Source organism: Periplaneta americana, chromosome 4 (assembly GCF_040183065.1).
Source record: "Periplaneta americana isolate PAMFEO1 chromosome 4, P.americana_PAMFEO1_priV1, whole genome shotgun sequence".
NCBI lineage: Eukaryota > Metazoa > Arthropoda > Insecta > Blattodea > Blattidae > Periplaneta > Periplaneta americana.
The window spans coordinates 143676695-143820873 of NC_091120.1; the positions used below are offsets into that span (position 1 = coordinate 143676695).

The 144179-nt window shown below is 35.0% G+C and overlaps 1 protein-coding gene across 1 annotated transcript; it reads left to right on the plus strand.

Annotated features, from left to right (window-relative positions):
* The first annotated feature begins 17959 nt into the window (after positions 1-17959).
* Positions 17960-96199, plus strand: LOC138698243 (E3 ubiquitin-protein ligase siah-1-like). The gene is made up of 4 exons (XM_069824038.1): positions 17960-18102; positions 28124-28282; positions 84975-85079; positions 93634-96199. The coding sequence occupies exons 3-4, from the start codon at positions 85027-85029 to the stop codon at positions 94472-94474; spliced, it is 894 nt and encodes a 297-aa protein (XP_069680139.1). The 5' UTR covers positions 17960-18102; positions 28124-28282; positions 84975-85026; the 3' UTR covers positions 94475-96199.
* Positions 96200-144179: the final 47980 nt, after the last annotated feature.

A 144179-nucleotide genomic window follows, 5' to 3' on the forward strand; every position in this document is an offset into this window, starting at 1 on the left:
CAATAAATGAATGGTAATCAGTCACTGAACTTATCTTTTATTAATGTGTCACATTGACCATTAATTTCATTGTTATTCAATTACAATCCAACTAACGATTCTGACCACAAGTGGTCATCTTCAGGTTCGAAAATAAATTACACAGTTCGCTCTAGAATATGCTATTAGGAAAGTTCAGGATAACAGAGAGGGTTTGGAATTGAACGGGTTACATCAGCTGCTTGTCTATGGGGATGGCCGGAATATGTTACGATAAAATCCACAAACGATTAGGGAAAACACGGGAATTTTACTGGAAGCAAGTAAAGCGACAGGATTGGAAGGTTAAGGCGCTTGCCTGCCAGTCTGAAGTTGCGCTCGGGCGTGGGTTCGATCCCCGCTTGTGCTGATTACCTGGTTGGGTTTTTTCCGAGATTTTCCCAAACCGTAAGGTGAAAGCTAGGTAATCTATGGCGAATCCTCGGCCTCATCTCGCCAAATATCATCTGGCTATCACCAATCTCATCGACGCTAAATAACTTCGTAGTTGATACAGCGTCGTTAAATAACCAACTTAAAAAACAATAGGTTTGGAAGTAACTCCCGAAAAGACAAAGTATATGATTATGTCTCGTGACCAGAATATTGTACGAAATGGGTTTATAAAAATTGGAAATTTATCCTTCGAAGAGGTGGAAAAAATCAAATATAAATGACACTCTAGAGGAAATTAAATGCAAATAAATATGGGAAATACCTGTTATCAGCCTATTCGGTTGAGAAGCTTTTGTCATCCAGTCTGCTCTAAAAAAAACCTGAAAGTTAGAATTTATAAAACATATATATTACCGGTTGTTCTGTATGGTTGTGAAACTTGGACTCTCACTTTGAGAGAGGAAAAGAGATTAAGTGTGTGTGAGAATAAGGTTCTTTGGGAAATATTTGGGGCTAAAAGGGATGAAGTTACAGGAGAATGGAGAAAGTTACACAACGCAGAACTGCACGCATTGCATTCTTCACCTGACATAATTAGGAACATTAAATCCAGACGTTTGAGATGGGCAAGGCATGTAGCACGTATGGGCGAATCCAGAAATGCATATAGAGTGTTAGCTGGAAGGCCGGAGGGAAAAAGACTTTTGGGAAGGCCGAGACGTAGATGGGAGGATAATATAAAAATGGATTTGAGGGAGGTGGGATATGATGGTAGAGATTGGATTAATCCTGCACAGGATAGGGACCGATGGCGGGCTTATGTGAGGGCGGCACTGAACCTGCACGTTCCTTAAAAGCCACTTGTAAGTAAGTAAGTCATGTGTCACATTGACCATTAATTCCATTGTTATTCAGTTATAATCCAACTAACGATTCTGACCACAGATGGTCATTTTCACGTTCGAAAATAAAGTACATAGTCAGCACATTAGATTTAATATACTATAGTAACATATTGATCTCAGGTTTCATTTAAATTACTCTTTTGTAAACATTTCATATTGTTTCAAATGCGGATAATTAAGATTTGCTTAAACAAGTGAATTGATTATACAACAAATTTGATTTATTCCGCGTTTACTGTTTTCCAAATTGAACAAATATATAAATATACATTATTAAAATATTACCATAAAAATCGTCTAAAATATAAAGAATAAAATATGTTTATCCTACCAAAAGAAATTTGATATTCCTTCGTAAGAACCTAAATGTTACACAACCACTGGAATAAATCATAGCCAGAGTTACGGGCCAAGGTTATAACTCTCTTTTTATAATAAATCCTGACTAGGTTATTTTGAGTTTAATAAATTTAAGAAAAAAATTAAGCAAATTATTTAGTGTTCATGTCCTTTTTTTCCTTTTTCTTAATTCAATTTTAATTTTTTTTATGATACGATATTTATTTGTCAGCCAAGTTTTCATAAAACTTAACATCTACAAAATTTTTAATATTGAGATATTGGTGTATCCTCATGTTTTAGATCACGCTGAATTCATTGGCGTGGCCGAAATTTAGCTGAACTTAATATCTGCCGACATAAAATGTCGGTAAATTGCTAGAGTTTTCACAAAAGTTAACATTTGCTGCCAATGAGTTTTAACAAAACTGAACATCTACGCAGCATTTCATTTGAGCTTAATGTTCTTCAGTTAAATTGACTTGTTTTCTCAGTTAAGAATGGTAAATAAAATTCATAGTTATGGTGGACCTTTCTATTTCTGCCTTTCAATCCACCATCACTTTAATATATTATACCTAATACCTCTCTTTAGCGTTAATAAATTCCTTTGTGCGAGATCGTGCGTATTTGCTTGGTTTCCGCACAAAACCAATCCGCGGAAAGTCTAAAATTCCTCATTCAGTATTCCCAACCTAACACACATAACAATTTCCCTCTTCTTACCTCTTAAGTGACATATTGATTTTACTGCTTTAGGCTTTTAACATATTATTTTTAGAGACGTTCAATATAGTAATAATTATAAATTGGAAACTTACCACTGCAATTTCACCTAAATTGCACTTAATTATTGTTTTTAAATATTTGCAAAAATTAAGTAAACTCTACAACTCCACTAAAGTTACTGCATTCGTGATGCATGTAACATTAAGGAAGCCGTGAAAAAATCAACAAGATTCCAGACTTATCATAGACTGGGAAAAAAAAAGACAGACGTATATCACGGTCTGCTGGAGAATAGTAAACACAGAAAACATTTTAAAGCAACAATGTTGAAGATAGATATTTTTGTTTTGCAAATTTGCCGCCATTGAACAGAAACCAAGATTGAGATTTCATTGCAACTAATTAGAAATTCCTTTTTCAGGTATGTAATAAACGATCTTCGCACAAAATAATATACGATACACGAGCGGTATGTTTTCTTTCAATTCTCGGAAATTAAAAAAGCTCAACTACGTTTCGCTTTTTCAAATTTTTCCTCGAACACGAAAACTTCAACATACCGCTCTTGTAACGCATATTACTATTACCAAATATTTCCTGATTACTTCCTATTCTTCTGTTGTAACTGAATTGCTATCTATTCTCTTCTATTCCCTCTCTTACAAAGCTTACCCTTACATTTCTCTCCTTCCTGTTGAATATTGTATATTCCTTTCATTCATTATATGCATTATTTTATTCATTATTCTCAAATCTGCCTACTCTTATTTATTCTTTTCCAAATATTTTCTCTAAATTATTTGCGTACCTTTCTATTTTCTTTTTTTAACAACACTTCTATCTTATTATTTTCCTACTATCCTCTCCTCAATTTATTTACATATTTATCCCTTTCTCTCCTCTCTCTCCCAAATTCCCTCTTTTGTTGCATTTCCCCTTATACGTATATTTGTAATATACTTATAGTATTTCTGATATTACTCACAACCCACAACAATGGTTCACATTAATTATCTCATTGACTTCATTTCACTACTCATTACTCTCTCTTTCACTTCTCATTATTTCAGTTGTTCGTTCGCTTTAATTCATTGCTTCTATGTCTATCATTACTGGGCTATTACATATTAAATCGATCAGTAAAAAACCTCGCATTTTTAATACTCTAATTTTTTCCCTATTTATACAAGGTGCTGAGGACAGTGCATTTTCAAAAATATACTATCGAAAGTCAAACGGTTTTCGTACTATTAAGCGACAAATTTAGCGTATTTTATAAAAACAAGCCTCTTTCAGCGCTCAGAACTCTGGAACCGTTTACTGCAGAACATTGAACGGGAGCTCATTTTGAAGCTGACATTTGGTATGTTATGTTAAGAAGTAATACTTATTTTTATTGTATATAGAGAGACAGATAATCTGATTTTACTTACTTTTAGGCTTTTTGCCCATTTGTAAAAATGTAAAAAATATTGAGAAAAAACCTTGCATTATTAAGAGGGATTCGGCATTGTTTGCTTAATGGCTCGGCAATAAGTTTCGAGGGTATTAAATCAATTATTTTCACACGCCTGGACTTGAACGGCGCAGTACCGCACACACTGGCCGAGAGCTGAAGATAAGCGAGCGTTGGGCGTCATTTTACTCCTGTGTTTATGAAAACTTGTGATAAAGCTAGCCCAGCTATGCGCTATTAGACGGAACATTACGTGTTTATGTCTCCTGGCCTTGCTTGTCTCGGCTAGCTTCCGCCTCACAGTCAGCTGGTTAGTTCACGCGCATACTATTTATTTTCTTTATTTGATAGTTTCAATACTTTCTTATCAACGGTACACCAGTAAAAAATGTGTGTTTATCTGTACTTTCAATGCGGAATCTAATCATATATTTAAAAAAATTTTCGTGGTCAAAGGCGTCTTAATGAAGAAAAATCTAAATTTCTCCATTTCCATAAAAAGTAAGAAAATTGTTTACATGTCAATATAAACTTTTATTTCTCAACATCAAAATAAACCATGATTTTGATCATTAGGTGAAAGGGTTTCGGAGCCACAACAGTTTAAAGTTGCTAATTTTATGAAAATACGATAAATTTAAATATTTTTAATTTAAACACTATGAAGTCCTGATGCCTCGACAAAAAAAGTTTCATTGTATTTAAAAATTGCAAGGTCAATTTTCTCTATATTTCGATCGATTTGAGCTGCAATAGCCCACTACACTCTTTACACTTTCTACTGACACTTGATACTTTCACCTCTATTCTTATTCTCTCACTTTCGTCACCCCTGGTTTTCTTACACACACTTTTTAGCACTCTTTTTCCTCACTAATTCCACCGCCATTTCTAATCAGTCTTTCAATTTGCCACTTTCTTCTAATATATTCTATCTATTCCGTCCTGACACTCACTAAAGCATCTGGCAGTTCTTCTTTCCTTTGTTTCTTCCTATCATGTCTTCTCTACATTTTAATTAATTTACTAATTAATTTATTACTTACCAACCAAGCAACCAACCAAATTGTATAGTTAGTTATTCACGTATATTTATTTACTATTTATTTATATATTTATTGAATTGAATCGTTCGTTGTTGAAAGGAACTAAGTCCACATTTTTGTCAATTTTACTTTTTTATAGATTTGTAATGTAGAAAGCAAGCTGCTTCCGTTGGTGTTAGAACGAACTTATTACTCATGTTCCTTGCACTTGATTTGAGGTGGCCAATCTTGTCATTCCGTGTTGAAAGGAACTAACTCCTGTAGATAGTGCTTTTCAACACGGAACTACGAAGGTTCCAGGTTGGCGGCCCTGTGCTAACAGTGTATTCTGCCTCCAAAATTTCGCGGGTTTTATGAGTCTACAGAGACTGATTGTTGAATACTAGTTGTTTGTCGCATTAAATGTTCAGATTTGATTATTCTGTACTTGATAACAGTATCAGATAATGGAGGACGGAGTACACGAGGCCGTAAAAAGTAGCGTCAACATCACGATGAAATATACCTTAGGAATATTTGTTGATGTAAAGTATAATTTTTATGTCCAATATTTTAATAAGAATTTTGCATATCGATTTGTTAGGCCACAAATTGACGTTTGTAGTTAAGTATGAAGTACTTGAAACAAAAGAAAAATCTCTACACTTATCACAAAACGTAAAACTAGCAGCACTTAGTGAATTACAAGTTCATAAAAGAAGAAGTAAAAAATTGTATTCCAACTTACACTCAAGCTCTGAATCCTGTAACTCTGATGAAACACTATGTATAGCATTTGATTACATGCAAAATCTTCCCCTTCCTCATATCCCTGTTCACGAGATTTTCTATCTCAGACAGCTCTGGGTTAATGTTTTTAATATTCATAACCTTAATGACAACAGTTGCAAAGTATACATGTGTCATGAGGGAGAGGCCAAAAAGGTGCCAATGAAGTATGTTCTTTCGTTCTGGACAATCTCACTAATAAGTAAAACAAAATGTTACGAAACTCCATCTTTACTCAGATGGGTGCCCAGCTCAGAATAGAAATCATTCATTCATTCGGCTTTGCATGGATTTAGTTGAGGATAAAATGTTTGATGAAATAATTCACCGACTCCCTATCAGAGAGCATTCCCTTTTGCCCTGTGATATGGATTTTGGAGTGTTCAAGAAAACAATTCAGCAATGTGATAGAGTCTGTACATGTAAAGAATACTGTAACATCATTGCTAATGCAAAACGCAATGTTAGTGTGAAAATAGTAACAGGTAATGATATTTATGATGTAAATAAATGATAGCCCACATTTTATAAAAAGACCACGCTCAGTGATGAATTAGCTGGGCGGAATATCCGTCGGAATATGAAGATGACATTTGCTCCTGCATCATTCTCAGAGTTTGTATATTCTACTGATCACCCTGGTATGTACGATTGTAACTCGTCATTTTATTGAGAGTCCAGTCAGTCACTCTTTCCACCTATCAAACCCTCGCACAAGAAATTGTAATCTTATTAGCCAATTACAGAAAGCCTATCCTGAAGGACGAGTTCCAATAAAAACAAGTAAACTAGACGATGTGAGGAAAGTTTATCGTTATGTCACTACATCAGGAGATAGCGAAGATTTCTATGATGAAATATTTCAATAGCCAACGGAATAAAAAGAAAACCTACTTTATTGAAAACAGTAATTATTTATACTGTTGCTCTGTATTTACCCAAGAATAATAATATATTGGTTAATTGAATCAAATAGTATGGATATTTTAAAACCTTTGTTTTATTTTCTGAGTTATTCTCATTAAAAGGTGTATGAGTACTGTAAACATCCTATGTATATTGTGAAAATAATGTATGTTATACTGCACCATGCAAGTAACATGTTTCATAGTTAATTTTTTTCTTAAGACATCCATTACAGGTGATTTACTAAATTCCCAATTTATTTTTATAGGCCAAAATATGTTAACATTCTTATAAATAGAGCATTTCCATGTTGAAAGGAACTAAGTCCAGTTACGTGTTTTGTAGATTAGAAAGATTCTAATGACTGTGCGAATATTTTTATGAGTCTAAACTAATTCTGTGTGCCTATATTTTGTGCACAATATATTTTGGTTCAATCTTAGATAGATTACTCGCAAAACAGTTTTTTTCGATTATCTCAAAACTTTAAAAAGTGGACTTGGTTCCTTTCAACAATAACCGATTCAATTATTTATTTATTCACTGAATTATTTATTTATAAAATATTTTTTTATTTATTGAATTATTTATTTATTATTGTTTGATTGACTGAATTATTCATTCAATATTTATTTATTTATTCTGACGGAGTTAGCCCGCTACGGGATTAGTGTTTCCAGATTTTCAGAAAGCAAAATTTAACACGAAGAATATATACGAGAAAATCCTAAGAGAGAAAGAAATTTATTAGCGCCATCTCTGAGCCTATACTCACACTCACCAAAACAAAAATGAAATTGAAAATGAAACTATACTCACACGTTAAAGCAAGGGTTCCCAACAGCTATGTCGCGACACACCGGAGCATGTCGCGGAATTTTGGAACTGAGAAATAAATTTCATGCCATCCAGAAAGTCTTTTTACAACACATTTTTTATTTACAACGACGTTTTTGATATGGTACATTTTATTTTGAGACAGACATTACCAATTAAACGTGAATACCTGCAACAATGCTCAGTTTAATTTTTCTGCCTGGCGATAATTCGAATGAAAGTGAACACCTGCAATAATGCTTAGTAATTCGTTTATTCTTCCCATTTATAAAAACAGAGTTTAGAATCGTCAGAACATATTGGTCAGTTTCAGTATAATACGTGTGAGCGGGTGATAGTGCAACTATTTTATCAAAAGCGCTTTATTTACATTTTATCATAGACAAATTATTATTTCGAAAAAGACAGTCTGAATCAAGTTCTGGGTTAGATGACAGCAGTGCTAATTCAAATAATGTGAGCGAAAATTCCCTTCATCATTCACAAAAACGTACTGTATTTCGCAAATATAATGATGAATACTTGCGATATGGTTTATGTGACGTGGAGGTGAATATAAACAAAGTCCCGAGTGTCTTATATGCGGAAATGTTTTGTCAAATCAGTCGATGGTGCCGAATAAATTAAGAATTTTTTTAGAACTGCCGTTTTCGAAATCATACTTGTGTGAATCAACATTTTTCTACCATGAAAATAGTGAAATCCAGCTGCATCTTGAAGATCATTTACGTATTGGCCTGTATAAGGCCTCGTGTAGAGAAAGTCTGCGCAAGCCACCAAGCGCAGACTTCAAATTAATTTAAATAGGTGAGTTTTCAAAAACGATAATAAAAACCTTTTATCGGACATCCAGTATAGTTAAGTTGGGATTTTTGACACACAGGTATTGTACTTTTGTTTTTTCTAATGCCATCAAGTTGCTGCTTGTTTCGTGTTGTTTTTTTTTCGGTTGCGTGTTAAAATCGACCTATCTATAACACTGGATGTCCGACACTACATAGAAGTTGTTACCAGTGCTTTTTCTTTCTGGCGGAACGCGCTAGAACGGCTTAGATCTTGAAAATCTTAGTTGGACCAAAAAGGAGGTTAAAAACGACAAAATTCCCTTGCAACGAACAGTAATCATCTCCCCGTTCGTTATAAAATATTCTACACAGAGTTCCACCACATTTTTCTCTAGAAGAAAGCACTGGTTGTTATATTATTATTACTTACTGGCTTTTAAGGAACCCGGAGGTTCATTGCCGCCCTCACATAAGCCCGCCATTGGTCCATATCCTGAGCAAAATTAATCAATTCTCTATCATCATATCCCACCTCCCTCAAATCCATTTTAATATTTTCTTCCCATCTACGTCTCGGCCTCCCTAAAGGTCTTTTTCCCTCCAGCCTCCCAACTAAAACTGTATATGCATTTCTGGATTCGCCCATACGTGCTACATGTCCTGCCCATCTCAAACGTCTGGATTTAATGTTCCTAATTATGTCAGGTGAAGAATACATTAATAATAATAATAATAATAATAATAATAATAATAATAATAATAATAATAAATGTGTCGCGATATCGTGGGCGTTCAGTAAAGTGTGCCATCAGTCAAAAAAGTTTGGGAACCACTGTGTTAAAGCACAGTATAAGAAAAAAAATCCTTACTCTTACATCATTGAAGCTTTTATGTTACTAACCATTAGACTAGTTTATTTGCATTAACAAAATATAGAAGGAAGATTAATGATCCAGTTGAGAAAAGGTAATTGCAAAGATTTTGTTCATACAAAGTTGTAAAAAATTATGTTCTTTTTTTTTTTAGTCCAACACGTCTCCTTTGTTTCATGCGGAGAAAAATCACTGATTTTGATTTGAAACACTTCTCGTCTTTACACAATCCAACAATTTCTGTACTATTATACATGCACAGCTATTGCTAGCGAATGCGATTGGTTTTAACTGAGACAGAAGACGGTGAATATTTGAATTTATTTGCTTCGTTGTCGGGTTTCTAAAGACACTGGTGTTGCCAAAAAAAAAAAAAACTGTTTCTTATCACAATTTTATTCTACAACCCATATCCGTACAAACTGCAGAGAAAGAATAAAAGACAAATGATAATAAAAGAATTCTTCATCTATGACACAATGTCCGTAAATACGGGATTTTTTATTTCCAGCCTGGAATTCATGCGAGACAAAATTTTCCGGCCCAAATACGGGACATATCGTACAAAACGGGGCACCTGGCAACCCTAATTGTTTGTTAAGTTACTGGATTTACGTATCATTGATACAACAGAATTTTATTAACCTACGATTCTGAAAAATATCCATATATAATATTTTTCTATTTGCCTGTGTAAAATATCAACGTGGGGACAACTGCATAAACACACAAATGAACAGCAAGTATCTGGAATATTGCCAGGCGTTGAAAGTTCATGCAACGTAGATAATAAACAAATGCAGGAAATGAGATTATAATGTGTTCACCACACAAAAATAAAAACTGCAACGTCTGCAGGTCGTGTTGATAATGTTCCTCACTTAAACTGTAGTCCATTTAACAGTGCTATTACGAAGTTATAGGTTATCATGTGTGAATTGACAAATCAAGATTGACATCTTGACAACCTGAAAGAGTTTTGGTTTAGTATGGGAAAAACAAATGACTATACTAAAAGTGCAAAAACACGGAGGTTTATACAGTAATTTATAGAGAGGTAAATCATTTTAAGCAATTTGGATATATTTTTATTTTCTGAAAGTATTGAGGAGAAATAAATGAAGGGTACATGGGAGAAACGATCAATGTCACAATTCTCTAAAGCTGCATCTAAATGGTTCAATTTTCCATGCTCGTACGCATGCAATCTGGGGAGAATATGGAAAGAATCAAATTTAAAACGCGCGTCCAATTATGATGCACGACGATTTTGTATCTACATGGTATGCCGTTTTGAATGCCATCTTCACTACGTATACAAAAGACCTTTTCGGTTTCGAACACGTGTAATTTACGTTCTTTGAAGCTGAGGTGCATGAAAATAGCATAAATGGAAAGAGAAACTCAAATAGTTTAGTTATAGCAACATTGTTTTCCTAGTTGGTAACACTGCCTCATAATATCGCATATAAACAAATTTATTCATTGTTGAGACGAAATGGATGCTATAGAGAACAGAAAAGCTTGATTTTCATGTGAATCAGTCAGTTATTAAAGTGTAGGGTGACCAGACGTCCTCTTTTGTCCGGACATGTCCTTTTTAGGCCTATGTCCGGGGTACGGGCGGATTTTTTAAAAATAAAGAAATGTCCTCCTTGTCGTAACTCTTACGCCTGATATTTTGAAATTATCTGATTTGACGCCTTCTAAAGTAATTTGCCTGTAGGTGGCAGCAGCATCGACGGAATATACTCTTTGCCAACGATCATAACACTCTTTACTCCTACTTGTTATGGTTGTTGCTTTCATTAACTGTAAAATTATTTTATATTATTAAGTTTTATCATAAGTATGATGTAATAAAATAGATATTGACATAATTTTAAGTATAATATAGGCCTAAGCCTATATCTAAATAGATATTTTGTGTCCTCTTTAATAATTATAGTTTCCTTGACTTTCATATGTAGCTAACTGTAAAATCATTATTATTATATCGTTTCATAATTATTTTGTAATAAAATAGGTATTAATATAGCGTATATATGAAAGTATGATATAAGCCTAAATCTGTACTGTAAATATTTTATATTAAAATAGATAATGACATAATTTAAAGTATAATAAGCCTAAATCTACGCAAATCAAGCTTTCAGGTATAAATCCCTGTAAAGTTGATTTGAATAATTTCGAGGGAAAAAATTGTTCCGGGCCAGGTATCGAACCCGGGACGTTCGGTTAAACGTACCAACGCTCTACCAGCTGAGCTACCCGGGAACGCTACCAGACATCGATCCAATTTTTCCCTCTATATCCACAGATCTCAAAGTGGGCTCACAACCGTCAAGCAACAAACACTGAGTGCACACTAACTTTGTGTGACTTAAATTGTGGTTTTTCTGTTAACGAACAGTGACTTGTATTATGCAAATCAAGCTTCCAGGTATAACTCCCTGTAAAGTTGATTTGAATAATTTCGAGGGAAAAATTGTTCCGGGGACAGGTATCGAACCCGGGACCTTTGATTAAACGTACCAACGCTCTACCAGCTGGTAGAGCTGCATAAGTATCTACGCAGACTTCAATTGAAAACGATAATGAATTTATTCGTTCTGTGATGTTTTCTGACGAAGCCAATTTTCATCTTTCTGGTAAGGCGAACAGACATAACCTCAGACTCCGGGGATTGGAAAATCCGCGTACCTACGTGGAACTTAACTATAGGCTTGATGTGTGCCATGTTACCAAGTGGGGACACATTGAACATCTTTAAGATAAGGAACTAAACTTTTTTAATTTCTCTTTCCATTGGTACTACTCGTATTTTCATGCACCTCAGATTCATAGAATGTAAATTACATGTATTAGAAACCGGAAAGATTGTAGGGGCCCTGTACATGAATTAATATTAAATAACAATCTTGCATGTATTGCTTGAATGCATGAAGTTGAAAGAAAAGTTGAACCGTGCAGATGCACCTTTAAGGATGATATCATCTCATTCAATATATTACTGCAAACTTTAGTGTTTTCCTTACAAAAAGTGGTAAAGGGGACTTGTCACCATGAATATGGCCATGCTTTTCTTCATTTTCAGTAAGAACAGCAATCAATTTTATTTTTATTTGACCCTTAACGGAAATGTGACATTAATCGTTTTCCCGTGTACTCTTCAAATGTAATTCTGAATATATATATATATATATATATATATATATATATATATATATATATATATATATATATATATATATATATATGCCTATATATCGACATTTTCATGGATGTGAACGTTTTCCATATTCCTTAATCTGGGTCTGAACCGGAGAGTAGGCCTAAAATGTCTGACACTTTAATATCAGACGTATAGTTTCCGTGTCAAGACGATCAGTAGAAGCGGTGTCGTTATCAGCAACTTGCTCTACTGGTCGTCATAACACGGAAACTATGTATAGTTAGGGTCACATAAGAACAGTATGTCCCTAATCAGCAAACATTGTTGTCTTGTCATTGTTGCCAACTGTTATCAGATATCACACGATCCTATCTACTGAATGACTTTATTTACTTACCGTACTTTATCTTTATGTTGGAAGGTTATTCTAAATAATACAATAATTTGTAACATATTTTCGTAGGCAAACTATACCAGAAAGGGATCAACATGTTAGGTATTTTGTCTTGTAATATAAAATTCATTGGTTTGACTAAACAATTGATTAACGAGACCTAATCTAAAAATGTACTGTAGTTTGTTTGACCACATGAAATTATTAGTACTAACTCCGAAAACTAACCACAACGCAACACATAAAATATCTAGATATAATTTGAACTGGTAATGGAAATTACGGGAAAACGGCTGAACAGATTTAAAAAAAAATGACCCCTCATTTTGAAGCTTGGAACCCAAAGTTTTTCAGGAAATTAGTAGTTTTCAGTGAAATGTCAATTTTTCTACACCATTTTCCTATTTTCCAAACTCAATGTCGTCAGTTTTGAGAAATAATGGCTTTTCAGAATAAAACATAACACAAACACACTACAATAAACAATATCACACGAAGGCTACGACCTGCAGGATTGCTGACATCATTGGCTGACATATTTAGAGTTCAGATGGCTCAGATTCTCTGACATAATGCCAATATGTTGATCTTCATTTGTGTAACTTTTTCATAACGTTTCTGTAATATTGGTTCTTAAAAACTTGAAGACTTACCGTACTAAAAGTAAGTTACAGGTCAGATTCTCTGGTGTGTAATTTTCTGAGTACCGTACAGCTGCCTGTGTATTGGATATTAAAAACTACAAAACTTTAGAATGTTTGATGACATTATTACTATTAAAAATGAAATGTTATTATAGTGAATTCCATGATGTGAGTATTTGTTACTAATTATAGGAGATTATTGCTTTATTGATGATATAAAAGTGAAAGCTTTTGGGGTTGTATAAGTAGGTGTAAAGAATATCAGAAGTTAGATTCTTTATACTGTGGTTAGATCTTCATTTCTATAATATTTACTGAGTGACGGCTATATAGTAGTCTATACAAAACTTACGTAAGATAACAATATTGTTATTAAAAATGAAATATTTTTATAGTTATTAATCAAGTGGTATGGGTATTTTCCATATATTTAATAGCGGTGTAGTGTAGATATTTAAAGCTGAAAGTTAGAATTTATAAAACAGTTATGCTATCGGTTGTTCTTTATGGTTGTGAAAATTGGATTTTCACTTTGAGAGAGGAACAGAGATTAAGAGTGTTCTAAAATAAGATGCTTAGGAAAATGCTTGGGGCTAAGAGGGATGAAGTCATAGGAGAATGGAGAAAGTTGCATAACGCAGAACTGCACGCACTGTATTCTTCACCTAACATAATTAGGAACATTAAATCCAGACGTTTGAGATGGGCAGAGCATGTAGCACGTATGGGTTAATCTAGAAATGGATATAGAGTGTTAGTTCGAAGACCTGAAGGGGAAGGACCTTGAGGGAGGCAGACGTAGATGAGAGGATAATATTAAAATGGATTTGAGGGAGGTGGGATATGATGGTAGAGACTGGATTAATCTTGCTCAGGATAGGGACCGATAGTGGTCTTATGTGAGGGCGGCAATGAGCCTCCGGGTTCCTTACAAGCCATTTGTATGTAAGTAAAATAGATATTTAGGCTACATGTGTGATTCTCTTCAATATTGTCTGGAGGAAGCGCAAAAATTATAATGCCTAAGGAAAGACCAAAAGGTACGCTTATTACTTACTGATAATATAAGAGGCCTACAAAATGTTGTAGTGTCCCGATTGCTTTAGCAAGATCTCTTAGCAGGATAAAATGATTCTACCTTCTACATTTCAAGGTAGTTCACGAAACATGCAGCAGTTATACAAAGATGCTATGTCTTTTGTTCAAAGCATGACAAATCTGACATTTTCTTAACTTTCACCTACAATCCGCAATGACCTGAAATAGCTACTGCATTACTCCCACATGAAAAACTCACTGATCGTCCTGACATTGTTACTTGCGTTTTCGCATTGCAACTCAAGAAATCAAGATGGATAGGTTCAAGGAAAAGTATCTGGCATAAAAAAAAAACCTTCAGAAGGAATATGTTTCACTATTATGGAAGCAAATAACTTTCAAAATGTCTGGTATTCTTCATTTAAAATAAATCTGAACAATTTTTATTTGAATTTCTTATGACTTAGTTTGCAGCATTTGCTGCACAAGCCACTAGTTGCATATTAATACTGATATTAATTAATTATTAGTATGTTCAAATTTCACTAGCTTTCAGTAACCGGCTCAGAAATCTAGTACAATTTTAATTCCAAGGAACTCCTGTACCGACAAAATTTGTCTCAGCTGCCAACATACAAGTTACAAAATCACTACCATTTGTGGTATTTGTCAGTATCGAAATTCGAAACGAAGTTGGCAAAAAAATTCAACCTGAAAACTAGAAAATCACCACAATCCATAGCATATGTAGTTATGGGGGGAAAATGGTTAGGTTTCACCCTTAGGGTATGAAGTAAGCTGACCCGGACTTCAGGTATCTGAAATCTAGTGTCAGACATTTCACTCTCCACTTGAAACCCAGCTTTACTCCGGAATTATGGTTTTCGACATAGCGTCGGTCTCTCTCTCTCTCTCTCTCTCTCTCTCTCTCTGTATACAGCGATTTTTCGTGAACGAATTTTGTTCATATTCAGTTATCTACGAGTAAATTCAAACAGAAATTATGCACTTGAGTTGTACAACTTTAGTAGGTAACATAAGGCTTTTCTTGAAATGATAACACAATATGGTGATTAACACTAAATTTGTTAGATATTTAATTCACACATAACATAAGTAATAAATATAATGATATAAGACAGACCCGGACATAGAAGACCCAAGGCTACTAGCCAGTTTAGAGTCGGGCCCCTTTTCGGTAATTTAGTAGAAACAAACTTTACTTTTATTTCTTTAACGTAAATAGGCAAGCAGACTTTGAGGTTAAATAGACAAGTTCCAACTATACTTTTTTACATTCAGGCGTTTTCCTTTGTTCTTAACTCCTACAATAAATTATTTAGCCTTTATTAATTAGTAATGTTTTCGTACTTTGATTTTCATTGCAACTGTAATGTAAATTTAATATTAATTCCAATTATAACTGAAATTATATTCTTGATATTATAGTTGTAATCCCCTGGTAGAGGGGAAGAGAAGGCTGATGCCTTATCTCTGTCAAGTTAAATAAATACTACTACTACTACAACAATTACAAGAATACAAGCCAGTTGATATATATATATATATATATATATATATATATATATATATATATATATATATATATATATATATATTGCTTAGTCAACTGTCCGAAGACAAGTATGAACTTCACAAGTGATACTAATAGGGTACCACTTATAAGCAACTACGCCAGGAGATTATGGGTTAGGGTGGCTAGTTCCTTCTCTCTTCCATTGCATACATCGTCGATTAGCTATATATTACACTAATGATTAGAGCCCGGATGTTTGGCAAAATGCCTTTTCTACTGAGTGAAAGTAAATAATTATTTTGGATACAGTAGATATAAATGTGATTTGGAGTAAATCAAAGTGATAGGGCTAATTTTTATTTTGACTATTTTGCTTTCTTTAAGTTGTTTCTTACTAATAAACGTGTTTCATTGTCATTTTAAAGCAATATTCCTTGTTTATTTGTAATTTTCTAATTCATTGTTATGTAATGTGTATGAAATTTAAATAACAATAGTAAATAAAAGTAATTTATTTCGGTGCTTAATCTGCTAATAATCGTGCTTTAATACTATTGGTGTAATTTGAATAATGATCGACAATCCACAGTTACAAATATAATGTTATGTCTTCACAATACCAAGAATCAGCTTTATAATTTTAAATATTAATCTCGTTCTCATAGAAGTTGTCACGCAACATTTTCAATTGTTTGCTTTCATATTTTCAAATCTTACTGTTGCAATAAATTTTGTGCTATACGTGTTTATTATTGTAGGAGAAAGAAATTTGAGTGAGGAACAGTCAGTCATTGTTGGGAAACAGAAGGTAAGATGAGATCGGTTAGCTAGAATGCTTGAATTCAGTAACCATTGAAAACTAAACTTCATGCTTACGTTAGTTAATTTGGTGTCCATGTGTTTTCAAACGATGGAACAGTTTTGTTATGTAAGGTTTGTGAAAAGACAGTTAATCACGAAAAAAGTCTTTTATAAGTCAAAATGTGTCAACTACGGAGTAAATGTGTGAGTTTTGTTGATATAATTTAATTTATTGCTAAAATATATTAAGTATGCCTTTTTAAAATGTATAATGTCTTTTTCAAAGATTATTATGTCTTTTTTTACGTTTTTATTGGCTTTTTCGCTTGCCTATTTTAACTGTTATAAATGTCTAAACATCCGGGCTATACTAATGCGACTTCGGATGCATACAAAGAATTTTATTATTCTTCCTCTGACACATATCAAGTGAGATTTACTGCCTAATAAAACATGTACTATCAGCCAGAACCTCAATCACAGGCTATATATATTAGTGTACCAACAATTGCCATTATTATTATTATTATTATTATTATTATTATTATTATTATTATTATTATTATTATTATTTTCCCTGGCCAGAGTCCCTTCGAGGTTGGGGCCCCTACTGTTCTCCAACCAGGAGATCAACAGTGAAAGGAATGTGCTTACTATTGCGTCATCTATTGGAGCGAAGTAGATAGATGATATTATCGTTATAACGTCAGTTTAAAGATCAAGCGCTCTCCTGCATATGTATGGAGAGATTAAGAGACCAGGAGATTAACAGTGATCTAATTTTGTAACTAGGGTAGTATAAACATGTGTCTGTCAATGTTATTGTTTGTGCTGTGAGAGTTAACCAATAGAGAAACGAGTATCCACGTGTGTGACCTTATGACATCTTATGACATCAACATTCATTCACAGCATCACCTCCCTGCGTTTCATTTCGGAAAGACTTTCTCGTGGTTGGAGCACAGTAGGCAGCTGCCTAGTTTGCCCAGGCAGAAATTCGCCGCTCTGTTAAGGTCAGCATTTCTCAAACTTCTTTCTTCAACTCCTAAAGAAAAGTGTAGATGGTGAGATTTAGCCCGTCATTATATATAGTCCAACAACTCTCTATTTGAAATCAGAAATACTGCTGTTTACATGCATGAAACTTTAACAAAAATGATAAGATGACGGCAATGTTCTCCACATATGTCCTCAAGGTCAGTAGAACAACAACTGCGCAAGTGCGAAACATACAGCACTACTGGCCTTGACTTGATAGTGATTCCCCCTTTTGCTGTTCAAAATGCACGAGTAATCAGCTTATTCATCGTCAGCACTGCGTTGTGCAAAAGTCGAGTGTTCTCAATCCACGTTATCAACAGTCCTTTGCTAACTTTCAGGTTTATATCGCTTGCAAGCTACAGTGCCGTGTCAGCTGTAATCCACGACGCATTACCAATACTTCATCCGACGGAAAGTAAGTTCCTGTCAACTGTAAGTAAGCTTCGCTTTATTTCTTTCTTCCGTTAAGAGTCAGTTAAAACAAGATGGAGACATTATTTCGTAGTCATCGCGCCCATGTAATAGCAGTAGGAGTAATAGCAAGCAGTGACGTATTAGTACTACTACTGCTGCTACTATTAATAATAATAATAATAATAATAATAATAATAATAATAATAATAATGGTAAAGTTTCAAGTGACAAACCATATTTTAGCAGACAACCACGCACTGTGGTGTGAGACTTGAGAACTACGTCGTAATGTTGATTGTAGCTGGTATAATAATAAATTTCGCTTCCCTTATGAAAAGGTTGCCAGATTTGACAAAGCGTATTACATATAATTTGGAAACACACCTAAAAGGTAAAATGATATACATTTGAAACGGATTTTATTTTGGATCAATGGCTTCCGAATAGGCTTGCCAAATCTCCCGGAATGGCCGGGCGTCAAATGCAGTCTCCCGTCTCCCGACAGAAACCTGATACATCCCGGAATTCTGTCAACTCCTTTTTTAATGTTATTTTCGTCTCAGACGAATAGTAAGAATACTTAATTTTCTGTAATTTTGCCAGCCTTCTCTCTTATCATTTGCATGTCGTAATGTTACGTCTGGCAAAATGCCTTTTTTACTGGGTGGAAGTAAATCATTAGTTGCATAGGCTAGATATAAATGTGATTTGGAGTAAATCGAAGTGATAAGGCCAATTTATATTTTCCCTATCTTGCCTTTTTAAGGTGAAATGCCTTTTTGTAATTTCAAAACATTTCTTATTTAAATGTAATGTAATGTGTATGAAATTTAAATATTTGAAACAATGACTAACATTACTAACATTAATAAATAAAAGTAATTTTTTTCGGTGCTTAATCTGCTAATAATCGTGCTTTAATACTATTGGTGTAATATCAATAATGATCGACAATCCACAGTTACAATTAATATAATATTGTCATGTATTCACGATACCAACAATCAGCTTTATAATTTTAAATATTAAGCTCGTTTACATAGAAGTTGTCAAGTAGCTTTCCAATTGTTTGCTTTCATATTTTCAAATCTTACTGTTACAATTTTGTGCTACACGTGTTTATTATTGTAGGAGAAAGGAATTTGAGTGAGGAACAGTCAGTTATTAAGATCGGTTAGGTAGAATGATGAAATTCAGTAAACCATTGAAAAGTAAACTTCATGCTTACGTTAGTGAATTTGGTGCACATGTGTTTTCAACAGATGGAACAGTTTTGTTATATAAGGTTTGTGAAAAGATAGTTAATCACGAAAAAAAAGTATTTTATAAGTCAACATGTCTTACATACGAAGTAAATAACGGGAGGTTGTGAGTTATCCTGATATAATTTAAATTTACTACTAAAATATATCATGCCTTTTAAAAATTTATAATGCCTTTTTCAAAGTTTATTGTGCCTTTTTTACGTTTTTATTGCCTTTTTTGCCTGCCTGTTTTAACTGTTATAAATGACTAAACATCCGGGCTCTAGTTATTATAGTTGATAGTATAGTAGTTATGAATGCTTTAGTCATTTGTTTCTCATATATTGTTACAATTTATTTCCTTTTAGTATTAAGTTTAATTTCCTCTGTTTGAGATAAAGTTAGAAGGACTGGATGTTTACAGTGCATAGTCTACAGTGCTGTCTCACTGTTAAGGTCATTATTACACAACAATAAATCGAGAGAGAAATAAAACTGACGACAGTTTGTTATCTAATGAAACTTCTCTCTACGTCCGGTCTGTGGCGCAAGTCCTAGAGGTCTGTTTTCTATCCAGGCAGCCCGGGTTCGATCAATGACAGGGTCGTCATGGCAGTTGTTTGTGGTGGATAAAGCAGACATTGCAGACGTTGGTGAATGTTACTTATGTCCCGACCACTACAGAAACTTGATAAATGTCTTCAAAATGCTTTGGATTTAAAGTATTGAGTAGTAGATAATTGATGTGATCACTGGGAGAGCTGTAAGCCCACCTAGCCCGCCCTAAATACGTACCTTACATTATACGAAAATCGTGCGTGAATGAAGAATACCGTCATATTTCTTTAATGTAACAGTGGATTTCAGTGTTGCCAACATAGTAATATACACACCTAATCAAACCTAACCTAACCTTTCTCATAAAACTACACACCTAATGAAACCTAACGTAACCTGTCACATAGGCCTAATACACACCTAATCAAACCTAACCAAACCTGTCACATAGGCTAATACTACACACCTGTAGTAACATTCCTCACACTTAGTATCATTTCGTTTTCATGTATTGCCGGTTCTGCCAATCGTGTCGGTTTCCATCTAGTGGAAGTGGATCGTACTAATACTACTAATTTGAAGAAGAAACAATGACGACTTTCATAATAATTACATTTTACATGTTTCGTGATAAACTAAATGTGTTAATGTAGTAATAATTCTCTACATAGATTTTAAATGTGTTGTGGTTGTGATAAAAGTATTGAAAATTGGGTTATAACGCCACATTGGCAGTGACAAAAGTTTGCAATATTCGTTCAGTGGCCGGCGGATGCTCTACATTGACCCAGACTTTTTTTTCGAGATACTCCCATTTACCTCTATCTTTCACCTTTACCTCCTTTCATCTACCATCTGCAATAATTGAGATAATTTTTTAGGTAGTACGGATTTCCGGTGCTGATATAGAAACTGCTTAGGGCTGCGGGCCCCTGAGCCTATCAGGCTATTCGTCTGTGGAGGAACCTAGCTTTATCAGGAGTTGAGGCAGGATGGCCCACCTGTCAGCGTCGGCTTGTTAGGAAGGGCTTGGGGCTCTGCGCCCCGGGGGCTACTCGTCTGCGGACTGGACCTGACTCTATAAGGGCTGAGGCAGACGGTCCACCTGTCAGCGTCGGTTCACGAATGCTACCATGCCACCTGTGGGACTTGTATAATCATCGCACATAGGCTTATAGGGCACACTATGGGCTAAAGCGCGCCTAAGTGTACGGGTCCGGGAGCCAAGTCAAGCAAAATTCTCTACACCCTTGGACACTAGTAATAAATTGGGAAAATAAAAAGTATAAGTTGATTTTAATATACCCAAATTTAATGTAACATACAGTATAATATAATGTAATATATTATGTCAATTCCTAACCTAAGAATATCTTCTAAAAGCGGGTAACAGAAAACAAAGGGAGGAACGCATCTCAGCCTTGGTAGAAGCATGAAAAGAATCTTCCGAAATTGTATGTTGAGAAGTTGGCAAGCCTAGGTTCGATTCCTGATTGGGCGAATATTTAGCTCCATTTTAAGGACTAGATGTTTGTCACTTGTATTGCGAGTTTCCCTTCTCTTTGCTATCTGCAAACGTCACATGTAGCGCTATTATCGACCTCCAATCGAAATTAAATAGGTCTATAATATCGATTTTCCACACGGCCTTCCTAGAATAGTAGGCCTATGTAGGACAGTGCAATTTAATTGTACGAACAGTGCCGGATTTAAGCCTAGGCAACCCAGGCAGTAGCCTAGGGCCGCAATTTCCAGGGGGGCGGCATTTTCTTTCTCTCTTTCTCTTCCTTTTTCCCTTTTTTCAGCGAAATTTGTTTTCAAAGCAGTCTTTTCTGAAATTTATTCTTGAAAACCTTGTGAAAGTCGGATATTGTTTTGTTATCGCATTGCCGCGGTTACGGTGAGAATAAAAGGAAAGTGTGCATAGAGATGAGCTTAAACGATATTTTCAAGTATCTGTGACAACTGTGACTGTGACAATTAAATATCTGTGACTTTTATCGGTGATTTTGTGACACCGGTATTTTATATCGATACATAGCATGAATTACACCGATATTTTGTCACACCGATAAAAGTTAGCAGGAAATATTGAAGAGCAGTGACATATGAATACGATTTCTCTATACACACCACTCATCAGTGATTTATATGGGGAAATTCAACAAAGAATTTATGTACATGTACCATTAACAAATAAATACTTACCTAACTGAACAGTAACATGTCAAAAGTTAACCTCATGTACCAAGAGGTTATATTATAGATATTGAACCAGTTGATCATTTTTGAATGTAGTTGGGTATGGAGAAATTGATGTTATATGATTATCCTAATCGTTTTAAAAATCGATCCTTTTTATTGTATATAATATAATGGATAAATTATTTTAAGTCGTGCATTAACATTATAATATTGAGTCAGAATAAAAATTAATGAAACATAAGTATTCGGAAAAACAATGGAAAATAATTACAAAACAAAACAGTCGTTCAGACAGGATTTTACACGAGATTAAGTACTGATAACCAATGGTGTTATTATTTAAATCGTGTAATAACTACATCATTTATAATAAGATGGAGAAACTACTGTCAGATTGCTGTTATTGTATCATGCGCACGCGCAAACCTACGACTTAGAGGAGAAAATATCAGTCACAGAGTACTGAATACGGAGCAGATTTCGATAGCGATATTTTGTCACAGATATTTCGCGTCATCAGTCACAGGTTTATCTGTGACAAAAAAATACCTGTGACAAAATATCGGTTTGTGAAATATCGGCCATCTCTAAGTGTGCAGCTGCATAGTTGTATTGTAATGCCGGTATCACATTATTATACTATGAAACTTCTTAAATTTAACTGCTTCTATAAACAAGAATGCATTGTTGAAAATCAAATTGGATGTGTGTTATTTATCGCTATGAATAGTAACCACAACTCTCAATTACATTCGCAATATAATGCATCGTCAAAAATACTATTTAATCACGTTGCAGCATGTGCACTATATAATTCGATAATGAAATGTTTATTCCGCAAAGAGTTGCAGTTTATTTTCCAATTTACTTTATACTTCCAATCGAAGTAACAAATACTCTTAATAATTATACCCAACAAAACCAATGCTTAAAAATAAACCACAATCTGCCTTTCACAAATCAATTTTTTTTCAACAGTGAGTAAGTTTGAATTTAAGTTTCTTTGCATCGAGTCTGATGTGCTTCGTCAGATCGACTTTGATAAAACCATCATTGCTTTCTCTGCGAATAAAATCCAGAGGAAATCTTTATAATTCATTACGAAGATAAGGGCAGATACAGTTCTGAAGTTTTACAGAACAGTGGTCATACCAACATTGGTATATGGCTCAGAAATTTGGAACCTAAGTAAACAACAAGAAAGAAGAATGAAGACAGCAGAAATAAAATTGTTGAAACCGTTGGGAGTATATGCACTGTTAGATCTTAAACAAAACAAATACATTAGACAGGAATTAGGCATTTCAAATATATTAGATGTAACACAAATAGATGGCACGAACATGCAGAGAGAATGTAATCAGAGTTCCAAGAAAACTACACAACTACAGGCCCATGGGACGACGGCATGTAGGACGGCCGAGACGACGATGGAGTGACCAGTTTTAGACTTCAATTAACTATTGGGACGGAACAGGCGGGACGGCCTAACCCGTGATGCTGCTGCTGCTGCTGCTGATGATGATGATGATGATGATGATGATGATGACGATGATGATGTGCATCTCTTTTACGCATGAAGAATTCAATGAATTTGTTGATTAAATCTGACTGTTTTGTGTTGAGATGTAAAAAGTTGCGACGGCTTCATAGCTTCATTTCCCAGAACAAATGTCTCATTGAGGTAGTGGAAATTGGTCAGTGTTAAGACATTGTATGAAATCAAATTTTAAGTACTGTCATCCTCTGAGGAATTTAGTGCTGAGAGGAATGCGGTTCCGTCTAGTCTAAGTCTAGCGCGGTACTGGAGTGGGAGGGAACAGTGACAGCGGCAGTGTGGAAGGAAGTACAATCATACTGAAAACATTCGCCCAATTCACGACAGCAGTATGCCTATTAGTTTTCTAATGTATTTTTGGCGAGATAGAGATACAACCATTCGTACTTATGTGTTCAGAGGAAGAAAGTATTGTAGAAAATTTTATTTATTATTTATTTACTTATTCAGGTGAAGTTAAGGCCATCACGCCACCAGAAATACAAATACAATAAAATAAATATAAATAAAAATCATAATAAAACTTCAATAATATAAATGAAAAGAAGAATTATACTATACAATTTAGTGATTAGTAGAATTGAATTAAATTTGTAATCAATTTAAATATCACTTGAGAAGTAAAATTACTTGATTTGCATTTTAAGATATCACCAACAAATAATATTCGCATGACATTACAGGAATCTGTTTTTCACGATACCAATTACACATATTCTAAAATTCCAATAGAATAAAACCAAATACTTTTCCACAGCATGTTTCCTTAAAAATGACTTGTAACAGTGAAATATTTAATATGAGTAATTCATATAATATTAACATAGCTAACATCAGGAAGATGTTTGAGCAAAAAATTGCAACATTATATTTAATATATTAATAACAAAACCATATAGGCCTAGGTAAACAATATGTATATGAAATAGTCACACACTACCACAAACTGAAGACTGCATATTTTTGGACGATTAATACTTCCCACTCCGCTCGGCTCGGCTTAGCTGTAGCGACAAAAGAATCTACCTGCAACCCCCCGCACCGATGGCAAGAGTACATCAGGTCCCAGCGCTAAACTCGTCGGAGGAAGACAGTAGTTGTCCATGCGCTTACAAGTGAAAGCCGACTTTTTCTTCTGTGTGCTGGTAGTTTTCCGCTCCTTTTGGCTATCCTGGCGATCGCTCTGTGGACTTGAGGTGGATGCATCACTAGTTGAAGCGTCACAAACACCTTCGGTACGAAATTTCTTAATACCAAAATTAAGTAAAGTCCCTTGCCTTTTATTCATATTAGACTAATATTTAAATCCGCATGCCTATCACTTTTAAAAAATCACGACACTCGGGTTTTGAAACAAGCACTTACACAGTGCAATGCGAAATTGCAAAGAGACAGTATTCAGTATAACTATTCAGGAATCGAATATCGGATACAGACTGCCTTCCTTAATCTTCAATTTACAGACCGATTATTTAGTTCTGACAGTTCAGCGACGCGAAAGAGGGGAAGTAATAGGAGTAGTGGGGAGAGCTCCAGAGTAGCGATAAGGACGAGCGGTCGGTAAAAGAATGCAGTACAGCTTAACTGTACTATAAACATACTTCTCTACCGCACGCATGACATCCGATCGCCCCGAAGGCAAGCGAGTGACTAACCCAAACACCCCTTGGCGTAACTAAATGGACTCGCCTGACCCAGGCGCACATCTCCGGCGACTGTCAGGACTAAATAATCGTACTGTACTGTCCGCGCAAGTTATCTAAGCAGCTGGGCCCCTAGTGCTCTCTCACTGCCCCGTAGCTATCTGCTAGCTACCTGATAACCATCGCTGCAGCAGTTGTACGTACAGTTACAAAAGCATTATTCGGTATTTATTTTCAGTGCATTCCATTGGATATGGTAGGTGAAAGTGTATGGATTCACAAAATAAAAAATATAAATAAATTACAATTTTCTTCATATATGTAAATACAATATAGTCACAACTCCAATTGAATATTATTAAAGACAAATTATTCAATGATGAAAGAGTAATGGAACGGAGAAAAATTCTCTCCGGCGCCGGAGAGAATTTTTCTCCGTTCCATTACTCTTTCATTGTATGATGACGCAGAATATCTGCATGGAAATATCATATGTACTTCGGTACATTAAATAATATATACAAATTATTCAAGCCTGCCTCTGAAAGCTAGATGTGCACAACTCCAATTATTACAATTCGTATCTGACCGTGAACTACTGAGAGTATGCGATACATAAAGTCTTGCAAGTAGAAGAACTATAGGTATGTTACAGGGGCGTACGCAAATGTGACAAGTAGGCCTACGTGAAAGCTTCAGCGACATCGTATGATATTACGAACTCGGCTTAGCCTCTTGTATAAATAAACATCAATACTCGTTCGCTAAATACAGTATATGTTTCACGTATTAATTACACAAAATATAACTATTTAAGTAGGTACTTCATAATATAACTCCCTTACTAATATCATTGGTCAACAAAATTAAACATATTTTTTGTTAAAAGATAAAGAATGAGTGATTCTTATAGCATTTTTCGTGCTGATTTCATATATTTTTTTCAGAAATTTTCTATCACCCAGGGTTTTTGAGTAATTATATGAAATGTAATTCAAACTTTTGTAGTATGATACCTTGTAACATTTTACCTAAAATCATATTTTCTTACCTAAAATATGTGTGAAATAGATTTTGGGCTATACTTGACTTGAGAAAAATCTCTTGTGAGTCCAGCACAGGTCTCCCAGAATATTTGGACTCCGTTTTTCCTGGTAGCGCCTTTCAATTTCAGAAGAAATTTGGTGAAAACGCTCCTCACGTTTGTCGCTCACTACCCGAACGTTTTGAGGACAGAAAAATAGATGAGAATCCAAGAAGTTATTTTGAGAGGCATATTACATCCCATTCTCTGTGATTTTCTGATCTGTGGTTCTTAGAAAGTATATTGAATGATCCTTAGTTTCCCGGCATATTATTGGAACTGGAAAAGGCATATGACGGGATCCTTTTAGTCAACCAGTTAATAGAATTACATGGAGCACAACAGATTTCATGATCCCATTTCCTGTCCTCATCTATTTTGCAATCAAAATAACGCTCGTAAACTCTTTTTACTAGTGTAGTAAAAATTCGCCTGTGTGCTTTCAAAGGTAACTAACCACAAACGTAACAAAAATAGTTCATGTGATTTACACAGTATTTCGAGATATGTTTCATTTTATAAGATACTTTTACCACACTTAAAATTAGGACAAAGAAAACAGGTTATGAAACTTGTTTCATGAATGGAAGTTCCAACTCAACTGAGAATTAATACTAACTCTCGCAGTCTTATTTGAAATGAATTTTTTTATGAATTCTGACTTCACAGGCAACAATGATGTAAATTTATAGGTCAGTTGAAGGGTTCAGAACCATAGTGAACCAAGCGCCATTTACTAAAACCGTAGAAAATAAGGGTTAAAATGAAGTTATTACCATAATTCAATGGAAACATATAGCAAATAATGTAAATTATACACATTCAAACTAAATGATATGTCAATCTTCATTAAACTACAGCAGCGTTGTCAGAGACTAAACGGAGCGGAGCGCTCCACTATGACTCGTTGCGTGCTCCGGTGTTTCCACAGACATAAGCAAGTTCACGCTCCGACTGCACTCTCTAGCTCCACAACCGGTTTTGGAGCTTACAACTCTGACACTACTGATAGTGATAGATTTATTGATATTAGTTCACAAAAGTACAAAACTTAACAAAAGATCTATATACAAAAGTAGTTATACATAATAAATATACAATTTCCTAAACTACTTAATTTATAGCAAATCTCAATAATTTATTGCTTCAAACTTGCACTTACGTCTGGTTTTAGTGCATGTTTAAACCAATCGTAATAACCATTAAGACTTTAAACCTTATTTATCTGCTCCTTTTCACATAAATATTTTTAATACTTTTTAAATTTTAACTCTACAATAAACAAGTGTAAATCATCTTTCCTGTTGCTCTATTTATCCAGTATTTATGTTTAATTTTTAAGTCTTATTTTACATAATAGACACTACTGAACTATCGTATTCACCTAACTTTAACCCTTGCTTTCTCCGTTTTTAATAAATGGCGCTTGGCCCACTATGACTCTAAACCCTTCAATTGTTAAAACAATAAAATGAAATATTTCAAATATTTTCTTTTGATTAGCATGTTAATAAGGACTGTATATAGCAATAAATATAAATCAGTTTTTCTAAAATTACAACAACAAAAAATAATAGTGGGTGGTAGAAAAATTCTGACTTCACTGTTGGAATCAGCAGGTGAAATTACATAAGAAAGAGCAGAAATTTTTAATTTAACAAAATCACTGTTAACCAGCGTAATCTTACAGCTTATTTCTAACAAATTTATTTTTGTGACTTGTCAAATAGGAGGCGCAGAAGACAAGATGGACAGTTTGAGCAAGGATCTGTTGAAGGAGTTGGAGTGTCCAGTATGCCTGGACCAGATGCTGCCACCAATCACGATGTGCGAAAATGGACATAACATCTGCTCCAGCTGTAAACCACGATTAAATCACTGTCCATCATGTAAGAAACCTTTTCTAAGCATACGAAACATAGCTCTGGAAAATCTTGCTCAAAGACTTGAATACCCATGTTCTAACAGAATGTATGGATGTCATTTGGAATTCCCAAAAAATATCTTAGAAGATCACGAAAAAATATGTGTTCACAGACCATACGATTGCCCTCTAGCGAACGCGGAGACCATTATGTGCGATTGGGTCGGACGTCACAAAGATCTGAGGAAACACATCCAGGTGGCGCATTTGGACAGATTAACAGAGCTTAGGACACCTGTGAAGGAAGTCCATCTCAAAAAATACAAAAAGGATTTCAAATACTCCAGAGTTATTTTCGCTTGCAATGAAATGTTTTATCAGCAGTTTCAAGTTATTGAGGGTGTATTTTATTTTGTTATCCAACACATCGGGCCAGAACATTTTCCAGCTAAATACCAGTATAATTTCACAATTCAAACAGACAGACACATGGAGTTAATTTCAATGTCGTTCATTGCCAGAAGTTCTAGAGTAGATATTGAGAATCTGTATCTATCAGGACAGTGCGTTAAGCTTCACTTTGAAACATTACAAAATTTTATGTTGGCTTCGAATTCACTGAGATTTGAGTTTAGCATTGTTAAAGTTTCATAAGTATTTGAGAACTGCAGAATATCCTTATTCCCATTCTTAGGTCTAAAGGCTCATTCACAATGAATATTAAACATAACGTAAGCGTTAACTTAAGAATATAAACGTTACGGTAAAATCAAGAAGTCATACCATCATTCACGATGGGAACATAAACATAACCGCAAACATACTTGGTAACCATGGAAACATAGCAACGACGCCATTTCCTCATATTCTGTCGTATACTTCAGCGCTCCACGATTGTGTTCTGTTTGCAAATCACGTAAGCATAAGCATGAAAGTTTGGAGTTTGCAAACTTTCATGTTAACGTCTTACGGTAATGTTTATATCAATGCTTATGTGAATCGTGAATGATCCCATTTGGTAGCCTAGGCGCAAACTTCTGTGTTTATGTTACGGTTATGTTTAATTTTCATTGTGAATGGGCCTTAATATATGCTAATATATCAATAAGTGGAAGAATGGGAAGTTATAAAAATAGAATTTGGTCCGAAAGGCAGAATTGTGAGAACTTACTTTACTATAACATTATTAAAACAAAAAGGAAAACACATTTTCCTTACTAATGGTGGGTTGCAAGAACGTATTTATTCCTTCGTTAGCCGCTAACGGACCAATAAGTTTGAAAGACGCGTTGCAAGAAATATCTTTAGTGTTATTGGTCCGTTAAAGGATTCACTAACTTAGAGATCTGATTTCCCTCCTATAATACTATTAAATTCCTCCGTTAGACAGCCATCTTACGTACATTTTGTGTATTGGCAAGTAGGTTATATATTTGATTCACCATAATGTTACCTGTGTAAGATTCAGGCATGCGATATTTTGTATATAGGCCTGTATACACGATATTAAAATCTGTGGCCGGGAGGAAAAAGGTCTTAAGTCAATTTTTTTTATGAAAATGAGATTTTTATATATTCTGAAAGTGGAAACAACTCTCTACAATCTGGTAAACGGCTAAGGTCAAATAAGACTCCTGACTGGATTTATGGAGCGTTACCAAATGTCCTAAGTAATTTTTGAATCGAGCACACACAGAATAAAGGACTTAAGAATATTTAATACTTTATTCCTTACAAACCATCAGATGTTTACTTCCCATGCTTCCCTATTAAAAAGGTCTAAATTGTGTTTTAGCCATTTTATCACATACTGATGCACTTTCCTTTTAAAACTTTAAGCACCAGGGTAAACAGTCCATTTTGCATTCCTAATAATTTACATTTCTCATTTATTTTGATATGAAAAAGGTCTTATGTTTCAATAGTCCCTTCTACTCAGTTTGGATTCTAGTCTTAAAAGGACTTAAGTGCGGCTAATTTTGGAAATAATCAAGTAAGTTGTTAAATGAGCAACATTACCTATTTTAGAAGAAATATACTGTAAACAAATAATATCCAGGAAAAACCTCTTAATTAGAAAAACTCTATAATTGACATCAATTTCAGTCTTTCTACTGCTCCCGGCCACAAATAATATTGCATATCGATAGCTAAAAAAAGATAGCCTACCTCGTATTTGTACATTAGAAATTAGTTTCTCAAAATAGACAAACTTAGTTGTATATATGTTTCTACTTTGCAAGATCTTCTATTCGAAAACAAAACATTAGTGAACTGTCCAGTTTTATGAACATAATAATAATAATAATAATAATAATAATAATAATAATAATAATAGTAATAATGTAGTTAAAGTAAATTACCAATTTTGAGGTATCTCTTCTTACCCATCGATATACGGTAATTTGATTACTGTACTCATTTATTTACTTATATATTCATTAATTCTTCGAATAGCGAAGCTCTTGTTTATTTCTTTATTACAGACTAGTTCATCGTCTGACGACGAGGTTATGTGCTCTGTAATCTGTCTTTTTATTTTCTATAAAAGTAATGCACTCGTGCGCTATTTCTAATAACAAACAGGCATGCTTATGTTCCTCACTGAAACTTCTATTCTGATTTCTTTCTGGTTCGTATGTCTAAATTTATTGACAATTTTGACAACATAAGTAATTTCTCACATGTCAAGCAGTCGATGCTCACTTTTTATTCATTCACGTACTATTGCGTCACTTGTGAAATCAAAGATGCTTGGTTAACAATCCAATAACTAGTGGCCCGTTAAATTCCTCTTCTGCAACCCGACAATCCACTAACTTTAAAGGTCCACTAACTAAAGTATCAAATCACTGATCCAACATCAGTGATTTGACACTTATAGTCAGTGTAACCGCAGGATGCAAATGAAGTGTAATTAATAATTTTGCCTTTCATATCAATAAAATATAAATAATTATATATTATAATATATAACTATTTATATATAATACACATAGGCCTACTATATTTATATTATATATGTAATATTATTTTTTTTTTTGCACGATAGTGTGTTTTCTCGTCGTTACATCAAACGGCTGCCACGATTGAAAGTTGATTTTACTGAATTCAGAGTTGCCAACCTAGATAAGTATGTTGAAATATTACAAATAACTGTTGTAATGAAAACCACTCCCTTCTATGTATGCTACAATCCTAATGCTTCTAAAATTCTTACTCAAAATGCAGTGTTAATTAATGTACATTAGGCCCTATACGAAAGAAATCACTGCATTTTAAATGTACTGAAATTTATTTAAACAATTCAAACTTCACTTAATAAAAATAAATAAAAATTACTCCAATTTAACACGAAATATTGCAAGTACCTGAATCATTTTTACTCCTTCACATTGAAGTTGATGGTGAAGTTTGTACGTTAGCCAGACTGCTAACCTTCAGTCATCTGTTTTTAGTGTACTGTACGTACTGTATATTAAGATTTTAAAAATATTATTTTGAAAATATACTATCTTGCAAAATATTCTGTACACTACACGTTTGTGAGGTGCATTACAAAATTGAGGAAAAGTTTTAAAAACGAGCAGAACACTTTGCAGCCTTGTATCGTAATATACTGTTTCATACAGACTCAAAATATCTTGCAGTTTTTTATATATGTGGGATTTTTTATCGGTTTCCTTATAGGAGAATGTAATCACGAAGCCCCGGATTTTTAGGCTTTAAAAAACCAACATTAAGTTCTTTCAACTGAGGTTTTAGGATTTTTTAAGATTTTAAATCTCCAATTTAGGAATTTTTAGGTTTATTACGAAAAAAGAAAAACATTAAAAAAGCAATATACTATTAATATATTGCAGTAGTATTAGGCTTATATTTAAATGTCTGCTATTATAACATAAGTCTAAAAAGTAGCTTGATGCTTCACGTGGTGATGAAATGTTTTATGAAACTATTTACCAATATTAATACCTATTAGGCCTACTAGTCCATTATGTTCACAACACTGTATCTTTATTAAATTATTTTACCCGCAAACCACTCAATTAAATAATTAGCATGAAACTGAACAATGAAATATTTTCACAGATTTTCAGGAGTAAAATCTCCTCATATAAATCCTCAAGAATGGTCTATGCGAGAGTGGATTGCTATTGATACATTATAATTCAGTTTGCTCAATTAAAAGGATCATATCTAATAAAGAAATGTCTTTAATTGAGAAAACTAAATTTTATTGTATGAATAATACTGAAGTCTCTATCAGTAGTTCACTACTGAACGATAACGCATCAAACCCCTGACGTCTGAGGTGGAGAGAACATTGACTATTCTTTGCCTATGTCATTATCACGTGATTGCGTCATGTCTGACATTGACAGGCATCTTTTCTTCTGAAATTTATTCCATGTTTCTACAGACTATCTTCCTCTGCATGCATTTTCGTCGCATTGTAGAGCTTTCCTTTCAAAGAACGTCGCCTATAATAAGATATTTACGCTGTAATGAACGGCAATACTATTTAAGCGAGGTTCACTGTTACTTAATAGGCCTAAATAAATATGGGTGTATATGTTAAATAGAACGAATTAGTTATTTTTATGTTCTGACAATCAAAATAGGCAATTTTAGGTCCTAACCTTCGAATTAAGTATTTTAGTCATATAAAGTTTGAGTTATGTCATTCGTTTTTACATAAAACTAAAAAAGTGATATTTCAAGAGTAATGATATAGCAACAGAATAGGTTCGAACCTAAGACTCCGGAGCTTAATAATGACATTCCACCACTAATCTTATTTGCGTGGATATGTAGGAAAGAAAATACCGGGGAAACAAAACTTCGCTGTACCACTAAATGACACTTTTCCTATAGGCAAATGTACGCACAACCTCATATATTATTTGGTTGTAACAACACAACTTTGTTTAGTCCGTGTAATGGGAGTTATTGCGATATGTCATAAATAAGCTGAGGCTGTTTTCTAACGATCGCCAGATAGCACAAAGTAAACTCTCGAATGAACGGGTCTCGCCAATTAGGCACCCCAACGTGTTCTGCAACGCTAAAATTCCCTCATATTGATACACGTAAGAATTAAAGGAAATATCTTGTTTACTATCCGTATTTAATAATACTACTTAATCCCTGCTATGTAAATACAATTTGGAATGTATAGACATCATTCGTAACAACTTATTTATTTATACATTTAATAGAGATAAACTATGCAAGATTACATGAAACTTTTCTGTAAAAATTATGTCAATGTGTATATTTCCTTTTCAAAACCAGTAATACAGTTTATTTCTCAACTCATTCTAGGTGATCGTAATTATATCATGAAATTAATTGCAAATATAAAACGTTCCGTGCAAGATTTTTAAAATTCTGGAGAGACAAGTGATTATAAATATTCATATTGTATGTCAGTTATAAAGACTTGGGTAAATTTTCTTATGACTGTCTCTTAGAGTTCAGGAATCTTAAGGCGTTTAAATGTTCTTGAAGATCATTAAAATCGGTGGATACATTATAGGCTATAATTTATTTACGGAAAACCACAGACATACATAGAGACATTCATATTATAAATCTTGCTTCCTTTTTAATGCAACCTGAAAATATTAATAGACAATGCACGAATAACTACTTTAATGTAATTTTTTTCTCTTTCTTTTACTAACCGAATGTATGAGTAATAGCCAGAACTACACTTAGGCTAATGCATAAATATCAGTATAACACTTACAGTTCCTGAACTTCATTTTTCCGAAGAATTCAGCTAGTTGATTCCACAAACTATAGCATATGTGGATTCACTTACCTGAAAAGAAAAAAAAGACACCATATTAATTTCGAGTTTTACTCATATAAAAAAAATCCAACCTCTTATAGACATTTCCATCCATTTATTGTGTGATTACTGGACATCAAATAGAGAAACTTAAAATGGTGTGTAGGCGCCTACAAATGTAAAAAAAGTAGAAAAATCACTTTATATACGACTTCAAAATGTATGTGCAATGACGTAGTGGGCATCTAACCATTGCACAACACAACACACTACTGCGCTGCTCCGAATTAAGCTTAGGCCTAAGTCACGACTGATCTGTCCATAGTTCGATACAGTTCGCAATTACGGCGTAACTTTACGGAGGGGAATGTAGGGGAATGCCGATGAAGTGTTTTGGCGCCGTGAGTTCACGGAAGGAGACGTCAGCAGTTGCGTGAGGGTTGGACCGGTAAGCAGCCGACTTGAGTACCAATAGTTTTAAACGTTTCTCATTGTAGATGTATAATTGAACTTGTTTCAATATAAACGATAATCTCGACGATGTGAACGAAGAGTCAGATACATAAAAGTCAGGTGTTCATGTTAAAGACTGCTTCACTTCAGAGGAATTGTAACAACGGACATAAATCAAACTATTACTGTAATTTGTAGACGTACTACGAATTTCTGGCGAACAAAATATTAAGCCTGTTGCTTATTTTAGGTGTCACCTATTACTCGTTTCCTTTTCTGGGCTTTTATTTACTTATTGAATAGTTTCATTATGACGAAATCTGCATAAACAATATGCTAGTAACACTACTTAACAGAAATCGACGTGGGTGTTCTGCACATGCAATAAATTTATACGAGAACTTCCGAATACATTTTTTACTTTTCGAAAATGAGTGTAGTCTATCAACATTTCATTACATAGGCCTGTTTAGTATAGTCTGCTGTCAAAAGAATGAAGGTACTGTCAGTCTATAGAATGTTTCATAATAACTACTACAGTGAAACTTCCCTTAACGGACACTTCCTAATAGCGGACTCCTCTCAATAGCGGGCATTTTAAAATTCTCCTGCAAAATAACAATGGCCCTTATGATAAAATTCTTCCAAATAGCGGACATTCTCAATGACGGACGCGGACACTGAAATGTATCTCCCAACAACAATTAAAACTTAGTCCGTACTTTCTTAGTTTGTCAAGTTGAGTGTTCGGAAATACAGTCACATTAAAAATGTCACAAAAACGTAAACGTGTGTCACTAAAAGAGAAAGTGGATATTGTAAAGCATAGTGAGAAGGAGAAATTAAGTGTTCGTGAGCTGGCCACAAAGTTTAATGTGGGAAAAACTCAGGTTAGTGAAATTTTGAAAAACAAGGATGCTATTTTAAAATCATACACTGAGAATGCAAATGAGAACACAAAAAAAGTTTTTCCTAAAACTAAGGGGCTTGCCATTGACAATTTAATATATGAATGGTTCTGCCGTGCTAGAGCAAATAAGATGCCTTTATCTGGGATTTCTCTCTGGATGAATACTGTAAACTATCTCACTCTCTACTGTACTGTACTGTAAAATATAGTGTTGAATATGTATGAGAAATTTTAATGTACTGTATACAGTACATACTAACGATTTTCTAAACAGTGGACACTTCTCAATAACGGACATTTAATTTTTCCCCTGCGGTGTCCGTTATTGGGAAGTTCAACTGTATTAACTTTCAGATGTGATATAAATCACATAATTGAACATTTTTTTTCGTAATAGAGTCCGGAAATGCTTCGAGATATAACGATGTGGAAGAAATGAGAATTTCAAAAGGTTTGAACATCAAAAGTAGCTTGTTTATTTCATTTTGATGGCTATATAGTATATTACTGAAATACTGTATTGGTATTGAAAACATTTTTGAAAATTGCGGCCCTAATAGCATTGCAGTAAGCCGCTCCAAATGCTGTAATATGTTTCATTTTAACTGGTAGTGTAAAGTCTATTTGAAGAGCATAGTATCAAAGTTAGACAACTCCATTTTTTGCGATTTCGAGATATTGATTGTTTCTCATAGAATTTTGTGTGCTGAATGCGATTCTGGAACTGTTTATGTTCAAAAATAGACAGAACAGAGCGAAAATAGCACTTAATTGTTCGCTTTAGAATCTAAATGTAGACAACTCCACTGTGGCTTGGTTTCAAATTAGGACAATTCCTTCAGTAGCCAATGAGAAGCCCACATTCGTACCACCTTTTCCCATCACGCACCGCGAATCCAACATGGCTGATTGTTTATATAATCGGTTTGTGGATGAATAAGTACCGTTTTACGTAAATTTGCTTTGAAACCGAGTTAGGAGAGACTTAGATTCAAAAGTAGACAATCTATAATATATTTAATTTGAACTGCGGCGGAAAATTTTATGAAAACTATACATCCTGTGAGGTTGTGTGACGTCTCTATCGAATGCTAATAATATTAATATTGCGGGAAAATCTAAATGGTTTGTAGCGAAGTTCATAAAAAGCTTTCAATTTAAAAAATATGTACGACCGTCGCAGTAAAGCATATACCGTAGGTAGGACATCTTGCAGTTCGTTTCGTAATGTTGTGCAGAGGGCCGTGGTTCACGTAATGTACTTTATCTTCATTTGAGTTATTAATACAGGGTTTTGAGGTTTCTTGAAGGTCATGAATGGCGTCAGTAATGTGGGACTTTGTGTATAGGAAAGGCTACGTTTCAAATAATGAAATTTCAAACATCGTGTTTCCTTAAAACGTTCACAAATGTAGTTATCGAAGCCTTCTGTACATGCGAGATGTTGACGTCACAATATCATGCTTATCGAGATCTCGATACAGTAATAATGGTTTGTTCATCTTTCAACTGTCACGTATTTTTTTCGTGCTTGAATGTAGTACGTGTTTTTTATCTGGTGTTACTAAAAAAAAGTAATAGTGTTACGTTGTGAATTTAGTTCTTCTTTATTAGTTTATTATTATCAGTGTAGCTAGTCGACAAAGAAAATGTGGTAGAACGTTTAGAAATGTAATTGCATTAAGAACTCATAAACGACTATGTAGAAAATAATGTTTGTAACAACGTTTCAACACAGTCTACTATATACAGTCACGAAGCTTGAGTTTTGAGGGTGCTAGAAACACTAGACTGTGACGGTACTATTTTGCATTGCCTGTAATGAGGCGATATTAGCTATCCTAGTGGTGAGCAACTATCTAATGTTTGCATATTTACTACGTATTGAGCTTCGCGACTGTATATACTAGACTGTGGTTTCAAGAAGTGAAATCATCTATGAAGACAGTATTACATATTACGATGTAAAAATTAAAAAAAAAAAAAACGTGCGTCCACGAAGCAAAAACGTATACCGTAGGACATCTTCCATTTTATATCGTAGTGTTGTGCAGAGGGCCATGGTTCACGTACTGTACTTCATCTTCATTTGAGTTATTAATACAGTTGTGTTAGGTTTTTTGAAGGTCATGAATGATATCAGTAATGTGGGACTTTGTGTATAGGAATTTTATTGATTTTCAATATTTATCAAGCAGCAGTTGCTGCTACAAGCCACTAGTTTCACTTCAAATATGGCTTCGTTTGGTTTCAAAAACAGACAACTCCATGACTTAGTTTCAGAGATGGACAACTCCACAACTTAAACTTAAATTTCGACCTGAATATTAATTTTAACCACATTTTGAGACTGAAAAAATATTTCTATGACCCATGAGAATGTTTAAAAAAAATGTACGTGTAACGGTGACATTAGTTTCCAAAGATCTAGTTTTTCGCCTCTCTTGTAAAAAAACACAAAAGTGAAGTTTTTCAACTTTGATACCAAGCTCCTCATTTGGCCTTCTCTTCCACTCAACCAGTATGATATAAAATTAGTACATTGCTATAAATAAAATATAATATAATCGTACAGTACATAGGCCTAATACATAATTAATATAATACAATAAGAACAATTCCTTTTATCTTCCCAAAATACCAATAAAATCATTAAGTAATAACAACAATAATAAGACCTAAAATATAATGGAATTATTAAACTCAATCATGATTATAATTATAACTTAAATTTGATTGCGTCTGTTACAAATCGCTTAGCCAGTTCTTGAAGGTAGCCCTTAATCTTGTGAGGTAGAGAATTCCATTCACGGAGGACTGAGTGAGTAAAAGAGGATGAATAGTGGGATGTTTTATGTGCAAGAATTTCTATAATTGGCTCTGCTGTGACCTGGTGTTTAGATTGTGATTGGAGGATACGTAGTTAAACCGGGAACGTAGATGATTTGGAGTAGAATTGTGGAGAACTCGAAACAGAAAAAACAGCGACTGAAGTGTTCTACGGTTATTGAGTCGCAGCCAGGATAAATATTTGAACGAGGGTGTAATATGGTCGAATCGGGCATTTCTGATTAATAGAGATGGAAGTTCGTACACCGGACCTAAGAAGTTAACTTGCGTTGCGTGTTATACAATTCGTGTTATTTACATTAACTCAGATTAGTACAGAGTCTTGTCGAAGGCACTGCTATTTTGAATGAAAATATTGCTAGGTATAGTCAGGTGACTAAAACAAATAGGGTATAACACACATTTATCTGTCTTCGGAGAATTGATTAAACAGCAACAATAGGAATATGAAATGAAGGGAACCGAAGAAATCCTTTCAGTTACTAGATTTAATTTTATTCGAATGTGGGCGAAAAGGAAATGAAATAAGATTCATTCATGAAGCTAACTGACAATAAGGATCAGTTAGAACCGAAGGAGACTATGATTTAAATTACGGCTAGTCCAAGTGCAGTTTGTGGTTAACGAAGATGGTCTTGGAGACAGTTACTATAGGCCGCGCCATCGTTTTTGGCATGTGAAATAAGTAATGGGAACCTCAAGTGCGAGTGTCTTACCTTTAGCAGTCTATGGGCGATAAAGCTGACAATTGTGATTGGCAGATTGTTGATGTGACGTGTATTAGGAGGAGGTACCGTTCTCAGCTGCAGTGGCAACAGAAACTCACTGACTAGGCACTGTACTCAAGGACACACTGCAGGAACGCTAGCGTAGGGAAAGTTAAGTGCGAGTATCTCACTTTTGCCATAGTCTGAGCAGCAAGACTGGCAACTGTGGTTGGCAGATTATTGACCTGACGTGTATAGGAGGTGGTACCATTCTCAGCTACATTATCAACAGATGATAGCAGACTGTGCATGATACTCAAGGACACGCGCCAGAAACGCTGGCGTCAGCAATACCTCCATAACATGGGGGAGATGGGCAAATTTGTACTGCTACATGTGTCTGATGGTAAAGAGCAGATAAAACAAGTTACTCATCTATGAGAGACTGTCATTTAAAATGGACTCGGGGATAAATGACAAACATACATAATTACTAGAATCCTTCATTTGGTTACCTAAAGCCTCCGATCAACGCACAGCATTGTAGGTATGTATGGAGTGTAGCTTGACACCATCCATTGCTTCTTAGTTCAGATACGTAAACAAAACAGAGCTAGGCGGTTGGAAATGAGTGCTACAATAGAAGGATTTGGTAGCGAGCATGTCATTAGGAAAGAAGAAAATGTATTTTATCAGAAAGAAAGAAAACTTTTTAATTTGAAACACTTAAAATGTTTAGAGTCTCTGATTGTAATTTGTAGAGACTTGTGAAGCACACACTCATAATGTGTTTTATTTTAAGTTTGTGCTGACGTTTATAGAAATGTTTTTTTTTTTTTTATTTATTAATTCCAAACTTTAACTAGATCATATGAAGATGCGTTTTACTTATTGTAAAAATCATGGATAGATCAATTCCATGCGCGAAGTAGCCATGGTGACTAAAAGTATGTTGTATGTGGCACTTAAATTGTTTATTGAATTCAAAATTTGTTATAACTATACATAGGATTAACAAAAGTGGTTGTAGGAAGAAACTCGAATGTACTTTTTAAACTAATATTGTTAAATTTATTGAGCATATCAAGATATTGTCCTATATTGCTTCATAGCGTCTCTGAGATAGAGTTTCCAGATACATTGGAAAAAATACGGGACACATCAGTTGTCACTGAGTAAGTTTTAGTACGCGCATCCATCAAAATGCCAATCTTTCAAAGTGTGTAGTAAATTTTACTACACAAACACTTTACTAACTAAGGGTAAGTAAAAAATAGTAAACAAAATTGTTAGGGAGCATATTTGCATTAAATTTAAGTTCCTTTATGTAAGTTGCCTTCAAATTGCTTTTACTAAGTTATTACAGAAATAGCTACAAAATACTCTACTCACGTGACAATATTCTTATAAATCAATCCGCCTTGGCCTTGCAATATTTCTCTGAGGAATTAATTTCACTCGCCTGATGACTTCGACCACGTCATATTTCTTGAAAATGGAACCAGCTGGTATCAATTCTAATGACATAACAATATGCATTCATCTTTCTGTAATATAATAAAATTAAATAATGAATTTTTCCATTCCAATTAAAAGCCTCTACATGTATCATATGTTGGCTTTTAATACATAATCGTATTAATTGAGATAAATTACATATAAACGTACAAACTAATTACAAAATTGATTATGTATGTATGTGGGTATGTATTTATTAACACTACAATTGGGTAGACACCCGGTGGCAGTGATAGGCCTACATAATATGCAATAATTACAGTAATAAATTTACAATATTTACAACAATAAAAAATAAAATAAACGTCAATTTAATTCTAACTATAAATAAATAAATGCAATAACCCTAGGTCTATAAATAAAAACTATGCTATAGTAAACCTAACTTATAAGTACTTCTATTAAACCTAACTATTATCAACTTAAGTAATTACAAGTCATCTTAATTAATTACATATCAACTTAATTTAGTACATATCAACTTAATTAAACTGCACCTACAATTAAATTTTCAGTCTAATCTTCTTAAACTTTTCTTAAATTGATTATTTAAACAAAATAAAATTAACACAAAACTGAATTATTTAAAGAAAATAAAATTAGCATCCGCCATTTTTATCTAATGAATGAAAAGCATTCTATAAACATTAGGTACTGAATAGGACATAAAGAAAATTCTATAAAAATGCATGAAGTAATATCACTAGAAAGAAAGATGAACAGAATTAATGACGGCTGAAAATAAACTCTTACGCGGCAAGTTTCAGAGGGAATAAAGTAATTGAAGTAGTGGGAGATTACCTCTCATTTGGAGAAAATGTCTTGAGATATCAAGTAAAGGCTGAAGTGAAATATTTTACGATGGAAAAAGTCCGTAAGACTGACAAAGAGAAGTACATAGAAGAAGCTGAAAATGATGTTGTGAACATAAAGAGCTAATTTTTATGTGCTGAAAGTTAAAAATGACACCGAGTATACCTGAGTGGATGTGATTAGGTTAGAGTCCTTCCTAGTTAACACAGATATCCAACAAAAGAGAATTGAAATACAATGACTGGGGATGCATCTAATCTTCATTCTATACAAGACTCCGCATGTCAACAAATGCACGTGTTTGGCTGGAGGACAAAAAAAAAACCTGTTTATGGGGCTTAGAATGAGAGTTAATCAGTTCCTTTTCTGAAGGCACAATCTGTTATACTTATTAGAAGTCGTAACGGAAAATTTGTTGGTTTCTTAAATCCGAGAAAAAAATATATAAATTAGTTAGAAAACACAAATAGTGCCAAGAAAGAATACGACTTGTAGGTGGAGTCTGTTGGCAATGAGGCGTGGTAAAATAACAAGGAGGTTATGTAATTTACCTATGGCTACGTCACCACTGAAAACCTTAACCCAAACACGGAATCAGTTTCTGTTACTGTTTGCTCCTTGTACTGTATCATAATACAGTCACAGTCTACTATATACAGTCCCGAAGCTTGAGTTTTGAGGGTGCTAGAAACAATAGACTGTGCCGGTACTATTTCGCATTGTCTGTAATGAGGCGATATTAGCGATCCTAGTGATGAGCAACTATCTATGTATGCATATTTACTACGTATTGAGTTTCGTGACTGTATATACTAGACTGTGATACAGTGTCGGTGCTGTGATGAGTTAATTTGCGTATTGTTAACGTCCTGCAATATGCGTAGTATTCGTAGTATAGGCTACAATGGCTGAGCCAGTTGCCTGTAAATAAGGGTCAAACATCAAATATAGAACCAGTCAGTTACTTGTTACAAACGCTGTATATGTAACCACATTTCTATAATAATCCCGCATTCTTAATGTTATGTTCTTAGTTCAAATAATTATTATCTGTTGTCCACATCTGTGGAGTAACGGTCAGCGCGTCTGGCCGCGAAACCAGGTGGCCCGGGTTCGAATCCCGGTCGGGGCAAGTTACCTGGTTCAGGTTCTTTCCGGGGTTTTCACTCAACCCAATACGAGCAAATGCTGAGTAACTTTCGGTGCTGGACCCCGGACTCATTTCACCGGCATTATCACCTTCATCTCATTCAGACGCTAAATAATCTAGATGTTGATACAGCGTCGTAAAATAACCCACATATCACATCATCTATCATTGCGCTACACTTACGGATGCTTGCCTCATTTTCAGACGCGAACGTAGAACCAATCAGCATTTGGGACGCGAAAGGATTTTTCGTTATGTTTGTTGGCATGCGGAGTCTTGATGTGTGAAATGAGGATTAGTGAAGGGCGCCTGGTAATTTGTGACTAACGGTAGAAAGCACTTATTTGAGCTTCCGTTTAAGAAACGAGCAACATGCACTGAAGCCACCTACAATTCTACTCTTAGCTGAGACTGTAGCCAATTACAGTGAATATCACTAACACGAAGTTTGCGCCATTCGTTACAATTGGCCACTACTTTCAGACCCGGCAGGAGTAAGGATATTGCTTGCTCGTTTATGACTATAGCTATAGCCAGTGCCAGCGTTTTCGGCATGTGTCCTTGAGTAAAAAGCCAGTCAGTGAGCACTTGTTGCCAGTGCACCTGAGAACGGCACCACCCAACACGTCACGTCAGCAATCTGCTCACTGCGTCAAACACAAGACACTCCAGTCAGTGGCATCTGTTGCCACTTCGGCTGAGAGTGGTACCACCTCCTAAACAGAGTGACGTCAATCACAGTTGTCAGGTTTCTCGCCCACATTTTGTGGAAAAGATAAGATAATCGCTCTCAACGTTCCCATTACTTATTTCACATGTCAGGAACGGTGGCACTGGCTGTAGTTATAATATTAACGTTTAGTGCATAAAAATCCTGTCTCTAATTATAATGAAGCAGAAGAGGAAACAGAAGAAGAAGAATAAGATGTGAGATGTGGAAAGGCGTTAAAAACATGTTGATCTAATTGAAAGACCAGCGTATTGGTGATCGAATGGCTATCCTGTCGGTCTTTTCACGCCCGATACCGGCTGCGAATTCAGGAGGCATTTTGGATATGGCAAAGATGTTGTTTGGGAAAGGTTTTAATTAAATTGTAATGTGGAAGTTTATAGGGAACTCCGAGAATAGGCCACATACCTACCATATATCATTGCAAACAATGCAGACATCGAACCAGATTTCGTGTAGCGATACACCCGCATTCCAGCAATGAGGTTCTATTTGAAGGGACGATTTGAGAGAGATAGAACTAGTCTAAAAGCTGAACTGCTAAATCATTAAAGGAGGTGAGGAGTACGATAGATAAGGAGGAGAATAAGGGAAACTTCGTTGGTGAAGTGAATTGGTATTAGTGGTTAATCGTACAGTGTTATGTATCATCTGCCGGAAGCGCTTCCGGAGTGACTTTGGTACTAAGAACTCTGACCTGCGGGTAGGACAGATTCTTAAAAATTACTTTCCATATGCTGTCCAGCCATCAGGACTTTTTCTACCGGCAGGACACTAGTTTTGCGTCCTGCTGGTAGTACCCTTTTCTCTTGCCAGTAGAACAAGCTGTTGTTAATGCGTGTTGGTATTTGTTATACCTATTATATGATACGATTATAGAACGAATGTTGATGTGATATCATTTTTCCTTTTACGTTTTAAACGATGCCCTTTAAAACAGTAATTCGTTTTATGATATAACAAAACAAAATATGCAATTTTTGTGTTACATTTTTTTTGTAACTTTTTGACATTTTTGTCCCGATAGATATTTTTTTTTGGTGTTAATAAAAATAATTTATTCAATTCTTATTGATTTTTACAGCATTTTAAAATTATTCGTTTTATTTTACAGCTCTGTTATATAAAAAAACATAGTTGCTGCATTTTCATTGATTAATATTTTGTTTGCTAAGAAAACTGACCTTGAGTTGGTGGTCATAGTAATCCGATAAACTGACAAAGAATGTTGCGAGGGTAGATTTTATCCACTACTATTGTTCAGCTCTCGGCTCGCAAGCTCGGAAGTTGTTTAAAATTTATTTTATATCAAAAGAGAGCAACAGGATGGGTGAGACGGGGAGCACAGTAGAAAAAGTTAAGGGTTTGAAAATATAACTTCTGATCAGTATTGTTATGTTGAAAAAGTCCTGTTTTAGGACGATGTAGAGTGTCAATGTTTGCAGTGGGATAAAATATAACCACAGTCTAGCATATACAGTCACGAAGCTTGAGTTGTTGAGGCTACTAGGAACAATAGACTGTGCCGGTACTATTTTGCATTGTCTGTAATGAGGCGATAGTAGCGATCCTAGTGGTTAGCTACTATCTATGGATGCATATTTACTACGTATTGAGCTTCGTGACTGTATATACTAGACTGTGATATAACTTTATTCGTGGTTTCATTAAAACCCTGCGAAGCTTGAATTAATTTTTATTAGAATTTTAAAAAATCTTTGCTTTATTCAACTATATTTGTTCTTAATAACATCACAAATACAGACATTTCGACTGAACATGGCACACTTCGCAAAAAATGGCTGATGTCATATGGCACCACTAGGCTCTTATGTTAGCATTGTATCCCTACATGGAGCTTTTGTAGGAAAATGAAAATAATGCAATACAATATAAAATAATTGAAGAAAAAATTAACAGAACGTAAAATGATTATTATTTTAATTTTGAATTGAACTGAACAAAGCACTGAATGCATAGTCCAACATCACAATTCTAGCATTGGAACATAGTCTGGCTTTTGAAACATTCGTATGCACAACGGGGCATCTTCTTATACTTGGTTGGGGCGACAAAATGATCAAGCCTATAATATCTGATATTTCTGACACCCTTGAGTTTTTTCCTGTGCAGAGAGCCCCTGGTGATCTTCCAGATCTTCTGGTGGAGTTCCGTGCCTGACCAGATATGTCTGAACGATATCTCTCCTAAACCTTAGCTGTTTTAGTTGTAAGCTTGAATTCTTTAGTAAAATCCATGCAATGCGGATTGCCGCACCAATATTTTAAGAAAATAGTGGCCATCAATATTTTTCTCCGAAAATTCTCTGAAAACTTGAGTTTCATGGCATACAATAGGGGTTGCAATTTCGACATTTTGTCTTCATACTGTTTACTACTATTTCATTTCTGTTGTCTGTAGAGAAATCCCAATATATGAGTTTCCCAGGTAAAATAGTATATCCGCTCAGGATTAGTATACCCATGAATACCCTTATTTCTTCATAACTTGCTTGAGGATCTGGATTGTTTTTGGAAAATGCAAATCGATGAGTACAATGTTTTCCATTTACAATCAAGTAAACCACCATCATCCTCACCACCTGAATCGTCATATGTTATAACTTCAGCATCTGGAAGTTCCATAATTTAATTTAAACAAAGTTTCCCTAAAATAGAGGTTGCCCTGAAGGACAAAGTATATCAAATATACAAGTATTAGTAAATGCGCACAATCTTCTTGAGAAATATAATTACCGTCAAATGGGCAAACTTGGAACATTATCATAGGGTATTTTCGTTTTGTCACAGTGGCAACATAATCATCACTTGTTACTTTGTTCCCATTGGTTCTGTTACAGTTTGGTGTTACAGTGACAAAACGAAAATACTCCATGATAATGTTCCCAGTTAAAACACTGTTCCAAGTTCGCCCATTTGACGATATTATTGTTGTGCTATTAATTTACTTTATATATATGATTTCTCAGAAGATATACTGAATATTTTAGAGCTGTCAAAGAAACAGTCTTGGCCAAAGAGGATTCAAGATTGAACTCTTTACAGAAATTAATAAATGTTTTTTGTAATCGTGCTTCTAGCATCCACTAATAATCCAATAATTTCAATAGATTGTAACTTATACATATTTAAATAATAAGGAACAGTTGAACCATAAATTTGATTCATTGTTGACATCTTCCGGTTGAGTTCTATTCAATTCGAAACGGATAGTAGGATCAATTATATAGCCTGTTGTGTTGTTAAAGGCTAATATATCAACTCGCCGACAGCTTCCTGTATCCGATAGACCTTGAATTTCTTCATTATTTGTTGAATATCACTTTCATTTTCATCAACAATACGAAGAGCTTCTTCAAGAGTTATTCCCCTAAAATACATAGAGGGCCGCCAGTTAGGGCCAAACGACAGAAAAATGGAAATAAATGTCAACTTCGCAAACGAATTTGCTTTATCCCTTTATATTACTACTATTTCGAACATAAAAGCCTAGAGGTGCCAAACGGCATCACGCAGATTTACTTCAATGCTGCTTCCATAAATAAAAAGAAGTAGAGTTGTTATTAGTCGCATAATTATTGCAACATTACAGACAAACAGTCATATAAAAATCATAAAATTGTAAAAATAAATTTAATTGTAATTAAAATTTTCGAAAATAGCACAGGCACTTTTTGCTTCACACAGATCATGCCATATGTAATACTAATAGTATCACCACAGTCTAATACATACAGTCACGAAGCTCAATACATAGGGAATATGCGTCCAATGACAGTTGAACTTTAGTTGCTAGCCACTAGGATCGCTATTATCGCACAATATATTGTTCCTAGTACTCTCAGTTGCTAACCGCTTGAAGCATTGTATCGCGAGAAATGCAAAAAATCACCCCAAGCTTCGTGACTGTATGTACTAGACTGTGGTATCACTTGAAATATGAGTGTGATATGGAAACCTGTTATATCACAACGATTAACAATGAGACTAAGCAGACACTTAAAATTGTTTGCATGGAATTATGGGGCAGCCAACTTAAAATTATTATCTCCTACGGCATACGGCATCGCTAGGTTAATAGGAGTCATCATTTCATTTTGAATATAAACTATTGCATAAATGAATGTAAACATAATACTGCCACGCAGTTTGTAATGCATTAATATTTCTATTACTGAATAAATATTTATTAGGAGAACATCAAATAATACAGGTATATGTTTTAACAATATCAGGGACCTTATAAATAGATCACAAAGAGTTATTTTTAATATTGTACGTATAATTGAAGGGTTCAGAGCCATAGTGGGCTAAGCGCCATTTATTAAAAACGGAGAAAGCAAGGTTTAAAGTTAACTGAATACCATAGTTTAAAGAAGACTGACATGTCATTTAGTTTTAATGTGCATACTTTATATTATTTGCTGTATGTTTCATTGAATTATGGTAATCACTTAACTTTAGCCCTTGTTTTCTTCGTTTTTAATATATAGCGCTTGGCCCACTATGGCTCTGAACCCTTCAATTACACAATCAAAAATATTACTCCCACCAATTTTACAACAATATTCGCCTCGTCTTCTTTTTCCTCTCCCGGTACTCAATAAAAATTAAATTTTTACTTAATATGAAACTTTGAAGCTATACCATTTTAATCGGGTTGGGTAAAACAATTAAATTAACATTTTTTCTGAAATATACTAAAAGAAATTAAATAAGCAGGAAGGAATTAAATGAGAAAGGTCTTATCCATGGAAATGGAGTTAGGAAATGATCCTAGGAAGGAGGTAGCATTCCCTAGCTGAACCTCAATTTCAATGCATTGGCGAAGGAAATTGATACATCTAGGATCGCCGGTACAGGTACTTAAATTTCTTAGGAACCATTTTCAATTGATGAGATAAAAAAATACACATTTTTTTTTAAAGTTATTTATCCTTCATTTTGTGTGTAAATTTGTACTGTGTAGCCTATTTTTATAGAAGAAAAACAGAAACAAGACAGTGATTTTGATTTATTTTGAATTTCAGTTTTGTCCTTTAAATGTGCAGAAATTTGATCCTAACTAATGGAAGTTTTTGTTCCGCAAAGGAATAAAATAAATTATTTGTAGAAAAGGAAGCACAAAAGAGCAAAATTGTATTAAACGTTTTTGTTTTAAATACCTCAAGGAATGCATATAAATTTCACTCCTTCACGTGTTAGGGTCTAGGGTCAGAGTTCGATCGGGTACTCACATTTACCTCTTTTGTGTTTGTTATCTGTGCATATACAGTCCCCTGTCTAATTTATTAACTTTTAAGGTCTTTTTATTTAACTTTTACGACATTTTTATGTAAATGTAAGGGCATTTTATTGGCCATTTTCAGCTATTTTTAGGTCATTAACATCCGCTCTCTAGATATGATAATTAAATAAATATACCTATACATCTTGAGACTTATTCAAGATTATTGACAATTTACAAACAAGAAAAATGTATAAGGTGACAATAATTAATGAGGTGATTTAGAACATTTAGTCTTCTATTTTTACGTAAATTAGCATTGATGCATTCTATTGCGTAGTTTATCGTATCATTTGGAAGGAAACCCCCACATGTCTAACTCGCTAAGGCATTTATTTACGTTCACTGACGTTCAGTCGGGGTTTGTACTTCCCATCTTTGTATTGATCAATGTAAATAGAGATTCCAAACCTTCAATTAATCGTATGTATGGTTACTTCAATTACATCGTGATCTCCTTCACTCTTGAACTACCCTCGTCACTGCAAGAATCATCGGTGCTTTCGCTTGTTAGTGAATGTACAATCTCACATCTTCTTTTAGCATGGTTGGTTGAAACTTTCGATGTATTAGCGGAAGAATTTAGTTTCGAAGTTGGTACGCTGGATTCCGTTAATGCCGTCTCGTTTTTTAGTCGTACTGACAACTAAAACTCCGTCTTCTACCTACATCCCTATTATGTAAGTGCGGGTTGATTCGCCTGATTTTTGTATTTATGTTTTCAGTGGTGTTCATACTAGAGTAATATTCACATAATTAGAACTGGTTTGCGATATATGCCAACATTTAAGAGATGCAGCAGCACGCCACTGTTCCTGAGAATGGCTATCTGTGTCTGTTTTATACAACTTATTAGCATAGCAGTGGGAGGCAGCTGAAGTAGGCCTACTGGCTGTAAACAAACTTCAAAATGTGGTGGCATTAATGGAATAGATTGTGTTAGGTCAAAAATTGAGGAAATGTATCTGGTAGAAGAGCCAAGTTGTCTAGGATAGATAGGCTATGTCCTATGCACTAATAAATGTTTTTCTATTGTCAATATCCCACTTCACTTTCATTAGTTTACTACCCACCTTCAAGAAACTTCCCTCACAAACATTTTCGTACAGTTTATCACCAAAAACAAACTTGCACCACGAGTGGTTTCCGTCTGAATTAAACATAACTGCGTTATCGAAAACTCGCACACCATTATTGATAGCATCCGCCATATCTGAATTACGAAATCAACTTCAATTTCTTTTGCGCTGGCAGGAACAGAATTGTTTTTTTTTTTTCAACTTGAATTAATGGATTTTCTACGCAGAACAATAAAAGCCTAAATAATCATCAAACATGGTTGGACGAAAAGAACATTCCGTACTACCACCGGTAGAGATACTGTACGATTAACTATTGATATTAAATAAGAAATATTGTGAGAGAGAATTGTTGAAGAAAATGGGACATGAAAGTAATTCAAGGTATTATTTGATCTTACACGAGATATAAAAGATATCAACAAAGCCCCAGAAGCTTCTTGTAGTTTTGTCATTGAAGATGAAAATTTTCGGAAATGCAGAGATGTCTGCTGGAGGTTGAATGTAATATTTAAACCTCTTGTTTGAAGACATTTCGTCGGAAGCATATCACCCAAGAAAGTAGCATGTTGTGTGCGAAATTCTTAGCCAGTTTTGTCGTGTAGGCCAACTTTTGTAAAAGGTTCTGGTGACTTGCCAGAAAAAGAGATTGTAAAAATGACTTAAAACAGTATCAGGCGACTAGGAAAATGTTACTTTAATAACAAGTGAATAAAGGAGTATGTAATAACTGATATCTCGTTACTAAAGCAACGCTTTAACAATAAGGGTGGATAAAATTTTGCTTTAATCACAAGTGAGTGAAGTGGAAAATTTTTAATTTTAACTAAAAACTGGAAGATTTTTACTTTCTTTCTCGGCGTTGAAAAAATATATGGTACAGGTGAATCAAGATGTTTTTATCCATACCCGAAAACTAATCAACTTTAGTCACACAGTCCGATAGTGAATAAATTACGTCTTGATTCACTGTAACATAAATAATATAATAATAGGGCTACTAACATTTTATTGGAGAAGCGCTATGGCGTCACGTTTAAGACGTTGCGCTGTAAAACAGAACTTCGCCAGTTCAATTTTCGATAGAATCATGGATTGTCTATTTGTAATCCTCTGGACGCATATGACCCGTGTGTTTATTCAACTATTATTTTCTAACCGTCATTTCTCATAACTATGGTCCTGGAACACAACTATGGTCCACGATACAACTATTCAAAGATCATTGTAAAGTAACATAGACCGTTCGTAGATAACTTCAGTGGCTTGACTTCAAAGTATAATTTTCTTGGAGTAAAGATGGCTAATATTAAAATGGATTTGAGGGAGGTGGGATATGATGGTAGAGACTGGATTAGGATTAATCTTGCTCAGGATAGGGACCGATGGCAGGCTTATGTAAAGACGACAATGAACCTCCGGGTTCTCTAAAAGCCTAAGTAAGTAAATAAAGATGACAGTGTGTAGATCTGATATCCCTACTGCTACTCAGTGTCGATTGTCTCGTGAGGAGGAAGCTTTAACTTTCTGCGACCCTAAGGACCTTTCGGGGCCTGTAATGAGTTACAAAGTGCAACAGCTCATTCTAGTACCGAGATCAAGAAAGGTTAAAGCTCTACCTCCATACTTCCCATACTTCTTCATGGTCACCTTTAATAATTTGTGATGTGATTAAAGGCATAAGAAGAAAATGAAAAATGAGGCAACTTATGGAAACGGGAAGCATGTTGGGGAGGAACTGAGAGTATATTAGAAGTAAGAGAAGTTTCAGAAGAAGATGAAGAAGAAGAGGGGACAAACAATGAGAAGAAGAATATGGTGGTTATGGTAAAAAAGAAAATAGAAAGATAAATGACAATAAGAAATAATTGAAACAAATTATGATGGACAGAATATTCGGTAATAACATTCCTAGTTGTAGCGTAGGATAATCGTTACCTATACATAATCATTCAGGGGGTAATAGAAAATATGATTCGGAGAGTAGTTGTATGGATTATTCGAGTAAAACAGGTCATATAAACATGCAGAATTTTCCATTTCTGTGGAGATACAGCTGTTCGAATGTTACGCATAACAAGTCTTACAAGATATGGCAAGAAGGAAAGACAAATGGGTTAGTGATTACATTTATTGCTTATTTAGATGGCATTAATACATTTCAACAGTTCAAAAAGATGGTTAAAAATTCCACCACCGGCTTCAGCACACTTTCTCGCTCTGCTAACAACATTAAGTGTTGCTCTTCTGAGATCGTCCCGTTCTTTTATGAATGCAACACTATTCACAATTCAAGTGACAAATTCGTCCCTTATGTTTACCTCGCCTTCCATCCACCCTCGCAGACAAATCTTTTTTATAAGACATAGAAATATTACACAAATACTCAGATTTTTTGTTATGTTCTGTTTGCACCTGGATGTACGGTTTCTTTTTTTATGAGACGTAGAAATATTACACAAACACTCAGATGTTCTGTTATGTTCTGTTTGCACCTGGATGTACGGTTTCTTTTTTATAAGACGTAGAAATATTACACAAACACTCAGATGTTTTATTGTAGCCTATTCTGTTTGCATCTGGGTGTAGATTATGGTTTCTTTTTTATAAGACGTAGAAATATTACACACTCAGATGTTTTGTTATGTTCTGTTTGTACATGACTGTACGGTTCTTTTCTATAAGACTTAGAAATATCACACAAACACTCAGATGTTTTATTATGTTCTGTTTACACCAGGATGTACGGTTTCTTTTTTATAAGACGTAGAAATATCACACAAACAGTCAGATGTTTTATTATGTTCTGTTTGCACCTGGATGTACAGTTTCTTTTTTTTTTTATAAGATTTTGAAATATCACAGAAACACTCAGATGTTTTATTATGTTCCGTTTGCACCTGGATGTACAGTTTATTATAAGACGTAGAAATATCACACAAACACTCAGATGTTTTATTATGTACTGTTTGCACCTGGATGTACAGTTTTTTATAAGACGTAGAAATATTACACAAACACTCAGATGTTTTATTATGATGTCTTTGCACCTGGATGTACGGTTTCTTTTTTACAAGATGTAGAAATATCACACAAACATTCAGATGTTTTATTATGTTCTGTTTGCACCTGGGTGTACGGTTTCTTTTTCATAAGACGTAGAAATATTACACAAACACTCAGATATTTTATTGTAACCTATTCTGTCTGCACCTGGGTGTAGGCTACGGTTTCTCTTATATAAGACGTAGAAATATTACACAAAGACTAAGATGTTTTGTTATGTTCTGTTTGCACCTGGATGTACGGTTTATTTTTTGTAAGACGTAGAAACAACAAACACTCAGATGTTTTATTATATTCTGTTTGCACCTGGGTGTGAGGTTTTTTTTTTATATGTAGCCTGCTCATTTGTGAAGAAAATAATACTGAAGTTATTTTCTCAGCAGGAAGTAATTTTAATTAAAGCAGATTTTAGCTTAAGTATAATATTTAATAGTTGTTTAAAACTGAGCTCCTGTCTGTACAATTTTATATGTAAATTTTAAGCCTTCATTTTATACAAATCGTCGTTGTTCCCAATAACTCCTATGTGACATATTTACAGATTTTTGCTCTATTGAATAACTTAAATAGTGATACAGCAAATAATAAAATCTCCTATATGTAATTATATTTCTTTGTTTCGAAAATGTAAGAATTCACAGTCTCTTATGTACGGCTCCCATAGGATGAATAAATGTGTTTTTTCTTCCTACTGAACAATTTTATATTTTGCACATAAGAGTTATTGCAGAAACAACGACGAAATATTTTTATGTGAGATAACCGAGTCTGAGTTATATGAAATGTAAGGTCTCTGAACAATATTGATTTATACTGTTTTAATAAGTGGAAACTGTATGTTGATTAGAGTTCTGGCAAGTAGAGCTCGGACTTTGTGAAAATCGCATGCTGCAGTCAGAATTCTGTAAAAGTGACTAAATACTCATATGTTTCATGAAAAGTATGGCTTGATCCATGTTTTACATGTATTTTATTGTGAACATGAAAGTTCAAAATTTAGATGGAAAAATAACTATTTATAAAAAGTTACTTTAATATTTTCACCTGTTAGTGCTGAACTTTCTTAAATGAAATTAATTTTTATCCACGGTAATATTCATTGAAAGAAAAATCACAGTAGTTGTAATTTATGATGCCAGAGATCTTATATAATATGAAAGTGAGTAGTGATGTGCATCAATATGCAGCCAAAATTGGCAAAATATGTGTGTGAAATATATAGACCTATATATGTGTCTATGTGTATGTAACTTTAAAATCTAAGCATTATTAAATGGACTAATTTATTTTACGATTACTCTGTTGTAAGAAAAGAGAACCTAAAACTATTGATTTTGTGAGACCCATTGGTTGTCACATTCATCTAATTTTAATGTTATTGTATTCTTTCTGTCTGTCCTTACATTTTTAGTGACAACTATATAGGTATGCAAGAAAGTGGAAACAAAATTCTATGCCCACAAAATGGAACAAAAACAAAATAAAATGAACAGGACGATAATGAACAATTCACCTTCCTTGCACATCAATTATTATCGGTTGATTTTTTAAAGGCACAATTAGTAGCAGTACAAACAGGGCCGCCGACAGAATTTATGGGTGCCTATGCAATACTGTACTCGGACCCCTGTTCAAAAAAGTAACAATTACAAGTTACCAGTTATTCTAACCATAATAATTATTTGCAAAATAAATAAAAAGATAACCCCATACACAGATACGAACTTGAAAATATACGTTGAAAACTTTTAGCAAAACTTCACATTAGCACAATATATTATATTCATAAAACATTATTCTTAAACACCTGTATTTTCTAACTTGCAGCCCAACATCAACAGACAACTCTCCTTGACTTTACTGATGCAAAATCATCAATTATGTCATCAAAATTTAAAGACCTAGCAAGATCACTTTCCAGACTAAGGTTACTCAGTCGTTCTTGACACATTCTTTATCTGAATACATTTTTTATTTCCTTCATTTTGCTGAAGAATCTTTCAGCATCAGCAACTGTCACAGGAATTGTACAGAATATTCTAATGGTTATACAAATATTTGGAAATAAACTGTCCAATTTCAATTCCCTCAGACGACTTAGGAGATTCATAGGTTTCAGTGGGGTTGGCCCTAAATTAGAGGCATGAATTGATTTTAAAGAGTTTGGCTCATCACTGATCTCTTTGTTAATGTCTTCATAATATTTTTCACGCAGTCTAGCACCCATATTAATATCTTCCAATTTTTTCTGTCTCTTCTTGTGCTTCTCAGCTCCCGACTTATGTCTGTACTTGTCCATTGTGCAGTTAAACTATAACCGGTAACACTAATGAACAGAATTTACTAGACAAACGACAACGAAAAGACGAAAAGTTTCGACACCAAACATACAATGTACTCAAAAGGAAACGTGATCCTGCGACTTCGATTTGAGAGAGTCCACTAGCATATAGCGTTGGGCCAGCGTTGGTGGTTAAAAAGGACAAGTCAATAAATAATTGAACATGTTCAGTACACGCGACGGAAACATAGTTCAGGCAAATGCCGGGGCCCTCAATTGTCGTGTCGGTGAACGTTAATGCGGGAAACCGATATTCTATTATATAAAAGTCAGATATTTACATATGAAGTGGTAATTTGTATTAATTCTACTATTGTTGAGTTAATATGTCAAATTTATGTAACAAATATTCTTAAAAAAAATTTTAGTACCCCTATGTATCTACGAATAATTATTCATGATAGGCCTAATAAAAAGTAATCAGACTCACTTACAAATACCTAACTATACAGTGGAAAACACCGTTAGCATTTGGATTTTTTTTCTCTCTCCCGCTGTTTTTATACACGTTTTAACATCTTTGGTCATATCGCAAGTTAATCTTTGGTTGAAATCCGAAGGCCTGTGTACTACTGTTGAGACTGGTTCTATAGTTGTGAACTAGATGGCGACTGTATAATTATGTATTACTGATTTGTTATGGATATGATTTCGGTGATGAATGAGGCCTGTGATATTCAGGGATATTGTGGCCCGAATTTCCTTGCATTTGTCTTACGGTTGAGGAAAAACCGTGAAATTAAACCCGACGGGGAATCGAACCTGGGCCCTTTGCGTAAGAGACCAGCATGCTGACCCCTACACCACAGAGGTGGTCGCATTTGGATTTGTTTCTTAAAAAGAATATTATTGACCGTTATTCTCCAAGCACTGAAGGATATAACCTACACAATATCAACATGGTTAAAGGATATCCATTCTTCAATTTTCAGAATATAAATCTACTCTGACGCAAAAATAATATGTAAGTTTGATTGGTACTTGCACGAGAGACAGAGGGACAGGCGGTATGAACAATCCCCAAAAGCGAGCCGCGTCTGTGGCTACAGTGCTAGCGCGCTGGCCTGCCATCCTGATGGCTCGGGTTCGATCCCCGGCCAGGTCGTGATGAAATTTGTAGTGGACGAAGCAGACGTTGCAGAGGGTTTTTTCCGATGCTGATATAGGAAGGGCTTGGGGCTCCGGTCCCCTGGGACTCATCAGGCTACTCGTATGCGGACGGGACCTGGCTCCATCAGGGGCTGAGGCAGGATGGCTCATCTGTCACCGTCGGATTCGCGAATGCCACCCAGGCCACCTGTCGGACTTGGAGAATCACGATGGGCTAAATTGTGCCTAAGTGTAGGGACCCATCTCGTGCCCAGTCAAATTCTCAAAAACGTATTAATTGAGGAGATCGAGGTTAAAATGGTAAAAAAGTACATTTATTTGTGTTATTCTTTTCATAATAGGCAATAGGCAAATGCGCTATACTTCAAAATATGTTAAATATGTTTGGTAGTCGCGTGAGGTGTTGTGAACACCCCAGTCACATATACGGACTCAATACATATTGAGTAAGCCCGCAGTGTTGCCAACTCCATTCTTAAAAACCAGCTATGAAACATTGCAGAAACCGCTAAATTGCTATATTGTCAATGTGTGTATATATGTGAGTGTGTGTGTGTCTAATGCCTACCCACTTCACTTGCGTGATTCGGGTTCCGCATACTGCGGATAGAAGGCAGGACTGTGACCCATTTTCAAATTGCACACCACTTCGGCGGGCCACGTTTTGCATGATGGGTACCTTTGAAGAGGAATGTCGTGTATAGTACGATTATTTAGTCCTGACAGTCGCCGGAGATGTGCGCCTGGGACAGGCGAGTCCATTTAGTTACGCCAAGAGGTGTTTGGGTTATTATTACCGACCGCTCGCCCTTATCTCTACTCCGGAACTCTCCCCACTCCTCCTATTACTTCCCCTCTTTCGCGTCGCTGAGCTGTCTGGACTAAATAATCGGTCTGTACTAGAGTTAGTGTATGTTAAGTGTTCGTGTACGTGTAGTGTAGGGATGATGGTGAGGATGATGATGTTGAGGAAGGGAGCACGTAGGCTACTCCTGTCGAATATCTCCAAGGGGGCCGCCAGGCTTAACGCCCCCATCCGACGGACGAATCGCTATCAATAGTGACATAATATGCCTTCCCTTCATATGCACTGCGGAAAGATTTGGGTTTTAACCCAGGCATATTAGTGCACAATTTAGTGATTAGAAGTTGTGCACCGCCACCTCTCCTAGTCCCGAGGCAGACCCACCGGGGGTCGAACCCGGGTCGGCTAGTCTGTAGGCAGACACGCTACCACAGAGCTAACACGGCGGACATATTGTCAATGTAAAATGATGTTATTATCCCGCTGTGAGTGCTAAAAATATCCGCTAAATCCATATATCAGCAATACAAAATTCATCAATTTTACTCGCTAAACTAACACAGAAAAATGTCAGAGCTACCGGGAAAACCGCTGAATTGGCAACACTGTTAAAGCCCGTACTTCTGAAACTTTCAATCATTTCTTAGAATTTTGGTAAGGCAACAATAACCGTAAACATGTTCGAAATCGGAATTCGCATACTCAAATTAATAACGGTTTAAGTGATGTGGGGACTGACAAAGTGTTGCAACAATGGTTCTATTATAAATAGTGAAAGTGACTAAACTGACCATATTTGAGTACAAATAATAACAATGGATGTTATAATCGCCGCGCTCTCATGGTTAACATTCGGCAGGTCTTTGAAATTTAATTGCATTATTGTTTTCAATTTCTTATGTCGCCGCTCCAATCACTCGCCTCAATTTCAATATTGCAACCAATAAGCTGCTTCCATTATTAAATGACACCTACTTGTCTAATCCACGTTGACTAAAACCGAGGTTGCAATGTCATGTGCGGAGGACGAACATTAAGGTATGTGATTAAAAATTATTATTAAGAGTTAAGAATGTCAACGTACTCGTATATGAAATAATAATAATAATAGTAATTTAACAATGTAACAAACTAGTGCTTATTCTTATCGAGGAAGTAGACGTGACAACGTGTAGAGTGAAACCTACAGAGCAACAATCGGTCGGCAAAATTATGTTTTAAAAGCACACCGCACGTTATTGTATGATTCCGGCATGTTAACCATGAGAACGCGGCGATAATAAATAGTGACTGTGCGCAGAGAAAAATCAAGAAAGTGGTCTGGAAAGGAAGATAAAAGGTAAATCGTGATTAAGAGTGAATAGACGTTCGAATATTACATGTGAACCAATATTGAAATATTACCATTATTGTACATTAATTATAACATTGTGATAGATGTTATAGGTTTCGCAAGCAGGGAATACTGACGGAAGGAATGCGAATGAAACAATGCGGTAAGGAAAAGCGGGCGACAGGAAAGCTCCCGAGATAGCTTGAATGATATTCAAGGGTACAGTCGGAAGAGAAATAGCATTGATAGAATCAGTCTTGCGTTCTGATAGTTACATTATGACTTTAGTTTGTTCCATTGAATGTGAATACGTGTCTTGTATCGCACGGTATTTTTATTTAGTTCGTAAACATATGTTGCGGGTATAATTAGATTCGAGTTTTTCTCTTGCTAAGTTCTTTATTTCCACAGCGATGTCCTCATTTGTTCATCTTCTTGGAAGAAACAGTACATCCATCGCCCCGCACTTTTCGCTCCCTCGGCGTGCCTACATACACACGTCAAAACAGACAGCAACGCCACCATTGCTTTTCGGTAATCATTCCTTGCGCCAGCTATAAAGTATTTCATATAGTTGTATAAATAAAAAAAGAGTGACATTTTAATTGTTCACTAAAAAATAGCCCTAAGAACCCATTACATTTTGGATGTCAGCAACACCCAGCACGACTTTTAATGTAACATAGTTAGGCGCGACTGCTTAAGGGTTAATAATATAGTTATACATCAAAATATGTAATTTACATTAAAAAAAGTAAAAACATGAAACTTAAAAATTCATAATAAGGATCATTTTAGTGTGATCTGGCGACATTTTTGTTTTTCTCTTAGCTATATAGGAGTAGAATATATAATTATATAGACTAATTATAATTACATAAATTTCATGTTCTAATTATCACATAAATATGACGTCCCTAATTCTTCTCAAGTCCAACGTCCTGACAGCTACGATTTCTAAGTTACCCAACAGATTGCAAAGAGATCTCGTTTCGGCAAAGACTATGTCTTCATCCAGAAAATCTGTCGATGAAAACAGACATAAATGGATTTTTATGAATGCAATATAGCAATTGCTCGGCGATTTGCACCGCCCTTAAAATGTTAAAATTTTATACAAAGAAGTTCTTAGGATGTTAGGATACAAAATGATCGCTTCACAATTTATTGAAGTTTTCTGAAGTGTGGAAATTGTACCTACACAAGTACAAATCACATGGAATTCTGTTTGCATCCTTATATGAAATGAGTCCACTTGTTTTTACATACAATTCTGTATATCATGGTCATGTTGGAATTAGTTATGGAAGGAAATTCTTTTTCGACCACAAGGTTTAGACCAAATCATATGTTCCGAATCCAAAGATTTTTATATCGTCTTTTCAGCGAGTTCTAAACCTTCTAACACTCTTTTTTCTAGGTTCATAGTTGAGAATTACCTTCGGTAATCGGTTATATACCTTGGTTTGTATGTGCCAGTACCAGTTTCTTTTATTTTGTATTCTTCCAACTAGGCCTAAATTTAAAAAGTTTAATTAATTCCTAATATTTTCGCTTCTTTGCTAGTCAGGACCCAGTGACATTTCAATATTTCATTTGTATTAATTATATGTTTCATGCACGTTTCGGTAATTTGTACAGTAACTTGTTCTTCAGTAGGCTACATAATCCGGGCTCTAATCTTAATAAATCTGTAACCAAAATTTTTCTGGTAATTTTCGATTTTCCAAAAATAATTGGCGTTAACATGTATAATTAACCATCCTGACACCGAAAATAGTTTTTTTTTTTTTTTTTTTAATTTTTGTTTGTATGTTTGTCTGTCTGTCTGGATGTTCGTTACCTTTTCACGCGATAATGGCTGAACCGATTTACATGAAAATTGGAATATAAATTAAGTTCGTTGTATGATTATAGGCTATATGTCATTCAAAATACTTTATTTAAAAGAGAGGTTATAAGGGGGCCTTAAATAAATCCAAATATCTCGCTTATTATTGATTTTTGTGAAAAATATTACATAACAAAAGTTTCTTTAAAAACGAGTTCCGATAAGTTTTATTATATGCAAAATTTTGATAGGACTAATATTACCAAATACCTTACTATAATAATACCGGACAGCTAGCAGATCTGCGCGCGAACGACGCTGGTGCTGCTACCTAGGCGGCCGGTGTGGAAATACTCACGAAACAAGCTGTAATCAACTCCAATGTATGTTGTTGCTGGGCTAGTTAATAGTTTTATTAATTAGTACTGTGTTAAAATGTCAGGGTGTATGTGTGCTGTTTATAATTGCTACAATTACAGCATTAAAAATTGCTCCAAATCGTACTTCCGATTTCCGAGAGTTCATAAAACGTCAGTCAACAAAATTCTTTATTAGGCCTAATGCCTTTATCTCTGTGTTGATAGAACAATAAAAATTAGCTTTTTTATTTTGGCCTAATAAATGAGTAGAAGTTAAAATATATGGCAAATTTTAAGGTTTTAGCAAATTAAGTTTTATTGTTGTCCACATGCCTTTACTAATTACTACAAGCATCAGATTACTACCATTTTTATCTTTGCAGTTGTCAGCAATGGGTATATAAAGCGTTATTGTAAATTCATTCTTAATGTCAGAATTAATTTTGTCTCACTAAAGCAAAGAAAAAATACGCAACAATTAATTACGTAAAATAATATGAAGCATGCAATATTTCTCATAATATGCAGCTTTGATATAAAATAATGTTACATTAAATACGGTACTTTTCAACATTTCTTAAGTGTATCGTATATTATTTCACATTAGTACCTCTCGTTTTAAACGATAGTCCGATTTCCGCTACATTAATATTTGTATTTGTGGACGTAATTCCACGCCTCTCCCCTAGATGTCAAGTCCGCAATATTTCGCACTCTCGTCAATGCTGCTAATATACAGCTGTCCGGTATTATTATAGTAAGGTATTTGATATTACTATGATGTACTGAAGTACATAATATTTCCGTGCAGGAATTCTGCATTATCATATGGCGAGATATATGTTTTAAAATAACAATGTTTTTATTATCATGGCCACGTCAAATTGATATACGAGTAATAAAGATAAAACAAATGACTCTGCATTTTTTAAGGCTTCTTTGGAGTTCTTGGACAACAATCGGATTAATATATGGATGATATTATATGTGTTTATAATATACTAAATTTTAATATTATTACATTATAAAGAAAGTTTGTGTGTTAGTATGAGGCAATCTCAAGACACTATTTAATAGAGTTAAATAATTCTTTCATAATTGGAAAGTGTAGCGAAGTAACAGCCGCCAACATTTGGATTGCAAACAAGAAAGGACTTTCGACTAGTGAATGGATATCTAGCCTGAAAATGACAGCAAATTTAGCAGCTGTTCTTTCCGTTCCCGGCAGATCTCTCGACGGTACCCGGTGCAGATATGGCTGCCCGGAGATTGAAACTTTAGCACACGTCTTGGAATTCTGTGAACAGGGATTGCTCTTGAGGAACTCTAGACATCATCTTGTAAGATCCAAAATTGCTGCCGCATTAAGAACTAAGGGCTGGATAGTAGAAGAAGAAATCTCCTGTCTAGCTGAAAATGGGTCAACGAGACGAGTAGATATTTTAGCGTACAATGCTGACAGTAAACAGGGCATCATTGTGTACCCCACGATACGTTATGAAGTAGAATGTCATCAGTCAGCCGAGGTTCACCTTGAGAAGAAGTCGATCTATGAGCCTACAGTCAACTATTTCAGGCTGAAATATGCTTTAATTCACGTTGAGGTATTCGGCTTGCTCATAGGTGCTCGAGGGACTATACCAGCTTTTTTCGAAGAATTTCGACGGCAGTTTGCTCTGCCAACATCTCTGAGGGATGACATTGTGATAATTGTGTTAAAAAAATCCTGTCAAATCCTAATTAATCACATGGTGCCACATTAATAGCAATTGTAATTTTTCATGCCCTTTTCTTTGTTTCCCTTCTTTAAAATTTAATATCTATGTTTACATATGTATAATCATTTTTTTGAGGATATACTGAGTCCGTAAGGGCTACCCTCAATGGGGGGGGCAGTTTACTATTATTATTATTATTAGATGTACGTAGGCTTTATGTCATTACAGAAGCTCATAAGTGAATCGAGGACTGGGCACAAATGCATATAAGGTAGGACTACGCCAGAAAACTTTATATACTGTCGAAACTAATAATTAACTATACATACTTCAGTTAAATTTAATGCTATTTGGAGGTACCGTACTGAAATTTGATGTCTGATTTGCGTTGCGTGTTTCTATGAAATAATGAAAGCCAGAGATGGAATAATTTTACAAATATAGACTCGGCACATATTAAGTAATTACGTATTTGAATGAGCTACGGTAATATATACCTAATGGGTAACAGTTCTATGTAGTGCACAATATTCCATATTGAATAATTAACAAACCAACATCTTTAGCATGACTTGTGGTTTGTAGGCCATCTCAAACCCCGAACTCCACCTCTCTGAGCGCGAGATCTTATATACTCGGTCAGTTATGGCCGAATGTTACAATAAAAACAATTAACAACATAGGTATTTCAGACGTAACGTCATACAATACCAGATGAAACTATGAAGTAATTACATAATTGAAAAACGACTATTTGGTCTAGGGAGCATCCGTTTTCATTGGAAGAATAATTCGTATAACATGTTTGTAAATTAGTCTTGAATACGTTGCGCTGCTGGAAAAGTTTTTCTTCCTGAGATTCAAGAGCCCTCACAACCAATTAAAAACTTAGGTAGGTACTTATAGTAGTACATCCGTTATCAACACACGTTTTAAATAATATAGGGCAGTACAACACCTTACTTCAAATGGTATCGTTTGGTGACAAAACCTTCTTCCAGCTGAGAGTAACAACCTTCAATTCTTACAAATATATTCTATTTCAGACGCTGTTAGGTCTAACATAATACCAAGCTTAAAAGTAGAATTAATAGAACAACTCCATAACCTATTGCATGGTAATAACAGTTACATTCATAGTTCTAAATACAAGTTTCAAAGTAATTCAGGAGCAAACGATTTATAACTGATAATAAATTAATTATTAACTAACAATAACAAAGCTGTATTTGGAAATATAACAGATTTAAGTACTTGAAGAGTACAGAGAAAAAATGAAGAGTCACAATTTTCTTAACATTGATGTCATCACCTAATTCAGTATATTACTGCAAAATTTATTGCTCTTCCAAATGAAAAAAGTAGGAAAGTATGACTGTATCCGTGGTGATAATTCTGTTTACCAGTTTTGATAACAAAAACACATAAATTTTGCAGTAATATACGAAATTAAATGATGTCACCCTTATGAGAATTGTTACTCTGTCCGTTTTTTCTCTGTACCCTTCATTAATTTATAACAAGTGCAGCGAAGAGCGCGGGTATGGCTAGTATTAAATATTAACATAAACAAATTATTGTTTTTTTATTTGGCTATTTAACGACGCTGTATCAACTAGTGAGATGATATTTGGCGAGATGAGGCCGAGGATTCGCCATAGATTACCTTGCATTCACATTACGATTAGGGAAAACCTCGGAAAAAACCCAACCAGGTAATCAGCCCAAGCGGTAATCGAACCCGCGCCCGAACGCAACTTCAGACCGGCAGGCAAGCGCCTTAACCGACTGAGCCACGCCGGTGGCTCAAATTATTGTTAAAACTGGTATTTGTAACTCTGAACGTAGTAATAGTTATTTATAGAGAGTATAAGGGGTATAAGTCCCATTATTTTAGCTGATGATTATTAATGTCATAACGAAGAAAAAATGTCCTTACATTTTTTTTCTAATTGCAATATTTAACTAATTATTTACAATATTAGACGTTTTGCAACGTTCCTGGATGGAGAGGAGGTTTAGAAGTACACAGTACAGCCCAACGTGTACAGACATACCGGTACAAAACAGATGCTCTGTTCTAATGCAGGAGCGACCATGACAATACTGTTGTTTACATAAAACGCGCAGCAAATACAAACTTTCAATCTCATTAATAGAACATTATGGTAAATTTACATTTTATGTAACAATATTGCTCCATTTTTAATTGTACGTCTAAATACAAACAATGGTTTTCTGCACAAAATGACATGAACTTTTTTTTCTAATGCAACATTTTAATCTTTCCCGCTTCCGTAAAGCAGTGTATTTTTAAACAAACTTCTGGTTGTGTGATTGTCGAAATGGGGTAAGAGATTTCTAGTTTCTAAAAATCGTTGAGAAACTGCTACAAAAGTTCGCCGATTAGGTAACCTTCTCTAAGGAAAACGTTGACGGTGCATCCTTCTTGCCTCACTTGAATTACGACGACTTTCTCCATAAATTAATAACATATGATATTCCTAAACTGTGAATGACATTGTAAGTTGTTTATCGTATACCCTGTACTGAACTGCCATCCGCTTGGCAGTAGAGCAGCGGTGACCAAAGCGGGTATAGTGATTACATCGTGTGATCACAGACATTCAAACGGGTACGAGGAGTTTCCTGTACATTGCTGTGTGTTTTATTCATGTACTGAAGGCAAGCAGTGGCGAGTTCATGTCGCCCTGCAAACTCTGTCTCTACAAGCAGTAAGAGGTGGTTTCGTAAATAATGAGAACTTTTTTTGTTGTTCTGTCGGACAAAATGTAATATGTTTACTTGCTCAACGGTTCAATTAGAAGTATATAGAAACATTAATTGCCACGTTGAATAATGTATATTACTCTATTATTATTATTATTATTATTATTATTACTATTATTATTATTATTGACCACTAAGTATGTATTCCTATAATTCTTCTGTACGTGCATGAATATTAATATTTTTAGATCTTCTCCCTAGAAGGTTAAAATTATTAGATTTTATATCAATTTTAATCTTCTTAATCTTTAGATGAAGGTAACTATTTATTAGTTATTCATGTAATAATAATATTGTAGAACAATAGATTCAATATTATGTGCCAACAAACTGTTAAACGCCAGGAATTGACATCAGTCTTAAATCATAGCCAGGAAGAGAAAGAAGACATAAATAAATGTACTTAATGGGGTTTGAAATATCTCGTGCTCTAAAACCTTTTTATGGAGTAGAATTTCGCAAAAGAGTAATGATTAAAATAGCTTAAATAACTTGTTCATAAGAAGTTTTTAATTTTGAAAAACTACGAATTTCTCGAACAAGTATCGAGAGAAGAATTCAGAAAATTCCTAATTATATTCAAGAGGAAGTTAAAAAAAGAAGCAAATTGATACAGCAAAGTTTGAGATTTTTATCCGCGGGATTGATCAGGATGTTAGTGCAGGAACCACCACTGATTGTAATTTTCATGCCAAGTATCTTTCTCCGTCTCCTTACTTCAAAGCTGTCCGTCGCTTGTAATCACTGCAGTTCGAGTTTTGGTCACTGCTTCAGTAGAGCTATGGACAGGGAGCTTGGCTTGAACTCAGCTGACTCGTACCTACGTCTGTGCAGAGTACTGACTGCTGAACGTTGCCACGTCTCTCATGCCAGAATATTAACAAATTTAAGCATGCAATTTTATTTAATTTCACGAAAACGTAATAGAAATCACAAATATTTATTTAAACTAATATTAACGCTTTGCTAGATATATCTACTGTTTTCGTATTTTTAATAACGATATAAAGAGTATAACGTAAATAAAATAACAAAATAAATATTTTTTTTTCTGGGAAAACTGTCTTGCTCTGACCCTATGTTGTATGGACATTTTTTGATCCTGTAGACCGTCCCCAACGACAGTGGAAAGGACGGTACTTATACCCTTTACACTCGGTATATTAAGGGAAGTAAGTAGTTTTTACTAGTCAAGGAAGGGCGTCAATTAAATAGTCTGAGACTAGCAAATTCTACGTAACTCACGATTTGCATATCATATTTTTTCCGCTCTCACATTTTACGCAATAAAAATATATTTCTTCATTTTATATGATTTACTATCATAACTGTAGGGAAGGACGTCGAGTTTTTTAGTATTCTTTTGTTTGTTGATATGAGACTATTAAACGAAACCTATTTTAACTTAGGCTTAGGGAAATAATGTGACTCAGGTCTATGTCTCGTCGTCAGTAACAACAAATAATATCACGGAAAAATCCATTTACTTCCTTAAAAAGCAAGGTAATAGCACATATTGAACGCAGTGGGAGAGGTAAAAATATTTACTAATAATTGCTTACAGCCTAATTTTTATTTTGATGTTGTATTCGCAAGTAATGTTATACTACAATAATGTTTATTGTAATTCAGTGTACTTTTAAGTTTTAGTATTCCTACCTAAACTACAGTACCATACATCTCTTTAAAATATATTCTCTTTAAAATACGTTTTTTGGGGTTTTAATTATTTTATTTATCTCACTGAATTTTAAATACTGGGTGAACAATATAGAGCAGAACAGATTTCACGGCTCTTGGCAGGTTGGCTATGCGCGCGAAGGTAAGGGACTCAAGACCGCGCGAGTTCTGCTGTATACTGTTCACCCAGTAATTGTTGCAACAGTTACGTAGTTTCAAAATATGTAAAGATATTTTGTGTTGGAATAAGTTGTAGTTTCTTGTTAATAATTAACCGAAAGGTGAACAAGAACTGTAATCCATATAATATGTATCTATATTATTTATTAAATGTTTGCTATAGTTATTGTGTTATTTTATTGAATATCAAGTCGTATGAAACCTCATTTTACTAAACAGTATTATCAGAAGATTGTAATATTTTCACACACATAGTACCTCCATTATATTATTTGATTTTAATTAATAATTGGAAATATATTTTATGGAATACTGAGATTGTTACGTCATAATATATCGAGGACATCATGCCAGAAGGACTCATCAACAAAACTCAAGTTTACATTCATTCAATCATTTAGGCCCGATTGTATAAGCCATTTAATCTTAGATCAGAGGTTAAATTGATCCTTGTTTCAGCTGAACTTGGAATTTTGTGTTGTATAAAGTCTAATCTGAGATTAATTTGTCTCAAACTAAAGTCAACTTTGACTGAAGAAATTTCTCCGATTAAGTTAGATGATCCAAGTTCAGTTATTTCTTTTCTGTTTGAAATATACGAGTGACAGATTGTGCAAATAAAATATCCATTATTATTAATATTAATAGATATGATAGATACATTTATATATATATTTCTTTCAATTTCTTGCCTTAATACACAAACAATCTTATATTTTATAAGGCTCTATCGTGTTCAGCAGTATCAAATAACATAACCTGTAATTATATTATGTTTATAACAACCATTAATTATTAATGGATATGATAGGTACATTCATAAATTTTCAATTAACTGTATTACTAAACGAAAATTGTCGTTTTATAAAGCTTTATTATGTTTAGCAGTATCAAACACCATAACATGATAACAACTCGGAGAACAGTCAACCTTCGTCTTATTGTCCGCCATTATTTGCATTGCACAAAAAACCAGTGTCTCCAACAGAGTGTACGGAAAGTCGCCAAAAAGTAGTTGTAAAGTCGCTAGATTTCTCATTATCAACAAAGAAAGATTAAAATTTTGTCACTATGGGGTGCTAAAAAGGTCACTAAATCCCTATTTCAGCAATATAAAAGTTAAAAGAAATTGTTGTTGAAAAAGAGTTAAAGTCGCTAGATTGGCAACACTGAACAAACCTGTATAACATGGTCCGCGCATCACGTATTTCACCTGTTTAAGCGATGTTGCCAAATCCTTTTCACGTGAACTTAGATTGCATTTGAACCAAAGTAATTTGATCGCATAAAAGTTTTATACAATAGAAGAAGTGTCTGAACTCGGTTCACTTTTCGATCTTCGATCAAAGTTGATCTTTAGTCAGGGAGTTTTATACAATTGGGCCTTAGTGTTCTGCCCAAGGTCAGGTCTTTAACGCAAACCCAACTTTCTCCAATCTTTCCTATTTTCTGCCTTCCTCTTCGTTTTCTCATATGATCCATCTATCTATATATTTAATTTTAACTGTGGCAGAAAATGTTATGAAAACTATACATTCTGTGAGGTTGTGTGATGTCTCAATCGAAAGCTAATCATATTAATATTGCGTGAAAATCTAAATGTTTGTAGCGAAGTTCATAAAAAGCTTTACATTTAAAAAATATGTACGACCGTCTACTTAACAGGGTACTTCTTTGATTCTTCCTCATGCCCACTGTAATTCTCAAACGATTGTTTTCAAACATGAATAGGTTCTATTAAAATATTTCAATAACTTTGCATTTGTTGATACGCCCTTCTGATGTGATTCCCTCAATATTATGAAATTACAGAACTTTGTGCTGTATGGTTGGAAGTGAACTCATATGATCCATCTATCTATATATTTAATTTTAACTGTGGCAGAAAATGTTATGAAAACTATACATACTGTGAGGTTGTGTGATGTCTCAATCGAAAGCTAATCATATTAATATTGCGTGAAAATCTAAATGTTTGTAGCGAAGTTCATAAAAAGCTTTACATTTAAAAAATATGTACGACCGTCTACTTAACAGGGTACTTCTTTGATTCTTCCTCATGCCCACTGTAATTCTCAAACGATTGTTTTCAAACATGAATAGGTTCTATTAAAATATTTCAATAACTTTGCATTTGTTGATACGCCCTTCTGATGTGATTCCCTCAATATTATGAAATTACAGAACTTTGTGCTGTATGGTTGGAAGTGAACTAGTGTAGACCCTAACTATTGTTCTTAATATTGAATAACTGAGTCGCCTAGAATCAAACTGCACTTCATCCAAGTATCTGATTTTTCAGGAAAGACGAAAAACTAGTGCATTTAAACTCCAAACTGTGATTTTAATACTAAAGCTCTTTCTTTCTTAATCTTAAGCTACGGTTTGTTTACGGCGAACATCGCCGGACGCACATCGGCGGCGATTATAAACGCTGACAGGGTTCGTCAGGAAGTGGTTTCTTTATCACCGTACATGGCTGCCAATTCTCATTTGTTTTACTGCCATAACTCGATTCAATATGTCTACATGGCCTTCTCTAAATAGCGATTATTGAACATGTTTGCGGCGATGTGCGTCCTGAATTTGCTTCAGAAGCGACTTCCAGCGATCTGCGTCGCGTCCAACGATCTACGTTGGCGACCATCGCAGTAAAGAAACCGTGCGCATTCATTTTAACTGCTAGCAACCCCAGGCGACAACCGCGACAACCGCCAGCGATGTGCGCCCGGCGATGATCGCCGTAAACAAACCGCAGCTTTACTTTAACCTCTCCCTTTTATAGCTCATGCATTTTGTCAAGACACTCGCGATGTGCAGTACGGGAACAACGTTTTTGTCAAGGCGGTAGGAGTAGAAGGGAAAGTCAGGCGTGTGTCTACCGAGTTCAAGGCAAAAACTAATCCATTCCCCTATAATTTGTAAGTAGACTCATCCAATCTCGTGCGCAGTTCTGTAGGAAGAGTGGGGGAGTGTCTTGACAAAATGCATGAGCCGTAGGTTAATTTATACGACTCACGCCACCCGGGCCTTATAGGGCTGCGACCTGTCTGGAGAGAAATTAATCTATTGGATCACATACATACTTTTTTGACCACGAAAGAACATGGAAAGTTTCCCCGGATGAAGGATGAGCTCAATGCCAGGGTCACCTCCGGCACAACACAAACATTTAAGACATTACTGGATGGGGAGGCATTACAAAAACTGCTCTTTTCCCTCTAATTATGTTGCAAAAACGTATAATCAAAATGTTTGAAAAGGCGACTGGATTATCCAACAAATTTGATCCATTCCGAATTGAATGTTTTTAGAATTGACCAAATTTATAAATACTCTTTAATGAAATTCTATCATAAAAATAGAATGAAATTTGTAGCTCAGCCACATGCTCATAATACAAGACGAAATTAAATTCTTAAATTAGTTGAACCTAAATATTTCACATCTGCTGCTTTACTACACAGTACAAATTATGGTCCACGTCTATATAATTCGATAATAAAATTTCATCCAGAATTGACTACTTTAAGCAATGAAATTTTCAGATCCAGAATTAAAAAATGTATATGACAGACTTCCCTGTATATATATTCTGTACCATGTATTGTAAAACAAGTTTATTTCTATCCTAAGTGTATTTTTCTATTTTATCTTGGTTACTATATCAACATGACCTCACTAATTATACTACTAATAATAATTTAATATTAATCCATCAATCTAAACATCGTCTCTTTTTTCACTCAGTTATTATTATTTACTAATTTCATTATCATCTTTATGTGAGCTTTTTTCTTAAGTATTTTGTCTACAAAGTATGTGTATCTATGTAACGGAACTGTCCCCGAACACGAGCTTTGCTCTTTCGGGGTATTTTAATGTAACGTTTTTATGTATATGTTATTATTAAATAAAATCTAAATCTATTACACAGCATTCACTCACGCATATGAAAGGATTAAAAGAAGGATCACCGTCCATGGCTGGACTTTCAAGAGGTACAATCCCGGCATTTTCCTGGAAATAACTGTCGAAACCATGAAAAACCTCAGGATTGCAGGACCCTGCGACCGAACTACGGACCTCCCGAATGCAAGGCTAGTCCTCTACCACTCCGCTAGCCCCTAAAGTTAAGGCAGATAAATTGAAGTTTGACACCAAACGAGCAGTTTATCACATTTCCTGCAAAATTCTACACTGAAACATACCTTAACCCCATATTTAATAATTTGGAGAAAATTCATTTTGAGTCTAGGCGATTCAATTGCTCTCTCTGTTGTCATGTTTGTATCACTGGTGGCATATTCATTCATTGTATGTTAACATCTGCGGCGGGGTAAAATCGTAATTTAAGCCGGGATTAAATCAATGGTCTTTGGGTAAAGAGAAATAAGTCATCAAAATTAATTTTGAGATAAATGAAAATTAAACTTCGGAACATTATTGCAAATACACTAATAAAAGACGTCAAATGCTAGTACTGGTTTGTTTCTTGCATCTCCACTTGTAGAATTTAACTTGTGTATTCAACTATGGAACAAAACTCCATTTGCACAAAAAAAAAATGACTTAACCCCCTTTACCCGAACACAATCGAAATTATGTTCACCCTATAACGGTATAATGAAAGAAAATATTTTGCCAACACAGTTTCAAGTTGTATGTAACCGTGATCTTCGATAGTCTAATACAGTCATGTCAACTGATGCCCATAGGCGCAAGCGCACGCTTTAGAGCTCAGTAGAGCCTGAGCGCTTTACAGCGGAAAGGAAAGAGACAGACGAAAGAGGTAGTATATGCCGCTTGGTCGAACTATATACAAGGATGACCAGCACTGATTCAATAGATAAAGGGAAGAGAACTTATTAAAACTGTATCCGTGTTAATTTTTAGATTTGTCTGAGAAGTATAAGTGCATTATAAGAATGCAAAATTTAATTTTAATGCTCATTTTTCACAAGTTTGCTTTTCATTCAAAAGGAATATTTTCACAATTTTTTTTACAGAAAAGTGAAATTTCCAGGTATGTTTATTTAGTAGCCTTACAGGTACTGAAACAATGTTTTCGTAAATCCAATATATTGTAAATATGTATTACTGAAGATAGTGTATTTAAGATTTTGAAAGTATTTGCATGGAAAATGTTTGTAAGGAAATGAATTAACAAAACAACTACTGTTACATCATAAAAAGAAGATATGCGCCCATGCGTTGGTAATACGTCAGCTGTATAGCTTCAGCAGAATTCGAGAAAATAATTTAATATTATGATGATAGGAAGTTGCGCACCAATATCACCTTAAAAGCATAATGCGGTAAGAGTTTTATTATGTAATATTAGTTACAGTTAAAACATTTACCAAGGTAACTTTGCTTTGTACTATAACATTGTTTTGATCAGTTTATTGATTACTTATATAAGGCTAAAGATACCATTAAGATCAATTCCAACTTATTATGTCACACTCAATCTCTTTCTTCGGGGTATCACTTTCTTTATAAATGATGTGTTTCATTCACTTAGTACAGTATAGTTGTACAGGGACATCATTTTATTTTTACTGACATATCTACTATTAACCTGGCTATACCTTTCGATTAACGGTTCAGAAGCGGAAACACCGTTCCACGACTGGAGTTCGATGATACTGGCGTAAAATACTGCTTCTTGTTTGCTCAAGTTCATTACGTCCTTACGTCTCACGACAACATTTAGCGACAATACAGGGGGACCAAAAAGAGTCATTTCACTGAAAAATTCTGCCTCTATCTATACTTCTCGAGTTCACTAAGAAACTGTAGCGTGTGAGGAAATGTGAAAGGAATGATTTAGGACTTCACATTTGGTCCTTCTCAAAAATTTTAAAGATGTTCTATTCACGTTATATTTATCCTTTGCAAGCCCATATATACCTGTGTAAATTTATTTTCCACACTCTTCTAAGTGTTGACTTAAATCCATTTGAAAAAAAAAAATGTTATGTTTTATTTAACGACCCTCGCAACCGCAGAGGTTATATCAGCGTCGCCGGATGTGCCGGAATTTTGTCCCGCAGGAGTTCTTTTACATGCCAGTAAATCTACTGACATGAGCCTGTCGCATTTAAGCACACTTAAATGCCATCGACCTGGCCCGGGATCGAACCCGCAATCTTGGGCATAGAAGGCCAGCGCTATACCAACTCGACAACCAGATCGACTAAATCCATTTGAAAAACACTTACTTATTTAGTGAAACTTGGACTCTTACTTTGAGAAAGGAACAGAGGCTAAGGGTGTTTGAGAATAAGGTGCTTAGAAAAATATTTGGGTCTAAGAGGGATGAAGTTACAGGAGAATGGAGAAAGTTACACAACGCAGAACTGCACTTCACCTAACATAATTATGAACAATTAATCCAGACGTTTGAAGTGAGCACATATGGGTGAATCCAGAAATGCATATAGAGTGTTAGTTGTTAGACCTCAAGGAAAAAGACCTTTGGGGAGGCCAAGATGTAGATAGGAGGATAATATTAAAATGGATTTGAGGGTGGTGGGATGTGATGGTAGGGACTGGATTAATATTGCTCCAGATAGGGACTGATGGGCTTATGTGAAGGTGGCAATGAACCTCTGGGTTCTCTAAAAGCCATTTGTAAGTCAGTAAATAATGAAATAAAATATGCAGGAGCCACCGGCGTAGCTCAAGCGGCTGAGGCGCTTGCCTGCAGATCCAGAGCTGCGCTCGGGGGTGGGTTCGATTCCCGCTTGTGCTTATTACCTGGTTGGGTTTTTCCCGAGGTTTTTCCCAATCGTAAAGCAAATGTCGGGTAATTTATGGCGAATCCTCAGCCTCATCTCTCCAAACACCATCTTGCTATCACAAATTCCATCGACGCTAAATAGCCTAATAGTTGATACAACGTCGTTAAGTAACCAAGTAAAAAAATATATGCAGGCACTAGGGTCGTGAAATTTGTTTTATTATTTTTTGCCATTTTTCTGATTACTACTCTTTTTGACTTAGGCCGGTTTAGAATCTACTTCCTCCATTATGAAAAAAAAAAACGCATTCTTACAAAATCCTGCAAGGTGAAATTTCGTTGTAATTATTCGGGGATGCATGTTCTATCACCACAAACTACTTTTAATTCACAAGGAACCCCTTGAGTGCGAAGTCGCAAGTTCAGTCTCTGGTAAGGCTCATTTGAAAGTGTTGTGTTACAATCCGCGTCACCGTTTTTGGCGTGTGAAATAAGTAATGGGAACGTCAAGTACAAGTGTTTTACCTTTGCCGCAGTCAGTCTGACAACTGTATTTGAAAAATTGCTGATGTGTCGTGTATGGGAATTGGTACCATTCTGCACTAGCAACATGCTCACAAACTGGGCACTATATTCTAGGACACACGCCAAAAACGCTCGCGCCAACTATAACAATTATGACAGAAAAAAAATACTAGCTGCTAACGACCCATCATGTGCATCAGGAGGGCGACAGAAAATGAGTGTCCGGGAGGTGCAGAGATCAACCCTCTATGGGATGTAGGTATGTATTACACTTCACAAAATGGACATCGTCGACATTCAAGAAATGTTCAAAACAAACCATTAACTTGCACCATGAACACCGAATGAAGAATGACGTGCCACATTGATCTGAACTTCAGAGAGAGCTGACGATAAATAGAGAATTCCCTTGTTCCCAGTCTGAACCCGTTGGGATGTCATCATGAGCAAAAGTTTATCTCTCTATCGGTCGTACCAAGAATCAAAATATACATATATATTTTAATTTATATTGGAAGATGTTTTACCTCTTGACAATTGTATGTCCGCTTATATAACACCCTGTTTTTTTTAATGTGACTTGAGAAATGAAAACTATCTTACAAATTGAGGCCATATTAATTATATTATTTGTTATTTTATATACATAAGAGAGAAAGGTGCAGTATAATTTCACGAGAAGTCATTCTTTAACAAGGAAAATAAATAAATTAATTAACTAATTAAAAACCAGTTCAACTTTAGGCACACGATGAAATTGAAATGTTTCCTTTTCGGTGCCTGATCTACAACTGTTTTGAATCGAGTTGACCCTGGCAGGCATTTGACTAAGAAGTTTATTATTATTATTATTATTATTATTATTATTATTATTATTATTATTATCATCATCATCATCATCATCCTTGCATGTATTGGGCCTAGTGGCCCGTTACGGTCTGTTACCAACGCTTGAACTGTCTGCCCAGGGATCTCTTGCCCACAGGATGGTAATTAATAAAATGTGGAATCTTAAACTGAAGAACATAATGCTTATTTATTTTATAACATTACTAGCCTTCAATACAACCATGTTCTCTTTGGTGAAGAGTAATATTATTGATAAATTAAAGTAATTAGGTAACATAATTCGTAGAAATAAATACAAATAAAATTATGACTGATGAGGTAACACAAATCCAATAAACACAAATAGAAGAAAAACATAATGCACTTTTTTTAACATATTTTAATATTATTCAAACACTCTAATACGATGATATTATTATTATTATTATTATTATTATTATTATTATTATTATGTACAGTAATATGTTCAGACTGTCAGTGTTCATTAAGCTCACTTGACAGGTCATATATAATAGAATGAACTCTTCTTCAATACTAGTGGCCTTTCAGCCCGCCTTGGGGATAAGAAAATAATTTGTCCTGCAGCAGAAAATATTTAAATACAATAGTACCTACGTTGTTGTCTGCTACAAAATTAAGTAAAACACGAGAACTCTGTTTGAACGTTTGAACTGACCGGTAACGGCTACGGTTAACCGAGTAACTTCGGTGCTCCGCTGCCAAGCACATAAACCGATAGAACCAAGTAACTCAACGGATCTACTCGCTCCGTCCCCAGCTCTAATATAGGAAACGAAAATATCATATTTGAAATGTAACAAAAAGGATTAGTAAAAATGTACATCTCTAGGGCAGACGGAAAACTCAAGGTGATTTATTATATAAAAAATGTAAAAACTACTAACATATTAAGGGAAATCTACGGAATTCAGATAGTCAAGACACATACCGAGAAAAGAATTGGCTCAAAACTAGTAGAAAATATGGAATTATATATGGTTTGTGCAAAAACTGAACGGAATATAATCCTCTTTTTCCAAATTAAGGGTGTAGATTACTGCTGTAACACTTGGACACAAATAGCCTCTCGTGGACCCCAAAAGCTGGAGATCAACTCACAAGACAGCAATGTGTTACCAGTTATGCTGTGCTATTGGAATTAATTTCTTCAGAAGATAGAATGTTTGTTTCCCGAGATAACGATACCTGATTGGCTTAGATCTGGGCAATCCAGCAAAATGTGAAGTGATAACTTACATTTCGTTCAAGTTGAGTCATCATTAAGGCCAACATATGTAGGTGCTTATTCAGATGACAGTGTCCGGTCAAAATTCAAGTTAACCAACTTAAAAATTTTCCTTTCCAATGCCAAAAGTTGTTCAGTTGAATTTGGTTTACATTTTCAATAAGGAGTTCAGCATGTTATATGGCTGGTGTAGATCTCCAGACTCCTAGTAAGCCTTTCATCAGGTTCTTCTTTAGGACTTATTTGATTATACACTTAGAGACTCTAACACAGGGTTTCGGGTCATATCATAGAATGGAAGTTTCTTGATTGGCCAATAGGTCGGCTTGTTATTGTCATACATTTTACTGTGTCCTGGGACATTTGGATAGGGTTTCCAGGCCAGTTCTGGATTCTTCAACAAGCCTACAGTCGATTCTGTGCGCACTTGGCACACCCAGACTTTCAGGCATTCGCATGATCTATTTAGATCTTTCTGAGCGCAATCTAACATAAATAGCTCAGCTTGCGAATCGGTAGTATATTGATCAACGGGGATAGATATTCTATCACTGGGTCTTACGCCATAAATCCCTAATCCAATACTGCTGTCAGTATTCTTATCGTACTTCTCTCCCTAATTCACTTCTTTCAGATATTTCTTCTGCTATCCTGACTTTGACTCGTTGTTTCATATCTGTCGCCGATTTGCAAAAGGGGACATGTACAAAATCACAAAGCGTTTGAAAATCGCAAATACTATAACTAAGTTAACATATTAAATTGTTCCTATATTTTTTTCTAATTAGATCGCTATGGAAATATATTCATGAACATTTTTATTTTTTTTTAATGTGTTATGGTTTTTTTTTTTGCGATTTTCCAACACTTTGTTATTTTGGACGTGTCCCCTTTCGCATATCGATGACAGATATAAAGACTACTGAAGTGCCTCTTCTCTTTCCAAACCACATGTATTTTATTCACGATTCTCATCAGTTTGCATCAAGGATTACTCCTCCTAAATATTTAAATGATTTAATACTAGGATCTTATCAAATAAGGAAACTCGTAGATATTTCCTAGTTTTCTTTTCTTCGCAAACAAAACCATTTCGAATTTATTAGGATTTACACTTATTTTCTCCCTCATGCATCAAACCCGCATCTGCTCAAAGCCCCCATTTTGAAGCTCATATAGCATGCTGATATGACACCCAGAGATAATATTTAACTAAATCATCTGCATGGGCCTGATCGTCTATCACTAGACACCACAGTAAGAATGATAATATTTCCCCCTGGGGGCACTCTCTTGTGACAGACATGCTGTCATTAAGACATGCTTTAACAATTTCCTGAGAGTAAGGTGTTTTCGATACCTCTTCTCTCTGTAGCCTGACATACAGAATGAAACGATGTATTATCAAATGCTACTTCGATATCCAGGAAAACCACTGTGACCCTAGTTCACAGGCTGAAAGGCATATTGTCTATCATGAGTTGAATGCGCTTTCAAGGCATTTATTTCGCATCTGTCGACCAATTTTTTTACACTGACTTTAACATAAAATACTACAGGCTAATCGGTCGGTAACTTTTATCTTAGATAAAGTCGCTTTTTCCTGCCTTTTTATGATTGCGATCCTCACATTCCTTCAGGATTTTGGAATGTATCCAGTTACAATGCAGGATCTAAATATTCTTAAAATCTGTTTGCTGATAATATCAGAATTTATTGTAAGACTGGATATATACCATCCTCCTCTAGCCATTTTAAGGCTAAAATCTGCAAATAGCTCATTTAATCCCTTCATAGGATTCAACTTAAGCTGTTTTGTAATCCTCTTCTGTTCTTTGTTTCTGATACCTTTTGTGGAATATCATGACCAGAGAGAAGTTCTTTAATCAAGTGCTTTAACGTCTCTTCAGGTGTGGTGGCAAATTCACCATTTCGAAATGACACATTACTTTACTTTTAACGGGGTTCCACTTTTGGCATTTGCCTTAGATCCTAGTCTAGTAGACGGATTCTTCTCCTTTCCGGATAGACATCCCATGGGAATATACTCATTATTGGAATGGGTAGAAATATTAACAGTGAATCCTAACATGTTGGTTTCCGTATTTTCTTCCAATTCAAATGTAATTTATTTATTATAGTATTTCAAGGCCAGAAAGAGAGAAGCTTCAATACATATATAAAAGATAGAGACGAAGTGGACGAAAGAAAGAAAACTATGAAATAGAGAAACGAGATATAAAAGTTACTAAATTCATGTCAAAAAATATTATCCATCGTACCGAGAATTATCTCACACTTTATATATCGTATACACATTTATACGCACGATTCAACAAAAAGAAGAAAAATGACAGACAAAAAGAATGACATCAAGCATTTATTAATATTTTTCGTTGCACTGACATGCAGTGATTGATTATATTGTACTGGAATATCTTAATAATGCGACTTTTATAAATTGAGACAAAAAAGATATGAAATGGAAACCTAAATATTGATTCAAGTCGAAGAGTATGGACATTAATTGAAGATGACAAAGAATGAAGAATGGTATGAGCTTGCCCACATGATAGGGAGGTTGGGATGAGCAGGGCGGAACTCGACATGCAGCCACCTCCACGTGGTGAGTTCTGGGTTGTTTCAGTTCAAGAGAATGAAACAAGCAAAGAGCTGCATCTCAACTGTGAATGGTGGTCCGAAACTTCATACAGGGTGGAAGGTGTTCAGTAACAGCAACTTCACACATTGAATTCTTAAGATAAAAGGAATAGAATCTTCCTTCGTCACTTTTTCTTTTTATTTTGTAAGAAATCTGTTTTTGTTTCTAGAAAAAAATGCTACATGGCAGTAAATTCAGTAGCACTTGCCAACAGACGGAAACACTCTTCCCTGCAGCTCTGAGGCCAGTCACGAGGAAACTACATTACACCCTGTCCCCGCGGTGCTCAGGGTTAGGGTGAAGCACGCGTCTTGTAACAGCGTTGCAAAATATTCATTACTTCAATCGGTTAGAGTCATAAGTCACGTGCTCCAAAACATTAAACATTTGAGATATCGTTATAGTCACATGCGGTTACCTGCGTAGAACACGATTCAGAGGTTAATTTTTCACATTTCTTACATTATGCTTGTGTAAACTGACGACAAACATCACAGTTTCCGTCAAAAGTCTTATAATCCACTGAATCTTCTGAGTTCTGTTCTATAGCGCTTCTGGATCAATCACCGGTAAGTATTTCCCTCCCGATTGTCCACTTCTTGTTGTGTAGAATAGGGTTATGGATGAGTATCTTACATATGTTGTGTTATTTTTTATAAATATAAATGAATTTAGCGGCTGTAATTGAGCATTTTGTAAACGTAATATTATGGAAGAGTGGACGACCGTGGAAACGTACAGCAGCTCTAGAAATAATGAAAAGAAACCAGGCCAAATTAGCAAGGTTAGTACCCTATTCTTTTCCGATTCTCCTTGGGTCCGTGACTAACGTGGTTTATGGCCAAGCACGTGGAAACGGCCCTCACATTCTACACGGACAAAGCTTTTGTGAGTTGTGGGTCCTGCCCATCTGGGTACGTAGCTCGGTAAATCCGTTCGGCCCCTCGACCGTTTCCACGTGCTTGACCGTAAACGAAAACCATCTCGGCTTGCTCCTGGAACGAATAACGGACCATTGTGCTTCCAACTTTGTTCAAATCACACAATCTGCAACACAAAAATTGTGTCTTCAGTGCCATCTACCTTGAAAAATATCCATTTTCGGACATACGTTATTATGAACTTTTTGTTCCTTTTCATGTCAGGAATCACCTCCGAAAGTTTGTCCCTTCTTTTTATTCACTCTGTATACGAGTATGTGTGTTTCAGTGACTTATTCTATATTGATTAAGTCCAATGGGAAACAAATAGGCCTAATTCCAAGAAAACATCCAGCACTACAGGGGCTATACATGATCAATGAAATACCGGTAATAATTGGCGAACATGGATTAATAGTATAATGAAAATAGCAGTTGAAACCGAAGTTTTCAAAAAAAAAAAGTACTGGTTCACAGTCACTCCGTCCATTACAATCGTACGATTTGCCTAGGCTTCAGTATCAGTTGCAGTATTGGTACCGGTACATGAAATATGGTAGGCCTACAATGAACTGAGCTATAGTTAAGTCTTCATGTGATACAAATGTACCAGTAGTTATTTGAAGAACATTATTTCCAACATATAAGATTAAATAAATAAATTATTATTATTATTATTATTATTATTATTATTATTATATTCTTCTTGTAGTTCACTTTGTAATACTTGTTATGATAATATAATACTTAAAAATACTTGGAAATTTTAAACAGTTTAAAAATTGTATTAAAAAGTTTCCTTTATTGGTTTATTTTACGACGCTTTATCTACTGCGATAGTTATCTAGCGTCTGAAATGAAGATGATAAATGTCAGCAAAATGAGTCCAAGGTCCAGCGTCCTCTGTTTGCCTCTCCCTCTCCCGTACCTGCTCTGGGTCCAACCAGCTGTGAGCAGTACGGAATGAAGATAAATGCAAACAGCTGTAATTTAGCTCCATTAGTATCATATCCTCTTCTGCTAACAACGCCATATCATCAGCAAATCTTAAGGCCCATTCACAATGAAAATTAAACATAACCGTAACATAAACACAGAAGTTTGCGCCCAGGCTACCAAATGGGATCATTCACAATGATTCACATAAGCATTGACATCAATATTACCGTAAGACGTTAACATGAAAGTTTGCAAACTCCAAACTTTCATGGTTATGCTTGCGTGATTTGCAAACAGAACACAATCGTGGAGCGCTGAAGTATATGACAGAATATGAGGAAATGGCGTCGTTGTTATGTTTCCATTGTTACCAAGTATGTTTGCTGTTATGTTTATGTTCCCATCGTGAATGATCTTGATTTTACCGTAACGTTTATATTCTTAAGTTAACGCTTACGTTATGTTTAATTTTCATTGTGAATGAGCCTTTACACACTTTATTGTTAAATAAACCTCGACAACGATCATCACAAAAAACCATGACTGAAACTGCATGTTGATAACGGACAGGTCTGCTTTTAAATTTCGAGACAAATTTAATTATTTATGAAAAAATATTGAACTTTATTAACAGTTTGTTAAAAAAATACAGTCGAATACGCTGTTGATTCCGTATTGTTATTATTTGCATGGTAATACATATGTATGTTATGATTCCTATTGTATGTATGTATGTACGTATGTATGTATGTATGTATGTATGTATGTATGTATGTATGTATGTATGTATGTATGTATGTATGTGTGTATGTTTGTATGTATGTAAAAAGTTTTAAATTATGGCATACATATGTACAGACACATACATACATACATGCATACATACATACATACATATATCTTGGAATTATCATTGACAAGAGATTTAGATTCAACGAACATATTAAATATGTAACAGAAAGATGCACAAACCTGATTAATGCCCTTTCCAAAACCGCCAAGATAAATTGGGGTCTTAAACACAAAGCATTAAGAACCATTTATAAAGGTGCAATCCTGCCCTTGTTATCGTATGGGGCTCCTGTTTGGATAGATGCCTTGCAAAGGAATTACAACGTCAAAAAACTGAACCAAGTGCAGAGGCTAATAAACATACGTATTGCAAAGGCATTTCGAACCACCTCATATGAAGCATTATGCGTTGTTACTGGACTCACTCCCATTTTGTTCAAGATAGAGGAAATAGTAAACTTGTACTTTGCAAAAACAAGACATAAGTACGATGGTCTAAATCTTGACTACATAATACAGCACAAGAACTGGACACACCCTGCAGAACTCATCGACATAAAAGAAACAGAACAAAATACAGAATATACGTATGAAATATACACGGATGGCAGTAAAAGTGAACGTGGAGTTGGAGCAGGAGTAGCAATATTTCAGAGTAATGAACTAATCCAACAACTAAGATTCAGATTAGACAATAAATGTTCAAATAACCAAGCTGAACAACTTGCTATCATGAAAGCGTTAGACAATATAAAACGACTAAGAACAATAGGTGAAAGACCATTAGACGAAAGACGAATAGCCATCTACATTGATAGTAAAATTACTCTGGACTCTCTAAGGAATGGAAGCAACCACAACAACCTAATTGAAGGCATCCGAACGAATCTACGGCTGGTGGAGAACGACAGATGGCTAGTGGACTTCGGATGGGTCAAGGCTCATGTGGGGAACTACGGTAACGAACTGGCAGATCGTCTAGCGAAGCAGGCAGCGAGTGACGTCGATCTACAGATCTGTTACGACAAGGTCCCGATGAGTGAAGTGAGGAACCAGCTAGCGGTCATATCCAAAGGAAAATGGGAAAGTGAATGGTCAACTACTTCCAAAGGTACTCTAACCAAGGCGTTCTTCCCTAGTGTCCAAGATAGACTGAAATTGAAGATAGAAGTAACTCCTAACTTGACGACTCTGTTGACCGGACATGGAAGACTCAACGCATATTTTCATCGATTTAAAATTAAGAATAGTGCGACATGTGTCTGTGGGGATGGGGATCAGACAGTGGATCATATCATTTATGACTGTACGAAATTAGGAAAGGAAAGAAGAACACTAATCCAGTCTATACATAAATGTGGTGGAAAGTGGCCTGTGGACAAGACAAAATTAGTGAAAAGTTATGTAAAATATTTTATAAAGTTTGCAAATAGTATAGACTTTGAACAACTACAGTAGGCTGGCTAGTATATAAGGATAAGTTATTTGGGAAGATAGGTTAAAAGTCAGAATTAAGTGATAAGGGTCAAAAATAGGTTACTTACATTCTGTAAATAAGCTACAATATTAGAGGGTATAATTTATCTGAAAATAGGCTGATCAAGAGATAGTAAATATGTAAATACTGTAAATATTTTAATGCTAGAATATGTAAATAGATTCTTGTACTTCATAGGTTAGGAATAGGAAAATAAGTTAGATTAAGAAGGACCAATATTATCTTGGCAGTTACACATAGTAGATGAACTACACTAGTCCATATTTAATCTAGAATGGCAACATAATAATATATAATGTAAATGGATTATGTACTTGAAGGTAAACCTAGGCATGTAGTATTACTTTCCATTTGTAATGGAACATGCTGCTCAAAAAAAGGAATACATACATACATGCATACAACATACATACATACAAAGCTTAAAATAATGCAAGAACATGTGCATACATTCATAAATTATGTCAATGTTATAAATTTAGACGAGTAAACTTAGGATAATTTAGTCTAGGATAGATAAGAGTAGGCAATAGATATAATGAAAGACTCAAATTTTCACAACAGAATAACAGACCTACATACGCCTAGAGAGTGACAGAAACGAGACATAATGTGTTATATTGTAAACATACAGGTAGCAAGGCATGTAGTATTACCTTTATTGTAATGGTACATGCCGTTCAACTAATATTAAAAAAAATACATACATACATTTACATACATACATACATACATACATACATACATACAGTCGTCCACACCTGTGGGGTAACGGTCAGCGCGTCTGGCTGCGAAACCAGGTGGCCCGGGTTCGAATCCCGGTCGGGGCAAGTTACCTGGTTGAGGTTTTTTCCGGGGTTTTCCCTCAACCCAATACGAGAAAATGCTGGGTAACTTTCGGTGCTGGACCCCGGACTCATTTCACCGGCATCATCACCTTCATTTCATTCAGACGCTAAATAACCTAGATGTTGATACAGCATCGTATAATAACCCAATAAAAAAATACACACTGTCGGCCTGGTTGGCGCAGGTGGTATAGCGGTGGCCTTCTATGCCCAAGGTTGCTGGTTCGATTCCGGGCCACGTCGATGGTATTTAAGTGTGCTTAAATGCGACAGGCTCATGTCAGTAGATTTACTGGCATGTAAAAGAATTTGTGCGGGACAAAATTCCGGGACACCGGCGACGCTGATATAACCTCGGCAGTTGCGAGCGTCGTTAAATAAAACATAACATTTCTTATACATGCATGCATACATACATACATACATACATACATACATACATACATACACACATACACACATATATACAATCCACACCTGTGGAGTAACGGTCAGCGCGTCTGGCCGCGAAACCAGGTGACCAGGGTTCGATTCGCGGTCGGGGCAAGTTACCTGGTTGAGGTTTTTCCGTGATTTTTCCTCAACTTAATAAGAGCAAATGCTGGGTAACTTTCGGTGCTGGACCCCGGACTCATTTCACCAGCATTATCACCTTCATTTCATTCAGACGCTAAATAACCTAAGATGTTGATAAAGCGTCGTAAAATAACCTAACCTAGTAAAATAAAAAATACATACGCTCCCTTTCCACTATTCCTTCATCAGTCTTTCTACATAACATCTATCCGTCAGTCGTCAATTCAGCAATCTACTCTTCCACCCATCGATATGTTTATTCATCAGCTCACCCATCTTTTCGTTTAACCATTGATCCTTTGTCACGTTCAACTTTGTTCAACAAGCAATCCATCTAACCATCCAAATCGTAAATTATTTTAAGCAATTAATCATTCAATTTGACTTTCGAAATCCGTATTCAATAGTGCTCGTGTAGTTCTTTAAACCCAGCACTTGATTTATCTTCTGTGTTCACTTGGAGACAGTGTACTGTATGTGTGGAAAATCCCAAGTGATGCGACATCCTGTTTCCTGGTTTGAGGTTTCCTATCCGTATTGTCATAGAAGAACACTTTTCACAGAATGTGTGCTTTCATTTCTAGTACAGCGTGCGTTGTGAAGGGACCTCAACGCACTAAAGGCCATTTGTGAGCCATGGGTCCACCAAAACCTTTCAAGCCTAAACCGTCGACAGAATCTTCCCCCAGGTAAGAGCGTCAAAATTATCATTATTAGCCTATTATTAGACTATTATTATTATTATTATTATTATTATTATTATTATTATTATTATTATTATTATTATTTTATTATTATTTTTAGCGTTACAGCACAGCAATTCATTCTGATTGATCACCCTTATCATCATCAAAATCATAGTGTTTGTATTTATTCGATATCGTCCAGATTATCACTGTCCTCAAAATACGATTTTTTTTATTTTGTGTTTAAAAAATAATTACAAAACTTTCTCTTCAAAACAATATACATTGTGAAGGTATCTCTGCAGATAAGCCCTTTAAATTGTTTCTTTAAATTTATTGGTGCATGTAATTTATACATCCTTTTTTTTTTTAATGCAGTTTTCCGTAAGTTGATATTTCTTAAACTTAAGTGAATTTTTCTCTGAAAATCCTGAATTAATTTACATGAATTTTTGTAATAATAATAACAATAATAATAATAATAATAGTAATAATAATAATAATAATAATAATAATATCGTCCTCACTATTTTTCATCGTCAAAATATTTCATCACTATTTGTCATCGTCACTATTTGGTACTGTCAATATATCGTTGTCATCACCAATTACTTTACTAGACATATCCTTCCCACTATACTGTATGCCATTCCCAACATATGATCCCCATCGTCAACATATTTTATAAACACGATTCGTCGTCTTCAACATATCGTCCTCACGACTTGTTATCGTCAACATATCGATTTGTCGTCATCACTTGTCTCAGTCAAAATATCGTCCTTACTCAAATCAAGATTTCAGGTATAACTCCCTGTAAAGTTGATTTGAATAATTTCGAGGGAAAAATTGTTCCGGGGCCGGGAATCGAACCCGGGACCTTTGGTTTAACGTACCAACGCTCTACCAACTGACCTACCCGGGAACTCTACCAGATACCGATCAAATTCTTCCCTCTATATCCAAGACCTTAAAGTGGGCTGGCAACCGTTAAGCAACCAACTTCCAGTGCTCACTAACTCCCGGGTTCGATGCCCGGCTCCGGAACAATTTTTCGCTCGAAATTATTCAAATCAACTTTACAACTTTACCTGAAATCTTGATTTGAGTAAGGACGATATTTTGACTAAGACAAGTGATGACGACAAATCGATTAGTACAAGAAGAATAGATATGATTGCCATCCCGCCAAATAACAACAATGGCTACATCATCGATCCCACCGTTAGATTTGAAAAACAAAAGAGCCAACCTGAAGATGTAAAAAGGGAAAAAAACGGCATCTATGTACGTACCGTTCCATACTTCATGGACAAATACGGTCTACAACAAATTGAAGTAATAGGCCTTATGGTTGGAGCGCGCCGAACTATTCCCGGTTTCTTCTTCCAGAACTGGCAACGTTTCGGCCTACAGAGGAAGGCAATTGATGACATCGTTCTTGCAGCTCTGAGAGGATCAATATTTATACTCCGCAACCATTTCTATAGTCAACAATGATCTTCAACTAATTAATTAGTAGCTACTTATTTATTCAGTCATTTCTTGTCATTGTTGTGTGATTCCATTAAACTTAAACATAATATGTATGTTATTTATACTTTCAACTGCCTATTGCACAATATGCTCTGTCATTTTGGCAGCCTGTTAATACAGGGAGTTGTTATCGTTTAGATAAATAAATAGATTGTTAGGGAAAAAACATAGGCCTATGTTATAGGAGTGTAAATTTTTAGTGGTTTTTCATAAAATAACCATAGTCCTAATACTTTTTTTGTGAAAAGAGTCATTGCCCAGCAATAGTAACGTTTACAAATATCCCATTCACATCACCTTGTGGTCACTGATTGAGAAGAAACTGCCTTCTGAAGGAAACACTGGAAGGAATGGTGAACGGGAGAAGATTTCGGGGCGGAAGAAGATATCAGATTATAATATATGGATCATATGAGAGAAAGGCAGAAAATAGGAAAGACTGGAGAACGCTGGGTTTACAATGAAAGATTTGCCCCTGGTCAGAATACTCTGAATGAACGAATGAATCACACTGAAACACTTATCCATACAATTTTAATAATAATAATAATAATAATAATAATAATAATAATAATAATAATAATAATAATAATAATAATAATGTTTTATTTTCGCTGGCAGAGTTAAGGCCATAAGGCCTTCTCTTCCACTCAACCAGCCTTAATCAATACAATACATAAATTTAATTACAAATATTTTCACTGTAGTAGTTTTAAACTGTAGTAGATTGACAGTACTGCTTCTTACGTGTTAGTAGTATTAGTATTAGTATTTATTTGTAGAGATAAGGCCAACAGACCTTCTCTGCCCCTCTACCGGGGGATTACAGCTATAATATGAAGAATAAAATTACACTTAATATTAAATTTACAATTACAATAGAAATCAAAGTACGAAAAGATTACCTGACTAATGAAAGCTAGACAAAATTTATCATAGAAGTTAAGAACAAAGAATATTTCTGTATTTACTGGATTACAAATTAAGCCTAGAACAACAAAATTGTATAGTGATGAAATTACCGGATATTGAAATATTTTGTGTTAGATTAATAATAATAATAATAATAATAATAATAATAATAATAATAATAATAATAATAATAATTCATTTTAGCTGGCAGAGTTAAGGCCGTAAGGCCTTCTCTTCCACTCAACCAGCAAAAAGTATACATACGTATGTATGAACTCACAAACAATTCAACAATTTGATTTCTTTACATGTATACAAGAGTTATTTACGAATTAAACAACAAAATACTATGAACTATTAATTAAACACTGAAATACAAACTATGTAGCAGAATTAAGCTAAAATACATAGAATGTTAATATATTTCAAATAATGTTAGATAATAGAAAGAGATTATTATGAGACAATTTTGAAAATACAGCACTATCAGGATGCATGTTTAAAAGAAGGAGTAACAATGTAGACAGTGATAGTTTAAGTCAGTATGATTGGAGTGAAATGCTAAGAAGAGAACTATTTACAAGAAACCATGTCTGAACGAGCCTCAATTACTGACCAAGTGCCTAGTAACTTTGCGTTTGAATTCAGTTTTATTTCGACAGTCCCTGATGCTAGCAGCATGGATACATATATAATAGGATGCGAAACTGCGGTCAGCACCATCTGGATTTGGGGGTTTGAAATAAGGTGATCAGCGCCCAACGTCGTAGGTGGTGAATATTAGAACTACGTGTTGGGTACATTACCCAGAGTTCTCTATTTATCCGTTCGAGATATTGCTGTACGGGAGAGTCGAAGAGCCGAGATGGCGGACTGAAACTTGCTAATAAGTGAACATAAAGTGATACACTTTTCCATTGTGCTGTACAATAAATACCCAAAGAATACAATCCCAATTATCTAACCTTTTATTTATTTTTTGTCTCTGTCTGGTTATATTTTAATCGGGTAGTGTAAAACACATCGTATCTTTTATCTTCCTGTTGTCTCCGGTAAGAATTTTCAGTAGAATATGCTGTGAGGAATAAAACTGTAAATGTTTTATTTTAAATTGGTTAGTTTTGAATATCGATGAGGGTGGGAGGGAATACTTTCTGCATAGTTTAACATTTTCGTCACCAGGTGCGCTGCTAAATGCATGGAGTAATTACTCTTTTCGCTACTTGGTGCGCTGCTAGATGTAATAACGCCCCTCCCAGAAATAGATGGCAGCAAGATCAATTTCTACAACAGCGCCTCTAGTATGTGTTACGGGAAACTCATTAAGTTTCGCATCCTATTATATATTTATCCATGCTAGCAGGTAGCGAATTCCAGAGTCTTGGCAGAGCTAGTGTGAAAGAGGATGAGTATGAGGAGGTGCGATGGGATGGTATTGTTAGTAATGTTTCATGGCGAGAGCGGTTGTTCAGATTATGGTGGGAAGAAAGGTAAGTGAAACGAGTCGACAGGTACGAAGGAATAGAAGAGTTCAAGATTTCGAAGACGTACGCACGCGGCAAAAGCCACCTCAGAGAAAAATACTTTGGCGCGTCAATTGTATTAGTTATGGAGTCATCCTTAGATTCAGAAGTAACCCCATGGGAAGGAGCGTAAGTAACGAAAGGAGAAGAAACAGGATAAAATAAAGAAAAAGAAGATTAAAGGAGAGGCACACGTCAGCCACAACAACATTGTCCACAGTTACTTACATTTACACATGTATTTGTATGAGGCAATACGTTATAAAATGTACTTCAGTTTTCCCAAGTGTCTACAACACGTTAAGAAATGGCATGATGAATTTCATACTTGAAGTGTCATCAACACCCATGCCAGATATTGTAGTTTTTTGTTTCTCCTGAAAATATATGTTTTTGGACTATGGTTATTTTTTTAACCCTTCAATTTATAGTAATAAATTCTTGTAAATCGCACCTTAATTTGTAGGTCCTAAGCTTCTTACTGGGGACAGATTGAATATTTAACATATTTTAATTTAAACCAAATGTTGTAATTAAATGAAATACAAAATTTATATAAATATTATTTTATCATATCGTATCTTCGATGTATCTCACTTTACTTAAGCAACATGAGATAAACAGTTCCTTTTAAAATGAGTAATACTTCAATCTTGCAACGGAAGTGACGCAGAAAGTTGCATCACATTTTAATTTGTCATCCTTGTTAAGCGGATGTCATGCTCATTAAAAAAAAACTCAAGCTTCCTGCCGTTGTAAGATAATCGTTATTCGTATCAGAGTATATTTCAATTATGGATTTGAACAATATTTTATATTTCATTACGAAAATGGAAAGATGAAGATATATTCTTTCCACGCGTGAAGGCGTCTGGGAGCATAGGCATACTTTCATGACCTCGGGACTAGAAGGAGGCAGTTTATTTGGTATCACGCTCCGACTGTCTTTTATACCTAGGACAACCCGACACTCAATTTGACAAGAGGCTGAGCATAAATTCGGGTCGTCAGGCGCATAGGGTACATCGGGCTAATTTGAATAATTTCCAGCTTTTTGACCAATTACTCCAAAAATAATGATTTTATTCTTCTACTTAAACATCATTTACAAATATAAAACAGGATTACAACGAAGAGCTAAACACAATCAAATACATAGCGCAAGAAAACGGATACAACCCTAACATAATAGACAACATAATACGTAAGACAAAACATAATCACAAAAAACATAATAATATAACACAAACACAAGAACACAAAAAATACATTACACTAACATACGAAAACAAAAACACACACAAAATCGCAACCTCATTCAAGAAATTAAATTACAACATCGCATACAGAACAAATAACACTCTACAAAAACATCTCAACACACAAAACAACACAAACAAACAAAACCACAGAGGCGTATAGAAACTCAAATGTAACACCTGCAACAACTTCTACATAGGACAGACAGGCAGATCATTTCAAACACGTTACAAAGAACACATCACAGCCATAACAAAATTACAAAACACCTCCACATATGCAGAACACATCACAAATGCCAACCACACCTACAGAGACATCAACCAGACATGGAAATACTACACATCCAACCAAAAAGCCAGAAACTAAACACACTAGAACAATATGAAATATACAGACACACAAAAACATACCCCAATGAAATTCTCAACACACAACTCAACTTCAGAACACACACTCTTTGACTCTACATTACACTACACGAACACACCCTCACAGGAAACAAAACAAGAGACGCCAAGACCAACAACGACCAGTTCTGAGGGTGACCCATAAAAGGTCGAAACATGTAAACCAGATACGATAGTATTTAACACAAGAAAGTCATATAATACATATTCCGAAGGTATAAAAGTATAATGCCATTAACCATGAATTTGAACAAGATTAATATTTGCGGGGAAAATTGGATATCTTAAGGGATAATTTGAATAACAACGAAAATGAACGTTAATGGACCTACTACAACAAAAACAAACATTGTATCTATTTGTTCTTTTAATACTAAATTCTTCTTGTCATTTCAAATCGAACTTCTTTAAATATTGCTCCTGGCGAATGACATTAACAGATGCATTGCAACATTTGACATTTTCTCCTCGTTCAACGCTTGTTAGGCTAACACTTCCCTTTTGTCTTTTCATGCAGTAACTTTTGGCGTCCTAGTATTCAAGGAAAGTCCATTTTCATCCGTGTTGTATAGGTATTTTGGTCGGTTGCACAGGTTAAACTCTTCTAGAATTTGGCCAAGCATCTCAAAATAGACATCATTTAAAGCTTCCTTATTAACACCAGCGGCTCTAGCCTTGGGAAAGAGCTTTGGTTTTTCTCAAACTCAAATTGTTTCCCTTACAAAAGACTAAGTACAAGCTGTTTTATTTTCAGACAATGAAGAGTTTGTTTCGGTACCCATTTTATTGCATAGTCGTAAAATAATACAAAAACTATGTAACAGAACGAGCCACTATTTAACGAGGCGATAGCTAACGCATACGGGTAACATGATCAGGTTATATTAAACTCATTGTTTAAGCCTTAATTTCACAAAACCTTAAGATAAGAGAACACATACTTATAAATCACGAAAACAACGAGCGTTCACATCCAACCTAGATCAATACAAATGGCTCCACAGACACCTGGATTCACTGATTTTTCTTCTAACTTATGCTATGCAGTACACAGTCTGCACACTATTTCTACCAAAAAAAAAAAGTATAAGATGGCGATACGAATCTCCCAGCAACACTTGCAAACGTTTAACATTATCCAAATTTCCTCACTATTCTTCATGTACCCTATTACAAAAATAACCTTCTTAAATTCCTCAATGTGTGTATTTACTTTTGTAAACTGTAATCTTAAAATCAGAAACACTAAATCAATTATTCTATTGCCATAAATTTTTCATATCGCAATTAACAACACATTTTTAGCTTCAGAATATTAGCCAATTAGAGAAATGACACTTCTGAATAGTTCTCCTCTAATTGTAATATTTTTTTACCCTTAAAGTAAAAGAAGAAAGGTATTTTACTAACAACTTCAAATCAGTGTAACTCTGAAAATATTGAGATTAGGACACATGTTTATATGACTTTTTTGCTCAGAAATAAGCTCCGTAAGTGACGGTAAATCCTCGTGAATCATCCTGTGTGTGTGCGTGCGTGCGTGTGTGTGTGTATATTTGAGACTCAAGATAATGCACTTATAGTCTTGTGTATTCCATTTCGTGTTTACTAGGCCTACTTATATTCCAACAAGGAGTTAAATAGGCAAAGTTCTGTTACTTTAATACGCAGAAATGTACAGAGATCGGCTGGCTTTATGAAATGTGAATTGTAAATTTCAGAAGCGTTAAATATGAAGTTGAGGTAGAAAATAATTAATGGTGTAACGACTAAATGTTATCGTGAATTAAAAATGGAAACACAGAAACCACCAAGAAACGTAATGTAAGAAATTTATTCCCCCAAAATAGTTCAAAATGGTAGTACATACATCTTTCTCAGTCCATATCTGTGGAGTAACGGTTAGCGCGTCTAGCCGCGAAACCAGGTGGCCCGGGTTCGATTCCCGGTCGGAGCAAGTTACCTGGGTGAGGTTTCTTCCGGGGTTTTCCCTCAATCCAATATGAGCAAATGCTGGGTAACTTTCGGTGCTGGACCCCGGACTCATTTCACCGGCATAATTACCTTAATCTCATTAAGACGCTAAATAACCTGAGTTGTTGATAAAGCGTCGTAAAATAATCTACTAAAATAAAAAAAAAAAATAAAAAAGATATATTTCTCAGCGCACTGACGACAAGGTTGATTTGGTTTTAACATCGTGTTGCGGAAAAATGTTGTCAACATTATTTGTTGTTAACATTCAAGAAATCTTTTACAAACAATGTTACGCCTGTGCAATAACATGACCAGCAAAATATACTAAATTAAGATATTTGCGTATGCATCTCTATAAACTTGTGTAGTCTATTTATGACCAATGAATTTGACGTTTTCTCTACTTTCTTCAATAATGTTCTATTTTCATTTTTCTATATTAAATATTTGACACTTCATCTCTCAGTTGAGTCGACCTGGTTGGCAAGTTGGTATAGCGCTGGCCTTCTATGCCCAAGGTTGCGGGTTCGATCCCGGCCCTGGTCGATGGCAGATGGCATTTAAGTGTGCTTAAATGTGACAGGCTCATATCAGTAGATTTACTGGCATGTAAAAGAACTCCTGCGGGACAAAATTCCGGCACACCGGCGACGCTGATATAACCTCTGCAGTTGCGGGCGTCGTTAAATAAAACATAACATTAACATCTCTCAGTTGATCTTTAACATTTTGTACCAAAATACATTTCCGTGGCTTCTAAACGATGGTTCTCTTGCTTTTCAATTTGTCAATTTTCATTGCAATATATTGTCCCTTCTTTCACTTGAAAGCTTCTTCATTACCCCTAAGTTATTATGTAGTCTATTGTTGTCATAGTTATTTGTCTAAAGATCAAAAATACATTTGAACTTTTGATGAGCCTTTTTGTGTTCTTTTCAGATCTGTCAGCCCAAAGCCGTCCTCTGCTAGAGAGTCTAGGTCAAATGATCTCTCGGATAATCTGCTTCAAGAGTTGGAGTGTCCTATATGCTTGGAATACATGATACCGCCTATAACGATGTGTGAAAGTGGGCACAACATTTGTAACAAGTGCAGACCAAGAATGAAAAAATGTCCGAATTGCAGACAATCGCTGCTCTCTGCAAGAAATTTAGCACTAGAGAACCTCGCTAAGAAAGTAAAGTACCCCTGTTACAACAGGAGAACAGGATGTGAAGAGGCCTTTCCGCTTGATGAAATCGACAAGCATCAATCTATTTGTCTTCATAGATTTTATGAATGTCCTTTGAGTAAAGCACCTGGGATACTCTGTCTCTGGCAAGGACCTCGAAGTGACATCAAGAAACACATAGACATGAATCACAAGGACAGAGTTACGGAAGCCATTACAAAATTGGCAGTATTTATCCGCGAATTTGATCCAGAGTATAAATACTGCAGAGTTATTTACGCACTGGGTGATCTGTTTTACCAGCAATTTGAAGTTAAAGGAAATGACTTTTATTTTGTTGTTCAGTACGTCGGGCCAGAAAGCGAAGCTTGCAAATACAAATACGAGTTCATACTTACATCGCCAGATGGTATTGAAAAGGTGATCGTTTCTCACATGGTAGGAAGTATCAAGACCAACATTAATGATGCATATCAATCAGATAAATGTGTCAAGTTACATTACGACATTGTCAAAACATTTTTGCAGGAGAATCACTTGAAATTTGAAATGGATATAAGCAAAATTGAAGATAAAGAACCTGTTGTAGGAAAATTACTCGAAGTTTGAAATTATTCAAATTTGTTTTAGGAAGTCATCATACATTTGGAATGGATATGACTAGAACCTGTTGTAGGAAAACTCCTTGAAGTTTCAAATGATTCTAACCTGTTTTAAGTAAATTACCTTAAGTTTTAAATGGATGATATAACCAAAGGTACAGAACCTGTTGTATGAAAATTACTTAAAGTTTCAAATGACTCTAATCTCTTTTTTTAGTTATATTATCATCTCAAATGGATACACCTAGGATGACCAGACGTCCTCTTTTGTCCGGACATGTCCTCTTTTTTAGACCTTTGTCTGGGGTCCGGGCTGATTTTAAAAAACCAAGAAATGTCCTCCTTTTCGTAACTTGTATGCCTGATATTTTGAAATTATCTGTTTTGATGCTTTTTCAAGTAATTTGCCTATAGGTGGCAGCAGCATCGACGGAATATACTCTTTGCCAATGATCATAACTCTCTTTGCTCCTCCTTGTTATGATCGTTGCTCAGAGGTAGCTAGTAAATCGATGTGCGAATATAAATCTAAATAGATATTTTCTGTTCTCTTTCATGCTTTTATTATAGTTCCGATAACTTTCATATGTAGCTAACTGTAAAATCATTATTATTAAGTTTTTCTCATAATTAGTTTGTAATAAAATTCATTTTAACATACTTTTAATATGATGTAAGCCTAAATCTGTACTGTAAATATTTTGTAATAAAATAGATGAGCCGTCAGAGCAAAAGTGGTGTACGTCAAAATTGGGTAATGAGGTTTAAAGTAAAAATTCTGTAAAATACAGCGCAAAGCAGCAATTAATATGTTCTTCGTGCTATCCACTGACTACTAATAGTTTAAATAAATTAAATATTAATTGCTACCTTGCGCTGTATTTTACAGAATGTTTACTTTAACCCTCACTACGCAGTTTTGACTTACACCACTTCTGCTCTCAACGGCTCAGATATTGACGTAATTTAAAGCATAATATAGGCCTAAGCCTAAATCTAAATGCATATTTTCTACCCTCTTTTTTCGAACACTGTCCTCGTTTGTTAAGCTTTGTGTCCTCTTTTTTATCGATGTCAATCTGATCACCCTAGATACACCGAAAACAGAAGATACAGGACCTGTTGTAAGAAAATTACTTGAGCTTAAAATCATTGTAATTTGTTTAGATAACTTATCATAAGTTTGAAATGGAAATAACCAAATTAAAGATGAAGCTGTTGTAAGTAAATTATTTGAGCTTTGAAATGACTATAATCTGTTTTAGTTATATCTACTACAAGAAGGAGTTTGATATGGATAAAAACAAAAATGAATGTATAGAACCTGTTACAAGAATATTGCTCAAGTTTGAAATGGCTTTAATCTGATTTATGTAAATTTTTGGAAGTTTCAAATGAATATGGCCTAACTGAAGATAGAGAATCTGTTGTAATAAAAGTTATTTTAAGTTTGAAATAACTATAATCTATTTTAGATAAATTATTATCAAACGTTATAAAGTAAATAACCAAAATTAAAGATACAGAATGTGTTGTAGAAAAATACTACAGGGACATCATTTTATTTTTACTTCAATTTTTTTGGTACCTGCGTTTCTAAATGTACTTGACTCCCACCCCTTTCACTAATGTCCTTGCTAACGTCAGTCACACAAACTTACGGCCGCTGTTGCTAGCAGTGAAATAAACAATACAGAGTACAGTGTGTTTCAGAAATATGTTGCATATTCTACAGAAGAAAAAGCTTATATTATTGAAGTTTATTTTCACACAGGTATGGTGTGTAGCATAACTGAATTTGTCTGTGTGGACTGAGCACAAGTGAAGATTAGAGTTACCGAAAGTACGGGACCCTATAATATGGTGCGGTACTTAACAGCATTATTTAAACAAGAGTTTTGTTTTACTGTTTGTAGGTATGAAGGACGATGATGGAAACTGGAATTACAATATAACCGAATGTGAACATCAGTTTTTCTTTCTTTTTTTTTCTTCACAATTTCCTGATTATATCATTACGGAATATTTTCGTAGAAATGTCATTAATCTGGTAGATAAATTTAGAGCAACAGAGTGTACAGAAAGGAAGAAAAGTGTAAGATGGCCAACAAAGGTGACAGAAGATGCTGTAGAAGATGCTAGAGAAAGGATGCAGCGAGGTCAAGAAGTTAGCTGTAGAAATTGGGGTTTCTTACGGAAGTGCTCACAAAATTCTCAGGAATAAATTAGATTAGTAATATGCTGAATAATGTAGACATTACATAATGTATATAACCGCCTGAAGACTTGAGTTTGTGAAAAATAATTGTTACTATTCTACTGTTTTTTGATAAAGTACTGTAAAGTAATGACCAAACTGAAAATCTTAATACTATATTTCCCTGTAACATAAATGGATACAGTACTTTTCTCTCCTCCTATAGCTAGTAAAATGGTTTGTTTACATATTGCACTAGCAACTCCAAACTCCTGCAATGGAAGGGGGATAACAGTGTTTCCGAGTATAGCCAGGTTAATGTTAAAAATGTTAGTAAAAATAAAGTGATGTCCCTGTATAACACTGGAATGTCACCAATACATTTAAGTTATTGTTTAGAAAGGAACTCTTTCAGCTTTCCCAATAACGGGACTGCCTCATTGGACAAAGCATAACTAATACAAAGAGTGAAAACAAAACTGAAATTAGACTGGAAAGGCCACAAAAGAAAAATGTAGGGAACGAACAAGAAGGGAAATTAAGAACAGGAAAGATAGAGCATACATATAATAGGCCTAAACATAGTGAACAAACAAATTAGACGTTCAAACAAAAGTCCTTCCTCTTTAGGAAACAAAGTACAGAAGATTGAACTGGATATAATGAAACTGAAGACAAACAATCTACTGTAGGAAAAGTGCTTGAAATATGGAACGAAGGAATTATTGGAAGTTTGAAATGAATATACTGTAACCAAAATCGTAGGTACAGAAGCTCTTGTAGGAAAAATACTTCAAATCTGAAATTATTCTAATCTCTTTTAGTTCTATTATCATAAGTAGACAGCAGAAAAAAGTTAAACAAAAGTCATGTTTACGGTTTACAAGTACTGTACGCATAGACTATGGCATGAGGTGTGCACGCTACAACACGGTACCGTCCGCAGAGATCACCACGCGAACACCGAAAACAACTGCCACTCTGCGTTCTCAGTCAGTCTTCATCCGTACGTGAACAGAGAACATTGAGATACGTAAACATATTACAGTATTTATTTGTGTTCAGAGAAGTGATCATAATGCCGAAGAGAGATGTTAAAAAAAAACATAGGGTGTATTCTTTAATATGGTGTCCACATTTTTAGTAGTGATACCACAGTATAGTATATACAGTCACGAAGCTCAATACGTAGTAAATATGCATCCAAGAAAGTTGCTAATCACTAGGATCGCTAATATCGCCTCATTAAAGACAATGCGAAATAGTACCGGCACAGTCTATTGTTCCTAGCACCCTCATAATTCAAGTTTCGTGACTGTATATACTAGACTGTGGTGATACTGGTGAAACAATTAAGTGTTAGTTATGTATGTGTGCATTAAAAAGGATAACAAAACAATCGATAGAACATCACTGTAATATATAGAAACACATGAAAAAGAGTATCTTAGAAGATAATAAGGGTTCAAGTTCAAATTCCGCCTCAAATATGAAATATAACTTTTGCCAGGATTTGTGTCGAATGATGATAAGTTACAATATTCCATTCAAAACGTTGGACAATCCTCACTTTAAAGGGTTTGTAGAATAGTACACAAATTATGCCATTACAATAGTTGTATCAACGTACAACCAATCTTCAGTGATTATTCCGTGTGTCAATTTACATTTCCCCCGGCCTATACCTGCACGCGCCTCTAGTGTACTTACTGTGCTTACGTAAACAACAATCCTGGTCCAGGTCGATGGCATTTAAGTGTGCTTAAATGCGACAGGCTCATGTCTGTAGATTTACTGGCATGTAAAAGAACTGCGGGACAAAATTCCGGCACATCCGGCGACGCTGATATAACCTCTACAGTTGCGAGCGTCGTTAAATAAAACATAACGTAAACAACAACCCTCTGACGAGACAAATTAGTCGTGTTGTAGTTACCTTCACATCCGAATGACTTTTCTTCCGCTGTTTAATCATAAGTTTTAAATGGATAAGCAAAACTGAATATACAGAATCTGTGTTGAAAGATTATTTGAAGTTCGAAATGACTGCAGTAAAACTTAAAATAAGGGATTTGTCTCAGGTAAATTATTAGAAGTAAAATTTATAGAATCTACTGTAGTTAAATTGTATGAAAATTAAAATACAGATTCATGAAATTTAAAATACAGGCCCTGTTGTGTGTAAATTATCTGAATACGAAAATGAATGTAATAAAAATTAAATATACGGTAGAGAACCTGTTAATCTTGAAAAATTGCACAGTATGACATATTTTGGCAAAATTTCCAATAGAATCATTTTTTTAAGTCAGAATATCCAAAGACAAATAACAACCAACTCCCTTAATAATTGTTATAAATTTTCTAAAAGTGGCATATATAAATTCAATTGCAAAAAACTGCTCTATCAAAAAGCCTACATTGGACAAACCCAAAGGAACTTCCGTACCCGGTATAACGAACACAAATCTGATTTTAAATTTAACCGTAACAAATTTGCTCAACATCTTATTGAAACAGATCATGAATTAACAAATATTATGATTCTTTGTCCATCATAAAATCATCAAATAACTGTTCTAAAATTGAAACCACAGAAGAATATTACATCGCCAAGTAAATAAACATAGGAACCTCTTTACTTAATGAACAACTCTCTAATACACATATCCCTTTATTTAATTTATTTAAACTTATCAACTACAAACATAAATCTCCACAACTTGTGTTCTCTCAATACACTCTCACCATCATTCATTGTTCACCCCACTCCACCCAATTTTCCACGTAACGCCATACGCAGATTGTAAACTTGTTGCTTCTTTCAGTTGAGTTGCTTCTTGTCATGCATCCACTACAAAAAGTTTTCAACACAGCACGGAAGTCTCCGTCAATAACACATTTAATAACGACCTCATATTGAATTAACATTATATTTTTATTTTTTATTATTTTGTATTTATCGAAATTAACTCATAACAGGCTTTTACAATAATAAATCTCGTTTGACTTGCAGTTCATAAGGCTTCACTGAAACACACAACATGTAACGTACTTCCCAAGGAAGAGTTTGTATCATTTCTAGAGATGAACAAAACTAACTGCCGCTCTCGCTCGCTGTGTTCGCTGCATTTGTCTTTCCAATCTCGGCTCGTCATTCTCGTGCGCTCGGAGTCTCGCTCGTCATTCTCGAAATAGCTTTTGGTCGGCGTGGAAAGATTTCGTAACTTTGAATAATGTATACCATTGAAATAAATAACATAAATGTTTAAATGAGAAAAAAAGACAAAACAGAACAGTATCTTAGTTATCAAAATGTTCTGGTTCTATTATATATTACCTATGGTTAGGCCTATATAAATAAAAAAAAAAAATCTCAAATAAATTTGCATTTCTAAGAAACATAAAACATGATATTAATATATTTTTACTTGAGATTGTACACTTGATCTTAAACATATGAAAATAACATTCCTAGCCTTTTAATAAGGGGCTAGTAATTAATAAAGACTGGGAAACGGATTATTATACACTGAAAGGTAGAGATGATGTTTCAAATAGGCTACTTGATTGTTTATACATATATAATAGTTGTCAAAGTAGATAGAAGTTCAATCAGGTATAAACAACTGCTCACTTCGGGACTTCGAGAGATGATCAATATCGAGTCTCGGAAGACTCACAACCAGTCTTTACGTCAAGGACGCGACGCTGTTAATCTCGTTTTCTCGATCGTTGTTCATCTCTAAGCACTTCACTTTACGAAACCAGCAGTCCGTACAACAGACTTGCAATCATTTGTGGTATTTTACTGTCTTATATAGTTTAAACTTATGTCAGATGTTAAGTGAACAACATTATATCATTTGTTTTTAATTTCAATTCCATATAATATAGGATCAACTCAATTTGAACTTATTTATTTTAATCATCATATGGCAATTTTTTATAACTAAGGTATTTTATTCATAACAATTGTAAAGTGGTCTGTTGGTCAGCATGCTGGCTTCCAGATCAGGAGGTCCCTGGTTCGATTCCCGGGCTGGGCTCTCGGTGAATTTTTCTTGAAGAAGAAGAATTCCCTGGGTGTCTAGAGTCTGGAAATTTGTATGAATGTGATTGTGAGTGTGCCGGGTTAATATTAATTAACCAATCATCACAAATATAAAAATACATCAGGACTGTCGCTGGGCAGTAACCTGAACACACGTTTCAGGGTCACAATCTTGACAAGTAATTCCATCTGTTAGCACAACCATAAAGCATCTAATAGATGCTATAGAGTTACCAACAACGAAAAAAAAATTGTAAAGTGTTCATATCTTGTTATTAATAGTTTTTATGATCTGGTGAGGGCATATCATGCCGAAAACGTTCATCTATTACTGCTTTCTATGTTTTATGATATATGTGAATAAATAAATGACATACAATTTTGATAAGCTAAACAAGACGGCGTACATGATCTTAACATTCTTAACCTTTATAGACATACTGCTTTATTTCTCATAGGAGTATTTTTTATTTCATTTTCAGCGCTATCAAATCATTACAGGTATTTTAATTGTTGATGGAGCCAACGTCTAATTATAAAGGAACTCTAGAGTCTAGACATTACAGACAATGACAGATTTATTATTTCATCGGTTCTATTTATTTTATTTGATTACATAATATATCTAATGTATTAAAATTGTATGTGTTATATTTCCGCTGTGTCGACTGCTAGCTGGTGTGATGTCAGCGCCAACTCTAGGAAAAAAGCAGAAACTCACGCTTAAGCTGGTTTGAAGGTCATTGAAATCAGTCATGCTACATCAAGGTACCGACGCGAAGTGTCCATATTTAAAATTCCCTATATGCTGGGTTCACATAGTTATGGCAATAAACATGCCTAGCACTTATTCACTACGACTCGTTTCGAAAATGTGTTGTACTGCAACTTCGTAATTTTATTATGAATGTGATCCCATTGATTTATTTATATTTTTTGTTCCAAATAACCTCAGGAATCATCTTCACAAACCGAGGAAGAACTTGGTAAATCACTTTGTATAATGGCCGCCTTGTTTTCTTTTTGAACCCACAAATTTTACACAGACAAAAATAACAGGTCACTGTAATGATCTTCTTGCTCACGCCAAACCTCGTTGTGTCACTATCTTAGATTTTCAGAGAACAGAATATCAGCCAGAATCTCAGTCAGGGTTAATAAATTGTTAAGAGTGTAGATTAAAGAACGAAATTGTTTCTAGAAGTCACTTGTTGAATTTACAGAACATGAGTACAAAGTCAGTTTACACCATAGAACTGTGTGAAGCACACAGTTCATTGGCTTTACACGAGGTTCTAACAGTCTCTCAAGTGAGCTGCATTCTATTGAAATGCATTGAATTTGTTGTTCTCTCGATGTCAATTTTCTTCATAGATGGCACCTTGTTTCTTTTCTTTTAAGTTACTCATCACCTCCTTTCATCTCCTGCTCAGAGATGGCAGCAAGTTCTCCGCAAACCACACTTCCCGATAATGAAGAACTACTGAAGTTAAGAACATGGAAGTTACTTCTTATGTTCTTTCTATTATATTTTCAGCATAACATTCTAGATTTTTCAAGGTGATTTCGTTGATAGATCCAAATTAACTTCACAATTTATTGACAGTGTAACACGAGCCTAACAAGTTATAAGTAATATTAATATCTTATTTAATAGTAGTAGTAGTAGTAGTAGTAGTAGTAGTAGTAGTAGTAGTAGTAGTAGTAGTAGTAGTAGTAGTAGTAGTAGTAGTAGTCGTAGTAATAATAATAATAATACGAATGTAACTTAGGTTTAAATCATTATTAATATTACTATTATCATCATCATGATCCTCATCCTTATCATTAGGGAGCGGATTCTTGTCATTAAATATTTCTTGTACCAACATGAGCGCTCCTGAATTAGTTCAAAATACTTGACATACTTTCTTGACTGTACAAACCGAATTTTATATCACATGAAACATGTATTTTCCAATTTTTGTTTATATTGAGATAAATATTTGAAGACATTTAATCCTAAACGCATAATCCATACTTGTTTCCATAATGCACATTTTTTTCTATTAAAACGCCACAAAGTTATTAATTTTTAATTATTTTTCAAATGTGTTGTAAATTTAAAATAAAAACAATAAGTCCTCTGCATGTATCCTTCAATATATACATTTTTAATTAATAATGCTACCAAAAACTTTACTATCTAACAGTATGTAAATTTATATACGTAATATGTGAGATAATATAGGCTAAAATGTGGAGCAAAATATTTCGATGTGTGTATGTGAATTGAAAGATATATTGAACTAAAGTGATAAAATATTATTATAAATTCCACTAGGACAATGCTTATTAACATTTTTTTAAGCCACGGACTCCTTTGAAACGTGTGAAAGCTATGGACGCTCCCCCTAGGAAAATATAAAAAAGTGACAAATTATTTTAGAAGCGCTTGTAGGTTTTACGTTAAAACAATACTTATTCATTCATTTATTCATTACACCATTTGGTACTCCAGTTTTTAATCCGCCATTACCAACTCATAAAAGTATATCAATAACAAGTATCTGTTTAACATTTATTACATTAAAACATAGTGTGGTGTAGTCACATAAACTATAAATGTTAGGGTTCGTTCGGAACCTAAGTCCCGAAATGATGACTCGAAGAAATTGTAGAGTATATTTATTATAATATATACAAAATACAAACACTGAACTCAACTGTAGAGCTCCCAGTAGCAAAAGGCCCGTCTGGTAATTAATTCCATGCTTATATTATCCGAGGAAATGAAAAACTCCACCCTATGAGGTCATCGGCAGCCAATTAGATTCAGAACCATATGGTCATTACCTCCCCATGAGGTCTTTAGCATCCAATTAGGGGTAGATGTATTTTTAAACATGAGGTCATCAATAGCCAATAGTAGGCATGTATGGATAACATCTTTTAAGTTTATCACAGGAGTGCTGTTTACTCTGACCATCTTACTTGTGATGAGAGAGTTAATGTTATTGTGGCCCTCTGCGCGTGATTTAAGATTGTTTATACACGTGCACTACAGACTACTCATGCGGGCGACTTCATTTCCTCGTGATATTGATACAACTAGACTCAGCTTGTTCCATGAACATAATACAGATTAATAATATATAATATTAATTCTAAATACAATATTAATTCGATAGATAGGTAATCATATCTGGTTATGCCTCTATATATGACACGCCCCTCCTTATTAAAAGTTTTACAATCTTTGTGAAGTTAAACTTTTCTTTTTGTCCAGTGAATTGGATCTTGAAGTGATTTTGTCATCCTACGTGACTGAGTGTTTGATGATAGTGATTCTAATGATTGAGCTTTAATCTGTTCTAACATTTCTGATACTTCTTCTTTTCGAATTGGTTGCTTTATTAGAGGGTCTTGTCTTTTTGATTTTGGTATTAGTTCTAATTTTATATTTTCATGTTCATCTTCCGAACTAGTATATGAATCATTTTGACAAACAGTAGTCTTTTGTCCATACTGTTGATTTTTAATTATAATAGGCCTGCAGCATGATGAACAACCTTTCTTACAGTCCCTAATTGCATCTTGCCAATTACAATATCTGAATAACCATAACCCACATTTACGACAACTAGAACAACAACAACAACACAAGCATAATGCAATACTAATTCCAAACACAGTACTACAGTAAAACCAAGTAGAGTATGAATACCAGAAAGATTGATATTCTATTTTATCTTCCTCCTTTTTAATTTGTTGTTGAATGTCATCTATTCTTATTCCCATGTACTTAAAGTCTGAGGTTGATGAAAGGATATTTGGATAAGGAAGTGACATTTTTATTTTTGGAATAACCTCTTCTTCCATTTTAGTGAGACAACAATCTATATCCATTGGTACAAGAGGAATAATGTCTGTTGTTGAGTGGTTCATTACTTCATGTTTTATTGGAAATATCATTCCAACTGACGTTATTCCTTTACACTGTATGGGAAGTACCAATTTACCTCTCTTATACAATTTCACTTTTTCCTTCACTTCATCGTCACACACAAAAGTTATATCATCTACTTGTGAGGTTACATACAACTATTCATTACTTGGTGCCAAAGGAATCCAAATGGTTTCGCTTAACATCATGTATTGTTCTAGATTTATACATTCTTCAGGATAAACTTGAGTTGAGGGATGTATGAGCCCTGTCATACAGTCTCGTGTATTGAATAAATTTATGGGTATATTTTCAATGCATACTAAATATTTTAGTCCTGCCTTCTTACATTGATCAATTTGTCGTTGATTTAGATAAGCATATTTTGTCTTTATAGCGTTTGTAGCTATGTATTCCGTGTGAGGTTGAATAAATTTTGAAGTTTTATTATTCGGTAATTTTATTGGAAATGGAATCATATCATATAGACTGAATTTTTCTCTTTGCACAAGTGGTACCTTTACCCTATAAACTATCAACGTAGAAGATTTGAAAATTGTTGCAGTTAGAATTTGGTCAACCTGATCGTTTGAAAAAGGTGGTAATTGCAATTCTGGGGGAACTGCATTAGCCAAAAGATTCTTAATTTTTACGTAAGTTATTACCTGCGGCTGAATGATTCCTTGTCTTCCATTTACTACCATTGTTATTAGCAATGTGTAATACTCAAAGCAATCATGATATCCTAATTCTATATGTTTAATTATCAAATTAATTTTGGTTATCACGTCATTTTCATGTAACGTTTCTTTCCATTTCTCTCCCCATGTATTAGTAACTGTCTCAAAATTCTTTATTATTTCTTTCTCATTTAACGTTACTTCCGTGACTGTTTCGTTGATACTGATCAAACTAGACTTCAGTATTGTTAATTGATCTGAGCTTAATTGCAAAAACTTTAATTGTTCCGCCTGCATTTGATCCATTTTACTTTTATAGGTTTCAATTTCAGCTTCTGTTGCGGTTCCAAACAAAATACGAAATGTTTCTCCTACAAAACCTAACATTGATCTTTTGCGTCTCTGCTGGTTAGGACCAATAATTTCATCTAGAGTGACTTTTAATTGTTGGACACCAAACTTTCTTGATCTTATGTCAGTCAACCCTTGCTCACAATCGGTTTTATGAAACCATGTAAAATCCTTTATGGCTTTACATTCTTGTTCTAATCTTGTAATGCCCTTTTGCAATGTGTCATACAAATGTTGCACAGATTTTAAATCTACGTACGTGATTACGTCCCAAGAGTATGGCGTAAACCACACATCATTTACATGATTAAAATATAAACCTGTTTGTCCTGAAATTTCGTCATTCTGTATTCTAATACCTTCACTTACTCCTATGTATCCTAGAATCATTGCTATATAGAGAGTCATCAGCATGATGCTCTGCAACAAACAAAACAACATTGTCTTATTCTTTACTATTGTTACTCTGTTAATATGTACTATAGACCTCTTACGACCTGTTCCACCTATTTTACACAGTTCCACGTTTACTCCTTGTAAACCCCTTACTTCATATGGTCCCCTTATCTTATTCTTTACATATTTTTACTCTGTTAATATTCACTATAGACCTCTTACGACCTGTTCCACCTATTTTACACAGTTCCACGTTTACTCCTTGCAAACCCATTACTTCATATGGTCCCATTATCTCATTCTTTGCATATTTTTACTCTGTTAATATGCACTATAGATCTCTTACGACCTGTTCCACCTATTTTACACAGTTCCACGTTTACTCCTTGTAAACCCATTACTTCATATGGTCCCATTATCTCATTCTTTGCATATTTTTACTCTGTTAATATGCACTATAGATCTCTTACGACCTGTTCCACCTATTTTACACAGTTCTACGTTTACTCCTTGTAAACCCATTACTTCGTATGGTCCAATTATCTCATTCTTTGCATATTTTTACTCTGTTAATATGCACTATAGATCTCTTACGACCTGTTCCACCTATTTTACACAGTTCTACGTTTACTCCTTGTAAACCCCTTACTTCATATGGTCCCATTATCTCATTCTTTGCATATTTTTACTCTGTTAATATGCACTATAGATCTCTTACGACCTGTTCCACCTATTTTACACAGTTCTACGTTTACTCCTTGTAAACCCATTACTTCGTATGGTCCCTCCCACAAAGGATCCAATTTTTTCCTGTTTTCTTTCCTAACGTAGACCTTCATGCCTACTGTTATCTTTATTTCCTTTTGTTTCCCATTGAATTCTTGAACTCTATGTTCCTTACTCTGGATTAATAACTCTCTGGCTTCTTGCCATGTTATTCTCATTCTCTGTTTAAACGTTGCAACAAAATCATCATATTTATACAGAATCCCTGCCTTTTTCTGTAACTTCCCTGGGATATTTGCTATCCTTCCGTACATTACTTCATAGGGGGTATATTTCGTACTACTATGGGGCGTAGTATTGTAAGTAAATACTGCGAATGGCAACCACTTGTCCCATTCATCCTGTTTCTTAGTACAATAACATCTTAAATATTCGACCAACACCTTGTGAGCTCTTTCGAGACTTCCATTTGACTCAGGGTGATATGCACTGGTATGAATTTTGTCAATCTTAAGAATTTTACATATTTCATGAAATACCTTACTCATGAACTGGCTTCCTTGGTCTGTTAAAATTACATGACATATTCCAAATTGTAAAATTATATTATTTACAAAGGCTTGAGTTACAGATTCTACTGTCATGTCTATCATAGGTACTGCTATAATATATTTACTTAACATGTCCTGACATGTTAATATATATTTATTACCGTCCAGTGATTGTGTTAAAGGACCCACAATATCTAGTGCTATTTTATCCCAAACGTTTTCTGGAGTGTCTGTTATTTGCATTGGTGCCTTAGGAATAACCTGTTGTGTTTTATTTACTTGACATGTTTTACAGTTTCTAATATAGTTAGTAATGTCTTTTAACATATCAGGCCAACTACAATATAACTTAATTCGTTCATAAGTCCTTTGCACTCCTTGATGACCACCAATAGGACATTCGTGAAGTTCTTTCATTATTCTGTATTTTCTGTCCTCATCCATTTCCAAAGTTTTCCTTTCTACATCTACATTGAAAGTTAGTCTACTCAAACAATCGGCATTCACATTTCTCTTTCCTGCTTTGTGAATGACTTCAAAGTCATATTCCTCTAACAAAAGCCTCCATCGTAATATCCTTGAACCTGGATCTTTTACGTTCATCATCCATTTTAAGGGCTGATGATCAGTTACTAATGTAAATTTAGTCCCTAACAAATATGGTCGAAAATGTTTACAAGCCCATATTATGGCTAATAACTCTTTATCTGTTGTGCTATAATTTAATTCTGCTCCATTCAAGGTCCTAGATGCATAAGCTATCGGTTTATCTTTTCCAATTATTCCTTGACTTAAGATAGCTCCTATTGCCACGTTACTAGCATCCGTAGTTAATACAAATGGTTTTGTAAAATCAGGAAATTGAAGAACGGGAGCTTCCGATAGTGCTCGTTTCAGTCTTTGAAAACTCTTCTCTTCTTCTTCAGACCATTGCCATGATTTACCTTTCTTTAACAGATCATTTAAAGATTTGGAAATTTTACTAAAATTCACTATAAATTTTCGATAATACCCAGCTAGTCCTAAAAACGACTTTACATCTTTAGCATTCTTGGGTGTAGGGAATTCTTGAATTACTTTTACTTTATCATTATCAGGGCTAATCCCTTCCTTGGTTATAATATGTCCCAAATATTTTAATTCTTCTTTCAGAAATTCGCATTGTCTGGCTCTATCTGAACTTGATACTGTCGGAATAGGTCAAACACAGATCGCAATCGTGTATGATGTTCCTCTAATGTTTCTCCAGCTATTATTAAATCATCTACATAAACAAAACAACGTGTCCCTATCATATGTGAGAGAATAGTATTCATGAAGCGTTGGAATGTGGCTGGAGCCGATTTTAATCCAAACGGCATTCTCTTAAATTCAAAGTGTCCGCTAGTTGTACTAAATGCTGTTTTGCACTGATCTTCCTTTGCTAAAGGAATTTGCCAATATCCACTGGCACAGTCTAAGGCAGAAAAGTATCGTGCCCTTCCTAATTTATCTAAAATATCTTGAATATTTGGCAGTGGGAAACTATCCCCTATCGTCTCGTTATTTAATTGTCTAAAGTCAACACAGATACGCCATTTTCTTTTCCCCGACGCATCTATTTTCTTCGGTACTACTAACAGTGGAAAATTCCAAGGACTTTGACTTGGTTTGATTATGTCCTGTTCTAACATAATTTCTACTTGTTTTTGTACTTCATCCTGATGGGCTTTTGGTAACCTATAATTCTTTAATGTCAGAGGTTTATGCGGATTAATATGAGGAGTTGGAATAGTATGTGCCAAACCTTTTACTTCGGTTAGTCTATCTCCTGGCAATCTGAATATATCATTATATTCTTGACATAAAGATAATAGTTCCTCTTTCCCTTCTTTCACGTGTGCTAGTCTGATAGTTTGCTGTAAATGTTTTAGTCGGTCGGTTCCATATAGCGGTTTAAGATGAGTATTGCACAATAATTTCTCTAATACTGGGACTTCCGTTATGGTTTCTTCACTTTCTGACAAGTTAATTACAGAGACCATAAATGTATTATCCGTGCAAGATACTATACCTTCCGCGACATACACTTTGTCATTAAGTTGTTGTTTAGGACAATATCTGTCTCCTATTTCTTGGGTAGGAAATGCGATAATAGTTTCACTCATTTTAGGTATTAAGTATGTTTGTGGAATTCTTTCATTATTGGATTGCCTTATCCAATCTCTACCTAATATCATATGAATGTTTGAATTTGGTAATTTTGGTATAACATATAATTTTGTCTTAACTCCCGCTATTTCCATATCAACCCATCCTTTTATATTCATAGTTTTACCCGTAATCCCCTTCACTTCCATGGGTTCAACGTTAAGTGAAATATGTGAATGTACTTTGTCAGCTAGTATGAATGAAAGACCAGAGCCTGTATCAATTAATGCAGTGCACATCCCCTTTATGTCCTTATTTTCTAACTTTATTAGAAATTCGTGCTGTTGTTGACAGTCTTGCGTAGTACAACAACACAGCCTCGACTGCGCAGGTGTGTCGATATCTAGTTTCCCTGACTTGAGTTACTTCCCCTGGAAGATCCTCGGTTTCCTCGTAGACCACCCCTATTTGATCTACAATCCCTTGTATTGTGCCCTATGCGTTTGCAATAGTCACATACTGGTGTGGAACATTCCCTCGCGAAATGTCCTATCTTATTGCATTTATAACATCCCTTTGTGTCCACCATGTGAACATTTCTCTTTTAATCCTATTTCCTTGAACGTTCTGTGGGAAACGTTTCTGTACGGCATTCATGCTCTTATCCTGTATTTTTACGTTAGACCTACGGTCACAATCCTCAATGACTGCTCTATCTATTACCTCTTTCAATGACATTTTCTCCGATACCATTTTAACTGCTTCTCTTACTGCATCATGCAAAATTCCATTTATGAATACATTTCTACCTAGTTTAATAATAATATTCTGTCCTCCTTGTTTCTCTGCATTACTCCACTCTGTTGTAAAACGGGCAGTACTATCAATTGTGGCTTGAATCAACTGTTCCACTCTAGCCCCCCATTGAGTTATGCTTTCATTGGGTTTTTGTTTCACTTGACACAATTGAGTAGTATAGTAAGCAAAAGTTCTTTGAACAGAAAAATGAGTTTCAAGTTTCTCTTTTATTTCAGCCCAAGACGTTATAGTGGATGGACGAATGTTCAAAGTACGTTTAGCATTACCAGTGATTTTGGCCAAAATGTATTTTACTAAAATAGGTTTTTGATCAACATGAACAAGTGATTCTGCTGCCTCTACATTGTCAATAAATTCAGTTAAGGTAGAAGGTTCGCCCGAGAAACCTTTCTCAAATAATTTAGCTGCTGCAGTAATAGAGAATTCATTTGTTACTTGACGTTGTCTTAACAAAGTTGCTATTTGTTCTTCTAGAAGTGCTATGCGTTCTTCATTTTCAGGTATCAAATTATTTGGTTCTGCCATTGTTGTAGATCTAACGGGCCCTTTGTATTCTGTGAAATATATTATAATCTTAGGAAGATATATAAAGGATTGACGACGTTCCTCGGAACTAGTAGACAAAACTCACCCAGTAACTAGTGACTGTTGAACGAAGGCGCGCTCCCATCGAACGTGGATCCTCGGACTTCGGTTGTCAGGGCAGTCGTCCAGTGAGGCTGCTACGCGGGTCGCCAACGGCTGGAAGTGCCGGAAACCTTGATGAGTGACGGGCACCCCGAAGAGGAAGAGCTGAAGCAGGAACAACCGGCTCGCAGCTAGGGCTGTTGTAACTTCTTCGTCGTGGAACAACCAGGATCGATGAAAACAGCAAAGTGTTGAAAAGAATATCCTCTACGATGAATTAGTTGTTAATATGTCGATCATCATCACACCGTCGCTGCCACCAAGATGGTTTATGTGGTGTAGTCACATAAACTATAAATGTTAGGGTTCGTTCGGAACCTAAGTCCCGAAATGATGACTCGAAGAAATTGTAGAGTATATTTATTATAATATATACAAAATACAAACACTGAACTCAACTGTAGAGCTCCCAGTAGCAAAAGGCCCGTCTGGTAATTAATTCCATGCTTATATTATCCGAGGAAATGAAAAACTCCACCCTATGAGGTCATCGGCAGCCAATTAGATTCAGAACCATATGGTCATTACCTCCCTATGAGGTCTTTAGCATCCAATTAGGGGTAGATGTATTTTTAAACATGAGGTCATCAATAGCCAATAGTAGGCATGTATGGATAACATCTTTTAAGTTTATCACAGGAGTGCTGTTTACTCTGACCATCTTACTTGTGATGAGAGAGTTAATGTTATTGTGGCCCTCTGCGCGTGATTTAAGATTGTTTATACACGTGCACTACAGACTACTCATGCGGGCGACTTCATTTCCTCGTGATATTGATACAACTAGACTCAGCTTGTTCCATGAACATAATACAGATTAATAATATATAATATTAATTCTAAATACAATATTAATTCGATAGATAGGTAATCATATCTGGTTATGCCTCTATATATGACAATAGTAATATTACTTCATCATTTACTAACCTAATACCATTAAATTCTCTAAGTAAAGTTAAAAGTCGTAGCGATAACAGCCGTGATTGGTTGAAACACGTCTTTCATACCATTTTATGTGTAAAAAGTAGTATGACGTAGTAAAAGTGTAATAGTCTTAATAATATTCCTGTTTTATAATTATTGTATTAAATTTTGTAATTTCATTGATTTTTTGTTGTATTGTATTCAGCACAAAATTGTTATTTGTAGGAACTTCCCCCGAACACGAACTAGCTGAGACGGATGTACGCTATGTTTATTTCGTGTATTCATTTTGTATTGTAGTATGTAGTAATAAAATAAAGTACAATACAATACTTTAATTTTGGTATAATTACATAGTAACGGGTGCATTAAATAAGTAAGTAAATAAGCAAAGAACTTTTCCATTACGTACAACCTCGTGGGGCATCATTGCGTATCTCAGGATTCGTGGCACGTGTAACCTGACGCAGGTTGTGTGTTGTGGTATGTATGTACGCAACAGGAGTACAAATATTGAACGAAAAGAAGTGGAGGGGAAAGTATGTCATCAAGTTACGTTCTAGCAGAAAACATACGACACATGTTTTATATGTCTCTCTCATAATGTTCTTCAAACAGGTCACTGATCCTTTTGCAAGGAGTTCCTGTTCAAAGTCAGTATTCCAGTCTGTTAAAATGGAGGGTTCACTAAGATTATGGTAAGCCACACTTATAAAATGGCGATTCTACTGATGATTGTTAGGAATTCTATTATATAGTGAATGAAAGTCTTGAACTACTGTACTGTATAAAAATTGGTTGCTTTCGGTATTATTTCGCAAACAAAAACACATATATTCAGTGTTATTTTGCACTTAAAAAATAGGACTTTCTGACTCTCGTCGTGCAAAATATATTACTGAATATAACTACAAAGACTAGGGATGCTATGCATAGACATTTTGCTAGCCCGCGCTATGAGCTTGCTAAACTAGCCCCGGCTATCGACTGATTACTTGTACAGGATTCATATCATATCATATCGCTAACACTGGTTTATGAATACGAAAAACGTTAATTCGCTGAACATCCACCGGAAGTCCGCGCTAAGAATGTCTATAAATATGGCCCTAGAGGTCTATATCTTCAAGGGAATCTTAACAATCTTTGTACATTTTAACAAAACTTATAGTTTTCTATCGCCACTTAGGCCTGTTTGTTGTGTACAGTAATTTGTGTAACATTCTCCCATACTGTGTTAATAATATAAACTTATAGGCACCACAAAACAGACAAGCTTTTTCTATTTTATATTTAAAATAAACTCACTCGAAATACGGTTTGAATATTAAATTCAAAATTCTGTATTGAAATAGGAGTCTAAAGTTTGAACATAAGATTCACAAAATTTGTATATAAATACTGTCTTAATGTAAACAGATTAAACTGTATATTACAATTTTTAAGAAAATTCCACTACCTAACCCAAACTAAATCGCAAATCCAGCTATCTCTAATCACTGCTGTGCCTGCCAACAGTACTTCGCGCAAAGAACTTAGCTTCACCAAAACTTATTACGTTACTCTTTTATGCTTTGTTTCACTATCCGGTAGATTAACATGAAATTATTCTTACCTTCCCAAATTACACGTTTAAGCCTTACTTTAATTTTCACTAGTTTAATATAATATTATTGTTTTCTTCTAGCTTTACTCTTTCATGCTCTGTTTCACTACCTATCCAGTAGATTAATATGAAATCATTCTTATCTTCCCAAATTACACGTTTAAGCCTTACTTTAATTTTCACTAGTTTAATATAATATTATTGTTTTCTTCTAGCTTTACTCTTTCATGCTCTGTTTCACTACCTATCCAGTAGATTAATATGAAATCATTCTTATCTTCCCAAATTACACGTTTAAGCCTTACTTTAATTTTCACTAGTTTAATATAATATTATTGTTTTCTTCTAGCTTTACTCTTTCATGCTCTGTTTCACTACCTATCCAGTAGATTAATATGAAATCATTCTTATCTTCCCAAATTACACGTTTAAGCCTTACTTTAATTTTCACTAGTTTAATATAATATTATTGTTTTCTTCTAGCTTTACTCTTTCATGCTCTGTTTCACTACCTATCCAGTAGATTAATATGAAATCATTCTTATCTTCCCAAATTACACGTTTAAGCCTTACTTTAATTTTCACTAGTTTAATATAATATTATTGTTTTCTTCTAGTTTTACTCTTTCATGCTTTGTTTCACTACCTATCCAGTAGATTAATATGAAATTATTCTTACCTTCCCAAATTACACGTTTAAGCCTTGCTTTAATTTTCACTAGTTTAATATAATATTATTGTTTTCTTCTAGCTTTACTCTTTCATGCTCTGTTTCACTACCTATCCAGTAGATTAATATGAAATCATTCTTATCTTCCCAAATTACACGTTTAAGCCTTGCTTTAATTTTCACTAGTTTAATATAATATTGTTTTCTTCTAGCTTTACTCTTTCATGCTCTGTTTCACTACCTATCCAGTAGATTAATATGAAATTATTCTTACCTTCCCAAATTACACGTTTAAGCCTTGCTTTAATTTTCACTAGTTTAATATAATATTATTGTTTTCTTCTAGCTTTACTCTTTCATGCTCTGTTTCACTACAATCAACCCCGGTTATAGTGAACCTTTGCGGACCAGCATATTTCGTTCACTATATCCGAGGTTCACTAAAACCGAAGTGTGTGTTTTTATACTACTGACGTTGCTATACATACAGTATTAATGTCCACTTGGGACAGACCACGTTCAATATCACTAATAATGCTCGCTTTATCTTCCAACTTAAACACTTTACGCTTCGACATTCTGATGTTCACAGTTCGAAATTTGAATCTAATCTGACCATATAGGTAGTAGGCACTGACCGATTTCGCACTTCTTCCTACTAGAAGTATGTCTACTGTATGGAATTTCCCCGGGTTCACTTTTACAAAGATGCGGGAGGAAGGGATGAGGACCATTATACTCTAATCCTTTTATTTACTCTTTGGTCATCACTCTACTCCCTTTTACAAAAGAAACACTTCCTCTTCCTATTCTTCGAATAAGCTCTTTTAAAGGAGTCAGAACTAATCCTTCCTTTATTCCTCACTGCGTACACTATTCTCTTTAACATGTTTCAAGCTGTCCAGGAAAATGAACAAATCCTTTGTCTTTCAATGCACATAACGAATAGATGATTTGAGATTTTGTTCTGAACATATTCCTGGAAGTTTATAGGAGAAAGGGTTTCCTAAATTACCATTTTGGCCATTTTAAAATTACATTTTCTTGGGGAAGTTCTAGTTTTAGGTTCACTATAACCGAAGTGAGGGTTCACCATAAACGGAAATATTAATGTACTTTATAATGTATGTGTATCGGGACCGGGTATCAGTGAAAATTAATTACATGCGCAAAGGTAGAAAACGGAAACGGTTTAACAAACTGTGAAAGAATAATCTAGCAAGCGAAGAGGAAATTACGGCAAAGATTACACAAGTAGGTCAGGAAAAATGGTGAAAGAATGTCAGTGGAAAATGAATATAAGGTACTAATAATATAGGGTCCGCACCTGTGGAGTAACAGTTAGCGCGTCTGGCCGCGAAACCAGGTGGCCCGGGTTCGATTCCCGGTCGGGACAAGTTACCTGGTTGATGTTTTTCTCGGGGTTTTCCCTTAACCCAATATGAGCAAATGCTGGATAACTATCGGTGCTGGACCCCGGACTCATTTCACCGGCATTATCACCTTCACCTCATTCAGATGTTAAATAACCTAAGATATTGATAAAGCGTCGTAAAATAACCTACTATGCAGTGCTATAAAATGTTAGATCCAGACTAGCAGTCAGTCATTTAGGAACGACCACATTTGTGACAGGTTAGCAGCAAAACATTTAAGCAGTTGCTGCCGGAAGAAATATAACATGTCTACAGAGGAACGAGCCATTTTCCATTGAGGATTTAGGGAAACTGAAATCAAAAACCAAAAGGATACATTTCTTATGGGATATTTGAAAAGGAGGACCATTAAGCAATGTCAAATAACTGTAAAACCACAGCACCGAGAATGTTTTTGGGTATACAGTATCATGACAGAACAATTTTTAATGCAAGTCTTTTATTCTATCATTGTTTTAAATATCTAAGAAACAAGTAATAACTGTACAAAGTATAATGCAACTAGGTGATACTGTAATGACATATGAGCGGCAAACACTCCAATAGGCCTCACAAAATTCTATGTTAGGTTATTAGATCACTTAAAGTGGTATAGTGTTTGTAAGCCTATATTCTAAGTATTTTCAGTTAAAATGATAACATGAAATAAGTGGGATTAATTATTTTTAATGTTGTGATAACAATTTAGTAAACGAACATATTATATTTTTTTTTGTAGAACATACATTGTAATTATCTTCATTATTGTAGTATAGATCTATATCTAGCTTTTCCTATAGAAATATAGAAAAGTTAACAGTATTGCAGTACTTTGAACCCTCTTCTATGGGAGAAGGGAGTAATTAAAAAAAATCGAATGAACATTAACCATGGAACTCATTGTAATCACAAGAGAACGTGTTACCCTACAACAGGCATGTCAGAAATCAGACATTGAAAGTGCAGTGTATGTGCGCGAACGCCGGTCTGTGCAGATTGCGTCATTCACGTGTTACTCTTACCAGTTCTTTACCAGAGGGATGTACAAGAATCTATTCTGCGCTTCTAGTGTTCAATTAAATTGACATTTGGACATTATAAACACACTTAGCAGAAGGAAAAAGACACAATTATTGTCACAAGAAACAATAGACTTACTCAGTTATAATATAATTGACAAAGCTGTGGTTTATAAAGCATTATTTAATTACATGATTTGTATACAATATTTTAAGAAAATATAAATATTGCTGTAATTTCGAAACAAAAAACGAACACAGTATTTCATTTTACGTAGTAGGTACTGATTTTCAAAATAATACTCTTTCATTGTTCGTCAAGCATTATTGGGACTATTGGTGCACAAATGTTAAAGAAAATATTTTACTCCCAATTAAAAGCAATAGGACATTGTGAGGCTTTTACACTTAAATCATTTCCTTGCTGTATGTTAATATAAATTTACATTATTATTAATAAATTGGATAAATTATACTTGAATTTAAATTTACACATAGTTTATTTGGAAAACAGTGAGAGCAAGTATCAGCAAGTTGGGAGCGTTACTGAAATGAGTTAAAAGTGTAGTTCACAAGCTGTGAAGCGAGGACATTTCCTTTTTGTCAGGTTTAAAGATTTATTAACGTAAGTATATTAACATAATATAGTAACGTGAGATGAAAATTCGCCATTATGTATTATTTTTCCAGAAAATGTTTCCTCCTTACAAATAGATGCTGTCTTCGTTCCCTTACAAGCTCAATAGCTCACATGTATTCCTCACTCATTATTCTCTATTACTTATCAGCTTATAAAATAAAAGTTGTAAGTCGTCTAACCTTTGATGGCTGTGTTAGTACAGACTCCAAAACAACGCTATTTTCACGTTTGTCTCGCCGTGAGAGTACTGATTAAGAAATAAGAGCTGGCGAATATCATATTTTGAGAACTTTACTAATATGATCTAAATTCTCACATCACTATTAGGTCCACATGACATGATGAAAGCCTTTCATTTTAAAATAATTACTGTTGGCTGAGAAAATCATTATAACAGTTATGTTATATGATTCGTGATTTCTCTTCTTCGTTATATCTGTGGACTCCTCACTTTATTTTTCATAACGCATTCACAATCACAGCTCAATGAGCATCCGTACTGATCTGTGTTACTGAAACCAAAGCTGTTCTGCTACTGCAGGTAATGTACAGCCCTGTCGCGTTCCCCTCCAAGCCGATTCACTCCCTCCAGGTAGGAGAATAGGAACTGCACATTCCACATAGACAAGTGCACAATGTGCGCGACTGCACAATGTGCAGGGTTTTGACATGCCTGCCCTACAATATACAGAGTGTTTCCGAGGTGGTGTTACAAACTTTCAGGGATGATGGTGAAGAGCGCATGTATCAATTTGAGATAGGAACTCTGGTCCGGAAATGACCGAGTCGAAAGTTACAAGCAAATATAATTCTGTGAAAATGAAATAATTTTATTCCTCTGTACACCTTATTTAAGTGTATATATCGGTACATCTTGCACATACTGTATTCATCTGACGTTGTTTACGTTGTCTACTTACAGTATTCCATTCTGAGGGATGGGGACAGGAAACTACACTAAAGCAATGCAGATAACGTAATGTGTAACGAACATTTTAGGTCCTGATATGCACGTCTGTAGACAGCAGTATACATGTACAAGTTGCAGTATCCAGTCATCAGTCCTAGTGAAATGGAGGAGTACACGAGAGCGGAATAAGCAGACCTGATTTTCGAATATGTATGAGCCAATGGGAACAGTAGACAAGCTCACAGGTTGTATCGGGCAATTACCCACGTAGGAGACATCCGGCCCATACCATTTTTCCACCACTGTTCCAAAAGTTAAGGGAAGGAGGGCACGTAGTGCGAAATTACAATTCCATTTCCACACAACTATTTTTGCTTATAACTTTCGACTCTGTCATTTCCGGACCATGCTTCCTTATCTCAAATTGATACATGTGCCCTTCGCCATCATCCCTGAAAGCTTGTAACACCACCTCGGAAACACCCTGTATATGAATAGTGTCATATTCCAGTAAGAAATGCAGGGTACAGATAGTTTTTGTTGATTATCTCAAAACTATGTTTTCTGAGTTACGCCCTTCTTTCAGCCAACTCCTCAATTATTCTTTTCTTGTCGCGTCACTTTTAATGCTTTGCTTCACCTTCACCTTTAACTTAAATTATATATTTTTTCCTTCTCGCGTTATAATTTTGTGCTGTGCTTCACTCTCCACCAGGTTAATATAAAATGATTCATTTCCATCTCGCGTTACACTTTTATGCTTTGCTTCACTTTCCACAAGGTTAAATTAAATTACTTGTCGCGTCGCTCTTTTATGGTTGCTTCGAATTTCCTCAAAGTTAACGTAAAATTATTCTTCTCTTTCCTCGTTATTGTTTTATGCTTGCCTTTAATTTCTACTAGGTTAATATATAACAGTACATATTATTCTTATTTTCCGCGTTACTCTTCTATTATGTTAACGTACAATTATTATTCATATATTCCCGCATTAATATTTTATGCTATGCTTCAATTTTTACTATATTAACATAAATTCAATCTTGTCCTCCTTCATTATTCCTCTATTCCTTGTTTCACTTTGTACTCTACACGTAAAGCAATTCTTCTCTTCGTTTCTTATTCTTTCATTCATTGCTTCAATTCCTACATTACTTACTTACTTACGGCTTTTAAGGAACTCGGAGGTTCATTGCCGCCCTCACATAAGCCCGCCATTAGTTCCTATCCTGAGCAAGATTAATCCAGTCTCTATCATCATAACCCATCTCCCTCAAATCCATTTTAATATTATCCTCCCATCTACGTCTCGGTATTCCCAAAGGTCTTTTTCCCCTCTGGCCTCCCAACTAACACTTTATATGCATTTCTGAATTCGCCCATACGTGCTACATGCCCTACCCATCTCAAACGTCTGGATTTAATGTTCCTAATTATGTCAGGTGTAGAATACAATGCGTTCAGTTCTGTGTTGTGTAACTTTCTCCATTCTCCTGTAACTTCATCCCGCTTAGCCCCAAATATTTTCCTAAGCACCTTATTCTCAAACACCCTTAACCTATGTTCCTCTCTCAGAGTGAGAGTCCAAGTTTCACAACCATACAGAAGAACCGGTAATATAATTGTTTTATAAATTCTAACTTTCAGATTTTTGGACAGCAGACTGGATGATAAGAGCTTCTCAACCGAATAATAACACGCATTTCCCATATTTATTCTGCGTTTAATTTCCTCCCGAGTGTCATTTATATTTGTTACTGTTGCTCCGATATTTGAATTTTTCCACCTCTTCAAAGGATAAATCTCCAATTTTTATTTTATATTATTATTATGATATACCGAAGTACATATGATATTTCCATGCAGAAATTCTGCGTCATCATATGATGAAGGATGGGCGGAGCAGAGAAAAATTCTCTATAAAAACATTACTGCGCAACACATTTGGTGATCGTGTAATTAGTAGGCATTTTCCGAACACTTGGCCTTCTAGGTCACCAGACATAAATCCAGCTGACTACTGGTAATGGGGTTATCTAAAAGAAAAATGTATTTCTTAGTACATCTACTACACGTGAGGAACTGAAGCAGTCAATATAATAATAATAATAATAATAATAATAATAATAATAATAATAATAATTTATTTTACCTGGCAGAGTTAAGGCCGTAAGGCTTTCTCTTCCACTCAACCAGCAAAAAGTATATATATGTATGTATCGGATGTCATTGAAAACATCCCTAGGAATGTGCTTACTAATGCCGTTTATAGCACTGAAGAAAGATTATTTCTTAAATATTTGATTAAATGGCGATCTTACTCGTGTTAATTATGTAAGCATGTGCGGCTTACAGCTGTTTCGGTGCTTCTTCACACCATCCTCAGAGCCTACTAGATCTCGGCGTCATCTCGAACTTCGCTGCCTGTTGTGTAGGTGTGTTCGATTGTTGAAAAGTGTTGAAATGCGGTGTCAAATAATGTGTGTGTTATGAAATTGATCTGTGTGTTGAGAATTTGATCAGGTTGTGTTTTAGTGTGTCTGTATATTTCATATTTTTCTAGTGAGCTGAGTTTTTGGTTTTTGGGTTGTATGTGTAGGAGATCTAGTAGGCTCTGAGATGGTGTGAAGAAGCACCGAAACAGCTGTAAGCCGCACATGCTTACACAATTAACACGAGTAAGATCGCCATTTAATCAATTATTTGTATTCAAGTGTTAAAAGTAGTGCACGAAAGATTAACATGGATTATTTCTTATTGAACAACACTGTAGTGATCACATTTAAATTTTTCGTATTGTAATAAAATCCCATTTCTTTACAAACAAATTGGTGTTTTTATTTTTGTAGAATCTAAAAATTTGACGAACTTATTACCATTTCAAAATGGGCACTTACTTGTGAATAACCTTATAATTCTAAAAAAACCTTGATCGTGACCTCGTACAAAGTCGAGAAAAAATCAGTTGCTGAAGCAGCAGCTTCCAAATACTTAAGATTCTTTTTATTAGTATGTGGTATTTGTTTGTTGATATAATTTACAGTGGCTTGTTTGCATAGCTGAAGAGGCTCTTTTATCGCTTACCTAATGATGACTAATAATACGTTCACAGGCAGTTGTAGAGTCAACTAAACTATCAAATTGAATATTTCAAGATGCACTGGTGACCCAACTCGCTTAGTCCATTTGGCCATTTTTATTTTTTATTCATATATATGATTATTTTCAGACTTCTATTACGATACTTTAAGTTTATTTTCTTCCAAAACAACGCCAATCCTTGTCTAAAAGTTTGTGTTACTGTGCATGTTACTTGAAAAGTCACTCAGTCCATACACCGGAGGATAAAAAGAAGTTAGCTCAATCCTTATATAAAATTGGACTGAACGCGTTTTGAAATCACTCTTTTTATTTGTCTTGTTAACGCTTGTGAAATTTTTTTTGTCTTACAGTAGTGCTAGAACTACCGAATTTTCAACACTGCTGTTTGGAAGCGAAGAATTTTTCTTCTATAAATGAGATGCTAAAATTCACCACGGAACTGTGGAGTTATCTGAGAGTAAGTGCTGGACATACAAAAGAAATGGCGAAATTCTATTAAAATTAGAAATCTCATCAATTCTGGATAGCATTCTGTGTTTATTAACACAAGCAAATCTGGGTAACGGCGGGCTTATGTGAGGGCGTCAATGAACCTTCGGGTTCCTTAAAAGCCAATTTTAAGTAAATAAGTAAGTAATCTGGGTAACACAAGTTACAAGAATATACGTCAAGACTTATCTATAAATTCTCATCTAACTGGCCAAAAAGAGATGTAGTTGAGACATTCCATGCCAAGTAAAACGCTGATTTAATCGTAATTCTTCAGATTCAAGGGAAATATTTTTTGTAGGTCCTATACAGGAATTCATTACACCGGTATTTTTTATTTATGAAATTGTCGCTATATTTTTGAAGTTAGGGAGTTTTATAGTTCCACGTAAAAAGTCAAGACTGGAGCGCACCATAAAATTTAAATGATTGTAACTGATTCTATTCATCGCAGAAAAACAAACTATAGCTCATTTTGAAGCAAATTAAACAACCTTTCGTTCTGCCGCTACCATATTTTCACAGCGATATTTTTTGTAGTATTACTGCTTTTTAGGAAAAAAGTTTAAAATTATATTTATACCAAGTTTTTTTAAGGTACCATAAATACTCTCATAAGTAGCTTCGTTTATGGGAAAAAATTTGAAGATGAGAGAAAATTCTATGTATGTTAATTAACATTTAATATTAAATTTAGGACTCAACGAAATATGGCTGGAGCTTCGGAAGGTATGTATCCTTAATATGGGTTTAATATGACAAGTTATCACGTAACGAAGGTCACTAATAATTGTCTATAATACTTTTTGGATCTGAATTACACAGAAAAACTCCAGTCCCCATACCGTGTTCACATTTAGTTACACCTTTGTAGTCAGGTTTGGGTGATATTTTTTAAGTAAGCTCCTATTTCATTTCAAGAAATTTTGAAATTCTAAACAATTCTGAGAGAAATTAAGTTCGGTGAAGAATAATATGACTGTCTGACTATTCGGGGACATCAGATTTTATCTGAGGTAGATATCTTGTTTGTGATGGAAAACTCTTTTCACATTAGCACTACAGTAGTCTCCGGGAGAAACAAAATAAACTATATAATACTCAGCATGGTTTGATTACATTCAATTTAAATTACAGACATATCTCCACCATTAGTTGGCAGAAATGTTAGTTATTTCATGCAGACAATTTGCCATTTGTGACATATTTTACAGATGCCATCTTAAAGCAACAAGCTTCGACCAGCAATATCGAGAACCAAAGAGAGGAAATCAAGTAAAGTATTGTAACTTTTATCCTACTTTAACCATCACACACCCGACAACAATGTGACTTTATTTTTAATAATTCACCCGACAACAATGAGTATTTCACTTAACACAGTAACAACACAATAGTCGTTATTGCACTCCACACGACAACAATGACAATACACGACGTGTATTATTGAGAAGAACAACAATGTACTCCTACTTTGAATTAATGTTCACAATCCACTATGTGCAGAACAAAACTCTCAGTTCTGAGTTCACAGTTCGCTTGCCTTGGCTAGTTCTTCTAGCTCACTGTTCAAGTTCACTGCACGTCGAATCCAAGTCTTCCAGATGCGGTTCACTGCACGTCGAAAACCCTGTCTCCCAGATGCAGTCCACTGCACGTCGAACCCCGGTCTGCCAGATGCGGTTCACTGCACTTCGAACCCCGGTCTTCCAAATGCGGTTCACTGCACTTCGAACCTAAGTCTTCCATATGCGGTTCACGGCACGTCGAACCCAAGTCTTCCAGCTGCTCTTGAAGACTAGCTTCCTTACTCTCTCGAAGACTCACTTGTAGACTTGAAGACTCATGACTGACTGTCGGCTACTAGCACATTTATTACTACACCACATGTTCTGGAATCTTCGATTCGCGTGGCTTTCAGAATCTTCGAGAGAAATACGCTTCTAGATGTTTCCCTTGCTCTCTCCGCTCCGCGCCGTCACCGTAGCCTTCTCCCCTCGCTCCGCACCGCGCTACAGCTTCTACCGAAGCTCGAGTTTCCGTTTCCCCGCGCCTTCCGTCTCGCAAGTTGCGCATGCACACTCCTGAGGCAACCAGAACAATTAAGACTGGTGCATACTTTTCATAATACGTGACGTTTAAACCCAATTCATTGGAAGCAGGGCAATTTATTAAGAATCCCTAAGATCTTTAGTGGGATAGTGGAACGAACATGATGAAAGCAGGACGTCTGGTCACTTTGTGTAAATTTGAAGTCAAATTTAACCAATACCGGTACTATTTTGTGTTCTCATAGAGCATTTGTGAGAAATTTTCTATAGAACTCCAAGGTCAAATGTTCAATGTTTATATTCGTTCAACAGGACTTGTTGAAGACGAGCTTCGTCAAGAACGTGTATTCCAGTTGCTCGAAGGGGTTACTTAACTGCAGATTTTAAGCTATTTTTGAAAGCTAATGTATGTTTTGTGTCTTCGATTTTATTTATAAGTAATCCAATTTTGTATATTCGAAATAAAATTAATTAATATATAGGCATGCTTAGAGTGACCAGACGTCCTCTTTTGTCCGAACATGTCCTCCTTTTTAGGCCTTTGTCCGGGTCCGGGCGGATTTAAAAAAAAATCAAGAAATGTCCTCCTTTTCGTAATTTGTATGCCTGATATTTTGAAATTATCCGATTTGACGCCTTTTTCAAGTACCCTAATTGTCCTGTAGATGGCAGCAGCATCGACGGAATATACTCTTTACCAACGATCATAACTCTCTTTGCTTACAAAGTAATATTAAATTCACATTTTGTGCCGTATTTTTATTACTGTATTTTGATAATTATATCTCCCTTGGCTTTCATATGTAGGTAACTGTAGAATAATTTTGTAGTTTACTCATAAGTACGCTGTAATAAAATAGACACTGACATAATTTTAAACATAATATAGGCCTAAACCTAAACCTAAATAGATATTTTATGTCCTCTTTAATAATTATAGTTCCCTTGACTTTCATATGCAGCTAACTGTAAAATTATCATTATCATCAAGTTTTATAAGCCTAGAAGCCTAGGACTCGCGTTACGGAATGCGCGCTGGTTCGAGTCCTCATGGGGGAAGAAATTTTCTCATGAAATTTCGGCCAGTGTATGGGACCGGTGCCCATCCGGAATCGTGTTGCACTTGGGGAGCTACGATAGATAGCGAGATCCGGTTACGAAAACCAGCTATAACGGCTGGGGGGCTCATCGTGCTAACCACACGATACCTCCATTCTGGTTGGATGATCGTCCACCTCGTGGCGGTGACTCCAGCAGCCGGCTGGTCGGTCTTGGCACTTCGTGGGCTATAGCGCCACGGATTATTATTATTATTATTATTATTATTATTATCAAGTTTTATAATAATTATTTTGTAATATTAACATACTTTTAAGTAAATCTGTGCTGTAAATATTTTGTAAAAAAGTAGATACTAACGTAATTTATAGTTATAATATAGGCCTAAGCCTAAATCTAAGTACATATTTTCTGTCCTCTTTTTTCGAACACTGACCTACTTCTTGAAGCTTTGTGTCCTCTTTTCTATCGATGTGAATCTGGTCACCCTAGGCATGCTACAGTCTAAGAAGATACGTAACTGAAAACATTCGAAATGCAATGGACAGAGGAGAGAGGACGTCTTTATGCCTGCTCGATCTGAGTAATGCTTTTATTTCTGTGGATATCGAAATTCCTAGCCAAATTAAAGACTACAGTATACACTTTTCCGACAGGACTGTAAGCTGGATGGAATCGTATCTGCGTGACCACAGACAACGCGTCTCTGACGACAATCGGTCTTCTTCTTGGCGATCCACAGGAGGAGTTCAACAAGGCTCAGTTCTCGGTCCGCTACTCTTTTCAATTTATGTCAATGACGTCTCAATGAAACAGTACATTGCCGCTACATTGCCGCTGCCATCCTAATGCTGATGATCTCCAACTCTATGTACATTTTCGACCTGATATATTAAATGACTATATCCACAAATTAAACAGCAATCTCATTTCACTCTCCACATGGGCCAGCAGATTCGGACTTGGACTTCATGCAGCCAAGACTCAGGATTATAATCATCGGAGCAGAAAGATTGCTGAACACTTAGAACTATAGTCAAATTCCGGCCATTACGATTAATACTGATCTGAATGAAGGGTGGAGAGTAATGGTGAATTGTTCAATGGTTGAGCTGTTTGGACTTTTCCCATTGCTAATTTTAAAAATTGTAGCACAACGTTTCGAAGAGTGGATCCATTGAAGCTACTATTGACATTCCGTACTCACTTAACGTGAAAAGTCTAGGAATATATTTTCATAATGAATGAATTTGGAATTACAAAGTAAAGCTCACTTGAATAATTTTGAGGGAAAAATTGTTCCGGGGCCGGGTATCGAACCCGGGACCTTTCGTTAAACTTACCAACGCTCTACCAACTGAGCTACCCGGTAACTCTACCCGACACCGATTCAACCTTTCCCTCTATATCCACAGACCTCAAAGTGGGCTGACAACCGTCAAGCAACCAACATTGAGTGCACACTAACTCTGCGTGACTTAAATTGTGGTTTCCTGTTAACGAACAGTAACGTGTATTATGCAAATCAAGCTTTCAGGTATAACTCCCTGTAAAGTTGATTTGAATAATTTTGAGGGAAAAATTGTTCCGGGGCCGGGTATCGAACCCGGGACCTTTGGTTAAACATACCATAAACATACCGGGAACTCTACCTGACACCGATCCAATTTTTCCCTCTATATCCACAGACCTCAAAGTGGGCTGACAACAGTCAAGCAACCAACATTTGAGTGCACACTAACTCTGTGTGACTTTAAATTGTGGTTTTCTGTTAACGAGCAGTAACGTGTATTATGCAAATCAAGCTTCCAGGTATAACACCCTGTAAAGTTGATTTGAATAATTTTGAGGGAAAAATTGTTCCGGGGCCGGGTATCGAACCCGGGACCTTTGGTTAAACATACCAACGCTCTACCAACTGAGCTACCCGGGAACACTACCCGACACCGATCCAACCTTTCTCTCTATATCCACACTTGTAAAAAAAAAAAAAGCTGCTATTACATTCATTCGTTAAGCCGGTTCAAGCATTTCTTTTCCACCGCCACTGAAACAAACATTACTTCAAACACTCGTAATGCTGCACTTTGACTATTGTGACGTGGTGTTCACTGACTTAAGCATCGAACTCTCGAACAAATTACAACGTGTTCATAATACATGTTTAAGATATGTGTGCAATGTCCGAAGATATGATCATGACGTATTTAATCATTTTTCGAATCTTTATCTTGACTCCGACACAACGACCGCATAATTTTACACTGTCTTTCTCTATTTCTATTTCAAATTCTGTGCACCTCAGCCCCAAGTTATCTGTCGTCTCGGTTTGTGTGTTTATGATCCAATCATAACCTAAATACTCGATCTCAGATCACCGGTACATTGAGTACACCTCACCATAACACTTCACGAAACTCTTTATCATTCACCGTTGCAATTTCTCGTCATTGGAACTCGTACGTTAAAATCTCGTTCACACTTGAAGAGTCCACTGCAAGAATGATGGATGTCACTTTCTTGTCGAAAATGAACCAAGACTGTCAATGCATAGCCTAAGAAATGTAGAATGTACATAGAGAGTTATATGGCATTAACACTGATAGTCATTGTCCAGTAATGATTGGAAAATCACATTTAAGCTTTGAGCGCTAAGCATTTCAAACTTTCAATAGCTTCTCCTGAAAAATGTATTCCAAATGACATCCATCAGTCTTGCAGTGGACTCTTCACTTTTTAAGTAACTTGAATTCAAGTCACTTGATTCGACGAATTTGAAAAGTGTGAACTATGTTTCAAGTTGACTTGAAGTCAAGTAACGGCTCGAATTCAAGTTTCAAGTGAAGTTGAATCCCTTTCTACATTTTACTTGACTTGAAAGGATACTTGAAATAACTTGAAGATTGTGAACGCCACTTGATAACTTGAATTCAAGGAGAAAAACGCGGGAATTTAAATTAACAGCTGTTTTAAGAGAGTTAAATTAACAGCTGATTGTTTTTCTGTTCTACTGGGAACGTAAAAATTATAGGAAACAACAATACTAAGTGAAATAATGATTAAATATTTTAGTTTCTGAAGTTGTATAAAACACACGAAGGCCTGTAGATTATAGAAACTGCAAAATATCGTAACAAAAATACAAAGGAAGCTGCGAAGGAAGAAAGAGTTCATTATTGAACAACAGAGATTTTAACGTAGACACAGATGAGATATGAAAGACAATTAAAAATCATTAAACTGTAGAGAAGAAGTGAGGAAGATAGGAGGGATTAAGAAGAGCGTTGCTTGAAGGGATGACATTTATCGGCCGAAACTGGCATAGTTCAATGTGGCTGATAGATTTTTTTTGGGAACTGTAACAGCTTCTAGATAATCATTTTAAATTATGGTAAATCAGACTTGCTTATATTTTATTACATTTGCGATAAGAATTATTAAATCTGCTTGAAGATTTCACTTATTGCATTTGTAATGGTCAATGTTCGTGTATTTCTCTTACTAATCCAATTCCTAACCCATACTGAATAACGCGTCTTCCATTTCTTCAATATATTTATCATTTCCCTGGCATGGAGGCTTGCTACTACAGAAATTCCTAATTGCACAACTTCCATCGACGCCATTTTATCCTAATTGAAAACAAAATAACTTGAATATGTGTGAACTGCGACTTGAATTCAGGTTACTTGAAATCACGTGACTTGAATTCAAGTTACTTGAAAAGTCTGAACGAGGCTTAAAGGACTGTCAGATACTCACTACTTTCAAAAGCCAGTTGTCAAATAGACTCACTATGACCTTTCTTAAAATATGATTTTTCTAAAATATGATTTTTATTTGTAATGTATTAATTTTCCTATTATTTTATTAATTACTTCGATTCACATTGTTTTAACTGTTTGACTCTTAGAATTACATGTAACTAAACTTGCCTTCATCTTGCAATTATTATTATTATTATTATTATTATTATTATTATTATTATTATTATTATTTGTGTATTATGCCTGTTTTGCTGTTATTACATTTACTATGTGTTCTTACGCTGTTTTAGTGGAGAAGTCCTTATGGCGTTATGTTTATGCTTATGAATTGAATTATTCTACTTAAAATGACATGTACAATTTTATATAGCCCAACTAAAATATGTTTTTATATTGACTTAATCTGTTGTTTAGTATAACTGATGAATTGTATATGCTGTAAATTGAATAGTATACTGTATAGGTCAACTGATGAATTTTTAACCTTATAAATTGAATTATCTACTTCATATGAATTGTACTATTTTGTATAGCTTAACGAAAATATGTTTGTAAATTGAACTAATTTGATTGTATATGTTTGTATAGTTTGGCTGATGAATTGTATATGCTTTTAAAATGAATACTAGTCTGTAAAGCTCTACTGATGAATTGTACCTATATGCTGTAAATTGTATAGTAGTCTGTATAGCTCAATTCATGAATTGTATACACTGTAAACTGTAAAGTAGTCTGTATAGCTAAACTGATGAATTGTTTATGATTATAAATTGAATTAATCTACTTGATATTAATTGTACAAATTTGTATAGCTTAATGAAAGTATGCTTCTAAATTGAATTAAACTGCTTACCTTGTACTGTATAATATGTTTGTATAGTTTTGGCCGATGAATTGCATATGCTTTAAACTGAATAGTAATCTGTATAGCTCTATTGATAAATTGTTTATGTTTGTAATTTGAAGTAGTTTGCATGATATGTATTATCAATTTCTGTATATCACAACTGATTGAATTGTTTATGCCTTAAATTTAATTAACCTACTTGTTTTGTATTATACATATAGCTCAACTGATGAATGATCGTTTGCGTTTGTAAATTTAATAATCTGATTGGCTATGTACTGTATACTTTTAGTAGAGCCATCGATGTAGCTCAGTCGGCAGACTCGCTGGGCTGCTGATCCAGAGCTGCGTTCGGGCTTGGGTTGGATCCCCCTTTGGCCTCATTGAATGGTTTCTTCCGAGGTTTTCCCCAGCCGTGGGACTGAAGCCGGATGGTCTATAGCGAGTCCTCGGCATCACTTCATTTCACCCCTTTGTTTTGATTACCTGGTTGGGTTTTTCCGAGGTTTTCCCTAACCAAAAGACAAATGCCGGGTAATCTTTTGGCGAATCCTCGGACCTCACCTCATCATTGTAGAAAATTACTAAATTTTAAAACTATAAAAATTGTAAAATATTGTAAAAATTTGTAAAAATTGTAATTGTAATACTGTAAAATTTTGACTTGTTCCACATCTTAAAGCTTCATTGCTCATGTAAGATTTATGGAATATAATAAATGAATAAATAAATAAATAAATAAATAATAAAAGTAAATAAATAACTTTACATTATCTTGAGTGAAACCAAGAGCTGAATTTATAATGAAATACGCTCCAAGAATTACATATAGGCCCTACATTTACTTATCAATACAAGTGTGTAAGCACTGAATGACAGAATAAAGATGGCCCCAAACCGGAACAGGATTACAGCTCATCCCTGAACAGTATATTATAATGGTGATAATGCTGATGATGATGCTATAGCTAATGATATTTGTCATGCGTTTATTTTCACTGTCCGCACATATTAATATTATGTCACATGGATTCGTCACGTGCCAACATCGTCTGAAAGAAATACAATAGAAGCGATATAAATGCCGATCATGTACGGAGTTATGACGTCAGAAATAACTCACAAATTACTACTATTGTCTTGTGGAAAAAGTATAAGTATGTTATAAGAATAAAAAATGAAAATCTTTGCGATTGCCATAGAATATTAATCATACAAAACTTTTTTTTATTTTTTAGTGAAGTTGTTTTTCTTAACAAATTTCAAGTCCAGAAAGCTTTATCATATACAAAAGATCACGGTATTACCTGTAGTGATAGTATCTTATTTATCGACGCTTTCGATTGCAGGATTTATGCAGCGTTAAAATGTAATGTGAACGAGTAATTAATTACACACAAACTTGTCTGAAGCCTTCCACAAGCAAAAGGATTCTTCTACGTGAGGTAATCTACTACACGTTTTCCCCAGTATCACTTCCCTTCCAGAAGAAACCATGCTACAGATTTTATATTTCTTCTGATATCCGTCGCACTCGCCTGAGATTGAACTCGCAAAATTCGACTAGTATGGTATCCGTCAGTCTTCAGGACAGAAAATTTTACGAGTTAACAGAGTTTACAAATTTATTTTCTTCCGATATATTGCCTATGTACAAATCCTGTTAACTACTTCATAATCGGCAGCCACGGTGATCTAGTGGCTAGGGCGTTAGACTTATTGGACTCTGTGGACCCGGGTTCGACCCCCGGTGTACCCCGATTTAAAACTTGTGTTGGGAAAGCCCGTGGTCCAGGTGACACAGGGTTTTTCTCCTGGAGTTCCGTTCCCCTGTGGCATCCCAATAAATCTCCATCCATCATCTTAAGCCTACATCGCGGGTGTAGCGTAGACCAGCCTTCTATGGTGCACTGTGGGCAACGACTCTGTCGGTAAATTGGTCTACACAACTTACTTCACATGGGTGAATAACGGGAAGTCAAGTAACCGCCAGTGTTGCCAACTCAGAATTCCATTTGCCGCTGCACAAGCTTAAAAAAACCGCTTAACTGTCGTTAAAAAAATCCACATTTTTCTTAACACATCACTTCCAAATTCGAAACACAAACTATACATCTTGGGGCAATGCATAAGTGCAACAACATTTTTCAAGTCTTCTCAGTCCTGCTCGAATGGTCAAAATTGTATTTAGCTTGGGATTTTCCATCCTGTTCCTGTGCTTTTACACAAGATTCATCTGGCTAAATAGCCTCTCAACCTCTGCATTTGACAACGATGGGATAAGGAAATAAAATGAAGGAATGTCCACCACTGCATCACTGAAAATCGCAACTTAAAATTTGGAATGAACTATAATGAGATTTAAAATTCTAAAAAACCTAATATTTCTAATCCTTTGGAAATTGAAATAACACTCACTTCTGCCCAGAAGCGTGTAGTGTTGAAAACATTTTTCCAATCCCTAACTGTCACTGTATCTCAGCAACTGTTGCCGAGCAACAGAAAAACACTCGCTACTCTTTCTGTGCTTATCTCTATCAGCACGGGTAGTTAAATCTTAATATTTTGCATTCAATATCACCTTACACCATTTACACCGAACTTTCGAACTATCACCGGCTTCTTCCACCCAATTTTTCAACACTATGTTTTTTTCCATACAACTCTAAATGTTTGTACGTATGGAGTTTTACGCGGCATCGTTAAATAATATATATATTTCTTCAAAATGGAATGAAGTAGCTCAAGAATATACTGGATACTTCGGAAATAATCAAATCACAGTCGGTTCGAAATCTGATTTCACATCGAGCTGGAGACGTGCCTGGCAACAATGAGTTTGCTTTTAAGTTTAAGTTTTAAAGTTTTGTTACATAAACTATAATGCGAAATGAAAAATTAAATAATAATTCAGTTAATTATCTATTCTCTTTATGATTAAATATATCAATTCATTTAGAAAAACAATGCATACATTAGATTAAAGGTTTAACGAATGCGGCATACCTTATTTGTACAACAACAATGGATGAGCCAGGAAATGGACGTGGTTGCACCAAATGGAGTTAATATAAAACATTGATATTTTACACATTCGCGCAATGAGAAAGTGTGATAATACCAAACTAAACTCTGGTTTATGGTTAACTAACATTGTTGTCCGCAAGTACATATAACCAGGACGAATGACCATAGTCCTGAAAACATCAGATTTAGCTACAAAACCGCTGACTTGGCAACACTGGTACCCGCCATTAGCAAAAATAAAAACTTCATAATCGCTTCCACATTCCACGAGGCTAATGTAGTCCTGATACAACAATGCCCGTTGACAGTCGAAGCAAAATAAATACTCTCTAACAATAATACAGGAAAGCTTTCTGTTAAGCATTGTAAACGGCGGCAAAAAGTGACTGCGCTGCCATCTACCGGCTTGAAATATTGATACACTTCTTGAGACGTGCTGGGTAGATTACGTTAGGAAAAGCGGAGAGCTGTCATTTGATGTCAATAAGAAAACCCAAAGCATAGTATAACTTGGAGTCGTTTTGTTCGCAACATTTTAAATTAATAAGAAGTTACAAAGTTATTGGAATAGAAATGAATTGGCACAATTCCAAAATTTTTTAAATGTAGCTATATCACAGTCTAATACATACAGTCACGAAACTTCATCACTTTTTCTGCCAACATTCGCGACACTAGCGCCCAAGCGGCAGGCAAGGCACTGGTCATAGTCTCGTGCAGCCAGCACGTGCTTTAAAGGGATGCGAGATGTTATAATAACGTTTTGATCATGCATCGGATTAAAGGCAATATGTGTGCAATGACGAAAATTGCAGTAACAAGTTTAAATCTCCGAATTTGTCATTCTTCAGATTCCCTAAAGACCAAGAGAAAATCATAACTCAGTCATAACCAATAATCCATGCTGTAGGTAGCCTACGTATTGTGTTCTATAAAACATTTATTATTTATCAGTTACCTATTTATATGTCAGAAAGGAGAGTTTAAATAAAAATAAAGTAAGTACCTGTTACAGTATATTATTTTTTTGCAGAAATCATATGTGTAAATGTGTAACCATTCCGATTTTGGATAATGTATCTACAGTTTTTAATGCAAGTAATTCCATAATTTTTGTATTCGTGTTTTTTTCTTTATATTTTTCAAAAGTTGAACGTTATATTGCATTCAAGTAGGGATCATGGTGTTAATTTTTCAAGAATTCATGGAGTATTGTAATTCTTTTGCAAAATAATCACTTCTTGAATAAATCCAGACTGTGTCGATAGATTTCTGATGTGTTGGTGTAGATTCATGTGGCAGACGTATTAAGTTCTCAAGAGCCTTTTTAAATTTAACATAAAAAGCAATCTTTTCTGTAATAATTTGCATGACTGTTATTGGTGTTGATTTTACATTCCCAGTGATTATTTGAGCCGTTCAGTGCAGAAGTGGTTTAAGTCAAAATTAGGTAATGAGGTTTAAAGTAAAAATTCTGTAAAATACAGCGCAAAGTAGCAATTAATATATCCTTCGTGCTATTCACTGATTACTAATAGTTTAAATAAATTCAATATTAATTGCTACTTTGCGCTGTATTTTACAGAATGTTTACTTTAACCCTCATTACCCATTTTGACTTACACCACTTCTGCTATGAAAATGAAATTAGGCCTACATTTTCTGAGTTAATTAAGTCACAATTTTTTCAACAAAATTGTGTGTTCATTTATTTGTTCTCACCTACGTCATATTAACAGTAAGTGCATGTAAATTACGTATTATATAGGTAGGATACGTTAAAATTAAGCTTATGTGTGAAAACTGGAAATGTAATGTAAAATGCGGTAAACTTGCCATAAACATTTAAACCATACTATGAGCACTATTTGTCACTCAAAATAATAAAGGAAATACCGGTTCTTAAGAAATGAAAAATAATGAACTTCATAAATCAATGTCTGTCATATTAAGGTTTAAATCTTCCCCTTTTTTATTTTCAAGTTTACCTCAGCGGCCGAGTTTACCCAAATTTGCGGTATGGAAAATAGTTAATTTCTCAGGAAATAGGGAGAGGAGTTCACCACGCAATGTACCCTGCGAGATGTGCCCTACAATTTTGAAGCTACTAATTTTGACTCTTCTCACAGGAAATATAGAGTTGCAATGATTCATAAATATACGTATTTAGGAATGAATTTAGTTAACCGTCCACGTACGAAGAATTATATTATTTCAAACCATGATACGTGAACAGGGCCATGATTCAGTTGTAAGGAGCAGAAAGAATTACGTTTATTCCCAGCTTCTGAAACTTGTAGATTAACTGCGTGTGAAATTCTTCTAGGATTCTAAAGTAAAATTAATAAGAATCATATACACTTACTGTATAGCATAAAAATATAAAACAAATTACGCAAAACCCGTTTTCTGATGTGTTATCATATGTCGTGTGCACACTTTTAACTTGCCTGCCGCTAGAGGGCTACTGTCGCGCCAGCATCAAATTTTGGCATATTTTATACGTATGACTTGCGTGACTGTAAGTATTAGACTATGGCTATATGATTTAGTTCTACATGACTTAGCAGCTTCCATTTCGTTTCCACCTATCTGGTTGTCCATTTATGTTTGATGTAACAGTTTATTAGCACATTGAAATATTAACAATAAAGATATTCGCACAATCACTGCAAACGGAAATGTCAACAGGAGGCTCTACCATCTTACATAGTTCTAAACCAAGAACATTATTACTTAAAAAAAACATCAGGACACAATTTTGTCTCAGGTGTTAATATCCTTAGAGAAATCCATTTTTGAATCTTTACAGTTTTTTTTTTGCTATGTGTGTTGTTACATTATTTGGACTATCTGTGAATCAGCTATGCAACCAAACTGCAACATAAGCTCTTGCATTGTCTTGTAATATTATTTTTATTTGCATGCTGTACATTTTTGCCATCATTAATAGTTTCGTCCAAATAGGACTGCAAAAATTCGACTTCGCTGCTTCGATATCTCCTATCTTGAGTAAGAAATAACAATTGAAGCGTTGGGCAGAATAACGGTCCATGTTACAATCTGCTAATTGTGCAGGAGGAACAAAAATGTTACATCATAATTCCGCTCATAAATTTACTATCGGACGGGCAACATAGACCGTTATTCCATCAATATGTTTTGTACACTAAGCTAAGTATACGATTGTATGTTATTGAAAGTCATGTTACACATCAATGAGATTTGTAACATTCTTACTCCACAGAAATGATTCTGTGGAATACAGACAATAAACAGTTTTATACAATCAGAATATTATGAAATATACAAAATCAATAAAAAGGTTAAATTATGAACAAAATGATTATGATACTTATTTTTAAAAGCTATCCTATTTATATGAATTAACACCATATAATTTATTAAAGTTACACCCAATGTCATATTATGAATAAACATACAAAAGCCTATTCGTCAAATAAAATACTAATTATTATTACAACATAACTACAGTACTGAGATGTAGGGACACCATTAAATTAATGAAAGTTGTAACAATAACAAATGAATAAAGAAAATTAGATATTACAGTTGAGAAATTTTTTAGGGATCGAATTTGAACGCATGTCCCGAATATTCAGTATCCATCCCAACAGATGGCTTCTCTATTAAGTATGAATTTTACTAATAATGAAGACAATAACAATCACAGTTTTTAAATGCTGACTGCAAGAGAGTAATACATTTTAAACAGCTCCTTTCTGACATCAAGAGCAAGCTGTGAGAACATATCCTTACAAGAATTTCCACAAATCTATCCTTGAAACGAAATACCTAATAAAATTCTAAAATAAACTATAGTGGCAAAACACAACATAGACGAACTAACACTAGGTAAAAGTGTAAATTAAAATACAACAAATAAAATACTGCAAAAATAACCGACAGGAACTTGCATTACTTAGGGAATCTTTCGCACTAACTTGCGACTTCGTCTTCGTTGTTGTATACCCAAGACCACTATCTCACAGCGACTTTCGTGATAGATCTTTCCACTTATTAATATTAATTTGTCTGGATCCTTTTTTTACATTTATTTAGCCACAGAAAAGAGATTTTCTATGCAGTCTTGTTTTAACCTTCCTATTACTAAACATTTAAATCCAAACTTATGGTGTAATTCTTCCCATAGCAATTTTAAAGCGAGGTTCATATCTTTATCTATAAAATAAAGCTTATCTAGGCATTTCCATTAATTAACTTGCCAACTAGCTTGAAATTGTAATGTACTTCGAATGTTTCTCCATTCAATATTGTTTGGTCCTTCCGACACGGAAGTTCATCTCTGACTAAAGCCTATTTTCTCCCTACATACCCATTGGTGATATAGCCATGGCACATGATAATATTTAGTATTAGTATTTATTTATTTATTCTGGTAGAGATAAGGCCGTCAGGCCTTCTCTGTCCCTCTACCAGGGGATTACAGCTATAATATGAAGAATAAAATTACAAGGTCACAGGATAGGTCTTGCCTCCTATATTGTACTGGATTTCTATCACAACAAGGTAAAAAATTTCTCACAAATGCTCAACGAAAATACAAACTAGTTCTGGTTAAATTAGGGTTCCCAAACATATTGGAAGAAAAATACGAGACACTTATCGGTTTTCACTGAATAAGTTTAGTACCTATGCGCACCCATCAAAACGCTAATCTTTCAAAGTGTGTGTTTAGTGAAGTTTACTACACAAACATTTTACTAACTAATTAAGGCTAAGTAAACAAATAGTAAACAAAATTGTTAGGGAGCATATTTGTATTAAGTTTAAGCTTATTTATGTAAGTTGCCTTCAAATTGCTTTCACTAAATAATTACAGAAATAGCTACAAAATACGCTACTTCCGTGACAATATTCTCATAAATCAATCCGCTTTCGCCTTGCAATATTTCTCTGAAGAATTAATTTCACTTAACAATTGTTTATTCTGAAGAATCGTGTATGAAAAGCAACACAATCCTCACTGAAGAATGATTTACAACAAGCATTGATTTTATTGTTTTTACAGACAATTTATTTTTCTCATCAGTCCATAGAGCGTTCATGCGAGAAAATAATTTTTCGACACACGCATTTGTCCCAGGGATACACATAATGAACTCCACTACCCTCTTCAAATTTGAGAGTTCTCCTTCAGTACTTTAAAAAAGATCCACCCGGATTTCATCTAAACTTTTGGTGTTGCCATCACTCGCATTGAGATATTAATTACTCACAATAATTGTGCAAATCTGGCTTTCAGGTAGAAGCTCCCTGTAAAGCAGGTTTGAATAATTTGAAGGAAAAATTGTTCCGGGGCCGGGTATCGATCCCGGGACCCTTCTCTTAGCACACGAATGCTCTACCGACTGAGCTACCGCAGGAATTATACAAGACACCTTCACAATTTTTCCTTTATATCCACACAACTCAAATGAGCTGGCAAGACGCCAGAACTCAACTTTGAGTTCACACAAATTCTGTGTGACTTAAATTGTGGCTTCCTGTTAACGTATCTCCAGTAACGATTATATTATGCAAATCTGGCTTTCAGGTAGTAGCTCCCTGTAAAAGCAGGTTTGAATAATTTCAAGGAAAAATTGTTCTGTGCAGGGTATCGATCCCGGGACCCTTCGCTTAGCGCAAGAATGCTTCATCGACTGCTACCCCAGGAACTATACACGACACCGTCACAATTTTTTCTCAATATCCACACAACTCAAATGAGCTGATAAGACGCCAGAACCCAACTTTGGGTTCAGACAAATTCTGTGTGACTTAAATTGTGGCTTTCTGTTAACGTATCTCCAGTAACGAATGTATTATGCAAATATGGCTTTCAGGTAGTAGCTCCCTGTAAAGCAGGTTTGAATAATTTCAAGGAAAAATTGTTCTGTGCCGGGTATCAATCCCGGGACCCTTCGCTTAGCGTACGAATGCTCCATCGACTGAGCTACCCCAGGAACTATCCACGACACCGCCACAATTTTTCCTCTATATCCACACAACTCAAATGGGTTGACCCGGCCCCGGAACAATTTTTCCTTTAAATTATTCACAATAATTGTTTCATAATAGCACATCTACAATGCAATGAAGAAGTTCAATGTTTATAATTTGTAATATAGAATAGACAGTGTAACGTTTCCATTTTTTCTCAGTTTATAACTCTAAAATACGGTAAGGAAGGCTGTCCCGAAGACTTTCTCGGTACAACGGGACGCATTAGCGAAAAACGGGACGATCCCGTATTTTACGGTACGCCTGGGAACCGTAGGTTAACTTAGATTTTAAGTCCACTTAAAATGACCAGACGTCCCGCTTTCATCATGTTCGTTCCACTCCTAAGCATATCTTTCACATTTATTTCACAGTCGGGATAATATTTTCCATTATATTAGTACATATTTTGCACATGACTGACAGGCGATGATCTGTACTCCAGACCTTGCTGACATGACGTAAAGGGGGCGTGAAAGTTGAGTACGTGATGACCTCTATGCAAGAAGGTGAGCAAGCCGGTAACCTCGGACTTTACGTTCGTTCATGTAGTATTGAACCTCACTGAGCTGTATCAGAGTCAGTCTTAAGCAATATTTTCCTGGAATTGATAATAATTGCAAGTTTTACAACCATATAATATTCAGCATGTATTATTCTACTTTTAATACTCTTATTTTCTTTCGGACTCAGGTTCTAACGTCAGGTATCTCCATTATTTGCAGCAAGTGATGGCATTTCAGACTACAAATCTGGAGGATACGGGTTTGTTTCGTAACAGTGAATATTTACCTTCCTTGAATTCATGCATGTCCCTTGTTTTATGCGTACATGTTTACGGAAGGTGCAACAGACATCCCTCTGCCCTCTTGCACTCAAACAATATCCGATATACAGGGAAATCATTTTATTTTTACTAACCTTTTAAATATTAACTTCCCTATACCTCTGAATCAACGCCGTTTGCTACCCCCTTCCACGACTGGAGTTCGATAATACTGGCGTAATATACAAACAAATCACTTTACTAGGTATACGAGGGAAGAAAAAGTAGTTCATCCATTTACGTAAACTAGGAAATACTGCGCTTTTGAGTTTGATCATTTTCATTAGGTTTTTGTTTAATCAAAATACAGTTCAGTATTAACAATGAATGTTTTTACTCACGAACTGAGCTATCCATTCAGACATATTCATTATGCAATGCATATTATACTGTCTGCAGCACATTAGCGTACACTATAGAGAATGAAGTTAAATTGAAAAATAATCATAATATGGATATTTAAACACATTTTTGAAAATGATCGCCGTTCATTTCGATACAGGTTTCAGTTCTAATGTGCATATTATCGCACTATAGACTATTGTACCTAATCCTAATTACCAGTTTCGTTCTTCGGACTAGTAACTCATATTGAAATAATTCTGTACCTACTCTATAAAAGAGTACCTTACGTACTCTAAATTCAATCTTCACTTCTGCCCGATCCGAAAAGATAAAATTACTCAGACATACTATCTACTGTTCGTCCAAGTGGTTATGTAGTAGGGTCGTAGAAAGGGAGGAAATCACGTGACAGTTTAATTACTTAACGAGGCCCTTTTATTTAAGTTATTTTGAACAATTGTATAATATTACGTAGACGTCCAATTCCTAACAGAAATTAATGTTCTCAGAAAAGAGCTAAGACAGCCCAGCCATTAGCTGGCGAATAAAAGCTGGTGGGGGAAACCGAGATACGACGTAGGCAAATGGACGACAGTACCTGTGCGAAAATGATTCAATACTGAAAGCTCTTTCGTAACTGGAAAACGCGAACATATTTTTGGAACGTACTGTTTACTATGACCGTAAGGCTACTATGACTGCATATGCGGTCTTGGATCTGTGTAGAGGACGGTTGAACATCATTAGTAGAAGGGGTGGGAGTGAAGTACATTCAAAAACTCAGGTACAATAAAAATTGAAGTAAAAATAAAATGATGTCCCTGTATAACTCGTTGCACGAATGATTGCTGATTTCGAGAGAGGCATTGGCGCTGTTGTATACGATACAATCCAGTGTTTATACTTCGCCTACTGGCAGCCGGCAATCATTCGTGCAACGAGTAATACATGCACCATCCAGGAGGAAGGAATATGAGAGGAATCCCTATGAGTAAGTTTTAAACCTCAAAGATACGACAAAGATGGGTCAGACCAGAATTTATAACTATTCCCGAACGTCACTGCCTCTAGACTATTGAACGTCCTGTGAAGCTGATTATTAATAATTTCAAAGGATGCCCGGGTTCGATGCCCGACCACGGAACATTTTTTCCCTTCACAGGGAGCTTTACTCGAAAGCTAGATTTGCATAAGACGCGTCACTGCTCGTTCACAGAAAGCCATAATTTAAGTCACACAGAGTTTGTGTGCACTCATTGTTGGTTGCTTGACAGTTGTCAGCCCACTTTGAGGTCTGTGGATATAAAGGGAAAAATTGGGTCCGTGTCTGGTAGAGTTCGTGGGTAGCTCAGTTGGTAAGAACATTGGTACGTTTAACCGAAGGTCCCGGGTTCGATGTCCGGCCACAATACCTTACATAGACAGAAAGCTCTTTATTTACATTTAATTTACATTTAGGTTTGTGTTATGTATCTTTTACAGGTATTGGCTTATTGAAATTTAACCATGTTAAGGGCCAGCGTGACTTTGTGTCTAATGCAGGCTCGTAGATAAACGTCATTAAAAGTCGAGAAATTGACAGGAATGTAACAAATAATACATAAACTTACATAAAACAGTCTTTCATTCGTAGTATTCTGCCCAAGAGCAGGTCTTTTACTGCAAACCCAACATTCTCCAGTCTTTCCTATTTTCTGCATTCCTTTTAGTCTCTGCATATGATCTTAATGTCGTCTATTATTTGATATCTTCCTCTGCTACGAATTCTTCTCCCGTTCACCATTCCTTCCAGTGCATCCTTCAGTAGGCAGTTTCTTCTTGGCCATTGACTCAGCCAATTCCTTTTCCTCTTCCTGACCAGTTTCAGCATCATTCTTTCTTCACCCACTCTTTCAAACACAGCTTCATTTCTTATTTTGTCTGTCCATTCCACAGCTCCATCCTTCTCCATATCCACATTTCGAATGCTTCTCTTCACTTCGTCGTAATGTCCATGTTTCTGCTGCCACATAATGCCACACTTCACACAAAGCACTTCACTAGTTCTTTTCCAGAGGTCCGCAGAAGATGCTCCTTTTTCTTTTACAAGCTTCCTTTACCGTTGCTATCCTCCTTTTGACTTCCTCATATCAGCTGATGTTATTGTTTATACAGTAGAACATCACAAGTATTTGAAGCTGTCCACTTGCTCTACTGCCTCGTTTAGAATTCGAAAGTTTATCTTCTTTATTTTATTTCCTGTGATCATGGTCTTAGTCTTATTTGCATTTATCTTCATCCCATGCTGCTCACAGCTGTCATTTAGCTCCACTAGTCCATACCTTAATATCATCTCCTCTTCTGCTAACAACGCCGTATCATCAGACAATCTTATGCGCTTTATTCATTTTTCCTCCTACTATCACTCCTCCCATATTCTGAAAATAGTTTTTCACTAAATTCTCTAAGTAGATGTTGAACAGGGTAGGTAATAAATTGCATTCTTGACGTACTCCTCTCCCTATTTCGCTTCCTTCTGACATTTCGTCTGCTATCCTGACTTTGACTCGTTTTATATAAAGGTTACTGAACAGCCTCCTCTTTTTCCAATCTACACCAATTTTCTTTAGAATCACCATCCGTTTATAACAGTCTTAAGGCGAGATATATGAAACTGGAAGAAGAAGAAGAAGAAGAAGAAGAAGAAGAAGAAGAATATTGCTTATCGCCAGAGGTAAGAGTATTTATGTTAGCGATAAATGAGAAAGTTATGCATTATACATAGTTTTGAAGTGGTGTATGATTTTTTACGCAAATTTTTAAGAACTTTGCCTTTTTTCGAGAATATTATGTTTTCTAACGATTTATGAGAAGTATCTATTGTTTTTAATTTCGGCTAGATAAAATGTACATTTTTCAAGTTACAAAAAAGTAAACACTTTACAAATAAAACTTAAATTAAACATTCACAGTTTTATGTCATGAAATAAACTGGAAGATAATTTGGACGAAGTTACGCAGTAATAGACCAAGCGACAATTTGAAAAAAATGAGATATTTGCAGAAATCTGTTGCTAGCAGGCTAATTTAACGTGGAAAAAATAAAAAAATAAATGCGATATCGGAATTTTGCTGCTATTTATAAAGAAAAATTCGCTTATTGCATAAAATTCATTTATTTATTTTGCTTTCAAATATTAATTGAACTGCTGATCTCTTATCAAAAATCGGTTAGCCTTTTTTTGGTATTATTTGTGCTATTTTTGTAATAGTATTAATTTATAATACTTCTTGCATAAAATGTTTTATAAAAAAACAGATTTATTTAAATGGCCATCATCTCGAAACAGATTTTTGACGCTTGGTCTCTTATTGCGAAACTCCGTCCATTTGAAAGTTTACTGTCGCATGACTATCTAAATTAGACTCATTAATGATAAAAAAACACTGATGATATAATAATAATAATAATAATAATAATAATAATAATAATAATTATTATTATTATTATTATTATTATTATTATTATTATTATTGAAGCTTTAGATAATTTGTTCGAGCCTTTAAGGTTACTTATTAAATCAAGTATCGGCGATTTAAATAGTGTAATGGCAGTGTTCAACCATGCATTTAAAAATGCTAATTTTGATATGCTTCTTTGTTGCAAATAACTCTGTACCATTGTTGAACAGTTAAGCCATCATAATAGAGATAAACTGTAACAGCACTGTTGGCATTGAGAGCAAAAGGTGAGCCTTACCATGTCTTTGGTTACTCCTATCAAATGTTGACAGCGAGATATTTTTCTATAATTTTGCTTACTTGTAACAGACAAATGGACAAGTATGAAGAACAAAAATGTCACAATTTGTCGTATGTTCCAGTTTAGTAATATGCCTGATGATAATGATGTGACGTAAAATATATGTTGTAATTTGGCGATAAATATTTTGAACATTACTCATCAATTTACCTTACTTACCTGTTAACCTAATTAACATTTGTTAACTCACAATTCAGTCATTATGCATTTGTTTTAACCGAAAATTAGCGCGATATTAATGCGAATTTGTAGTAAAATTTTCAACACAAAACACCGCCAACTTAAAAAAAAAATGAGAATTTTTCAAATAATTATCACCAAAATATCTTGCCTCTACTTATACCACATTTTCGGATTATGGGAACCACCTCGAACGTAACGTTTGAAACTGAGGGGCTCAGTGGAAAAGGGGCTCATGCCACAAAAACTAATTATTGTACGAGAAGCATTTTTAAGTCAGTGCTTCCCCTATGTAACGTATGCGCATATTATGTGCAATGACGTCAATGTTTATTAAAATAAAGAGTCTTCAAAAAGCGTGCCGATTTTGAATCGCTTGGTATTTTTTTTGTTTGTCGGTTGTCGACATTGTTTTATTTCATTTCGATATCCATAAACATTCCGATTGTTGCTTCAGTCTGAATTTCGTCATTGTGTGTCTAGCCATGCA

Bases quoted from the DNA above. Each gene is read 5' to 3' on its own strand.
- LOC138698243 (XM_069824038.1), top strand. From the start codon at position 85,027: ATGGGTCCACCAAAACCTTTCAAGCCTAAACCGTCGACAGAATCTTCC. The intron at 85,080-93,633 runs GTAAGAGCGTCA...TGTTCTTTTCAG, and splicing joins TCGACAGAATCTTCCCCCAG to ATCTGTCAGCCCAAAGCCGT.